General features: G+C 47.1%; 1 protein-coding gene across 1 annotated transcript; it reads right to left on the reverse strand.

Moving 5' to 3' along the window:
* Window positions 1-52,712: 52,712 nt before the first annotated feature.
* Window positions 52,713-120,127, reverse strand: LOC146180878 (PHD finger protein 24-like). Its single transcript, XM_084577835.1, has 7 exons — window positions 119,994-120,127; window positions 115,942-116,053; window positions 106,334-106,534; window positions 104,691-104,972; window positions 81,146-81,285; window positions 64,811-64,900; window positions 52,713-52,988 (listed from the first exon to the last, which is right to left on the reverse strand). The coding sequence occupies exons 1-7, from the start codon at window positions 120,125-120,127 to the stop codon at window positions 52,772-52,774; spliced, it is 1,176 nt and encodes a 391-aa protein (XP_084433961.1). The 3' UTR covers window positions 52,713-52,771.
* Between the last annotated feature and the right edge of the window lie 13,796 nt (window positions 120,128-133,923).

A 133,923-nucleotide genomic window follows, 5' to 3' on the forward strand; every position in this document is an offset into this window, starting at 1 on the left:
TGGCGTCAGCATCGTATTATAGTGGCCTCATTTGGACATAGGCAAACGTCAGCAATACCACGATGCCAGACGACAAAACAGACCTGGAGTGGTTTTCATGACCATAGCGCGAGGAGTCGGCGGCGTCATAAGACCGCGCTTTATGATGTCCCCAGCCACCAACGCTTCTTGGTGCGGCTTCGCTTGGTGCACGAGCCGGACGCATCTTTTGTGCTTCGTCGTCGTCTTTTTCGGAAATAGCCGTGGCAGCCGATGCGGTTTAGGGAGGAGGGAAGAAGCCCTTGCCCCGTTCAGCTACAACACCCTCGTCCGCTCTCGCACATTTCCTCCCGCGCACTTTCTCGCTCTGTTGGGTCCGCTACATAAATAGAACGGCAGGAGATGCCTAATAGATAAGTAAATATTGAGGACGTAGCAGCAGCTGACACGCCGGCTGCTTGATAGCACTTTGATGATTTTTGCCGTCTTATGCCTTGTGGGCAATGCGCTGTTCTCTTTGTCTGCGGTTCACCACGCGAGGAGAGAGCGCAGGGAAGGGGGAGGAAAAAGGAGGCGTCCGATCGGTCTGCTGCGGACGTAAGTGGCGCTGAAAAGGACGACGACGCTTTTGGCGCGATCCCGTCGCCGCCGCCGAGCAAATCGCCCCTGCCATCGCTCATTCAGTCGGCCCACAAAGAGGCCATCCTCCGCGTGCTCCAAAGAAGCGGACGGCACTAAAGTGCTCGCGCGGCTTCGAGGTATTAAGAGCGGCCGGGGTCCTGCAATCGCCGGAGGGGCAGCACGACGATATCTTTGAAAAGGGAAGGCAAACGGGCGCAGGAAAGAATTACCCTTATGATGCGATGTGAGCATTATTTGATGGAAGTATTACATAGAAAATCGTTCGCACTCACATGCGGTGCATACAATCAATGAGGGAAGTTGCACCCGTACTATGTAGGAACGCTAATCGCGTAAAGGTGATGTTTAAGGACCAGAACACTAATGAACTCCTTCACTATTCTTCGTGATTTCTCGTCTTTATTGCAACCGAGACTGAAATTTTTGCGAAGTATCCTCCTCTTCAGCAACAAAGAAGCCGATGGATATAAATATTCGGCTTTAGGTTATCTTCAACCACGGGGGATCACAGGTAAACATGAAGAATGAGCTCAAATAAGTCGTTAAAACTAATCGATGGTCAGAAAGAGTTCTTGATTTGTGTATATTCCAATTTCGATGACGGGTTCCTGGCTGACTGATGTTCGCAAAATTTCGGTCATACACATTCAGCGACATTAGTGCCAGCTCCAAAAAGAGTGCTTCGCAAAACAGTTAGTGGTGCGCAATGGTTACCTGCTTTGACCGCCTCCATATACTTCCTTTGTGATGCAGAGCATTTTCCAAGAAAAAAAGAGCTCTAGTGTAGACTCTGTGCATAGGCATGACCACAATGCATTCTCTATGCCTCAGCGCCATTTCGCTTCAGATTGGATGTCGTAGGTTATAGTCAGAAGATATTTTTTTTTAATATTTCGGATAAGTTTTCGTGATTCGAGTTACACAGTGTTCTGCAATCTGAAGAGGACACTGCAACGCATCATTTGTTCTCTTTATCCTGAAACACATCTCACTTATGGGCGCCCAGTAACGCCACTGGTTTTGACAACAGTACGATTGGTGTTTCACCATTCGCCCAGTGGGGCAATTCTTGGAGACACGTTTTACTTATTTTGACTATTGCACATAAGTTCATGAACTCGCAAGGAACACTTATTGCCAGCGTTGTTAAACATGAATAGAGGATGAAAAGTTAGAGAACAAACCCGAGGCTCAAGCAGACGTGACAAATTGAGAAAATAGGAGTTATAAAAAATAAGGGTAATCTCAAATATACAGGCATAAAACCGTGCTTCCTTCAAAGCGAGTCGCCGGCACGAACCTTCCCAGCCTCAAACATTTACTGCCGCGAGTCGACACGGGCCTTGCAGGGTACGTCTGGAGAAAATATATGTAGTAAAGGTGAAAGTTTTGTATACTCTGTTTGGTAATAGCTCACTCGTCTCGTATGGTGCACAGGGTTGAGAGCTGCCTTGTTTGTCGCTTATGATGTGAAATGCTGTACTTGGAGTCTCAGCTATTGCTGCTGGCCATGAACAGGCATGTTCTTAGAAAAATAAAAAAATAAATATTTCGTGAAGGCAGAGAGCAAACGACATAAACATGTTACAGCACATCGAAGTACATAAAATTGTGAACTATGAGTTTGCGTGAACTACCGTTGTATATATATATATATATATATATATATATATATATATATATATATACAACGGTACAATATACAATATATATATATATATATATATATATATATATATATATATATATAATTTTTTTTTTTCAATAGGGTCGATGCTTGCGTTTGTCGGTTCACGATTTCAAGTTTTTTGTTCAAAATTTGGCACGCATGGGCTCAGCGACTACTTTCCTCTGAAAAGAAAAGCGTCCCGCGCACACCCCACACTGACCGCAAAAACGACCGGTCGTCAATGATTCCAGAACGAATAAAGTAAAACGCGCAGCTTCCTCAACGCGGTGGTTCACCAGCGTAATATGGCGGTCATTCATAAATATAGCTCCGGGTCTTTGTGGCTGTCGAAGCATTGCTCCCTCATCTCCCCCGTACAGCCATGAAAGAGCGTCCCCTTCAAAGTGAGTCGCCGCCCCGCACCGTCCCATCATCAAAAAAGTTTACGGTCGTGAGTCCACACGCATCTATCTGGGCCTACGCGGTGGAGAACGACTTTAAAACGGAGAGGCATTCAAAACCTAAATGTCCCGAGCGACCGCCGCTGCAGCCACCCACAAATCTCTTGCCGATTCCAGCAGATGTAGAATGTTGAAATGTCGGTGGAGCCAGCTTCATTAATTTTTTTTTTTTAGGTTTAAACACTTTGCTGCGTTTGAGTACTCGGTCAAACCTCACAAATGGTAAAGAAATAAATATATAAAGCAAGCGCTGATATTCAACGAACAAAGTTGTTCACTTATTTTATGATGAAATATCAAGAGCCATATCGATGTACAAAAGTAAATTGGAGATAATGTAACTTATTAATGCTTCTTTCTGTTCATCTGTTTCATTAAATCAGCTTCAGAAAAACCGTTTACACGTAGACCCGATGATAAGATCACAGGAATTACCCCAAAAGGTTGATCTATACAAACAGAAGACGAGTGTTTGTGTTGGTTTGTTTTTCATAACAGCACTACATACACTATTTGTAGCCGTTTCTCAACCAGACATCTGTGCCAGTTAATGACAATCATAACGTACGTAAGAAGCACTGTTAACGTTTTAAATCACCACGTGTGTTTAACAGCTCAAAAATTATACAGGCATAAGGAAAAACCTTTAAGAGCAACTCTAATGACAGTCATGAACAGGTCCGAGAAATTATCCCGTTATCATTTGAACTTCACTTTTTTTAATCAAAATAGCTCTTTGGGCCAGTTGGTTCATAATAGCTCATAAAGAGACCAGCGTAAAAACACGGGGACAAAGGAACAGAAAACGACAGAACAGCACCCATCGTGTCGTTTTCTGTTCCTTTGTCCCCATGTTTTTGCGCTGGTTTTTTTATGACTTCACTTTTTTTGCATGAAGAAAACTATTCAGGCGCATTGACAAGTGGCCTTTGTTCAAATATCTTGAATGCTCGAACGCTTTTTACAGTTTCTATTGCCTACCACGAAGGTCAATTGTCGCGTAAGGTTTAGTTTTCTGTAGTACAATGAAATAAAAAAATACTGAAATTTATAGTATTAGAAAATTAAATTAGGAAGGTACGTTTTCTCACGCAACTGTTAGCAATAAGCGTGAGAAACGCAATTAATTAGCAATATAGAGTTGAAAATTACCATTTTTTTTCTATATTACAAACGAGAGGTATTTTATTGTTCTTTTTGGCTTTCAAGGAAGCAACATTAAATGAAATTATGACTAACATCTCTCTACTACATGGGGGACTTAGCTCATCACGAAAAAAGCCGACTGTCCAGAAACACATGTCATAAATATTGGCTGTATTTACCTTGGTATCACGTTTTTCATCTCGCAGAAGCTTGTAATATGCGCTGAATGCAAAGGTTAAGGCTGCATCGCAATCGCAGGAGTCTTTAGGACTGGGGCGCTTCAGGATGGGGTGTAGGCTTCCTCTGTGACAGATGAAAATCTCCTTTTTCTTTTTCGTCTATTCACTAATCTGGAATCTATTTTACATAGAAGCATATACGGTTCCTCCCACCGAAAAACCGCCAGCGTCGTCGTAGAGGGCGGCCCCAATATTCCTGTTGAAAAAAAAAAAAAAATCCTGACTGGTCGATAGGGTCTTGATGTCTCAACACCATTACCTCATGCAATTATTTCAAACACGCCACAATAAAAAATATAATAAAAATTCATGGAAGTAAAAGGGGGTAATAAAGGCGCTATTGTATATATTCTAAAGGCGAAACATATATAAGCCCCTACCTTAATTTTTTCTTAATCTCTATTTTATGTGCTGCAAGTAGCACCAGGCTACACCTAATCAATCTGCTTAATTAGTGCGCTTCCAAAAGACAACAATCGATGACATCATAGTAGCATCGTCAACCTTTAGCTAGTTGTGACAAATGCAAGTGGAGACGTCAAACTAACATAAAATTGAGGACACTGCCTTATAGTACGGGTAAGATTATCAGACCTTCATTCAAGCAGGAGCTAAAGACGTGATATGCATGCTACACTATCATGCCCTGATTGCTATAAAACATCGAATAAATACCAGTTATGGCATCGGCAGTGCTCAAGAAGCGGACACCATCCAAAATGTGTCCACCTTCGCTGCTCGTTGTAAGTTCAACGACTCATGTCCCAACGCAAAGCTCAAACACAAGCACGGGAAAAAGTAACTAACGTGCTAATCTCATAAAGAGAGAGAAAGAGCAAGAGAAGAAATTTCATTTGCTATTTACCAGGAGTCTTAAACAGGTCGCATGCAGGCCATACAATTTTCTCACACAAACCGATGTGCGTCAGGTTTTCATATTTTGATCCGGAAGGCCTTGCCAAGAGCATCATTGTTTCCACTTCATGCGCTCCTTTTTACTTACATCACTGTTCGTGGTTTACCGGTGCCTAGTTTGAAATTGTATCTTTTTTGTAATTCAGTGAAAAAATTTACAGTAAGGATCTTTGCGGCGTGCCTTGCCCACTTCCCAATGCAACCCCTACGGCGAGATAAATTTGGGACAGCTATTCTCAATGTTACCATATTCTGGAGAGCGGCAATATGCACTCGTAAAAATAGGTAAATCAGAGCTCATGCACTGCTTTCCGGAGGGTAAGTTAATTAGGCGACATTAGATTACGCTACCTGACAGAAATTTCAAACACATGACAAACATTATGCTTAAACCAGAGCACCCTCCAGGATCGTGCTGAATGCATGGCTTTTCCTTCCCACCTCGTAATCGTGCTGTAAGTCATTATGCTGCCAACGATTCACTAAAAAGTATTGACGCACCGATGGATATAAAACCCGATCAGGGTGGCCCCAAAAATAACGTGAGCCACCAACATTCTACGCATCTCGTATACACCCATGAGAGCAATGCGGAATGCCTGTAAAGCGTGCTTTGTCGCAACAAGAGGCTTTATGCAGCAAAACTAAAACATTGCAGATGTTAAGAGATACAAAAAAAAAAAAATAGTGAGTGCCCAGTGACAGTTCATCCTCTTCCCTCACCTCTTATAGGATGCATTTAGGAGGTGTGCACCACGTGCACGCGAGTGCAGGGAGGGAAAAAAAGGCATTAATTACGATACGGGCGAGACAAGTGGCTGAGGGTTGGCTTCCCCACACAACCAACGCGCGTTGCTTGCTGCAGCCCTGGCCGCTAGCAGAGGGGAGAACGGACTGCCACGTCGAGTCGCTAGAAAGGGCGGGCAGCCATAAAAGCAAGAACATATTGGCCAGCGCCGACCACCCCAGTACTGCGCAGTTCCCAGTCGTTGCAAGTCCGGTAGGGGCGGCTAAATGTGCCGGTCGCATAGCGGCCGCATGACTCAAACCCGGCGAAGGTCATGGCGGGGAGGCGGAGAAGGTATCGGACGCTTGTTAACCGCTGTTACCGAGACCACCAACAATATAATCGTCACGTCGCCATCCATCAAAGGAGGTCGGACCCCTCGCATCATAATAAGCCGAGAGACAAAAAAAAAAAAAAAGCAAGGAGAGAGAGATTCCCACAGCAAACCTATTATAAAAGAACAAACAACAAAATAAACGTTCATGTGAGAAAATAGCGGCTGATAGTGGGAGAGGGCGCCCCAAAGCGGCCAGTTCGCAGTGCGATGTCGTGTTTGTTTCGTCGAACCGTTCTTATTTGGGCACAACGTCCCCGTGGAGGTGCCTGAGGATTATGGAGTGCTTCTCTGAACCGGTGCGGTTAGCTGGTTTCGGCCAAAGCGGTGTCCCCAAGGGGAGGATATCTGTGGCGTATAATAATGAGGCAGCAGGGCAACTAGCTGCGCTGTCGCATCTGCGACGCACGCAGTCACCTATCGTTCGGTATGCCGGTGTGTGCTTTTTTTTTTTTTTTTTCTTGAAACGACCTCGATGCCACCGTTGACGCTCGGGACCGAGAGAAAGAGGCGGGGACTACAGCGACGTCAGGTCGCGGTTACGACCTCCCCGAAGAAACGACGGCCGAGGACGTGCCAGGAGTTCGAAACGAGCTCCCATGAGCGACGAACAGGCTAGAAAGACCGAAAGCCGGGTTTCACTCTTTGTTTTTCCGCAACGCCCAGTTCTCCCTCTAACTCTCCTCTCACTGTAAGAACAGAGGAAGCCTTGGCTGAGTCAGCCCCGTTGACAGGCTGATGGATTTCCGCGATTAGCCTCTTTCCGCGGTAGGAGACTGACCGCAAAGCTGAAAAACCTCGGACCCTGGGTCTCGGGGCCAGCAGGTTGCTCGACAGTGGCAGGCAGAGAAGAACGTGTCCGGGGTGCAGCTTGTTCCAGCGTGACACCGTGCCCGCGCAATCTGTCACTTGGTGCGGTGGGTTGTAACCTCTGGAGAGAAAAAAAATGGCCTACTCGTACGCCCCTCCCGCTAGCTTTCGTTTCTGCCGGCATCAAGTCGCGCTCGACGCCCCCAGTTTCCTTCATTCTCGGCACGGTTTCGCGAACTTGCGATGCCTATTTTCCGCTTCTGACTTTTCCATTCTGAATGCACAGACTGCGGAGAAAGCAATAATTGCACATAGAATCAGTGGGAGTGGAGGCTTTCGAAACACATAGCGTTGTTCTTTTGTTCTTGACTCCGGCCGCGAATGGTAGGAGTTATGGTAGAAGAGTGTCGTATAAAGGCCAACTACTGCACCACTGCCCCCACCCCCCTCCTTTGTAAGGCGAAGGCCCGGATCTACCCAGTAGGTTTCTAACCTCTGACGCGCGTTTGTCGAGAGGTTGCAGAGAGTTGGCTCGACCGGGCACAGATTCGGTGCTCTTCAAAGCGTCGTTTCGCGGCCGAGCCCTTTTTAATGGGGCAGCCGGCAGCGTTTCTCGCGGGCGGGCGCGCCCCAAAGAAACGGGAAGCGAGAGAGAGTGGACGTGCTTCCTTTGAGGGAAGATCCTTTTTTTTTTCCCGATTTCCCTCGCGCTTTACCATCAGTTCGCGTCACTATCGCCTTTTCCTCTGCTTGCAAGGTCTCTCCCTCTCCTCAGTCAAGTGGTGGGCCATGCAGGCGCTTGCAGTTAGCTGTACGGTCATGCCGCAGCGGCAAGGAGAGTTGCCGTTCGAAGATGATCGGATAGTATCGTCATCCTTCGCCGTCGGGGCCTGAGCAGGGGCTGTTGCCGCCGCCGCTAGCGCTACGCTACTCTCAGTGTCGCAGCGTTGCTCCGTCGTGTGCCGCAGGGCGATCTCCGATGCGCTTTTTATGAGGCACGTCACGTGCCCCGACGCCCTCAGCGGCCCCTCGCGGGCGTGCAGAGCGCGTGCCACGCAAAGCGACTTTCCATTGGCGCTGCAATTAGTGGCAGCGGCGGCCGTCGCTACTTGCACTCGGTGCTCTTCAGATCGGCCAGGAAGAAGAAGCGGGAGACTGGAAGCGAATGAACGCATAGCCGTGTGCGTCTGTATGTGAGTGAGGGACTCGTGTATAGCGAGTGGCGCTCGATGGTGCTGAAGCCCCTTAAAGCGCCGCGGGCGCAATTAGCGGCTGCTGGGAGGCGCGCCGGGCACTCCGCAAATGTGGCGGCTCCCCATACTCCATTTATGGCTCGCACTCTTTTCTCTTCACCAGCTTTACAAAGCCTTTTGCACTGTTTTTTATCCTTTCACAGCGGTGCCTTAGGTTTAAGGGCTTTTAAGTTGGTACGCTAAGAATATATCCACTCGTATATAAATATCATTGCTACCACACGCAATGGACTTTGCTAATAAATATTTGCCTGCCATATCCAATCACGCTGCCCAGGATATATGCAGAAAATTTTAAAAAAGTTCTGAAGATTTAAGCATGCAGTCTTAGTAATACGAGCGAAAGCACTGTTAAGCATAATTTTGCGTGTTTTACCAAGATTGTACACAGCTTTATTTAGGGGACGTTCAAGCTTCGCCGTAAGGGTAGACGGGATAGCACTTTTAACACCGACTTTACATTCAGGCATTTTTGATGTTGTCTTGTTTAAGTTGGTTTTACTGGAAAGGAGCATTCAGTAGCTCTTGAAGAAGGACATGGAGTTGGATGAATTGAGTATAATTCATTTTGGAAATACTGAGCGCACACGGACGAGGACTAAGACGAGTTTACGCAAAAGCTCTGTATCGCAAGTAATCTTTTTTCTTTCGCACACGCGTCAATCCTTTGTACATATATGTGATTTCCTTCACCATAAAGATCAGTTGCGAGATAGCGCTCATAGTCCACTCGTCTTAGTCCTCGTCCGTGTGCTCCATTTACAAAACATTTAGGCATCTCACTTTTCCGTGGACGCCTAGCTTAACTTGTAAATTGGTTTATAGGAAAGGGAAGACGTAGTATCTGTCACAGCTGTCCGTGGACACCTAAATCCTGCCGTAAACGAAGTGAACGGATTTGGGGACAAAGGTCACTGCCACAAAGCGAGGTGATATCAAAGTCGCAACGGGGTAGCAGTAGCCCTTACTTTCTAAAATTAAGTGCTGCTCGGTGTTGCAGTCGTTTGTTTTCAGGAACTAACATCCAAATTATATTTGATACCAATTAGTAAAAGGCAGTGTATGTGAAAGTAGCGGCTAGATAAAAAAAAAGGGATAATAGTGCGCCACCGACATCGTCCTTTGGGTCACAAAGAACAAAGTGACTTCGCTGTTTGGTGTGTTTACTATAGGAACAAGAACTCAATGTGTTTCTTCAGTCCTTACTTCTGTCACAACGTACTATCAGCGTGAAGTGAAACGCGAAAAGCGGAACGCGTGGCGACAGGCCCAACTGAGGCCACCTGCCTGTCGTTATCAGAGAGAGGAGCGAATTTCCGGTTCGCAATACTTTGCTTCTATTTTCTTGATTTTCTACTGGAGCGCCACATTTACACTGACCAGCGATCGCAACTGCCGCAGCGCGTTTCATCTGGAGAAAGTGGCTTATCAGAAAAAGAGCAATTAAAAACGTCACTTAGGCACCGACCGCTCCCGATCGGCCGCCTGCGCTGTTCGAATCGCAACCAATCAATGCGCTGTTCAAGGTGTAATCGGTGCTAAGTATGAATGTGGCAATCAAGTGGCGAAGTAGAAAACGAATTCCAAAGAAAATACAAGTAAACTATCGCGAACCGGAAATTCACGCCTCTCTCTGATAACGACAGGCAAGCGGCCTTAGTTGGGCCTATTGCCACGCGTTCCGCTGTTCGCGTTTCATTTAACACCAATAGTACTTGCATGAGGTGGTACAAGGCTCCATGTTCGAGTAGCAACTGACTGACATGTTCTGTATTCCCTGGCCTGACCGTTATCAGCATGGACATGTCAATCTGTGCTTTCTAGTGAACAAAGACAATTTTGTGAACAATAAATTTTACTGCTCGACCGATCTTCATATAACACCTCCACACCTTCCCATGCACACAAACGAAAAAAAGTAGGGGATATTTGCTTCTGACAGTATGACAAGATTATGACAGTGTGACAAAGCTACCGTCTGCAGCTCCCCTTGCGGTTCCTGCAGCTCCCCTTGCGGTTTCTCGTTCGTGTCTACCCACTTTGCTATTCATTTAATGTGCAATCTTTTAATTGCGCTTATATTATCTCCCACATACACACTGGCATAGAGGATCCTCAGCCACGATATTACACACATGTTGGGCGTATGGAGTGGCGATACGTACTTCGCGACGACGCGGGCGCGCGCGCAGATCCGAATCTCGGTCCGTCCGGCGGCAGCACGCATGTCGCACGCTGTTCCGGCGTACGCCCGTTGCTGCGCGCGTTGGGGGATGCGTTGACAATATGGCGGCGCGCTGGTCGAACCTCTTCGGAACGAATTCATCTCGCATCTGATTTCTCCATGCGACAGCTCACTTTAAATGTTGGGGTTCACTTTTATTATACTCACTGCCACCCAGACACCAAGGTATAATCAATAAATGTTCCTGGTTATCAAGATAATTTGGCGATTTTCAATCTGCTAGGCCTAGCTTAAGCAGTGACAGTGATTGCCACAGCAATGACGTTCATTCTTCAAGTGTTTGTCGGCGCTTGAATTTTCTTCGGTTCGTGTTGTTTTTCTTCTTGTAATAAAAAAGAGGCTTGTGTGTAACTTTTCACCTCATTAGTAATGATGGGTAAATGCTCTTTTATTTATTCAGCGCTCACGTACTTTCAAGCTTGGTCACTAGATGGCTCCACTATGCACATGTCGTAACTGGAAGAGTTACGAAAAAAAAAAAAAGAATGATTGTGCTAGATAAAAGAAAAAATCTCGTCTGGGAAATTATATGGAAGAAAGCTTTCTTTGATAACTCAACAGGAAGTGCCCTACTTTTTGAAGCTAGATCAGGGTGCCTTAGAACACGCAGCTACAAAAAGAAATTTAACAATGAAGATGAAGCATGTGCTGAATGTGGTAACTCCAGTGAAACAATTGACCATATTATACTCGAATGTAATGGTATCCATCCGTAAGTGAACGCAGGCGCAGTCACGGTTCCTGAAGCTCTGGGGTTTAGAGATGCCAGTGGCCGGGTGAATAAACCGGCGGTGGAAGCTAGCAAAAAACGACTGAAAGATTGGTGGCTTAAAAGCAGAGAAATGACATAATGTTAGTAATGAAGAAATAAAAATTTAATAAATAGAATGATGGTATAGTTAACCATTCTAAAACAATAATTAGGATATAGGGAGAAAAATGAGCATGATAGCTACTGCTACCACCCCGTTTCAAAGGGGACGCTCCTATATTCCATCCATCAATACATCCACGTAGCGGACACTGTGGCACGGCCAACTAAATGTGTTGTGTTCGCACTCATTAATGCGTAAGCATTAAGAGCGTATGTTTGAGGTTTGGTGTCCCCAAAAGTTGTGTACATGATTTCATCGTAACTGGAAGAGTTACAAAAAAAAAAATGATTGTGCTAGATACAAGAAAAAATCTCGTCTGGGAAATTATATAGGTAAAATTGAGTAATTAGGTAAAAAATCATAGCCAAAAAAGTCTGTCAGACGTCCGAATATTCAGGCAGAGCAATGGCGATGTCAGGATGTGACGTCGCACTTCCGGTCACGTGACGTGTGCAAGAATTATATGACCGAAAGTATGACGTGTCTGCATATGTGTCACGTGACTGGAATCAATGCTTACGCATTTCTCCAATGCAGGTACCGCAGAGATCTCTTACGACTTGCAGCGCCCGCAACGCAGGGAGAGATACGTGCTCGCACTTACTACCAAGTACGTCCAACTAAATGTCTGTTATCTGTAATCTTCTGTCTCATCCTTCGTAAAGAGTTCCTTCAAACTCGGCAATGTCACGTGCTTTCCTTATGTCACACAAAACACTGGCTGCTCAGCACCTGAGGTGTCACCTGCCTACAATCACCTGCCAATGACGTGGCGCGTAATTTCCCAGCATCGACACCGGATCTGCTCCGAATGGAGTCCTTAACTCTATCGCGTGAAGACACAGAGAAGGCACTAGGTAAAGGCCCGCCTTGATTGCCAAGGGAAACTTCGAATAGCCGGGAACAAAAGTGAGAATTCAATCGAAGGCAGCAGAATGCGTTGATAATGCTGAAGAAAAAGGATGAGCGCCGATGCGCTACAAGCAACGAGAAGACTGAGCGCGCTGAACAAGCTGCTTAACGCAAAAAAAAAATAAATAAATAAGGATGTCAGACGGAAGGCTGTGGACCGGAAATGAGAAAAGTGGCGAGGAACTCCTGTCGCGAGGAGGGCAGCTGGAAGGGAAACAGTATATGGCGGCTTTAACCACGAAAACGGACAAAGGTAGCACTCGAGGTTCGGAATGGAAGCGTGTCAATGCGAGGCTACATTCAGCAGCCAAAATCATCCAATATCCGAAAGGGACTCTCACCGTCGATCAGTAGCCATAGAATGCGGTAAGCCTTTCCTGCAATTATTTAATTGCTGTCGACAACAAGACCACCGCAAATATAGTAAATGTAAATTCATTTTCTTTACCTATTATATTTAAGCCATACTTAATTTATTTCTTGTTTTACGGAACAAGGAACTGCAATCTCAATGCAGGTTATCCGTAATATTTTATAGAAGAGCTATTGCTCTTAGTGAAATCAGTTGCTTCTTCCCTTTGCTTCCATCTTCCACCTGCCATTTCATTTTATTATTTATTTTTGCAACATAAACTCCGTACAAAAGCAACTTAGATTTCCATGGATTAAGAAGCACTATGGCATCTTCGAAGCAAAATTCTAGCAACATTTTTACTCAAAAAAAGCTAGTGCTCTTTCTCTAATATGTAAAGAACATCTAACTCCTGTAATGAACTTTAGCGCCTAGAAATGAAAGGATGTGAATACAATTCGCTGACATCTTTCCTTAGTTTCCTCCAGGAGTGTGTCATCGTCACCATTTACGGCGCTTCCCGGGAGGGTCTCTCGGGAAACCGACGATTCGAAGACGGGGAGCAGCTAATGGGTCTCTTCGATTTTGACATCTCCCAGGACATCGGACGCGTGCGTTGCGAATAAGCTTGAAAAGCAAGAGCACGGAGCTAAACGTACAGAGGAGAGTCCTTCTCCCTTCCTTTGGCGTCCTTTTCCGAGAGCGCTCTCTCTGGGTGCGCGAGTCACCTCCACGCAAATGCGTTCACGCTTCCACACCGACGCCCGGAGGGTTAGGACGCGTTGATGCGTGAGAATATAATCCTCGAGCCATTTAACACCCGACACGAATCCTTTCTTTCTCACATCGGCATCGCACATACATCTGTAACCATAGAGGAAAGTGCAGAAACGGGGTTTGTGGGTGGTCGGGGCTGGAGGAGTTTTTCCTTTCAGCGAGGGTGCGGTGCACGACGAAAAGAAGGGCGGAGGGGGGGGGGGGGGAGAAGGGGATTCGAACAAGGAAAAATGAGTCTCGGATCTGAGTGCAAAAGTAAAAGCGGGTTGAAAATTTTAAAAAAAAAAGGAAACGAAAAATACGCTACAAAACATGAAACAAAATGGGACGGCGCCCGTTCATCGCCATCTTTTACTTCGCACATCGCGCCAGTGTCGAAGACTCAACTGAAAGGAGATTGGCGAATCTCTCACTGTTTATTTTCGACAGTGAGCGATAAACAGCTTGTTTAGAGATGGAAGCAAGAGCTGGGAAGGAGGACGGAATTTATGGCGCGTTATTATTGACGACTCGTGAGGTGGAACACGTATGTACTTTATGTGATAAACTAACATTAAGTTCGTGAACACTAAACGTAATAATAAACTAAATATCAAACCACAATTTCATAATTTCGCCGATGTTTTTCCTTTCCTTCTTTCGAGCATGCGTCTGTCAGGTGGCGCTTGGCAGGTGCTCTTATTCGGAGCACCTGGCAACTTGGAAAGCATTTCTGAGATGGGAATCAAATCGACATGAACACCTGAGTGCGGAATCAGATAGCCTACTTCGCGTTCACTTCATGCTGAAATAAATTTTTTTTTCTGAACGGAAACTAAGCAATAGTTTAAGAATTGCTGGTACATATATAAACACGAATGCCACAAGCAGCTTTTCGAAGCCGATTTGAAAAAAAAAAAAAAGAAAAAAGAGGGGTAAAATAAGGAAGACGGGAACGAATTAAACAAGATGAAAGGAATTAACTAAGGAAAAGATTAAAAAACAAGGTTTCCCCTCTTCAGAATTGAACGTTCGCGGGCGCGGTTACCGGCTGTCTCTGCGCATCAGCTCGGTCAAGAAGTGATCGTCTGTGCCATGCCACCAGCAAATGGAGGGGCGCTGTGCGCCCTGACGCCGCGAGGTGCGGGACCCGTGCTTGTATGTACTCAGCTCTCTGCGAGTGATAAATGGACGCTCGTTGAGGCTGACATCAATCCTAAGCCTGAGCGGCGCATGGTATGGTTTATCCCACCCTCTTCTGCAACCCTCCGGGCATCTTTCGGTTTGTAACGTATCGATGCATCGGCATTATACGTCGATGCCACGGTTTTCTCTAGGCACGCACATGCATAGGCGTGTATTCGGGGGACGTTACTCTTCCGGAGGCGTCCTTGTCATCATTTTCCCTTATGTGCTGATGTGTTTTTAAAGCACGAGCAAGAAAAAGGCATATTTGCGAAGCTTACTTGGTTGGCTTTTATATTACTCGGCCGCGGCGGCGATTGAAGCAACAAAACTGCACAGAACAACGGGAAACAGACGCGATACGAAGGAAGGATTTCGCCTGAAACGCGATTCCGCTTCCGCGCTTCGGTCGTTGGATCCAAAGGCGTTCGCTCGGAAAAGCTCGAACCCGATTCGAGACAGCCACGCGAGGGAAGGTTTGGGGAGAAGGCTGCCCCCGAGTCGGGTATGCCTAAGTACACGGAAAGGACAACCCTTTTGAATAAAGGGAACCTGCACCGCTTTCTCTCCGGCGCATACGTCACACTCGAAGGCACCCACTCTTTCGAAAAACACATTCGTTTAGCGCCACGTAAAGTGCAGAAACGGAGCCCCCCCCCCCCCCCTTCCCCCCCCTCCCCCCCCCCCCCCTTCGTAGCTCAAAAGGCTGTGTCGCTTAAGAAGCTTCCATATTCCGTTCACGCTCACTTACAAAGACTTACAGTGCAGCAGGTGCATGGGAGGCCGGTCGTTCGCCGCAGTAAAGGCATTTTCACACTGCTGGGGTTTGAAGTGCCTGGTCCATTGTAAACTTATTAGTGGCATCAAAGTTGTGTGAAAGGAGGTGAATCGGACGAGGCATGGACCGTTCCTGACACAGCCTGGCCCAGTCCGCAACAACCGATAAAAACAGCTTACCGATGAATTAGAGAATTTCGTCTTAATGCCACTAGGTCAAAAGCAACTATTAAAATTAGTTACTACAAGCTCACTTCATTGCCTTATCTGAAGTTAGAACACTAAAATTTTGAAACAGCTTTGCATTTAATGCATTTCAGGCAGAAAACACGAAATAGATTTCGCACTAAAGGTGGCAATTTTCTCTATTGCGGGCTTGGGTTCAATCTGAATGCCGTATATTGCACCTGCCTAGTCACGAAGACAATACATGTCTATGTATGTCATCGTATTTTAAAAAAAAAAAACGCTGTCAGATTGTGTTCACGCTCAAAGCAGTCGCAGCAGTTTACAATACTGTAAAACTTAAAAAAAATGGATTTAATTTCGTCCAGCGTCGGCGAGAGAGGACCATTTTTAAATTTAATCGGAATTTCGATCGAAATAAAAAGTTTCTATCAGTAAATAAATGCTCACTTGAGTATGGTATAGAAATGTAAAAATTAATGTTCTTTTAACAATCTAATGCAGGAGACGTCAGCAGGAAGCTGCTTTTTTGCGGTTTTAGTGGATTTAGTAGAAACATAAAAAAAAATGTACAAGATCTACATCTAAGCAATTTTTTTTTTTTTTTTTTTTTGCGACGATTAACAAGTATACTGCAATTTCTTGGGGCATGATTACTTCCTATCTGGAGAAGTCACTCATCGGTTTTTGGCATGTTCTAAACGAGCTTGCTGTACAAAAACTGTACAAAAGAGTCGTTCGTAATCATGATCGAGCCTCACTTATGCTGCGTTACTGGCATTTAAACGCAAAATTACGAGGAGCTGCTGGTCTTCTTTGCTCCGAAAAACTTACTCCAATATAGGGCTAAACTTACGGTTTCATCAGTTCTTGTGTATTTGGTTCAGGCACTTTTTGTTAGAAATATACATATATTTACGAATGTAGCAACAAAGAGGAGATGATACAGCGCTTAGCTATTATAAACGCCAACAACCGCCAAGATGACTGGTTCGTGCACAGGCGCAAAGAAGAAGCGTTCCGTTAATTTAAGGCGTTAAAACATGGATTAAACTTTTAGCTACAAAAAGCTAAAGCATAGCATCAGTAGCGTTTTGCGGCTCCTTTTCAAGGTACGCTAATTTGCCTTGAGTCCTTGTTGGCCACGAGAACAACTTTTCTTTTTTTTAAATGTTCAGTGCTGTTATTGCGGAAAGTTATCTATTGAAAAATGGACTAGGGTGGATTAGCAGTAGCGGAAATATCACATGACAATCACTAACTGCTACAACCCGTATATGTCTCTACTACCAAATGCATCGCGAATGTATTAGGTCCAGAGCAAACTACGTCCCCACACTGTAACACTGAGGTGGATTCCTGGTCACGCTGGAATCCCAGGCAATGAGGTAGTGCATCACCTCGCCCGCGAGCTTCAACACCGGGCGCCTGGGATTCCCTGGCCTTATGCACCAACGTGGGACACTACTCTTCAGTACAAAAAAGAAATCAACGTTCACTACGACAACATTAGAGAAACTCTCCGTACACTTCCTCTTCCTGATAAATCTCTCACTACCACGCAAATCCGCATTCTTAGACGCATACAACTAAATACACTGCTTACTCCTGCCCGATCTTTTCTATACAGAATCATACATTCCCCTGCATGCCCAAATTTCCCAGAACACTATGCAAACTTGGAGAATTGCATCTTTTCATGCCCTGTCGCCCTCCAATCTCCTCACTTTCCACACCCTCCTCCCCCAACGTGGCGGGCTTGGTTAGCCTCTGACCAGCTGCGAGATCAGTTGGCCTTGGTGACCCTGGCCCAGGACATTCTTAACGCTTAATGTAATACGTTAAATAAAGTTGTTTCCTCCTCCTCCTCCTATTAGGTCCACGTTTATCCAGCTTGAGCCGAGGAGCCTTCATGGAACGGAAAGCTGGAGCGTTGCATTATCAGTAGTTTTTCGTGGTTCCATTTCAAGCTATCCTAATATTTTCTTGATTGTAGCGTGCGCGCGTCTCGCAATTCAGAGACCTGGGTTTGATTTCTGCTGTCGTCATAAAGGAATTTTCTAATGAACTAAACTGTATATACTCATTTGGTTACAGGAAACTCCCTGTTAAATTTGGCGCCAACCGTAAACGTTTGACCTGTTTTTGATACGATGCTGTTTTTTGTGACATGCATATTCGCGCACTACGTTTTTCGCCTAAAAAATGTAATAATACGCGACCATAAATAGTAGCAGCAGGAACTCACAGTGACAGCTGTGGTGAAGCTGCCCTACACGCACACACACGCACACGCGCACACACACACACACACACACACACACACACACACACACACACACACACACACACACACACACACACACACACACACACACACACACACACACACACACACACACACACACACACACACACACACACACACACACACACACACACACACACACGCACACACACACGCACACACATACACACATACATACATACATACATACATACATACATACATACATACATACATACATACATACATACATACATACATACATACATACATACATACATACATACATACATACATACATACATACATACATACATACATACATACATACATACATACATACATACATACATACATACATACACACACACACACATATATATATATATAAATAAATATATATATATATATATATATATATATATATATATATATGAAGGAAAGAAGCCAACAGTCGGCGAGGCCAAGGAAAGCGTTGGGGATGGTACTTTGTCTTTTTTTTTATGTTTACTTGGATAATCACAGAAATTAGTAGTTATAATCTGTTAAGGGGAAAGATAATTAGACACAAAGTAGAAGAAAAAACAACGTGCCGATGGTGGGATTGTTTTTTCTTCTACTTTGTGTCTAATTATCTTTCCCCTTAACAGATTATAACTACTAATTTCTGTGATTATCCAAGTAAACATAAAAAAAAAGACAAAGTACCATCCCCAACGCTTTCCTTGGCCTCGCCGACTGTTGGCTTCTTTCCTTCATGTATTATAACGAGCACCCTCATTTCCCCTTGATTGATCTGCATATATATATATATATATATATATACAATGCAAGGAAGATACAATGCAAATTCAAGTACAATGAAGGTCCACAAAGCTATATCTGTATCTGTTCAAATCATGATGTCAAATCTCTGGACATTAAAGCATGGGAATAAGGGCGAATGGTTTATGCCGCGAAGCCTCATCAAATATGATGTCGTTCTTTGCAGAATATTGAGGTAATTTGTACGTGGTAAGCTATATGTCAGTGACTGCTTACCGTATGCAGGAGGAGGAGCAGGAGGAGGAGAAAAGGAAGGCGGAAGGTACGCACCATGACAATATGTTCCGTGTATTGTAGGATGGAATCGAACTAGTCAGGTTGAGACTTGATAAAATGAACTCATGCTTAGCTGAAACAGCATTTTTATACACATAGGGTGACTTGAATGGGAAAAACTCTGCGATTTTCATTGTACTAAACCTTGCAAAGTAAGCACCCGTATGAGTACACTACGGTACATTCGATATTAATGTAATTGCTCGTTTTCAAGCTATTATAATTTTAATTCGGTTTTGCTGCGTTGTTAGACAATAAGTTATGTGTAGCAATTTAAATGCATTGTAAATTAATGTTTTTACTCTAGGCGGAAGGGTGTGCCTCTGGCGACACAGGGTGCGAATAATCCTGTTTCTTTTAGCGCAGTTATTCTCAATATTTTCACCCCAATTAAGAGACGTCGACAAAACAACACCAAGACACTTCACGGTTTGCACCACCTCATTTTTTATTTGTTAACCAAAGGCGAAATTTTGAACGCACCATTCTGTTGTTAGATTGGAATAATATTGATTTCGTCTTGGTGATCTTTAGTCGTCGGTAATTCTTAAAAGACCATTGACGCAAAAATTATAAGAGCTCGTTGCGTGTCCTAGTAGATCAATTTCTGTGTTACCTGAAGCAAACATACACTATTATACACTATTACATTATTATACACACTATTATACACTATACACTATACACTATTGCATACACTATTATGTGTACAGGTAAAGAAGCAGAAAATATAATATGAATGCAAATAATAAATTATAGGGATCTCAGAATTCTGCCATGGGGCACATCAGAGAAAAGAGCTTGTGAGTTTGATATAGCATTATTAAGGGAGATGATTTGTTTACAATATATCAAATATGATTGAAATGAAGATAAGCTGGTTCTTCTTAGTGTATAGTAAGTGAGTTTATGAACACGTTAAATATAATTGGCAGGTCAAATTCTTTTGAAAAATCAACAAATATTCTGAGTACTAGGAGCTTTATTTCCTTTAAAGCATACATTATTATCTATATTTGCTTAAATTATTGCCATTTCCGTGGACTTCTGCTTTCTGAAATGGAATTGACTGCCTGATGAAACTGAATGTTTAACTAAGAAATTAATAATTCTCAGGTAAATAATCTTTACTGGACGCATTAATAATATAGGAAGAATTAAAATAGACTTGTAATTAGCCATGTCCGAGGCAGCACCACTAGTCACGATTTCGCTTTCATGAGTATAATAATATTTGTTATCAGCAAGGATTCCAGAATACTTAGCGTGTTATTCGTGTAACGTACAGGTGTATCGCAGGGGCAGCATAATGTTTTGGTTTCGTTAACGAAGAAACTATTAAATTCATTACACAGTTCCTCCCCACTCATTGGTATACTAACTTTCATTACTGTCGTAATAGGTGTTTTAGCTGCGATATAGTAATTTGTTCAATTGGTCCTACTGGATGTAAACATTTCTATTTGACCCCTCAGAAAACGAATGACTAAAATACCTTAACTTAGCAGTTATTTATTTATTTATTTATTTTATTTATTTAATTAGAGATTACCCGGCAGAGATCAAAGCTTTTAACGAAAATTCGTCACCCTCCCATCTTTAATGGCGACGACAACCCAGACGTTGACGATTGGCTAGATGAGTATGAGCGCTGCAAACGGAACAACGACTGGGACGCCACCGTCATGCTCGCTAACATCATCTTTTATTTGGCGGGAACAGCTCGAACATGGTTCCAAAACCACGAGCAAGAGCTCGTTACGTGGGATATCTGCAAGCAAAAGCTTAAGGACTTGTTCGGGAAAACAATTGGACGCGCTCTGGCTGCAAAAGCGGAACTTTCTTCTCGTGTTCAATCCCCCACGGAGTCCTACCTCGCCTACATTCAGGACGTGCTTGGGCTATGTCGCAAGATCAACACCTCCATGCCGGAAAGTTACAAGGTAGGGCATATCCTCAAGGGTATCGCAGAGGATGCGTTCCACATCTTATTCTGCATGGATTGCTCTGCCGTCGACTCGGTGCTTCAAGTCTGCAGAAAATTTGAGCAGGCTAAACAAAGACGTCTCGTACATCGCTTTGAGCGTCTTCCGAACACGCCGGCTACCTCATCCTGCGATGACCTGGCCCTCCTATCCGACGACCGTGACTCGGATCGTCCGGAGAGAACTCAAGACCCTAACTCCTGCACCACTCCCGTCTCCGCCGCCTGACACCGTGGCCATGATACAGGCCGTTGTCCGCCAGAAACTTGCAAATGTCGACCTCTCCTCTAGCTCCGTGCCGCCCAAACCGCCATCGTACCCTGTTCCTTTAGTGGCTGCTACAACCACCAGCACAGCCTCCCCACGTCGCTACCTTGGTCAGAATCCTGCAGAGTGGCGCACCTCAGACTACAAGCCAATTTGCTGTCGAGCCGGCCACACTTCGCGGTATTGCCGTAGCCGTACCTTTTCCACCCTTCGCTCCTATTACAACGCTGACCGTCGGTATTACTATGGACCTCGACGCTTTGCTGCCCCACCAGAGGAGCCCCACCCCGTCTGTGATAGGCCTGGACACTTTCCTCCTGAACCAGATGAGCCTTGCACCAAAACCGTCCCAACTGCTCGTCGCTAAAGGCGATCTCCATCTCCCCGGGCTCGTTGATCCCGTTCACGGGTACCTCGTCGCGGCTACTCCCCATCATACGCCGGCACCTACTCGGGAAACTAGCGAATGCAGCGCCCGGGAGTGACGTTGCATTACCGACCCGGACTGCCAACTCGGCTCTGAACCCCGCACATAGACGTAATATAATTGATATCCTTGTGGATAGAGTCCCAATTTCTGCACTTATTGACACTGGCGCCCACATTTCTGCCCTCAGCTCCTCGCTCCGCCGACGCCTCGAGAAAGTCCTCACACCCACCACCTCATCTACCGTTCGTGTTGCGGATGGCAACACAGCTGCTGTGATTAGTATGTGTACTGCACGCATTAGCATTGCCGACGGCAACATCCCTGTGTTACTTACAGTCCTCACCAGTTGCCCTCAAGACGTTAATTAGGCCTCGACTTTTTAAATGCACACTCCACTCTCATTGACTGTTCTTCTGGACTGCTTCATCTAGACTTGCCGTTCTGTCCCGATGAACAAGCTCACGCAACTTCAACGCTCCGTCTTCGCTCCACTGAATTTACTCGCCTGCCACTTGAAGTCACTGTGCATGTGCTGATGATGCCTTTTCCCTCCATTCCTGATGGCGACTACGTTGTTTTTCTCTTAGCCGATGCAACTCTGCAGCCTAGCATAGCCCTCCCTCACAATATCGTGCATTTAACACTGATCTTACAGTCCTGAACTTCAGCTTTTTTGTACAAGTTCTTCCTTAGGGCATTTCTCTCGCCGAACTGACCCCATTGTCTGACTTTAATGTGCGTGCACTTTTACCCGACCCTGCTGCTGGAGTTTCTGGAAAAGAGAGCCATGGCTAGCCTTGACCGCCTAGTAAAGAGCAAAGACATTAGACTGCCAACCAAGATCCGTATAACTCGTGCTATGGTCTTTCCAGTTGTGATGTATGGATGCGAGAGTTGGACTGTGAAGAAGGCTGACCACCGAAGAATTGATGCGTTTGAATTGTGGTGCTGGCGGAGACTCTTGAGAGTTCCTTGGACTTCCAGAAGATCAAATCAGTCGATATTGTCGACCATAAACCCTGCCTGCTCATTGAAGGGTCAAATTCTAAAGTTAAAACTCAGCTACTTTGGTCCTCTGATGAGAACAGAGGAGTCACTGGAGAAAGATTTGATGTTGGGAAAGGTTGAGGGTCACCGAAGAAGGGGTAGGCAGCGAATGCGATGGTTAGATGACATCCTCGAGGCGCTGCAGATGAAGTTATGTGATGTTAGGAAGATAGTGACAGACCGGAAAGCATGGAGTCCATAGAGTCATGAAGAGTCGGACACGACTGAACGACTGAACTGAACTGAACTGCTGGAGTATCGACACGACATGCGCCATCCTCGCCTACAAAGGCCTGCATATCAGGAATGGTAGCTCCTGACTCGTGTCCTGATCGTGCTCAAGCACTTACCAGCCTTCTGATCTCGTACAGTGATATTTTCAATTTTGGTAACCAACCCTTGGGACAAATGTCTCTCGTTACTCACCGTATCGATACCGGAGACTCCAGCCCAATTCACAGAAGACCTTACCGAGTCGCCATTTCTGAACGTCGCGTCAAAAAAGATGCAGTGGACAAGATGTCGGCAAAAAACATTATAGAGCCCTCGAGCAGGCCCTGTGCGTCACCAGTCGTGCTTATTAAAAAGAAGGACAATACTTGGAGGTTCTGCGTTGATTACCGAGACCTCAACAAAGTTACGAAGAAGGACGTTTACCAACTTCCTAGGATAGATGATGCCCTCGACTGCTTGCACGGTTACAGTTATTTCTCTTCGATTGATCTTCGTTCCGGTTATTGGCAGATCGCGGTTGACGAGCGGGACCGAGAGAAGACGGTCTTCATCCCTCCCGATGGCCTGTACCAATTCAAGGTGATGCCTTTTGGCCTGTGTAATGCGCCCGCTACATTCGAGCGTATGATGGACTCTCTTCTACGTGGTTTTAAATGGACGACGTGCTTATGTTATCTCAATGATGTCGTTGTCTTTTCTTCGACCTTCGAGAGCCATCTTCACCGCCTTGATGCCATTCTTGGAGTCTTCCGAAGAGCTGGCCTTCAGCTGAATTCTAAGAAGTGTAACTTCGGCCGACGTCAACTCAAGGTACTTGGACACTTGGTCGATGCCCGCGGCGTTCAACCCGACCCCGACAAAATTCGTGCTTTAAGTGCATTTCCTACATCCCGCTGTACCAGTGACGTTTGCAGTTTTCTTGGCCTTTGCTCGTATTTTCGGCAGTTTGTCCCCAACTTTGCGGAATCGGCTCGTCCACACACCCTTCTTCTGAAGAACGACGTTCTATTTTGCTGGGGCCCAGAACAATCACAAGCCTTTTCTGCGCTAATTGCAGCCCTCACCAACCCGCCCGTCCTGGCGCACTTCAACCCCTCAGCACCAACGGAGGTACGCAGCGACGCCAGTGGTCACGGTATTGGTGCCATTCTCGCGCAGCAGCAGATGGGCCGCACTCGCGCCATTGCTTATGCCAGTCGCCGCCTTTCAGCGGCTGAGCAAAATTACTCGATCACAGAAAGTGAGTGCTTAGCCCTGGTGTGGGCCATTACAAAGTTTTGCCCTTACTTGTTTGGCCGCCCGTTCTCCGTCATCACCGACCACCACGCCTTTTGTTGGCTTTCTTCGCTGAAGGACCCTACTGGTCGCCTCGGGCGTTCGGCGCTGCGTCTTCAAGAATACACTTTTTCTGTCGTCCACAGGTCCGGCCGGCTACACACTGATGCCGATTGCCTGTCCCGCAACCCGGCAGATCCGCCGTCTGAAAGCGAGTAACGATGACCCCTTTGTGTTGTTGATCTCTGACCTTTCAAACATTCGTCATGAGCAGTGCTTAGATCCCAAGCTTTGAGGCATTATCAACCGCCTCAGCACTGACCACCCTGACGCTACCCTTGCTTTGTATAGGCTCCACAACAGCACTTTATATAGGCGCACGATGCGACCAGATGGCGCTGAGCTCCTGCTCGTAGTCCCCGACCACCTGCGTGCCTCCGTTCTTCAGCAGCTGCACGAAGCGCCCACTGCGGGTCATCTTGGCGTATCTCGTACGTACGACAGCGTCCGCCGGTGCTTCTTTTGGTCAGGGCTCTACCGCTAAAACAGAAGATTGGGCACGTTGGTAAACCATTGTGTAGAACAGCGCGAGAACAACGATAGGGACGAAGGAAGACAACAAGACATTTCCTCTCTAAATCTGGCAATCGAACTGCTCTTTTTGGTTTTTTACGCTCGCGGAAAAAGATTCCGCAAGCACAAAATCTACATTGCTTTATTTTGACTCCCCATGAAGCAATAGACACAATTGAAACAATTGCCAAAGGACTGGAGAAGCGTTTCTCGTCTGCACTTCCTTCGGGCTCGATGTCTGTAATGCCAATTGAACCAGTTAATTATGATCCTCAAATTTCCGTTTCTGAGCTTTCTCCTATAGCTATGAGATTACCAGCCGCTGCTCCCGGTCCTGATAAAGTAACTTCAAAAATGTTAAAAATTATTTTTGACGACTCACCTGAGACGTTATTAGAGCTAGTAAATTATTCCATCAAAACATGCTTGGATACACCCAGAATGGAAACTTATCAAAATAATTCCTTTACTTAAGAATAAAGGCGGTGCCTTGTCCATTGATAATATTAGACCAATTGCATTAACAACAAACATTGTAAAATTAATTGAAAGAGTCATACTTATACGTGTTTCGGAATTCATGAATAAAGAAAATATCCTCAGCCCTTGCCAAATTGGTTTCCGTCAGAAGTGTTCCATCTGGAATGCGCATGCTGATCTTGAGAGTCGAGTTCTTTTAGCGCGGCACCAAAAATGCACGCTTCCTTGATAACGCTAGATATAGCCAAGGCCTATGATAGCGTTAAGCATAGCATTCAATTGCAAAAATTAAAATCTCTTCAGTTCCCACATTATTTAGTAGCCTGGATATCTGAATTCCTCCAAAACCGAGAGTTTTACTGTGCATTAAATGGCGTTCATTCTGGCAGATATAAGCAAGCCAGGGGAGTGCCGCAAGGAGCAGTCCTTTCACCAGTCCTTTTCAACATACTACTCAGCTCAATACCAGTTAATCATGACGTTCGCACTTACGTATATGCGGATGATATTGCGTTTTTGCAACTCCATCGAATATTCAATCCCTTTATCTCCACTTGCAAACGTACCTAAACTCTATTGAGAATTGGTTGTGTGGCTTGCGTCTCACATTAAATGTCAACAAAAGCGCAGTCCTCGTATTCAATATAAAAGATTCTGTAAGTCTGTATGTAATGTATCAGCACCAAATAATACCACAGGTTAAATCATTAAAGTATTTAGGGGTCACTTATGATGATAATCTTTCATGGCAGCCCCACATTAACCATATTGCTACGAAAGGGGCTCGGGCCGTGGGCATGTTGCGCCGAATTAGTCGTCCCAGGTCTGGAATGCGGAGAGATGTCCTTTTAATGATTTATGTTATCTATGTGCGTCCAATTTTAGAGTTCGGTTCAGTCTTGTTTTCTGGATCAGCAGCTTATAAAATTCGACCGCTTGTTCTCTTGGAGCGAGAAGCGCTTCGGTTGTGTCTTGGACTTCCAAAATTTGTTGCCAACAATGTGCTCTACCTTGAAGCCCGGATTCCAGCCTTGATATATAGATTACAAATTCTAACCGTTCAGACGTACGTGAGGATATATGAATCAGAGTTTCACCGATCTATCATGACTGCATTGAACACCTGTACTTCATAAAAAACCCCACCCCTTATGTAACACCCCGCAAGGGGTCTTTAAGGAAAATAAAGTGATGTGAAGTGATGTGATCTATGTCTATTTTTTGCTTTCAACCGACCTCCTTTTTCGGTGTCCATTGGCCTAAATTTCACACCCCGCAGGTTGTTATGGCCAAAAATTTGCTGGACCCTTTAAATGTTTCCCTTCCAAGTATTCTACCTATACAAACCATCGGTTCATCTATTGAAATTGTCTTTGACGACATATTCCCGAATAATGCTAAAAACTTATCATCCGTTATTCTAAACAGATTATTAGAAGATCATTTAAGAAGCCTTTCTGCTAGTTTAGTTGTAGCTACTGACGCATCTCAAAGTAATGAAAAGGCGGGTGTGGGTATATATTGTCCACATTTAGACTGGTCTTTTTCTGTCCGGCTTCCGAACTTCGCCCCAATTTTTGAAGCGGAGTTTCTGGCGGTGGTACTCGCTTTACGGAAATTAGACTCCTCTTTTTCTAAAGTGGCTGTAATTTCCGACTCTCTATCCTTGTGTTCATCTCTCTCTTCATCGGTGGATTCTGCAATAGTAAAAACATTTGCCTCCCTGATCCCTAGACATTTGAAAATTGTACATATGGTATGGGTAGCAGGCCACAGCAATGTGACTTTAAATGAATATGCTGACAATTTGGCAAAAGAGTCCCTTAATGGCCCCATATTATCTATCCTTCCGGCGACCGCGCACATCACCGCAGCGAGGTTTCGAAGAAACGTTCTATTAAATATGAAAAATGGACATCTTTTAAGATCTGATGACTACCTGGATCTAAATTATTCTTGAAATAGAAAATTATGTCATTCACGGCAACTTGAGATTTCGCTAACGAGGCTGCGATGCCGTATCCCACCTTTAAATTTCTATCTTTACAGGTCTGGTTTGGCACTGCCTCCCGTTTGCGCATTTTGCGGTGAACAAGAAACATTAGATCACTTTTTATTGTTTTGCCGCCGTTTTACTACGTTGAGAAAACAGTTGATGGAAAGGCCATTGCAACAGCTTGGCCTTAGTTTAAACAGCCCGACATTGTTATCATTTGGCGCCACCATCCTTGGGCACAGTCACAGCTCTGTTTTTACCTCCATGCAAAATTTTTTACTGGACTCAAATCGTTTGCCTTGCTAAATATTTAAACATCACTTGTTCTACAATTATAGCGTCAATCTCCCGTGAGTGTTACCACTTTTCATTTTATATTTCACTTATTTCCCGTTTTGTTTCCTTTCCTCTACCCCTCAAATCATTTTCTTTATGCAAGTATATTTAAAAAAAAAATTCTTTGCTACCCAATTCTTGGCCGATCCCCCTCTATGGGTATGTGCCATAAGTTATTTGGACAAGAACAACAACTTTCAACTGACAAGTTTACTGCATGCTTGCATCCTTATATATGAACACGTTCACCCAATAAAAGAAGCAAGATGAAAAAAGCAAAAAAAAGAAAAAAACAAGAGGAAGCAGAAATAATCAATAGGCATAATGATCAGACAGTTCGGGAAATTTTCGAAGCAAAACAAATCAACAGGATAAAGGAAACTTGTATCAGCAGCCCGTCTATAGCTTTATCGGAACGTGAAGTAAGATTTATGAGCACGAGAAGCTTGAGTTGTCTCTGTAAAAATGATGCAACAGACGTCTGTCAGGTCTCCGTCTCTGAAACTGTTACACGAAATGGACTTGGTAAGAACACGAGAAAATGATGCGTTGTGAAATTCTGGATGACACATGTTTCTCTTGTATATCTTGCGTTTTCTGGTGTATTGTTTATTTCTTCTTGTTCCTTTTATTGTGTGAACGTGTTCATATATATGGATGCAGGCATGCAGTAAACTTGTCAGTGGAAAATCAGCGCTCGTCTTATCTTTCTTCGTCCCTGTCGTTTTTTTCGCGCTGTTCTACACTCTACCGCTCTGTTCGTCGTTACGTGGCTTCTTGGAACAGGTGTCAGCGACGGAAGAAGCCCTCGGTTGTGCCTGCTGGATCCCTACAGCCTATCGACATTCCAATAGACCCATTTTCCCAGTTGGCCTTGATCTCCTCGGGCCTTTTCCTCTGTCTGCTTCGGGGAATAAATGGATTGCGGTGGCTACGGACTATACTACGTGCTACGCCGTTACACGAGCGATACCCACCAGTGACGTGGCAGCGTTTCTCCTCCACGACGTTATCCTGTTCCCCGGTGCACCTCGTAGCTGCTCACTGACCGTGGTCGCTGCTTTCTTGCTCGAGTAGTCTAAGAAATTCTCCGAAATTGCTCCATTAAGCACTACTTCACCACCGCTTACCATCCACAAACGAGCAGCCTCACCGAACATCTCAATCTCACACTCACGGACATGCTGTCAATGTATGCATCGGCTGATCACAGTGACTCGGATATTACCTTACCGCTTGTGACCTTTGCGTATAATTCATCCAGTAACGATACAATGGGCTACCCGCCCTTCTATCTTCTGTTCGGCCGTGACCCTTCTCATCTATTTGACAGCGTACTGCCTCCCACCGCTAATGCAAGTTCCTATGTTTGTGACGCCATATCCCGAGCTGACGCCGCCCGTGTTATTGCTCGCCTCCGACTGGCTTCCTCCCAAAACTTTCAAAAATGCCGCCATGATTTTCGTCATAGGGATGTCCACTACTCTCCGGACTCTCTTGTCTTGCTCTGGACTGCCGCTCGTAGAATTGGGCTCTGTGAAAAGCTCTTGCCGTGCTACACAGGCCCCTACCGTGTTTTACGGCCAGTCACTTCCGTGACATATGAGGTTACCCCTGTGCACCCACACGAACAATTCAATATGCCCCGTACAGAAATCGTTCATGTCGCTCGCATGAAGCCGCACCACTCCAGCTGTAGTTCCTCGACGTAGTATACACACCGGGACTGTGTTTTTTGTGCCGGGGTAATGTTACGTACATGCCACTAAAGAGGACGACGATGGACTACACATTGCTAGACGACGAAGCTGAAGAAACGGTTGGTGCTTGCCTGAACACCTACGTCTCTCATCACCTGTTGTGGTTTCCCCTGTTGTGGTACTAGCCTTCTGCCACGTATCAATATTCTCGAATTTTAAAAGTGTGGTCTGTGCGCCTGGTGACATAATGCAGATCTTTAAAATAGACGTCTTTGTTAATACCGTTTTTCTTTGTGGTAAGTCATAAGCAACAGTTAAAGCCTTACTTTTCTTGGGCGGGAGACAAATTTCGAGAGGAGACAAGGCGGGAAACAGTTCCCAGCTGAGTTTATCCTTAATGGCACTTACCCTATCCTTTCTTCCGAATCGTCCCAAGACGAATCTGGTAGCGCGGTTTTGATTTTTTTTTTTCAATGTGCTCAATGAGCGTCTTGTTCGAAGGGTCCCAAACCACACATCTACATTCTAGAATAGGTCTTACGCAACTCATACAGGTCGTAATTTTTAGATTCGTACTAGAGCATCTCAAATTCCTTTGAATAAAATTTAGTGCCCTGTTAGCCTTACGTATCAGGTCTTCAACATGTGCATACCATGAGCAACCCGATGACTAGCGTTACTCCGAAATACTTATATGGAGCTTCCTCTCGTATTAGATCGTTATTAATCATATACCGGAAGTCAATAGGCTTTTTAGTTTTGGTAAAGCAAGCATGAACGCACTTTTTGTAATTTAAATTCAACTTCTAAATGGAACAATAGGTTTGTATTCGTGATAAATCTGTTTGCAAACATGAATCATTAAGAGCAGTGACAATTGTTCGATACACAACACAGTCGTCAGCAAATAACCGAACAAGAGATGCAAGGCTTTCCTAGATATTGTTTGTTTACACCAAAAATAAGAATGGTCCCTAAATCCGAATCTTGCGAAACGCCTATTTTAAAACTGACGTACCCTGAGCTCTTACCATTTCAGACAACGCATTGTTGCCGCAGATTAGTGAATGTTTATTACTCGGAGCTTGTTAACAAGGAGTGAGTTTTAGACTGTATCCAAAGGTTTTTGTAAACAAAAATGCGGTCAATTTGTCCTCCTTCATCGGTATCCGATTCCAAGTCGTGATAAAATTGGACCAGTTTGAGCAGTGCATGAAAGCCCCTTACGGAATCAGCGCTGTTCTCTAATTAACAATTTGTTCTCGGTTGTGGAACTCATTATCACTGTATACAAAATATGTTCAATGATTTCATGCGCTATCGATGTTAACAATATAAGTCTATAAATACTAGAATCATTTTTGGGACCACCCTTATGAACAAGTACGACATGTGCAATTTTCCAGTCATCCGGTAAACTGCCATCTGCTTAAGATTTGCTATAGATCAAGTACAGATAACGAGAAATTTCTACCGATCATCTTTCAAAATACGTCGGGAAATGTCATCGGGCCCGATAGCTTTATTTTCGTTGACGTTTTCCAGCAGTTGCTGAACACCGCCCATAATAATTTCTACTGGCTGCATCGCAGGGACATTACTCGCAGCTGGTACAGAGGTCAATTCGTGTTTAGGTAAATAGACAGATTAAAGGTAGACATTTAGACGCGTTGCTGTACGCCCATTATTACTGAGGACCTGAACATTTTCAACTAAGTCATTGATTCCTAACGATTCAGATCCTCACCCTCTAATATACATCCAAAATAAAAGTATTCGCCGTTTGCCGTTTCTATGCATCCACCGGTAATCTGAGAAAGTCTTGAAAGATGAAGAACTGATTTTGGTTTCTCAAATGCTTGGAGCGCGCGCCTCTTTTTTGATAAGGTTTAGGATTCGTGTGGTCAAACATGGTTTTCTTCAAACACGCAGGACCTCTGATAGGCAATAAGTGGTCGTTTTGTCACCTCATTGCAAAAGCCGACTCGACGCGCTTTTTCTATAAACTTTGGTTCAATCTGTATATTTATTTTGCAAATAGTTTTTACCAGGACCTCGGATTCCTTCCATCTTTCAGAGGGATTTTTGTCGTCTACACCGTAAAAGTCAAGATCCTCCCATCTTTCAGAGGGATTTTTGTCGTCTACACCGTAGAAGTCAAGATCCTGCCTGCGGCTCCGATTTTCCATGTAGTTAGTCTTGCTTTGCAAAGTCTTCACCTGTCGCGTGAGGGGTTTAATTATATCAGCTTGGTAAGGTACCAGTTTGTTCATATCCTCAACCCGGTCTTGAGTTAAGCTTAGTTTATCACTGACTTCTTTAATTGCAGCCTCATGTGTAGAAAACCTTGTCTCAATACTGTCCAGTTTACTTATCAATGTTGCTGTATTTTCCTGTAGCTCTTTCAACAAATCGATTTCAATATTATTAAGAGGACTGGTGTTAACCTCTACGTCACCCGCAAGCAAAAGCAATAAAACGAAATAAAGCACCCTATTCGCAAACCAATGCGAACATCTTTGGCGCGGCCTTGAACATTTTATGCTGCAACTTGAAGCACATGCCATCAGGGGAGGAGCCGACAATGCACTTAACGATTTAAAAACATGCGAAGAGAACTGTGCACAAACCTGCAGTAACAAGAGTCATGTCGGCAAGTGTGCTGGCTTCAAATCCGACGAAAGCATTGTGCCGCTCGCTAGGTTTCCGTGGCGTCACATGAGCTTTCTTCGCTGAAGCTGATTGGTTGGTGGTCGAGTCTTTCATGCTCGGCGAGCTGGATCAAAGTAATGTTCGGTGATCCTTGATAACGGACGATAGTGGTCACTTTCCACAGGGTTGCCGTTGTTGACGAAGGCTCAGGCGAATATAAAACCGCTGCCTTTGAGCTGCTGGGTGGAAGAAAGGCTCGATTTCAATGCAGAAATGAACCTCCAGTAACAAGAGTGTTGTACGCCTCATGCCGGCAACTGTGCCAGCTCCAATCCCCAAATAGTTCCATATTCCTCGATTTAATTGGTTTCAGCATTTTATGCATTTAAATTCTCCCTGCGCGGCACCAGGTAGAGAAATCTTCAAAACGCTGCATTTTTGAGGTTGACTGGGAATAATTGTAACATACTTTTATGGATATATTGATAAATATGGTCTCTGCTCCCAATAAATAGCTAAAGTTTGCTTATCAAGTGTTTGTCCTGCGCTCTTAACGGGTACCTAGGACTACTGTAGAAAACAAGTGCGATGTGATTTTGCAAACAAATATAAAAAAGATAATCTGTGTGTATATGTATTGTCAGTGTGTGAAAAAACTGCGTTCAGAAATTTTTTTAGAACTTAATTCTGAATTGCTCGGTATCTGTGCCCGAGCTCATGGATAATTTCCCAGTAAAAATATCTCCACTTCGATAAGAAACTAATAACAAATAAGAAATTGATAACCGAGAAATGGATAAGTGACAGTGGAAGAGTTTGCAATAGCGTTCCGATAACGGACAGAAAAGCCAACATCAGTGTGTACGGCTTCAAGTCGGCGGGGAAGAATTACACTAAAGCCAGGATCTCTTCTGCACTACAAATTGTGCGAGCACGCCGAAACGAAAGGTCGATACAATTAAATCTCCTGTACATCCCACACACGTACGCCTGTCTGACTGGGAACGAGGAGGCTCGCGACTTGGCATGAAGATTTATCTTTTTAACCGGTGTTCCACCCGGCGCACTCACTGGATGCGACCACTTAGCCACAGGGAAATAATGCAGAACTGCACAATGGGAAAGGCTAAATACCCGCCGCAGACCGCTCGTTAGACAAAGGTCAGGCAGAAACATGGCTTCGCCTGCAAACAAGGCTTTCATCCGATCTCGGTTGCTTGCAGCAATTACTATCCGGGTAGGGCTGATATCAACCATATGCTATAGGGATGGAAATTGGTGCCACCTGAAGGTCGTTATATTCGGACCCTAAGTCGATGGGATACCCTACCGCGCAGATCTGACGCAGAGACACCAAAGGATCTTCCGCCGGTGTCCTGGCCGCCGTCTAGGCGTTAGTGTAAAATCCCTCCGTATATCTGTTGGAAAAGTTAATCCTTCCTTCCTTCCTTCCTTCCTTCCTTCCTTCCTTCCTTCCTTCCTTCCTTCCTTCCTTCCTTCCTTCCTTCCTTCCTTCCTTCCTTCCTTCCTTCCTTCCTTCCTTCCTTCCTTCCTTCCTTCCTTCCTTCCTTCCTTCCTTCCTTCCTCCCTTCCTTCCTCCCTTTCTTCCTTCCTTCCTTCCTTCCTTCCTTCCTTCCTTCCTTCCTTCCTTCCTTCCTTCCTTCCTTCCTTCCTTCCTTCCTTCCTTCCTTCCTTCCTTCCTTCCTTCCTTCCTTCCTTCCTTCCTTCCTTCCTTCCTTCCTTCCTTCCTTCCAACACACACACACATGCACACGCATTCATTGCCACGTTTTGCACTGAATCAATACCAAATTTTTCGCTTTCTATCAAGAAACCGGAATGTTACTGATGTCAGTAGCCTAACGGAAGAGGAGGAGCAACGAAAAATGGCCCACGATTACGTTACTTCCTAATGCGAAATTTGAGCGCAGCTTGTCAGCTGTCTCACCTTTTCGATAGATTGAGGCAAATATTTCGAGCAAGACACGTATGTACAATTACAGACATTTTTTTTAATTTTGCACACGTATTCCATCAAGAAACACTCCACTAACAGGTCTTGGCGGTCATGAAAGAAGCTTTGTGGTCGGAGAAAAGAAGAGAGCAATTGAGTTATCGGAAGGTTGCGAGAAGCAGTGCGTGAGCCCATAGGAACGTTGCGCAACGAACAGATAGCAGCTACTAACTAATGCCGCTGACGCTGCTAGCGAGTGAAGCGAGTGAGAACGGGATGCACGCACCGTGATCCGCTGACAGCGAGCCGGCGTTTCGGCAATCGGAGAGCACCCTCGCGGACCACGCAGGAAGAGGGGGGACCCCCTCCTCCTCTTTCTGCATGGCGACGACAGTGTTCTACGCAGTTACGTTACAGTGCCCTTCTAGAACACTGCAGTCACGTTGTCTTGACTCGCTAGCGCCGGCAGCGGCATCAGTCAGTCGCTGCTAGCGCTGCCGATGACCCCCGCCCCCCTCCTTTCCTGATGTTCTCCGGTTGCTGCCCGCGCTCCTGCCCACACCGTTCGCAGTGAGTGTACCCCCCTCCCCTCTTCCTGCGAGGCTCCGGTTGCAGAAGCGCCGGCTCGAACTGGGGGAATGAAAGGGAGCGGAGCTGGTTACGAGGCCGACGCGGTCGACGCCGACGACGACGCGAAACTCAGGAACGGGCGCCAAAGAGCTGCGCTCTAAAAATTAAGACGCAGGGCTAAGCGTCGAGAATATCCTGAGCCACGGCAAGGCGGCCGGAGTGGTCTTTCAAACGTTTCCAGCCAGCAGAGCGCGTGGTGATTGCTTACCACATTGAACGGTCGGCCGTATAAGTATATATACGGGAGGAACTTTGAAGTGGCCCAGATGATCGCGAGCACTCCTTCTCGATCGTCGAGTAATTGACTTCGGCTTTTGTGAGGGACCTGCTAGCATAGGCGATTACTTTCTCCTGTCCGGCACTCTTCTGGACGAGAACGGCGTCTACTAGGTCCACACTGCTCGCGTCGGTGTGTATCTCGGTCTCGGCGTTCTCATTAAGTGGCCTAGCACAGGAGGAAACTGTAGACGGCGCTTAAGTTCCTCGAAGGCTTCCGCTTGCGGTGCTTCCCATTGAAATAGCACATTTGCATTTGTAAGCTACGTCAAAGGCTCGGTGAGGCGCGAAAAGTTCTTGACGAATCGTCGGTAATATGCGCACAGTCCGAGGAATCGGCGCACAGCTTTTTGTCACCGGGCTGTGCAAACTGTGCTATCGCAGCTGTTTTCTGTGGGCCGGAGCGAACTCCCTCCTTACTGACGATATGACCAAGAAACATCTCTTCGCGAAGTGACACTTCTCTGCTTTCAAAGTTAAACCTGAGGACTTGATTGCGTTAAGTACTGTTTTTTTAGGCGATATTTATTGCCTCAGGGCATCTGTAGGGTAGGAGATGAAGGATGAATAAATGATTAAATGAATGGAAAAAGGTTGGCTGATTTTATGAAGTCCAGAAGTGAGCGATGATGAGGTCCCTGCGCCCAAGTGACGTATGCGGCAGGATTGGTTGCTGAAAGGCCAGCTATGCTCAGGTGCCGGATTCGTGTTGGCTTGAGTGCTGGGCAGTCCCACAGCAAGTGGTGGATGTCGGCCTCGACATCTTCGTTTTTAGAGATCGGGCATCCTGGGCGAGGATATAAGTGTTGGAAGTATGACCACGTCCTGGTTACAGCTGGTGTAAGGGCAACACCGACCCGGATCCTCCTAAGCGCAACCTCCTCTGCACGGGTGAGACCGCGGGGAAGGGATATCGCACACGGAGGGATAAGTGCACGTGTGCGGCGCCGGAGGTGCTCCTTTTTTGACAAAAGGAGGGTAGCGTCGTCGACTTCGAGAAGCCGTGGGATTGATGCGTCTTGGTTTACGAGGCGGGTTGCAAAATCAGCTTGACTTTGGGAGGGCAGCAGATCCCGTGGGACCCACTCAATGCGTATTGATTGTGGGATTCGCGCCGCAAGCTGGTGGATGTCCTGGCAAGTTTTAGAGCAGCGGCTGGCACGTCGGAGCAGACGTACTGCCTGAAGTGCGTCAGTGCGGATGACAACGTGGGCTGTAGGGAGTATGGTTATAGAAGTCACGGAGCAGAGTGCCTCCCGAACTGCCACAAGCTCAGCGCAGAAAGATGTAAGTGGTTCCGAAAGCTGAAACGTAGTTGTTTGATTCAGGCTAGGTCTCCGTGGACACTAGATTGCCGTTTTGGCTTCACAGCCTTGCAGGCTTCCATCTACGTACACTACTATGGAATCTTGAGGCAGGTGAGTATCTTGCTCTTCAAATTTCTGGCGTAGCAACGATGCCTAGTTGGCAGACGTCGGTCTGCGGATATCAGTTGGCTTGTTGTCTCCTAACTGTATAAATTTCCAGGGAGGGAGAACTGGCGCAGGTGGCTGAAGAATAATGTGTGACGTTGCATACGCCCTCAGTGCTTGCGTGGAATGTGACAAAGTGGCCTTGAGTCTGCGAGCATCATGGCGCTGCTGCACCAGCTCATCGATGGTGTTGAGCTGCGCATTTGCCTGTAACGCTACGACCGGTGTGATTCGTGGAAGGCATGTTATGGTCCTCATGGCTTCTCGATTTACGGCTTCAAGGCGATCCCATTGTGCCCTTGTAAGATGCTGGAACTGGGCCTGATAATCAATACGTGGCTGCAGAACCGCTCTCACTAACTGGCGTGCAACAGACGAGCCAGCGCCACCCGTTTTAGGAGCAATCCTTCTTATTAAACTCATAGTTTGAAGTGCTTGCTTTTTTGCCTGAGAAAGCCAAGCAGTCGTTGATCCTGATTGGTGAATTGTTAAGCCCAGAATTTTCAGGCTCGAACTTTCTTGTATTGGGGTGCCTGATAGAGAGAGGCGAATTGGATTTGAGGTAAGTTTACGGCGTCCCCAGCGGTTGGCGACTGACGTGTATGAAGTTTTACACACAGAAAGTTGAAGGCCAACGGAGGATGCGTAATCAGAGGTTACGTCTAATGCTGACTGAAGGGCGGCCTCTTGAGTGAGAAGATCATGGTGAGTGCTCTATACCGTGATATCATCTGCGTATTGCAAAAACTTGATTTCAGGGATATCATGTAAGCGCCACGCCAATGGGATGAAAGTAATATTAAACAACATCGGAGACAATACTAATCCCTGGGCACGCCACGTACTGAAACGAATGAACTAACAGTGCCACCGCTGAGGCGTATTGCAAATTTTCTTCCGTCCAAAAATGATACGACAAAAGTGCGTACTCTCGGAGGGAGATGAAGCATGTCAATGGCATTCAGGATTGCAGCATGACTGATGTTGTCATATGCCTTTTCAACGTCCATTGCTAATATGGTACGTACATTGCGGCTGCGGGTAGATAATAGAACTGCTGATGCCAAGACAGCCAACCCGTCCTCTGTACCTATGTATGGACGAAATCCAATTTGAGCAGGGTTATAAAAACCGTGCTGTTCAAGCCACCAAGAAAGTCGTGTGGCTAGCATTTTCTCTGCAAGCTTGCAAAGCGTTGATGTTAAGGAGATTGGTCGTAAGTTAGCGAGGTCCGTTGGAGGCTTCTCAGGTTTGGGAATAGGGATCACGGCAGTGGTTTTCCAGCTGTCGGATACGACACCATCAAGCCACACTTTGTTTATGGTGTCTAGTAGTTGAGGAAGTGCAGCAGTACTGAGGTTCTTGTAAACTTCATACTGAATTTTGTCCAGGCCGGCCGCTGTTTTTCGTTTCGCATCAATTGCAGCCAGCAGCTCGCACATCGAAAAGGGGCTCGCAATTCCATCTGCGTCGGCAGCAGGTGGTAGTTTCCATGCGTCTGATGGGATACCTGCGAAATTAAGATTTATAGCTGAAGGAGGCAGAATATCGTATTTTGGGAAAACTTTTCGAGAAGCTTCTTTGGCGAAATCGCCCGGCGACAGATTAGCCGCAAAGCATGCTGTTGCGTCTAATCGACGACCGTGTTCCATTGCACGAAACGTTCGCCAGAGTGAGGCATTCGATAATTTATCAGAAAATGTTTCACACCATGCATGCCACTGGCGTCGCGAGAGGTCGCGTTCATATCTCCGAGCCTTCGCAGTAAGATAATTCAGTCGTGTACGTGCCTGTCCCGAAGTAGGGTCTCGCGTAGCAGCCAGCTCAGCTTGACGGCGGGCTGCCCACAAGTTAAGCAGGCCGAGATCCGGTGCCGGTCGACCTACATCAATCCAGGTAGTAGTCGTAGCGCTGTTTAGTGCTCTCTGTATACGGTCAACAAGGAGTGACGGCGAATCTGAAGACATACTGTCGAGACATGAGCGAAAGCAGTCCCGGTTTATCACAGAACGTTTGCGGCGTAAAGGGCGGAGACGGAAGGGATGGAGACCGATGAGGATAGGGTGGTGATCACTTCCCCAGCAGTCCGGCTCCATGCGCCACGAGGGAGTTCCTGCGCCCAACCACCACGTCAAGTCTGGAGCATAGGCAGCACTACGTATGTGACGCACAGGCCGTGTTGCTGTCCCAGGGTGATTAAGCAGAACAAACAGGGCATCAGTGAAGGCGTCCCGCACACGCCTACCATGAGGGATTGCAGTCGAATACCCCCAATCTGGGTGAGGGGCGTTAAAGTCGCCTCCGACTACAATTGGACACCCAGGGTATTGCCGACCAACGCTTAATAACCAGCCAAGATTAACACGGGAAGAGGCGCCTCCAGCTGGTCGAACGTAATATGAAACAGGAACAACGGTTCCTTTCAGAAATTTCGCAGCAACTGCTACTACCGTTAAGTACTGTTCGAAGCCTTCTCAGAGGGCCTTCAAAGTTTGGCGAGAACATAATGACGTCGTCCAAGTACACCAAACAAATCTCCCACTTTAAGCCCGCCAGGACAGAGTCCATTACCCGTTGAAATGTGGCTGGTGCGGAGCACAAGCCAAATGGCATTACCTTGAATTCGAAAAGGCCGTCCGGTGTTATGAATGCGGTCTTCTCGCGATCTCTTTCGTCGACCTCAATTTGCCAATAGCCGCTCTTCAGGTCCATCGATGAGAAGTACCTTGCACTGCAGAGCCGGTCGAGTGTGTCGTCGACGCGAAGAACAGGATAAACATCTTTCTCCGTTATGCTGTTCAGGCGGCGGTAATCGACGCAGAAGCGAAGTGTCCCGTTTCTTCTTCGTTAGATCGACTGGTGCCGCCCAGGGGCTGTTCGATGGCTGGATCACGTCATCAAGCAGCGTTTCCTCAACTTGATCGCGTATGGCCTGGCGTTCTCGTGGGGATACACGGTAGGGGCTTTGACGTAGCGGTCGAGCGTTTTCGTCCGTTATGATGCGATGCTTTGCCAACGGAGTTTGCCGCACCTTCGACGCTGAAGAAAAGCACTAGCTGTAAGTTTCAAGAAGAGTGCGAATTTGGTCTTGTCTGTCTCAGGGCAGCGCTGGGTTGGTGTCGAAATTGGGCTGCTTGGCTGGGTTGGGTGCGTCGTCTTCAAGTTGGCTGGGGAGGACGAAGACTTCCCGGGTGTCCGCTAGCTCGTTAAGGAAAGCAATCACCATGCCCTTGTTTAGGTACCGGTATTCTTCGGTGAAGTTCGTGATGGACAACTTGAGTTTTTTCATGACGTAAACGAACGATGCCTCTTGCAATGCCAAGTCGTCTATCCAGTAACAACTGAGTGTTCCCTTCGACAACTCCTTCCGTGATTCGACTTCTTTTGTAACCACATGGACGATGACGCTTGATCGAGGCGGTATGGTCAATTCTCCGTCGAGTGCGATGAGAGCGACGTGATGCGTCGAAGTTCTCGTAGCAGGTATGGCTTTGTCGGTCGAGAGCTTGATGAGTTTGGATTGGAGGTCGATGATCGCTCGATGTTCGCTCAGAAAATCCATGCCCAGAATCACGTCGCGGGAGCACTGCTGCAAGACCACAAAGCTGGTTGGGTAAGTACGCCCATTTATGGTTAGGTATTCTTGCAGTGCATCATCCCGATGGAGTAATCAAGTTGCCACCTGTGGTGCGAGTCAGTGGGCCATCTCAAGCGGTCGTAACATTCCTGAGCTGGGAGGCTAACGGTCCACTTATGACTGTATAGTCAGCTCCGGTGTCTACTAGGGCAGTGTCTCTGCGACCGTCGATAGCAACGTCAACAGCGCTTGTTCGCGTCCTCACATTGCACGGGGGCTGGGGGTCCGATCTCGGCTCCGTCGTTTTTTTTAGGTCACGGCCTGGGCATACCGTTGTTACTGCGCTGGGTGGTGGTGTCGGCTTGCACTCTGGTCATGATGTCGTCGTGTGGATTGGCGGTGGAATGACTACGTCGTCGTTAGTCGTCATCAGCGGCGGAGGATCTTCGTCTTTTCGCCGTTTAGGAACATCACCTCCAAAGGTTGCTCTATTTAGTTTCTCCTACGGGGGATTGGGGGCCTTCCTCGCATACTGTCAACGTAATTACAGCATGGCGGCGCAAAGTGGGCCCTGTACGGCAATGGGGACCTCAACCGAGGGTTTGGTGGTGCAAATTCACCGTTACGCAGATAATTCTCGATTTCTTGCGGTCGATCACCGGGGCGGGGTCGTGGGGCATCGACTGCAAATCCGTGGAGGCCGATTCGTTGGTACGGGCAGTGACTTAGAATGTGGCAGGCCTCACCGCAGTGGAAGCATAATGACCAGTTGTTCGCTGTCCTCCAGGCGTCGCACTTCCTGGGACTTGGAGGTCGTTGGTCGGCTTGGCGGGCAGGGGCCAAGGGGCGACTTTCAGGAACAGGGCGGTAGCAGCGAAGGCTTGGAAAGTCATCACGTCGGGGCGCAGGGTAACGTAATGCAGCAGCGTAGTTCATCGCTGTTGCCTCTTGTGCTGGAACTGTCGCAACTGTCACTTGAAGAATGCCCAGCGCATGCTGGACTTTTTCACGGACGGCGTCCACGAGCGTCGCCACTTGGGATTGTTGGGATGATGGCAGCAATCGGTGAAGCTCCTCTCGCACGATCTCCCATATGAGGTCCCGAAGGCTCTGTCCGCTCGCAGAAGCGCTGCTGTAGGGGCTGGCGTAGACTGGTTTGAGTGGTCATTCGTAGTGGTGCATCCCGGTATCCAACCTCTTCTCTATGGTAATCACTTCGATTTCAATATCCACCGCCGTTTTTGGTGGATTCCTGACAAGCACTGCAGCAAAAAAAGACTTTTTAATCCCTCGAGTTAAACATTTCACTCTCTCACCTTCGGTCATATTGGGGTTGCGCGGCGAAAGAGGCGCTTCATCTCCTCAATGTTCACCAGGACAGGCTCGTTAGGAAGTTGAAGTCTTGACTGAAAGAGGGCTTGGGCTCTTTCCTTTTGAAAATGCAGTCAAAATCTCTTTCTTGAAAATCTCCCAATCTTTCGAAGCTGCCTCACGATTTTCGAACCAAATTCGGGCAGATCCATCAAGAGAAAAGTAGACTTGCCTGAGCGTCGTCTCGTCGTTCCAAAAGTTTAAAGTTGCCACGCGCTCTAACAGGTCGAGCAAGTCTTCCGCATCCTCGTCCGGTCGTCCATGGAAGCAGGGCGGCTCACGAGGTTGGACGGAAACAACCGGTGCTGAAGGCTGGGTTATTGTCAGCGTTGATGCCTTCCGAGAACGAACGGGATCCGGCAGCAGACCGTGTTCGGGTTGGAGCCCTTGAAGACGGCGGCTAGTTCGCTAGCCTGTTAACTGATCCCCCAGGATGACAGGAACAGGGCTGGTGTCTTCGCTTAGCCGGGTAAACCTGGACTAGAAGGGCAGCCTCCACCAGATGTCACGTAGTGGTGACAAGGCCGTACACACCAAAAGAAGACACAAGCGTGATGGTACTGAAATCAACTCTTTATTGGGCTGTTGTTGTTGCAATAGCAACAAACATGCTCGTTGATCGTCGAACAAAGAATGCCTGTCGCACACATCAACGCTCAATTTAAACGCTGCTCAGAACCATCCAGATAACGTTGCAAACTATTACTAGCATAACCTGGAACATTGTAGAAACGTACGCGAGTGATCGGAATCTTTGAGACAGATCTTGGCGCATCTTGCACGACAAAGAAAGTGATAAAGGAATTAGTGATTGAGCCAGTATAGCAGAGCGGACGTAGGCGAACGGGGATGCGAGCCATTAACGTTGATAATTCATACTTCAAGATGCGGAACTTGAGTGTCGCTCTCCTTTCTGTAACTGGACTACATGAATTAATGTGTTATATTTCACTAGCTTTGGCCTATTCACCTCCGCGGTGAAATAAAGATAAGAGAAATAAATTTGCGGTATACATTTTTAGATTGCGCTCATTTTTTTTTCTTACTGGGGCTTGAACAATCAAAGCACTTCAAAGGAAACTAAAAATAGCAGATGTTTACCCTTGACGCTTCTGTATACTGAAAGGCAAACAGCATAAAAGACAGTGACAGAGCGCTCACTTACAACTGTATGTCTGACGAAAGCAACACAATGTTTGGACAAAGTGACCAACCTATCAACAGTGGACAAATGAACGACTTCTTTATACTTTCATCGGAATAGAATACAGTAGAACGTAGAAAAAGAGCCTTCAGAAGCAGTAACATAGCTGTTAGAAAGTAAGGTGCATAGATTGGAATTAGGAAATGTTTTGTCTTAGGCTCATCACGACATAGTGGTTCACCGCGCTAACATCTAGAACGACAAAAAACACAGTACAGATGTTGTTGTTGCTGTATTTTTTGTCGTTCTAGCTGTTAGCGCGATGAAGTGCTATGCATCTTCAACTATAGCCCAATTCGTTTTAGTCATCGCGACAGCTACACACAAGAGAAAGTTGGAGGTGAGCGTCCTATGGTGCATGTAGGTAGTTTAGTTGTCAAAATATAGTTATGTCGCGGTCGGCGCCTGTGCCTTGCTCTCCTCATCAAACAGAATAATGGGTTCACCTTTTTTTTTTCATGCTGAATTTCATAGGTGTAGGTATCGCTCATTGACACATTATCTGGCGAGATGCAGACACACACACGCGTCCTCTCGATTTGCCGGCCGAATAACACCGGCGCTGGCCGCATCGAATATGCTCGAGCGGGAGACAAATGTTCCGGAAAGAACCTCCACTCAAAAGGCAATTTGTCTGCGCCAGAAAAGAGGTCGGTCCAATAAAGAAACAGAGACATTGGCGCGAAGAAAGCAAATTGGTAAGAACGATAAAGGGAGGAGTCGGGAGAAAGGGGGATAGTCAAGGGGAATGAAAAACGACCCCTCGAGGCCAGGAAATCTGTTTCGCTTAAGGCGGCAGAAATGACGCCGAATGGCTCGAAAAATGCGACGCCGTGCGCGTCGCATACGTCAGCGGAGCAACGAACCGAGTCGGCGCTGCTTACATACATATGTGTGTGTGGACGCCCTGAGGCCACTTTCGACGTGACGCGAAGAAAAGACATTCGCGGGGTCTCCTGTAGCTTTCAAATTTTCCCTACTCCCCGATTCCGCTATATATGTCCCTCGCCCTCTGACTTTTCCCCCGCATTCGCATTCGAGAGAAACCGCTTCCAGAGCCCAACCTGAACCTCAAATCATCTCGACTTCCTCTCGGAACCGCTTTTCGCTTACGCCGGCGCCTAGCGGAAAATGCCAAAATGCCTATTTTCCCATGCTACTCGCAGAAAACAGCGAGAAAAAAGCAAACGCTTACAGGGTTGCGATAAAACCTAAGCCATCGTGCTCGCGTTGGCACCACATAGCTGCTTCACCGTGCAAACCGCGACCGACGACAACTAGGAAACGGGGGGCGAAGAGAGGGAGGCACGAAAGCGTGGCGACACATCGTTCCGCAAACTCACCGCGAACCTCTCCCAGAGTTTAATTATGAGGCCGTGTTTCGAACGCGCCCGCGATTCTGTGGCGTACGTGCCAGCTAGCGCCGCGCCAGCAGGCGCGGTTAGAGAGGAAAAGCCGACGAGGAAGGAGGCAGGGCCAATATTAAAAAGTAGAAGAAGAGAAGCCAGAGAAATGGCGTGCAGATATCCTTCCGCGTTATTAAATCTCGCAGGAGGCGCCACCGTTGACGGGCGTGGTTCACACTTGCCGGCCGCTTTTTCCCCTGGCGGAGAACGGCTACATCTGACGGCGCTGCAGTTGCATGTTGCCTTCGCGCTGCTGGCGACATGAGAACCGTGAGACGGCCGGCCAGCAACCGGCGGCTTCGCATTATGAAGGACTCTTCTTCTTTGCACGACCTTCTCTTTCCCCCACATTCTTTCTGTACCCGGTTCTGCGCAGCCTCCGCAACCCGTGCCCTTTTTGAGGGCTTGTGTGTCGATGGCATGGCTTAGGCCTCATGAATTTCAACGTTTCTCGCGCAATCTGTTTAGGAGCGCCGGCCGTCGCCCCGGCGTGTCAGCTATGAGGAGGACGGGCGGTCGGTGAATAAATTTCTTGGAGAGCCAGAGTACGCTGTGGTCGCATATTTCGCTTCTGTATGTTTGTGATTATATTTGTTTTTGGAACAGAGGTACCGCCTGGAGAATTTAGTTTGGCTGCCAATCAACTGGCTGCTTGCAGCAATGTGAAAATCGGCTTGCCCCTATCGTCTTTTTTTTTTTCCTTTCATCCCTACAGTAATAGCGTACGTTCGTCAGAATAAACAGGTATGGTCTGTTGCAACTAAAATTAATCTGTCATGGCGCATGTCTTTTGCAAGATGCGTTGTTATGCAATGGATGTAAGCGAGAAAATCAATGCGTAGGTTTCTGGGAAACCCCAGAGCATGGCCGTGATACACTGTTCATTGTAGGTGTGCGCGAACTTTTGCGCTGTCTATCTGGCATCTATTTTAGTAAGCGAAAAGGCTTTGTTCCATCGCGCCTTCGGCAACCTGTAGCTATCGATAACAGTACATGCCTGCCTTTATCTGGTACTGCAAAATCGAAAAGAAAAAGCGCTCGCCAATCTATTATTTTCTCACATCGAAATACAGTGAAATCTAAAGACAGATCAAAATGTAATCTCTCTAACAACTTGATTTAATCAGGTTAGATTCTCCTTATGCTACCTCGAAAATCAGATGTTTCACGGCCACTTGAACTAGCTTGCGATAAAAAAAAATAATCAGAAGGCCGCTTATCAAAATGTAATCTCTCTAACAATTTGATTTAATCAGGTTAGATTCTCCTTATGCTACCTCGAAAATCAGATGTTTCACGGCCACTTGAACTAGCTTGCGATAAAAAAAAATAATCAGAAGGCCGCTTAAAATATTCGCCTTAAGAGTAGACGCGATATCGTCTTTAGCATCGCCTTTCCATTCTGCGAATCATGTTCGTCGTTGAGAGCTTGGCACAGAGTTTGATAAAGTTTTAAACAACACAGATGGATTTCTTTTGGGGGCAAAAAAGGTTCAGTGTCTCTCTCACTTCTAGGTGGAAACCTGCACTCGCAGTCATTCTTTTACGTGTTACAGAAAAGAAGTAACCCATTACGATACAATTATTACAACGGTCAATTGGAGCCTCAGAAAAGTAACTGATGATTACAGAGCAGTGATTGATTAATATGGAGTTACTTTTCTTCGAACTTTATTGCCATAACACAAACTCCCTCAAGTTGCGTCTTGCCCAAACGTTCTTTTTACACTGAGTTAATTTTCAACAGAGTTGGTTTTGAAAGTTGTCTTCACTTATTTTGGAACTCGTGAAGACATCAGTCGCCTCACTAAACACTCGAAGATTTAACGCAAGGGGTCAGGGCAGTGTCGTGCCATACGAATTACGAACACCGTACGAACACCGCGTATGCACCCGCTCGTGTCTGGGCAATGTTTCGATACCAGTTTGTACATTCTCTGTGAGCAGTCGCGGGGGCTCAGTGGTTAAGGCGTTCGGTTGCTGAATCCAAGGACGCGAGATCGAACCCCGGCCACGCTACCACTTTTCTATAGAGGCGAAAAGCAAGGCGCCCGCGTATTGTACGATATCAGCGCGCTTTAAAAAAAAACCCAAGTGGTCGAAATCACCGCTGGCCTCAACTATGGCGTGTCTCGTAGACTGTATTGCTTTAAGGCGTTAAATTCTACAAACCAAACATCTATGAAGAACCGCGCTTCGCAATTGGCACTGTGAAAGGAACTGCAGGTAACGCCGCCAAAGACCCGAAATAATTGTGCCGGTATTTTCCTTAGAACATCAGGGACAACTTCTTGTTGAATTTTTTGGCCGAAGGCTGGTGATGTCCCTGACGTCGTCCTTCTCCAGATACCAATTCGGCTTTAAACCGAGGCATTGCAACATATGCCACCTGAAGCTGCACCAAGAACGAAGACCGCTGAGAGCGCAACATGCCAGGCACGGGCACCGCCACGCGGGCGAACAATTTGACGGAATCCCATCGTCGCACAAGCTTCGCCTCTAACCCATTCTGCACAACAGAAATTGGTAACTGGTTAAAATTAAAAAAAAAAATATTTGAATTACCTGAAATATTAGTGTTTGAAAATTACTCACTTTGTTACGAAATCGCCAAATAACGTAATTACCAGTAATCAGTTACGTACAGCACTGTTTTCAGTATACCATCGGGAGTATATTTTTGGAATTACCATATGGGAGGTACCATATTATTGGAGATACTATATTGTAGGCATGCCATTGGAGGTATACCATTGAAGGTACAGTCTTGGCCAAAAGTACTAAAGCCAAAGAATTTTCGACTAAGCCTAAAAATGAAACCATCACGCCATCAATAAATAATGAAGGGCAATTGAAATGCTACGACATGATTTCTTATCGTAGCAAGAAACCGCCTCAAAGAATTTCACGGTCCTTTAGTCATTATTGTCACCGTAACGGCTTCATGTTGCGGCTCAGACGAAAATACTTTCGCTTCAGGATTTTTGACCAACGCTGTACATATGTCGACGTTTGGATTCCCTGTTGCGAACTAGCCTCCAAAATGACTAGCAGACGGAGGCTAAATTACAAGCAAACTGATCTGACACAACAGAGAACGCTGCACAAGGACCGGCTGCGTGACACTTTGATAGGAAACCGCGTGCGTGCTATCTTCGACGCCGTTTTCCTCCTTTCTGGGTTGCAGTGACGGTATCGCCCTCTGGACTCTATTAGCTGTCACGGAATGCAGTGAGCAGGCATGCGATTCCTGCCGCCTGTAAGCGCGGATTCTCAGTGAAGGAAAATTTAGCCGAGGAGGGAGGAGTTAGATTAGATAACAAAAATTTGCTTACATAACGGGCTACAGCCTGCTGTCAACTGAGGTCATGAATACTCGGAGATCGAATATGCATGGGGCCCTTTTTAACGCGATAGCGTGAAGAGCCCCGTGTCGCAGAAAAGTCGGTGTCGTCGTCGGTGGCCGCCGTCCCGCATCGTCCGGCGTTGGCCGTGAGCAAAAAATCCCAGACGCATTAATAAATAAAACGAGTAGGAAAAATCGCCGACCTGCGGGATCGAACGTGGGCCTCCGGGGTGCGAGACGAGCACGCTATAACCACTCCGCCACACCAGCGAGATGGTTTGAAATGGACAAAGGCGTGTCTATTGATTGCGGTGTTGTCTCAGAAATGTCCCTTAGAGAAGTGTATTGTGGCGTATAATAATAATTATGAGCATGTAAATTACGGAATTACAGAACACGCAGTTAAGCGAGTGGCAAATTACTTTTCCGCTGTACTTCCTCCTCGCTTGGCGTGCACGTAGCGCCATCATGCGTGTGGCGCACGGAATAAGATAGACAGGGCATGGCCTCCGAGATCTTCATCGCACCGGCTCGGATCGGCAGCGATGTTGCCGACGAACTACGACTGCAACTTGAGGCCCGTGCGTTTCGGCAAGGTGGATGGCAGCGCTTCTACGTCCCAAATGTCAGAATCACGTTTCAGAACAAGTGATTACCAAGCAGTCATGCTTTGGACAAGTTAACGAGTGTTGTATCACGTGAACTACGTCTTTGTGTCACTCAAAATCGCGACAAGCATAGACGGTGTGAACGGGGCGCGATAACGCTATCGCGTTCCATTCTTAAAGGCGAAGCTTAATCGTCCTCCAAATTTTTCTGCACCGGATGTAACCAGGAACAATATTCTTTGGGGATTCATTATTGATTTGCCATCTCAAATTAATTCGGTGCTCTGACATAGCCGTTGTTCGTGGTAGAATACTCGTTAAGAAGAAAGCGCAAAAAAGGACCACCACAGAAGAGGACACGACACAAAAAGAGATCTTTTGGGTCGTGTCCTCTTCTGTGGTTCTCCTACCGTCTTCTTACCGAGTATGATTGACCAACTATGCCAGCATCACGCTTTACTGAAGTAGTAAGCAGAAGCCTCAGGAGGAAGCGACCGGACCATTGGCTGATCGGAAATTGAGCTTCTTCATTAGCTGCCTATCACAGCCCATGGTGAGAGAGTGCTTTGAGGAATTCGCGAACGCTATCGTGACAGCTTGGAGGCCCATACAATGATCCTGCATGATGATTTCAATAATTGGCGGCCTGCATGCTTGCATCTGACGCTACCACCCCACTGACGGCACGACAAATGAAATTAAATATGGTCAATGGATGGTTATAGAACTTTGCAACAAGGACTTAACTGGGCTTCACCATATTGCTCGCTTGGCTTTTGTGTGTCCATGACATCAGCACAGTGGAAGCGGCAGTGGAACATGTTGCAACAGTCCAGAGAGGATGCGCTTCGCCCGATGCTGAGATTGCTTCCAGAGAGAACACGGTTCCAGAGTTGGAGAAGGTGATAATGATGATGACGAACACACTGAATTTTAGGCGGTGTTATGGTCGCAGACTATCGGTATTGTTCAGAACAGTGTTGGAGTATCTATAAAAGAGGACCTTCTTTGAGAGTTGACTTTTCATCGATTTTTGAGCACATCAGTAATTTAAATGGGTTTCCCTTTCGAGTATTAAGGTATTTACGGGAATAGTGTTTTTAATTAGTGCTTTTTTTAACGATTACAGCTCTTTGAAATAGTGATTTTGATCGTTGCGTATTTTTTGCAGCCTTGTCGCATGTCCTATCAGCATGCATCACTTACAATGTGTTGGATAATGGTTAGTGAAATGCAGATATTATTGTCAACCTGTTGGTTTTCGGTACAAAAAAAAAAAAAATTTTTAAAGTTTTCATTTTTTATGAGGACCTTGGTGTTAAGAAAATTGACTTCCAGCGAGGAAAACTAAAATATAAATGTAATCTTGCCGTGTTAACTATTAGGATGAGAGACAAAATAGTGCAGAGTTTTTGAATGCTGAACAATACCATGATGTCGTCAATGTAGCGCAGGTATATGGTCGGTTTTTCGTGGAATTTAGCAACTTCAAATCTAAAAGACCCAAGAGCATGTTTGCGTACGTTGGCTCAAATGAAGTGCCAAAGCTAGTTTCGAATATTTGCGGATAATAAGTCCAGTTTATTGTGCGTATAAGCTTTAAATTGATTAGAGTGGAGATTTTCAATTAGTAATTAAGAGAGGGAACCAATACCTTTATTTATAGGAATATTTATGTGCAGTGCCATGACATCAAGTGTGATAAGTATTTAATCACCTGAAATGCTGACGTGTTATTAATTAGCTCTAATAATTGAAGCAAGTGTGATGTGTCCTGCACGAACCAAGGAAGCTGTGTTCGGAGGTCTACTAAAGATTATTCAGGATTATTAACAGGTTTTCTACGAGTACATTAATATTAGAAACGATCGGTCTTCCTGGAACGTCTCTATTAGACAATGCTTCCGCTGACGTACACCCTTTGAATTTTGGTAGAATCGATCTGCTTGTTCGTTTTCTGGTTTGAAAAAGTTATCACACTTGATAAGTTCTCGGCCTAATCTAACTTGTTTTTTTCCCCAAGGTGACTTATCTGTTGCCTGTTGGTGGGGTCAGCATCTAACTTTTCTATTGGTAGGCATTGTTAAGTTGTCTGTTGGACATTTTTTTTTGTACTTTTAAACTCGTAGAGTAACTATGCTGCCACCTTTGTCTGCGAGCTTGATCAATATGTCAGGTTTTTTCCTTTCCTTTTTTTTTTTTTTGGGGGGGGGGGGGGTTGGGGTGTAATTTATTTTGAGAAGCACTTAACACGGCGACCGTAAGCTCAGAACTACAGGCAGGATAGAAGTTAATTATTGTCACTATCATCAACCGGACTATACCCACTGCAGGGTGAAGGCGTCTCCTATATTCCTCCAATTAACCCGGTTCTGTGCTGCCTGCATCCACTTGCACCCTGCGAACTTCTTAACCTCATCCCCTCACCTAACTTTCGGCCGCCCCCTGCTACGCTTTCCTTCCCTTGGAATCCAGTTTGTTACCCTAAGCGACCATCGGTTATCCTCTCTTCGCACTACATGCCCTGCCCATGTCCATTTCTTCTTAATGTCCACTAGAATGTCGGTAACTTGAGTTATTTCTCTGATCCACTCTGCACGCTTCCTATCTCTTAATGTTACACCTACCATTTTTAGTTCCATATCCCACTGCGCTGTCCTCAACTTAAGTAGAACCCTCTTGAATAGCCTCCACGTTTCAGCCCCATAGGTGAGTACAGGTAAGATGCAACTGTTGTATACTTTCCTCTCGAGCGATACCGGTAAGCTGCTAGTCCTAACCTGCGAGTGCTTGCCAAATGCCCTCCATCCCAATTCTATTCTCCTTGTTATTTCCTTTTCATGGTGCGGATCTGCGGTTACTGCCTGTCCTAAGTAGACATATTCGCTAACTACTTCCAGTGCTTCGCTACCTAACGTAAACTGCTGTTCCTTCCTTATCACAGTTTTTGCATGTTGATTTTCAAGCCTACCTTTCTGCTTCTCCTGTCTAGATCATCAATCATTATTTGCAGTTCATCTCCTGAGTGACTTAGCAAGGCAATGTCATCGGGGAATCGCGATTAGTGAGGTTTCTCCATCGACCTTTATCGCTAACTGCTCCCATTCGAAGTTTCTGAATACTTCCTCGAAGCAAGCTGTGAATAGTACTGGAGAGATTGTGTCTCCTTGCCTAACCCCTTTCTTTACAGGAATTTTGTTACTTTCTCGATGAATGCATGGAATCGTGATGGGAATGCCGTATTCGTTTCTAAGCTCATATTTCTGCACTTACACCATCGAACAGTAGTAGTAGTAAACTTCATCGATAGCATTGTTTAAGTTGTCGTGTATGGTTGTGACCTCCTCTGCCAACCTGCGAGAAGGGATTGAGTTTTCTTGTTAGGCTTAACAAAGCAGCGCGCCTTAACGAGAAGCATGCAGCGAACAACCTTTTCACTTGCTCTGCTCATTACGTGACCTAAATTACCAATCTGTTCTTCTCTGTCTCAAAATTAATGCTTTTCTTAGGAATCGGATGCAAGTCTTACACAGGCGACTTGAGGCAAAACGCAGCAATGTTTTTGATTACCTTCTGTTGCGATAACGCCCCTGTTTGCTACCCAAGAAGAACGGTTCGAAGTGTTTTACTATAGCCTTCCAGGGGTAAATGTTTTAACGTACGTTACGATCTTCATGCGTTAAGTTAATTCTCACATAGCCTTCAGCAGCTTTATTTGGTCGATCATCCATCATTCAACGTTTTAACAGTCGTTAATTAAAACTGAGGAAGGCCTTTCGAAACCGGCCGGCCGAACGTCGAGCTATTGTTTTGACCACAACGCCCAGCAAAATGCCCCAAAGAACCTGAGATGCTTTGTTGTGGCATTTTTCGCTAGCACTAAAAATATTTCACAACGAAAGTTCGCTAATTGCTACATAATCTGCCCCGTTGCTCATTTTAGACTGTACCCGTGGGGCTTAACGAATGCAAAGGGGCTGTAACCCTCTCCCTGAAGATAGATACCCGAACATCACCAAGTGAGAGGACATGTAAAAATTTATTTAAATTGGACGAGAGAAAGTAATGATCAGAAGTTGTGAAGGTTAAACGTACCAAAATGAAACTTAGGTTACGGTGGAAGGCGTAATGGATGTCCCCTGTAGTCGCCTGCTGTTCACCAACGTACGGATAAATCGCCCAGCAGCTGGTCGCTCTTTTATTTCGTTATCCACATGCGGATGTTATTTTTAGTATTGAAGCAGCAGTATTCCTGGTGTCGAATGCCAAAATCAGCGAACCAATGCAGTGGGGATGACAGAGTTACCGCAGGGTATCCCGGTTACTACAACTAAGGAACGTGTGATTTGTGAAGCTCTTTTGAATGAAAACATTCAATGTAACACCAATCAAAGCATATTGGTGCTTCTCAGGTATATTTTTGATTCTGAGAAAGAAACAAGACCACAGGTATTAGATATTTTTAAAACGTTCTTTAAGATTCGAGCATTCAGCGGTCACATACATAATACGTTTATATCAGCGAAATAGTTTTATCCGTAGTTCATTTGTATATTATCATCAATTGAAAATAGAAGATAGCTCTTCATATCAGAATACACCAAGCCATATTTGATCACTTTGCGTTTTGATGGTGCACGTATTCATCCTCTAAAAGACATTTTCCTTACATCCTGTGACATTTTCAATACACAGACACGGGATAAATGAGAAATTTAGGAGCTAGATCAAAACAGTATCTTCAGTCGAAAAATTCGTGCTATAAAATTAAATGGGCCACATTGATTCGCGAATAGATGGTATGAAATTTTGTGGTCGATGGACAGACATATTTCCGGGCTACAAATGGGTTTTAACTCGGGTAATTGAGTAAGGCTATTTTCATTGTTTCCCTTAAGAAAGCCTTGCTTTGGGCACATTTAGAGAAGAGAATTTACGGGTTAGCATAACTTCCCATGTTTCAGTTTTTGTAAGCTTATGTTCCATTATTATGTTTTTCGCTATCGTCTCAAACTTAGCGCTAGAAAGTTCAAGAAAACTGTTAATCTGATTGAGGCTGGCTAGTGTCAGTGTCATCATCCGAGTCGCGGCTCGTGGCCGGCGGGCGCTTGGACGCGAGAGGGAAGCGCATCGAGCCCAACAGTCCGACGTGGGCGTCCTCGAGGAAGGCCACGTAGTCGGGACCTCCCCACGTGTTGAGCCGCGCAGCGATCACGGGCAGCGCCATGATGCACAGGAACCGACTCCAAGTCACGAACCTGCAACAGTATCCAATCAGGAGGCTCTTAAAATAGAAAAACAGTCGAATAAGTCTGACAGATAAGTCTGCGGGCACCGCATTTGGCACATAACCTTCAAAAGACTGACTGAAAACAGTGCCATAACGCTTCTGAGCATAATGGGGCTAAAAGAAGTTGCAGAGGTTTGAGCGCAGATAATCTCCATCTGCTCAACTACTTACGGCATATGCCTCACATGCTAAATGGAAGCTTATCTCTTAATTACCCGAATGCAATGAGCATGGAGGGCAGAAATTAGCCCCCGAAAGTCACCGTGCAGTAAACCGGGTTACTTAACACACGCATAGTAGACTATATTGGTTGGTACGCTGAGAAGATAACGCATAAATCACGTGCTCATGCGTCGGGGTAGCTTATCGGAACATTTTCTTTATTTTTACAACTGCTGGAGCCATGCAGAAGCGCGTAATATGGTCGCTAAGGCAATGATTACCATCCAGTATGCTCGATCGGAAGAGATTAATGAAGAAACAATGGCAAACGGTGCAGCAGCGACACCGGCAACATCTCATGTAATGCAAAGAAACTGACAAAAGAAATAACAAATGGGACATAAAATGATTCTAAAAAAGGTTACATTGTGTAAAAATCTACAAACGAAGGAGCGAAAATAGTTATCAAAACAATATACTGAAGAGGGGTTTATTAGGGGTTGTTCGGAGAATTGGAGACGGCGACCGGGGACGCAAGATGATCGTGGAGCGAAGCACAATCTCGTCCGAACAAGACAGTCCGAGCTTTCAGTGCGCGCGCCAGCTGATCGGCCAGGAACCTAGCAGTCGTCATCATTGTTTGTGTCGGCGCTGCATCATCTTCCTTACAATTGCCCCGGAGGAAAGAGGGATCCATCCTGGCGACTTAAGGCGAGGGGACGACAAGGGGTTCGTAGTATGGCTTAACTCGACTGACGTGAACAACTTCTCGCCCGCGGCGACGGTGGTCTGAAGAAGGCGTTGCCGGCTCCACGACGTAGTTAACTGGTGATGTACGCTCTAATACACAATAAGGGCCATTATACTTTGCAGAGGATTTCTAATCAGGAGGAACACAGAGAAAAAACGAGGGTGTTGGTAGGAAAGTCAGCAACGGGCTCGCCGTGATCGCTCTCGTGTCGGCGAAGATCTTGAATGTCCGACGTGAATGAACGAGCCAGCTGACGGCACTGCTCAGCATTACGGGCTACAGCAGAAAGAGAAGTGTACTCTGAACTGTCGGGGTGGTAAGGAAGTATGGTGTCCAGTAGACAGGAAAGCTCTCTACTGTAGAGGAGAAAGAATGGGGAAAATCCAGTAACTGCCTGAGACACTGTTATAGGCATAGGTGGCGTACGGAAGCACCCGATTTCAATTAGATGCGTCAGAAGAAACGTACATGGCGAGCATGTCGCCAAGAGTTCCGTTAAACCTTTCTGTGAGGCCGTTGGTTTAGGGATGGTAAGCTGTGGTGGTTCGATGTATTATTTGGCAAGCTTTCAACAGCTCGTGGACCACTTGTGATAGGAAGACGCGGCCGCGGTCACTGAGAAGTTCACGAGGAGCCCCGTGACGTAGAACGAAGTGACGCAGGATGAAGGAGGCGACGTCACAAGCACTAGCCGTAGGCAGGGCTGCATTCTCCGCGTAGCCAGTGAGGTGATCCACCGCGACTATTATCCAGCGGTTGCCTGATGTCGAAGATGGAAGGGGGCCATAGAGGTCGATTCCGACACAATCGAAGGGTCGCGCTGGACGGCAATGGCTGTAATGGGTCGGCGGAAGGGCGCGGAGAGGACTTCCGCTGCTGGCAAGCAGTACAGGTGCGAATATAGCGGCGGACAAAGTCGTACATCCCCCGCCAGTAGTACCGCTGGCGTAGACGCTCGTATGTCTTCAAGCCAGCGTGTGCGCTTTGCGGGTCGGCATCGTGATGGGCACAAATGCCTGTGCATAGATGGCGAGGAATGACCAAGAGCCAATTGCGACCATCCGGGCGATAGCTTTTGCGATACAGCAGACCACCCCGGATCATAAAATGAGCTCGCGGGAATGAAGACGTTGAGGACGCGGTGAGGACGTCTAGGAGCGAAGATATCCAGGGATCCCGGCGTTGTTCAAACGGCAGGTCGTCGGAAATAAGGGCTGCAACGGAGAGTTCAGATATCGAGTCCGGGGTGCAGGAGAATGCAGCTTCGAACCCGACAAGACGTCAGCGTCGGAGTGTTTGCGTTCCGATCGATATATCACGTCAAAGTCAAACTCTTTAAGGCGAAGAGCCCAGCGGCCGAGGCGTTCGAAAGGGTCTTCCAGGGAAGCCAACCAGCAGAGGGCATGGTGGTCGGTGATGACATTGAAGCGGTGGCCATATAAGTATACGGGCGAAACTTTGTTAAGGCCCATACGATTGCAAGACACTCCTTTTCCGTGACGGTGCAGTTGGATTCAGCTTTCGTTAGCGCTTGGCTAGCGTAAGCAACTACATATTCGGAAAAGCCGGGTTTGCGTTGAGCGAGGACAGCACCGAGGCCGATGCCGCTGGCGTCAGTGTGCACCTCTGTAGGAGCGGATGGGTCGTAATGGCGAAGAATGGGTGGTGAAATGAGTAGACGTCAGAGCGTAGTGAAAGCATTGTCACAGATTGGGGGTCCAGGTAGACAAGTCGGCGGTACCATTCAGCAATTTTGTAAGCGGTGCAATGATGGTAGCAAACGTAAGGACAAAACGGCGAAAATATGAGCATAGGCCGACGAAGCTGCGCAGCTCTGCGCAGAAGTCGGTTTCGGGAAATTCAGCGACCGCACGTAGTTTGTCCGGATCAGGCAGAACGCCATCTTTGGACACGACATGACCCAGTATTGTCTGCTTACGGGCGCCAAAACGGCATTTCATCAGGTTAAGTTGGAGACCGGCGCCAGTGAGACAGCTCAAGATTTAGTGCAAGCGCACGAGATGCGTCGGAAAATCGGGAGAGAAAACGACAATGTCATCGAAATAACAAAGACAAATGGTCCACTTGAGACCGCGTAAGATGTCCATTATTCGCTGAAATGTAGCAGGAGCGTTGCAAAGACCAAACGGCATCACAGTGAACTCATATAGTCCACCAGGAGTAACAAAGGCTGTCTTCGGTCGGTCAGACTCAGCCATAGGTACTTGCCAATAGCCAGAGTGCAGGTCTAGGGACAAAAAGAACCCGGCTCCATGTAAACAATCGATGGCGTCGTCAATGCAGGGTAGTGGGTATACGGGGTAATTTTGTTAAGATGGTGATAATCAACGCAAAATCTTATGGAGCCATCCTTCTTTTTGGCAAGTACCACGGGAGACGACCACGGACTAGACGAAGGCTGAATTACACCACGTTGTAGCATGTCGTCGATCTGCTCAGCAATAACACGACGCTCTGTAGGCGAAACACGGTAAGGGCGCTGGCGAAGAGGGGCATGACTGCCGGTGTCGATGTGGTGAACAACCTCGGTTGCACAGCCCAAGAATGTCGTCTGAACGTCAAACGAAGAATGGAACTGGTCGAGGAGAGCAAAGAGTTGCTTGTGGTGAGTCTGGTCGAGGTCACTGGCCACAGATGATTGAAAAAGGTCCAAACTCGGTATATCGGAGGAAGCAGTAATCGGCGTGAGGGAGGTTACGTGGGCACTCTGTGGTAAATATCCATCAAGATCAAACGGCGAGATGAGGTCAGCAACTTCATCATGGCCAATGCATTCGGCACGAAGTAGCGGGACCACAGCGGTTGAGGCATTCACAACAATGTCAGCGGCGCCGCGGTTAATATCATCATCATCATCAGCCTGATTATACCCACTGCAGGGCGAAGGCCTCTCCCATATCTCTCCACTTAACCCGGTTCTGTGCTAGCTGCATCCACTTGACCCCTGCGAACTTCTTAATCTCATCCGCCCACCTAACTTTCTGCCGCCCCCTGCTACGCTTTCCTTCCCTTGGAATCCAGTTTGTTACCCTCAGCGACCATCGGTTATCCTCTCTTCGCACTACATGTCCTGCCCATGTCCATTTCTTCTTCTTAATTTCCACTAGAATGTCGTTAACTTGAGTTATTTCTCTGACCCACTCTGCACGCTTTCTATCTCTTAATGTTACCCCTACCATTTTTCGTTCCATAGCCCTCTAACCAAGCTTCTTCCATAGCTCTTCCATAGCTAACCTGGTTAGCTATGGAATCTCATCCGCCCACCTAACTTTCTGCCGCCCCCTGCTACGCTTTCCTTCCCTTGGAATCCAGTTTGTTACCCTCAGCGACCATCGGTTATCCTCTCTTCGCACTACATGTCCTGCCCATGTCCATTTCTTCTTCTTAATTTCCACTAGAATGTCGTTAACTTGAGTTATTTCTCTGACCCACTCTGCACGCTTTCTATCTCTTAATGTTACCCCTACCATTTTTCGTTCCATAGCCCTCTAACCAAGCTTCTTCCATAGCTCTTCCATAGCTAACCAAGAGAGTAGAACTCTCTTGGTTAGCCTCCACGTTTCAGCCCCATAGGTGAGTACAGGCAAGATGCAACTTTTGTATACTTTCCTCTTGAGCGATACCGGTAAGCTGCTAGTCATAATCTGCGAGTGCTTGCCAAATGCGCTCCATCCCAATCTTATTCTTCTTGTTATTTCCTTTTCATGGTCCGGATCTGCGGTTACTACCTGTCCTAAGTAGATATATTCGCCTACTACTTCCAGTATTTCGCTACCTAATGTAAACTCCTGTTCCTTCCCGAGGCTGTTGAACATTACCTTAGTCTTCTGCATTGTCGTGACGCTGGGGCTACGTCGACCCGGCCTTCACTTGGTAGCGTGCAGAGACTCGGGGTTGAAGCAGGATTGAATCTTCGAAGTTGGTGAAATATGTACAAGCAGGTTTAATGGCACTTTGAGAAACTTATTTACAAGATTATTTACACGAAAAAGAAGGGTACACCAGCAAAATGGCAAACGTTAAGAGTTCATAGCGAGAAGCGACTGGATGAGCCGTTTACCCAGGGCCCAGAGCGACATTTCGTGCTCTGCAGCGTCCTTAAAACCCCCTATGTCCAGCCCCTCTCTGAAGATGCTGACCAACCAAATCCAGGGCACGCCCCTCAGGTATCGGCATCCAATCGAACACATCACTGCACTGATGGTCTGAAGCACTGACTGGTCCGGCATTCATTCGTTGGGCGTGATCACTTGTTGGCGGGAAAAGCTTGGGAACGGCGAGGAGAGGAGGTACATTTCTATTCTTCAGCAAAGAAACCACAGGCTGGTTCTGACAAGGGGTTTTACTTCTCAGAAACCCGAGTGCACGTGGCGCCGCATCCGCTCCCAGCATTGTCCGTTTTCGACAATTGCAAATCTTTCCTGCATTCCTGGGAAATCACTTAATGGCTGTATGCGTCATGCTCCTTTCTTGTCCTGCACGTCAGCGGACATGTCACTCTGTCGTCTCCTTTGAAAAGTAGACATTCCTCACTGGACGATAGCCCTTCTCGACTGGAAGGGTGAACAAAAGAAAGCACTTCCTGCTATTTCCCGCAGGGGGACGTTTCTTTGTGTTTTTCCAGACGTTCTCTTGACAGGGTCAATTTGGCATTTGCAGGCCTCCACAAAGCAAAACAGGCTTACAAAACAGGATTCCTGGAAACAGGCTCACTTAGAGCCATTGGACCATCACCACATATTCACAATACTTTTCCATGCCCACAGGCGAACAATAGAGCGCGCAAATGCGGATGCACGGTCGTAACATGCATATTGATTTTCAAGCCTACCTTTCTACTTTTCCTGTCTAGGTCATCAATCATTATTTGCAGTTCATCTCCCGAGTTGCTTAGCAAGGCAATGTCATCAGCAAATCGCAGATTACTGAGGTATTCTCCATCTAGCCTTATCCCTAACTTCTCCCATTCCAAGTCTCTGAATACTTCCTCTAAACAAGCTGTGAATAGTACTGGGGAGATTGTGTCTCCTTGCCTAACACCTTTCTTTATGGGAATTTTGTTACTTTCTTTATGCAGAACTATGGTTGCTGTGCAGCCACTATATATATCTTCCAGCACTTTCACGTACGGCTCGTCTACCCCCTGATTTCGCAATGCCTGCATCACCGCCGAGGTTTCAACTGAGTCAAATGCTTTTTCGTAATCAATGAATGCTATGTATAAGGGCTGGTTATATTCCGCGCACTTTTCTATCACCTGATTGATGGTATGGATATGATCGATAGTAGAGTACCGTTTCCGAAACCCTGCTTGATCCTTTGCTTGATTGCAGTCTAAGGTTGTCCTGATTCTATTAGCGATTACCTTAGTAAATACCTTATACGTAACAGACAGTAAGCTGATTGGTCTGTAATTTTTAAGGTCCTTAGAGTCCCCTTTCTTGTGAATGAGGATAATGTTTGCATTCTTCCATGCTTCCGGTACCGTCGATGACACCAGGCACTGCGTATACAGGGCGGCCAGTTTTTCTAGCACGATATCCCCCCCGTCCTTCAGCAAATCTGTAGTTATCTGATCCTCTCCAGCTGATTTCCCCCTTTTCATAGTTTCTAGTGCTTTCTTGACCTCGTCCTTCGTCACTGGTGGAACGTCTGACTGTCTTTCCCTACCGCCAATCTCATTACGGTCCTGACTACTTTGGCTGCTGTAGAGATCTGTATAGAACTCCTCGGCTACTTTGACTATCTTGTCCATATTAGTGATGACGTTGCCCGCCTTGTCCCTTATCGCATACATCTGGTTTTTGCCTATGCCCAATTTCTTCTTTACCGCTTTAAGGCTTCCCCCGTTCTTTACAGCATGCTCAATTTTCTCCATGTTATACTTCCTTATATCGGCCACCTTGCGCTTATTGATTAGCCTTGATATCTCGGCCAATTCGATCTGGTCTGTTGGATTGGAAGCTTTCATACTCTGCCGTTTCTTAATCAAATCTTTCGTCTCCTTAGACAGCTTACCGGTATCCTCTCTAACTATCCTACCGCCTACTTCTACCGTGCACTCAGTAATGATATCTCTGAAATTATTGTTCCTTGCCTCTAGGGTAATGTCGCCATCCTCAGTTAGAGCTGAATACCTATTCTGTAGCGAGATCCTGAACTCTTCTGCCCTCCCCCTCACCGCTAATTCGTTGATGGGTTTCTTTCTTACTAATCTATTGCGTTCCTTCTTCAGATTTAGGCTAATTCGGGACCTCACCATCCTGTGGTCACTACATCGAACTTTCCCGATTACCTCTACATCCTGCACAATGGCGGGGGTTGAACACATTATGAAGTCGATTTCATTTTTAGTCTCTCCGTTAGGACTTTTCCATGTCCATTTTCGGTTCTTCCGTTTGCTAAAGAAGGTATTCATGATTCGTAAGTTATTGCGCTCTGCAAACTCAACTAGTAACTCCCCCCTGCTATTCCTAGAACCAATGCCATAGTCACCTACTGCCTTGCCTCCTGCCTGTTTTTTCCCTACCTTGGCATTGAAGTCGCCCATTAGTACAGTATACTGCGTCTTTACTTTTCGCATTGCCGATTCTACATCTTCATAGAAGCTTTCAACTGCCTGGTCATCATAACTACATGTAGGTGCATAGGCCTGTAATATAGGTGCATAGGCGGTTAATATCAATGATGGCAAAGGGAAGAAGGAGTTTACGGCGAGAAGCGAACATGGGAGAAGGCGCAAAAAGATCAATCGCGTCTAAGGAAAAGAGTACACACACGGGAACAATCACAGCACAGTTGGGCGGAATGTCGGTGTCGTCGACGACAACAAGTTTGACGCAAGAAAAAGACAGCGTATCGTCAAGAACCGCATCACAGAGCGCAGAGAAGGCGACGTGGGCGCGGGCGCAGTCAATAACAGGATTGTGGCGGGAAAGGAAATCCCAGGCAAGAATTAAATCATGCGAGCATGACGCAAGGACTAAAAACTAAACGATGTATAAGACGTCCGCGATAATGACATGCGCTGTGCAAGCAGCAGACGGACGAGAGGAATTGGCCCTGCCGTTGGGAAGAGTCCAGAAGCGAGCGGCAAAAACTTTCCCTAATGACGGAGAGAGTGGCCCCTGTATCGACGAGTGCAAGTGCACGAACACCGTCAACAAAAAGTTCGAGGACGTTCTGCGGAGACAGACGAGGACTTGTGGTAAGCGAAATGTGCGCAGTTTGTGCCCCAGGAACTGCGGTTGCTAGTTTTCAGAGTCTTTTGTCATGCTGCGACGCCGCATTGGCGACAAGGACCGACGGCGAGGGGAATGTGCTGGCGGCCCGACGAGTTGTGCGGCTGCCCTGGAGATGTTGGCGAAGGTGAGCGCAAGGTGTCGTACTTATAATTGTGGTCAGCCATAGTGCGTGCAAGGGCAGAACGCAAAGTACGACGGCACAGGCGGGCGACGTGGCCTGGAACACCGCAGGCATAGCAGGTAGTCCGGTTGTCATTCGTGCGCCAAGGATTGTAGGGAGACGTAGTTGATCGGAACCGTGGAGCGACAGACGGTGGCGCCATAGTCGGTACATACGCAAAGGACTGTGGCGACGGAGGGCGGGCGGTAACTTCTGCATAAGTGAGGGGCATCTGTACTGGCACAGGTAGAGGCGGCACGACAACAGGGGGGCTGTTACTCAGTGGTGCAGCAAGAGGTGTGGGCTGCAGTGAAACAGGGTCGACATGAGGTGTCACAGGCGCTGGCTGGCCAAAACTGGGAAGTGGATCGGCAACCTCCTGCGTGATGGTGTGTCGGATCGTAGGGGTAAGCAGCTGGGCTGTAGACGACGGGCGTGGGCCAGATAAACATCCAAGCTGGCGGGAGACCTCATCTCGAACGAAATATTTGATGTGAGCCAAAAGGTCGCTGCTCACAGCCAGGCCAGAGATGGACGCAGCAGGTGCGGGAGGGCGACGAGTGTAGAGGCGTTGCTTGAGCAACTCGTCGAAACGTTGACGAAGGTTGTATACTGAGGCCACCGTGGTGGGGCTCTTTGCCCCCAGCATGTGAAATGCATCGGCATCAATGCCCTTCGTTATGTGCTTTATCTTTTTAGCCTCATACATGGACGGGCCGACACGTAATGTAGCTTGAAGCATGAAGCATGACGAGGTCAGCATGAAGGTTTAACCTTCATGCTGACCTCGTACGCGCAGGGCTTCTTCAGCGCGTAGTTTCCGCACTGTGGGACGACCGAAACCTTCCGTGAACTTTGCCTTGAAGTTAGCCCAAGTTGGCATATCGGCATCATGATTTCGATACCATAGGTTAGCAACGTCACTCAGGTAGAAGATGATGTTGTTCATCTTCATGCAGTCATCCCAGTTATGGCGACTCACCCGCTCGTACGAGGCCAACCAATCTTCAACGTCCTGGTCGCCCTGCCCGCTGAAACCTGCGGGGTCTCGCTGCCGAATGGCACCGCAGAATGAGATGGACTGCGAAGGGGCTGCCACTGGCTGTTAGACTACCTCGTTTGTCGCCATAAGTATCGTACTACTACGGAGTTCCAAGGTGATCGTGTAAGTCTTACCCCGGCATGTTCAACCAAATGAAGAGGGGTTTATAGGTTTTTTTTCGGAGAACTGGAGACGGCGACCGGTGACGCACGACAATCGTGGAGCGAAGCACAATCTCGTCCAAACAAGACAGTCCGAGCTTCGAGTGCGCGCGCCGGCTGATCGGCCAGGAACCTAGCAGTCTTCATCGTCGCTTCTGTCGGCGCTGTATCATATTCTTCTTTACAATACATACAGTTGTTAGGTTGCAGTTGTTAGACATCCTGGAGGTTACTCTCCTCAAGATGATCAAGAGGGCGCTCGATCCCCTGATCTCTATCTCTAATGCGATGCTGCTTGCATTGGGGGTGGTGAACACCTATCGGGAACTACGCCAGGCGCGCAACTCACTAATCAATAGACGCGTCTTGCCCAGACCACACGTGTCCGGCCGTCGCCTTTTGGACCGGCTACATATACAACACAACCGTCACATTGAGGAAAGGGTACGAGTGCCAGGGATATGGAGAGGCGCCCTCCGTGTTCGACCCCTTCCTACCAAAATGGACAGAGAAGCCCTCAATGGACGGCGTCAGGCGCGAGCGAATGCCCTGCATCCCAATTATGGCTCTAATCACAATGTTTTATATGTGGATGTTGTGGGCCCACACCATTGCAGGGAAGGATGGTACATGGCTGCAGTCGTTCACGAGGAAAGACAGGTGGACGGCCTCACTTTAAGGCCCCTAGCGCAACCCACGCGGAGGAGGTAGAAATCGCCCTGGCTGCCTCCCACCCTCAAACTAAATTCATCCTACCCGACTCGCGAGGGGACTGTTGGAATTATGAGCTGGGCTGGATAACGCCTACAGCACAAAGAATACTTCGGATAGCAGCTCGATCGGGATCAGGATCCCCAGACTCGATTTCTCATTTGGACTCCAGGGCGTCAGGGCCTACCAGGGAGCGAGGCTACCAACTCGGCCGCCGGCACACTCACTAACCGGGCCCCCGGCGTAGACCCTACCGATCAGCACCCAGGACACACACCCTCTCTTAACTTTTCAAGAAACCTGTGCCTATTACCGAGACTCGCACCATCAGTACCCGGCTCTTCTCAAGAGGCTAGGGAAAACGGGTGAAAGAATACTTCTTAGACTTTTTACTAATACTATAGTGTGCCCGGCAGCACTCAAACTTTTCGACCCTTCCTTTTCTGGCCTCTGCCATTCATGTGGAGGTGACTGACACCTTTCGCATGGTCTGGGCATGCTAGCTAAATCCTTTTTTACCCATAACCCCTTCCTCTACTCGAGAGGACTGGGAAGCGGCCCTGTTCGGCTGCCTGGATCTAGCGGTACAACAAGCGCTGGTCCAGAAAGCTCGTCTGGCGGCCCAGACCAATGAAGTCCCGGAATAAGGGATTCCACCAAGAATTGTAAGGAGAGCGGCCCATTAGGGGTGGCTCCCCAAGCAACCTCTCCTTTTGTAATAAATGCTTTCCGCCACCACCACAACCACAACAGCAACCGACAACAAACAAGAACAACCAGCAACAACAAACAACAAAGAACGAACAACAAAGAACAGCAACGACAACCAACAACCAAAACCAATAACCAACAGCAACAAACAACAACCAACAACAACAACCGATACCAACAACCACAACAACAATCGATACCAAGAACAACGAACCACAATAAACAAAACAACAACAACGATCAACAACAGCAACCAATGATAACAAACAACAAACAAACAAACTCAAACACATAAGGGATAAGAAAAATTGAAGAGGGTAGGACACTTAAGCATCGCCTTTACGTTTATGACACGACAACGATATAACGGCTTCCTTGCGCCCACATTCGCGTGCGAACAATTAAAAATTCCCTTATTAACAAATTTTGATTACTTCACCCACTCTTTGGGCATAGAGTCGTAAGCGACCACAATATGTGAAAAACCACCCGACGTAGCCTTACTTATTCCCGTCTTAACCAATCTTAACGTTGCTATGTGGCCTACGGGAATGCGGAATGCGAGACTAGTAACGTTGGCCAAGAGAGCTCGATCCTCCCCGCAAGACACGTGACCAGTGGGTGCCTAGCCGTAACGGCAGCCAACTACCGCCTGCCACAGCCATACCAGCGATTCTTCGCTCCCAACGCTAATGTTGGTAACGCTATCGATATTTTCACGAAAACGGGGCCGCTATAGCTGCCACGTTAATAGCGATAAACAAGCAACAATGGAAGCCAGAAATCTATTTCAGGCTTGAAATGCTAAATGGCTGGCGGGTTCTCACCTGTCGACGTCCCCTAAATGTCTGTCAGACTCCGGATGGTCGCTGGCGGCTCGAATTCGATTCACGAGGAATTCCACGCTGGTCGTCAGACTGCACAGTTTGTCACCCCACCCCCCGAGACGACTTGGTTAACAGCTGCCTACAATTCGGCATTAGCAAAGATCGTACTGAGTGTAAATTTGGTGCGAAGTCCTTCGTGCTGTGTGACCAAAGGGCACACTTGCTGAGCGGTATTGAAGCATAAAGGACGTTGTTAACATGCAAACCATTGTCATATGTGCGCATGTCCTGCTAGGGCTGCTTAGTTCCTGTACCTCCCGTGCGTGTTAAACGTATATAGCGCACTTTGCCTGGTGCACATATCTATGTCATTTCACAGTTTCTTGCTGAGGTTGCACGCACTATAAAAAAAGAACTATCCGAAGCAAAGCATGCATGAACAGGTCGACAAAAGCACTTGATCAGCGAAAATCAAAGTGAAAATATAAGAAGCTGTCATCAGAGAATTTGATGTAGAATTTCAGGATGCCAGCAAATGGCGAAATAGTCAAACTAAAGATCGCTTGAAGTTTTACACAGAGGGATAACTTCGAGAGAAAGCTATTTAGCGATTGGCAGTTACCAATACGTCAGGAATATGTTTCACACTGCTAGCAAAAGAAAAAGGGAAGCTGAAGGCACCTTAACATGACGCATATGCTGTTGAATATCTAGAACGCAGTGACGTCATGAGTTGTGAGAAGGAGTAATCATCAGTCTTATTACAGAAAGCTTCAGTGACAGATTAGCATAAGGTGGATACATGCAGAGTTAGTGCATGTACTAATATGCGGACGGCCAGCCCGTTTTAGCAGTTGACTATGGGAGATAAAACGGCGACGAGAGTCCACCGTGGTGAACTAATTTTAACTTAGCTAATAAACGTTTTGTATCAGAAAACCTGATAGTATATAGGCTGTGCGTCTGAATGCAAAATGGGCTAATAGGGCAGCGAAGTAGAGGGCTCCGGTAATTTCTACCATTCGAGGTTATTTAACGGGCAGTAACATCAAGCAGTACGCGGCGCCTCAAGTTCAGAAAGATGGCTGCCGCGGCCAGGATAGAAGGCGCATCATCTGGCTCAAACGTCGAGAGCCCTAACAAATGAACTATAGTGGCGGGCCGCTACAGTTCCTACAGCTACAGCTGGATGGTAGAGAAGCAGAAGTCATTTTTAATTTTTTATTTTTGTTCTTGGCGTGTAGCGTAGGAATAGAAATGTTATTGACTCCGACACTCATGTGATAGTTGGCGGACAGTTACTTAACATGGACCAAGGTCATATTTATGAGCAGGAAACAAGAAAAAAAGGAACCAGGACTACATAAAATGTGTCGAGAAACTACGCAGGATTTCAGGTTACTGGCGAGCAACCTTATAAAAAGAAAAACTTCTATTCAACACAACTCTCGAGACGCTGACGTGGAAAACGCTGTAAAATTCACACCTTTGCAATGCTCTAGCATAACGCATCAATACAATAATTGAATACACAAGGAACATATTGACAGCCAGGGCAGTCGTCGTATTCGCCGTACTTTCTTTCGTCTGAGACTAGTGGCTTGTTACACCACAAGTAGGCTGTGGAAGATTTGCCCCTCCACTCACGTGCCCGTCTTTCGGCGCTCTAAAACAAAATTCCTCGTAGTGCGTAAAAACATTACAACGAATTAAGGGAGTGTCTTCAGAAAAAAAAAAGGCCTATTTGAATAGTTAATCAAATACGAAGTAGGTGCGTAGCACCGCTTATCCCCGTTATACCTTTCACGGATTACCACACACATCTGAGATTTACTCTCTCCAATATCTTCCTTCAGCTCACGCAAGAGATAGCCAGCAGTCACAAAGACAAACAGCGCTGACGGCTGCGCTTCCAAAACACACAACAGACAAACCTAATGGCCAAACATTCCGATCGCTGACCTAGTCGGTTACGCGCGGGTGGCGGTTTCAAAGGGACGTGTCCAGGCTTCTTCCAGAGAAGATACCGGCAGTAGCTCCCTCTGCCGCGCATTCTGCCCAGCCCGTGTTTCGCCGCGATTTATGGCCTCCGCACCCTTTCCCCTCAAACTGAGAGCCAGAGCCGTTAGTGCCGAACCCACAACCACTACGCTTACGCTGTGCTTTTTAACTGCTCTGGTTTGCCTTCTTCGTGGCACCAGTCGAAGCGCGACTTTTCCGAGAATCGGAACGGACCGAACCGACGGCGTCGCCGGTTTCCATGTGTTCCTATACCACTTCCGAAGAGCGCCCGTCTGCGTTCATAAATAAACTCGTGTCAAGCTGCCACTTGACCTTGGCCGCCCCTTCGGAATCCCCCGTGACAGTGGACCCGCGGTGAACACTTCGTTTCTGGGAGAAACCCGCAAACTTAAATGTCGATTTATGGGCCTCCGGTTTTCCGGTTCTGCCTTCGTAACCGTTGTACTTCAGCACGTCGAGCACGGCGAATCTGCGCCGCAGTGCCAGATGGCCCGGCTTTATCCATTGCGACGCGAAGAAAACGCTCACACGCTTGTGCAACGCTGCCCAGCGTCGGCCGCCACGTCCACAACTGACACGCCCCCCTCTCACTGTCGTACTCCATGCGGTCGCTCGCCCCCTCAGTGTTAAGTGGCGTGATGCGGGCGTCGCCACTTTCCCTTCCTCCTCTTCAAGTTCATGGAGAGATGGATGGACAGAGAGAGAAAACGGCTTCTACTACAGCTCTGCGGCCGCTCTACCTCCTCAATGCTGAGCCCCGAGACGTGCGCCTAGCCACCTTTTCTTTCTCCACTTCAAGTTCACGAAGAGTAAGAGTGAGCGGCTTCGGACAGACATCGGCGAAATCTGTGATTGCGGCTAGTAGTGCTACGCACTAAAAAAAATGCCGTGGCGTAGCTCAGCTAGGCCAGGATATACGTAGCGAAAGCATATATGTCTGGCATGGGCTGCCTACTACTCTCCAATCCAATCTAATCCCATACAATCCAGTGTAACTCAATGCAGTCAAATTTAATCCAACCAATCCTGTCCAATTCAATCCAAACTTGTCCAATCCAAACAAGTCCAATCGTGTCGAATCCAATTCAGTCCAATCTAATGTAGTCCAATCCAATCCTGTCTAATCTGAGTACATGCTCTCTCGAAACGCGCCGCTGGTTAGCCTATCATCATCTCTACTATCCTCCTCACGGGAGAAGATGCATGGCGCAGTAAGAAAGGGTCAGCCATCTCGTTACGCACCGTATGCCAAATCAGGCGGAGGCGGCTGCTCCCGGAGTAGGTTGTTTCAACTAAAGATTTTTCCGCAGGGATTAAGGACTTTTATAGAGATGTAATCTGCGATTTGCTGATGACATTGCCTTGCTAAGCAACTCGGGAGATGAACTGCAAATAATGATTGATGACCTAGACAGGAAAAGTAGAAAGGTAGGCTTGAAAATCAATATGCAGAAGACTAAGGTAATGTTCAACAGCCTCGGGAAGGAACAGGAGTTTACATTAGGTAGCGAAATACTGGAAGTAGTAGGCGAATATATCTACTTAGGACAGGTAGTAACCGCAGATCCGGACCATGAAAAGGAAATAACAAGAAGAATAAGATTGGGATGGAGCGCATTTGGCAAGCACTCGCAGATTATGACTAGCAGCTTACCGGTATCGCTCAAGAGGAAAGTATACAACAGTTGCATCTTGCCTGCACTCACCTATGGGGCTGAAACGTGGAGGCTAACCAAGAGAGTTCAACTTAAGTTGAGGACAACCCAGAGGGCTATGGAACGAAAAATGGTAGGGGTAACATTAAGAGATAGAAAGCGTGCAGAGTGGGTCAGAGAAATAACTCAAGTTAACGACATTCTAGTGGAAATTAAGAAGAAGAAATGGACATGGGCAGGACATGTAGTGCGAAGAGAGGATAACCGATGGTCGCTGAGGGTAACAAACTGGATTCCAAGGGAAGGAAAGCGTAGCAGGGGGCGACAGAAAGTTAGGTGGGCGGATGAGATTAAGAAGTTCGCAGGGGTCAAGTGGATGCAGCTAGCACAGAACCGGGTGAAGTGGAGAGATATGGGAGAGGCCTTCGCCCTGCAGTGGGTATAATCAGGCTGATGATGATGATGATGATGATGATAGAGATGTCGTAGCAAGTGTGCGGTTTCTTTCGGCGCGGTTCTGAAGCGATTATTTGTCAATAGTAAAACGAAAAAAATTGTATTGTGCTTTGTGTGACATTATATTCCAAGTGCATTTGTACAGGGCCTTGTACAGTGCAGGCCCAGGTGCAGATGTTTTACGTAAAAACTGTAAAAAGAATGCAGGTGACGCCAGGAGCAAAAACCTTTTTTAAATTACACACCGGAACCTTGCCGGTAAAATCATTTTTGGAGGAAAAGGAATGATTTATGCCCTGGGGATCCCACTATTTAATATGCAGGAAGCCAGAAACAATAGACCATGTTTTCTACACTGTTGGGTAGGGGTATACTTTTGGGATGTATTGCAAAGAAAGCTAATGAAAATTTTCCACTAGACCCGTACGTATCCGGTAATTATGAGCAGAAAGTGAGGATGGGGTACCATTTGATTTAATTGTGCTCATGGGCATCCACTGTATATGGCGCTCAATAATGGCTGGTTACCATTGTGATAAACGCATTGCCCGCCCGAATTTATTTTCGGGAAAGCGAGGACAGGTTTTTGGAAATTCAGAAAGCTGCTGCAGAAATTCTCGAGTGACTCTCAAGACTAGAGCTTTTGTTGTATATGCGTGAATTTTAATGTGTCAAATGTAAATAGCGTTTTGTGTGATTTTTTTTATTTGTTCTAGTGAAATGCAATGCGTTAAGACCTGGCAATAAAAAACGATGCGTGGCGCAGTTGGTAAACCACTGTAGTAGGGATTAGAGGGATGAAGGTTCGATTCCCCGGTGGAGACTTCTTTTTTATTGTGAAAGCAATACCACTTTCACTTTTCAGCCCTTCGCGTAGCGAAGCGGTAGCTACCACTGACCTTTAGCGTGACCTTTGGCGCGCCGCCAAGCACAGCTGCGCAAAAACAGGGGCCCCAACTTGCGCCGTCAACTCGCGAGGCAGTAGCTACCAACCGCGGCCTAACTCACGCTCTTTCCACGAGAGGCGCTACAGCCGGAGGGACGTCATCCCATCTGCCGCAGAAACAGGGGCCCCAACTCGCGTCATCGGCTCGCGAGGCGGTAGCTACCAGCCGCGGCCTAACTCCCGCTCCCTCCGTGAGGGAGCACAGCCGGAGTGACGTCATCCCTGAGACTTTTGTGAGACCGTTTAGAACGGGGTTTGGGGCGCCGGTTCAGGTAGTCCCTTACACACCGAGAGTTAAGCCCAACGTTGATCTACGGCCGGGCGGAGCTGCAGCTCTGCCACATGCTCCTAAAGCTAAGAAGAATTATGGGGCTGCAGCCACAGCTACCGCCGGGGGTGCAACGTTGGATACTATAGGAGGTGGCCTAGCGGTAGGTGGAACCAACGCAGTCTCCAGGGATGATTTCATTTCTGCTGGCGTAAAGAATGCCGTTGCAGCCGGTGCCGGAGCGGCAGTTGTACATTCTGCCTTAACCTCACCCACAACCAAGTATATCGTTGCAGCCATGGCACTCCCTGCCTCGCTACTAGTTATACATAAAATAACCAGGTAGCATCCCGCAATAAACAATAGTTGAACCATATTCCGTGGCCAGAGTGAATCACTGCATAACCATAAGCATAACCACAAACCCCACAACCAGCTACACCACCAGCTGAACCTAGGCGTAGCCAAAGCTATTGCTTTCGCAATTACCAGGCTTAAGCAAGCTAAGCCACTGCCATTTTTTTTTTTTTCATCAGGAGACCGGCCCAGCGGTGTGACGTCATGCCAGATGGCGCGGTGCGCGCGCGGCGTCCGCCAGTTACAGCGGCTGCTAGGCAACGGCTGAGGCCGTGTACATGCTAGATGGCGACAAGGTGGTTGTAGGGCAGCGGCGCTAAGAGCAGTGTAACCACGATGGAAATTGGTGCCACGGCGAAATCTCTGCATCGCCGCCAATGTAGCTTTCGCTACAAACGTGGGGTGTGTACACTCTCCTAGAGGTAAGAAATCACTTCAATCCACCCTTTGGCACCCGATATGCTTGATTACTGCAAATGCCGGAAGGCGGCTTTTTTTATTCACATAAAATCTTCGCAGTACTACTGTGAGCTATCCGCATCTGATTACATACGACACTGCTCTGTCCCTTTGCACATTGGGCGCTCAGCGAATAAATATTTCTGGAAAGGAAGGTCAGGATCAAGAAATAACACGGCTATTCATAAAACTGTTTGTTGTTCAGAATGAAATATTAAGGAAATATTAAGGGAGAAACTTTTTTCGGTTTATCTTCCAGCTGTAAGTATAGAGTTGTGCTATATGTGCCATGTTTTTGGGCAGGTTCATGAAAGGCTAATAGAATTATACAAGAATTAAAATAATGTTTCTAGCACACTTCATAACCACTTTTCATGCTCTTTAGGCCGAAAACTGGCAGAAAGAATGGGAATCTTTTTAGTATGAGACAAACTCGCTCCGGACAAGCGGTGTATTCCACAATCATACCTATTGCACTGAGGATGCAACACGGATTTTGTTCAATACAATATTCGTGCAATGAATTAGTGTCCAAAATTTTGCAAGACGTTTAACGAAGCTTTAACTAGGCCAGTAAATACGGTATTTATCAACATATATTTGTGTGCTTTAAAAATTCGTAGTGGAAGCAAGTCGTTTGCTGCCGTTGGCGATAGCATGGCCACTGAATTTTATACCTTTATTTTTATATGTCACTCTCATCAGTTTGCTGTTTTATTAGGTCAGTCATATTTGACATTTTCAGCATTTAGTGCTTTCGTGATATGCGCAATACTCTGTAAACATGTTCACTGCGTTGTTTAAATTTGTAGCAAATAAACAGCGATGGAGCTCAAATGTAGTTTGTGAAACTTCTTTAGCGACTTCCACGTGGTTACCTGCCGCCAATGTAGAGGCGTAACGTAGGGGGCAGGAGGCTGTCACTGGAGGGCAATTTTTAATATTTATACAGTAATGCGACATCAAAAGCATTTGAGGTAGAGGTCATGGTGCAAGTTTTTTTTTTTTTTTTTGTTATTGAATGATTCTAGGAAAACGAAGTTTGAGCATAGTGGGACAATGTTACTAATGAGCCCTGTTTGGTTACAGTCACTGAGACTGGAGAGTAGGCGAATTCGTTAGTACGAAAGGGCTGCCCGGAGTTTCGAAATTAATCGAATGCTTCTAGACATCATTTGCTCACGCATTTTGGAATATTCAAGTAAACTGGACCGCAGATTATGTGCTCATCTGGAAAGGAAAAGGTTTCTAGTTTTCTGTTTCGAAGAAACAGAAGGTTAGTGGAAATCAACACAGTGGCGCGAAGTCTTGTAATGCTTGTTGGTTTATGTTCAGACAAGCCAGCAACCGGCTTTGTCACGTTGCGTTATGAGACTAACCTAGACTTTGCTTCGACGTTGGTAAAGATGACTGTAGGTGCTTGTCATCAACACAACTAGAATTTTCTCCAAAATTTAAAAGAAGTCGAGCTCCCGAGATCAACGAGGTCTTTGTGATTCAACGAATATCAATTACGCTTGTTAACAACATCATCGATTTTTTTTTCTAACTTTTGTGGCTGTAAGTGAACCCAAAATACAGTTTCAATTACATGCCAGCCTTTTGTATGTGGCCTTGTTGCTTTCGCAATCCCATGTCTACCTGAGGAAATTGTTGCCATTCTTTCATGTCCCGGATATACCCTAAATGGATCGCCACCCGTACAAATAGCTAGCTTCCGGATTGAAAGGACTCACCAGAGCAGAGACCCTCTGAGACCGAGCTCAAAGGGACGCCTTAATTGAATTCATATCAACCATGGATACAGCGCCAGCTTCAATGTTTCTACATCACCTCCGACTGTCGCACATTTTCCATTATTTATCCCACAAGGTTGAATTCTAAGTGACTAAGCTATGGGCGATGATCGGAAGAAAACGTAAATGTTTCCTGCTCTCTGGAATGCGCAGCTACGGTTTGTTGAGAAAACAGAAATTTCTCTGCAGAGGTACCATTTTCATTTTCAGGCAGAACTCTTTAGATACTTCTATCATCAATATCCGGCAAATGAAAAATCTCTAAGAATAATAAACCAGCCAAAGGACGCGGACGAAGAAAGCATCAACGAAATGCTTTCTGCACCTCGTTGATGCAGAAAGAAATAACTTTCCTATCTGACCGGCTCTAGTGCCTTGGCTATCTCGAAACGTCGCTGTTTTTGTGCTTTTGTGCTGTGTGTTGGTCGTCGAGCTGCGCATGCCTTGTAAGTTTTCTTCGTAAATATGCTATTTTCAATAAAGCAGAGTTGTTAGTCCAGCTGCCGTGTGTGCCTCGTCTTTCTTCGTCCTCGTTGTGGTAACGGTAGTCTGGAAGCACCGAAACTATTTCAAAATAAGCTTTTGTTGCGCTGACTTATGTCCGCAAAAGGACTGTACAACTCGCTGGCGCTGATAGCGGAAATCCTGCTCCTTGGTCGTGCAGTTAAGAATACCCGGAGCTTCCGGCGCCACTCAAGTCAATTGCGCCAAAGAAACATCAAGATGTACCAGAGGAGAGCACAAAGAATACTCTGGAACATCGTGGAAGCAGTCGCACCTGCAGCTATTATTCCAGAGAAACCTCGACTCATATCGCGCTATAACGAAGGTGATATAACCCCGATTTGCAGCATTAATCGTGAGCAGGCACAAATCTTTCTGGCACAAATCATTCCTTTCTTCAGGAAGCATTGACCCGGTGCTGTATGAAATGGAAAGGTAAAGAAACTAAAACCTACATGCGAAAAATAAACATAAAATTTAAAATAATGTAAATCAACGCATGTAAAATAGTGCTTTACGCGCACAACATGCACAATTTCCAGTCTCTCGCGGCGCCGCTGATAAGCAACGTAAGCAAATGACAGATAAAAAGTAGAGACCGATATGCAGTTGGAATCTGATACACTGAACTCGAAGGTGATTACGAAAGTTCGTTCTGTAAAATAAAAGTGAGAATACTTTTCAATCACTTTAGTAAGCCAGGATAGATTTTTTCTTTTTTTTTTTTTTGCGGCGAGGTGTCACCCGCCCTCGTCATCGCAGAGTGTGTTGGACAGGCGTTGCTGGGTGTAACCTGATTCGTATCGAGACCCTTATCTTTCATAAGATAAATAACGATAAGTAGAATTATCGGGCTTAACGTCCCAAAGCGGCTGAGGCTGTCAGAGACAGGATAGCTAAGCGGGAGAGTTGGTGATACATTTTCAAAAAAACAGCGCGAACAAAGGAGGCGAAAGAAAGAATACACCGAAACAAGCGCGAAAGAGACGACGCATTGGAGGGATCCTGAAATTTCGACCACCTGGGGTTATTTAGCTTCCACTGACGTCCTTGCTTTTTCATCTCCAACGAAAAGCGGCCGCCGCGGCCCGGGGTTCGATCCTGCATCCTTGGGCACAGCAGTCGAGCGCCCTAACCACTGCACTACCGCGGCGGAGCCATTGTGACTGAGGTGTGGTTGGTTTCTTCAAATCCTTTGCTGTGAATTAAGCTTAGCACACGAGGATCGCCGATACGTTTTAGTTAGGCTAACTGCAGTGCACGCATGATTATGATGTAGCGCATAAAATAAGAAGAAAAGGCCGAAGACCTCCATATAGCACACCTAAAATGACGTTGAGCTACTTTAACATGAGAATACCTTGCGCATAACATCGAAGTTACGCAAAGCGCCAAGCTTCGCTCATCTCCCTCTTCTGAAAGGACGCGCAACATGTTCACCAATCGTCCCCTTCAGTTTGGTCGTAGTTGCGAAACGCAAGTTATGAAGCGGAAAGCACATCATTAGTGTATTCAGTTCCCACCATCAGCACGTTGTTTTTTCTTCTCACTTTGTGTTTGTTTATCTTTCCCCTAAACAGATTACATTACTAATTTATGTAATTGCTGAAGTAAAAATTAAACAAAAAGACAAAGGACAATCGCGCGAATGCTTTCCTTGGCCTCGCCGACTGTTGGCATCTTTCTTTCATTATATATATATATATATATATATATATATATATATATATATATATATATATATATATATATATATATATATATATATATATATATATATATATATATATATATATATATATATATATATATATATACATGCATATATATATTGTACGAGGGATGCCTGACCAGCGAAAAAGCAGAAAGAAGCGGAAAATGGAGGCGTCGCGCGCCAAAGACAAGAAGTTGTGAAGACGACAAAGAGGACGAGCTCGAGCCTTTGCTGTGAACGTTGGTCTTCGTAGTTTCTACGTAAGATAACTATATTGCTGTGCGAACCATCTAAACCACTTCATTACACTTGGTGGAGGTGTCTCCTGTTCCCGACCTGGAGCTGCGCAGCCGCACCTTGGCCGGCTCTACCATTATGACAGCCGCCACGATCCAGTCTGGCCCGCTTGTTCCCAACGCAATCATCTGTTCGGGACCAGTGCGGCAGAACGACCCACCTATTTTCACCGGCACAGACGACACCGACGTAGAGGAGTGGCTGACTACATACGAGCGTGTGAGGGCTAACAATAAGTGGGATGACCTCGTTAAGCTCACCAACGTCATCTTCTATTTAAGTGATGTCGCCTGCAGCTTGTGGTTCCGACACTACGAAGCTGATATTTCAACCTGGACAGCACTCAAAACAAGCCTTACGGAGGTTTTCGGCCGCCCCGCTGTTCGGAAACTTCGCGCCGAACAACGGCTGGGTTCTCGCATCCAGCAGCCAGGTGAAAATTTCACAAGCTATATTGAGGATATTGTCGACCTGTGTAAACGTCTTGATCCATCTATGACTGAAGCACAGAAGATCAAGCATGTCCTCAAAGGAATTGAACTGGACGCATTCCACATGCTCGTCGCCATAACTCCCCAAACCGTTTCTGACGTCATTTCTTTGTGCCAGAGTTATGACGAGCTCGGCAAACAGCGTCTCATGACGCGCCGTGCCATTTCCTCGGATGAAGCACTATCGACACTGGATCTTCCCGGTGCTCCTCAGGGTCACCTGCGCTCCTTCAGCAAATAAAACACTTTGTGCGGGAAGAGGTGGCTCGAAATCACCTGCCGGCCCGATTCTTCATCTCTGTCGCTCCTCTACAGAGCTTCATCCAGTACAGGTTGTCGAGAGCCTGCCAAATACCAACCCATCGCCTATAGTGGCCGCTCTGCTGACCTACGCCACCCACCGCTTTCACCCGAACCGCCAACGTACTCGCCCCTAAACCCCGTCTTCAATCGCCGGCCGCCCGTGTCTCCAGTGCCACCCACGCAGCCTGCTCGGCCTCGAACCGTTCCCCACAATCCGAATCCGCGGCGCCCACAAGATAACCGTCCGATATGCTACGTTTGCGGCGTAGCTGGTATTGTGGCACGGTGGTGCCGTACACACGGATCCCGTGCCGTACACACGGACTACGGGCGCGCTCCAGTGTACGACGTACCTTTTTTCGAACCTGAGCTCGATCGTCTGACTTCGCATCACTCTCCGACACGTTCCGAGTCATATGCCCACCGGTCGCCATCTCCCCGCCGTCGGTCCCGCTCTCCTATGACCCGCCGATCACCACCCCTTCAGCCGGAAAACTAGACGCCGCAGTTCCGGAAGCAAGAACTGCGTCCTCAGTAACTGTGTAAAGCCCTGTAAACATTATTGAGGCTTTCGTCGAAGGCGTTGCTGTTGATACGCTTGTTGACACTGGTGCTGCGGTGTCCGTGATTAGTTGCAACCTTTGCTGCAAACTTTCACTGCGAACCGCGAGCGCCGAAAATATTCGACCACTGGCTGCGTGCACCGCTCGACTCATCATACAAGGCATCCCCTACGTTATTGAGTTCATCGTTCTCGCTCACTCTTGTCATGAAATAATTCTCGGATGGGACTTTTTGTCCAAGCATCATGCCATCATCGACTGCGCACGTGCTCACATTGATTTGTTGCCGTTTTGTGACACTCTCGTAGACACAACCCCTGCCCCAGCTGCGCCCATCTTCGCTGCCGACGACAATACTGTTCCTGCTTCCTCTTCCGTTCTTGTGCCTGTGAAATGTGACGCCATCAATGACGCTACAGTAATGTACACACCGTCCGTCCGTCGTGCTCATCGCAAATATGTGCTGCTCCCGCATGCCGTGCTAACAATTTCTGCTGGTATTAGCGCTCTGTACGTCGCCAACCCGATGCCTTTTCCAACCACTTTACTTCGAGGAGAATCACTTGGCACTGTCGATATAATTTATCCTGCCGAAGCCTCCAGTGTTATTGCAGACCATATAGTGCATCACATAGCCGCCCTCACTCTTCCCACTGGATTCATCGACTCGACCACATCTGACATTTTCGAACGCTCTGTCGACGCCTCTTTGCAGCCTACCCAGCGCGAGGAGCTCGTCACCTTGCTTCAACTATTCAGCGCCTCCTTCGACTCTTACCAAACTTCGTTGGGACGTACAACCGCGGTTCGCCATCATATCGACACCGGGCTCGACGCACCACTGCGCCAGCGCCCCTACCGAGTCTCAGCCGCAGAACGCCGCGTCATCGATGACAAAGTGAGTGACATGCTCGAGCGCGGAGTGATCCAGCCTTCTCACAGCCCGTGGGCCTCACCCGTCGTGCTAGTAAAGAAAAAGGACGGCTCCATTCGGTTCTGCGTCGACTACCGTTGGCTCAACAAGATTACTCGGAAGGACGTTTATGCCCTTCCACGCATCAACGACGCCCTTGACTGTTTGCAGGGAGCTAAGTATTTTCTTCGCTGGACCTCCCCTCTAGCTGTTGGCAGGGGCCAATGACTGAAGGCGACCGCTAGAAAACCGCATTCATAACGCTAGATGGTCTATATGAATTTAATGTCATGCCTCTCGGTTTGTTCAACGCTACAGCCAGCCACATTTGAGCGCATGGACAACATCCTCCGCGGGCTGAAATGGCAGATATGTCTCTGCTACCTAGATGATGTTATCTTCTGGAAGGACTTTCCATCTCATCTTCTTCGCCCCAAGAGTGTTCTTCGATGTCTGAGCGACACAGGCTTGCAGCTAACCTTGATGAAATGTTGGTTTGGTGCTCGCCAGTTGGTGGTACTCGGCCACGTCGTGTCCAAGGACGAAGTCTTGCCGGACCCTGCCAAACTTCATGCAGTGGCGGAATTTCCAAGCCCACCCCACTAGAACTGCGCAGCTTTATAGGTCTTTGCTCGTATTTCCGCCGCTTCGTCAAAAATGTTGCCAAAATTATTGCCCCCTGGACCCAGTTTCTTACAGGAAGCCCCGACTTGTCGGCCTGGTCACCTAAATGTGATAAAGCTTTTGCTACGCTCCGCCGACTTCTGACATCCCCACGATACTACGTCACTTCGAGCCGTGCGCTCCTACCGAGCTCCACACGGACGCCAGCGGCATCGGTATCGGTGCTGTTCTCGCTCGGCGCAAACCTGGTTTTCCTGAGTACGGCATAGCTTACGCCAGTCGTACCCTGACCAGAGCAGAGACCAACTATACTGTAATAGAAAAAGAGTGTCTAGCGATTGTTTGGGCCATCACTAAATTTCGTCCTTATATGGTTGGGCATTCGATATCATCACCGATCACCATGCTCTGTGCTGGCTGTCGTCCCTCAAAGATCCTTCAAGCCGCCTCACCCGCTGGACTCTCCGTTTACAAGACTATGACATTCGTGTCCTTTATCGCACTGGTCGCAAGCACTCCGACGCAGACGCCCTTTTACGCTCCCCTGTGACCTCTGACCCTGAACCACACGCTGTCACCGGCGTCACGCATTTCTGCCTTGAAACCATGGATATGGCATCTGAGCAGCGCAAAGATCCCCGGATTGTTTCACTCATGATTGTCCTGTCCAACCAATCACAGTGCCACCCTTCTCGAGCTCTCCGACGTTAAGCTCATCACTTCACTATCCCTGACAACCTCCCTTACCTCAGAAACTACCTTCCTGATGGCCCAATCAGTCCTTGCGCGAGCTTCACGATGACCCACAGTGCGCCCATGCTGGATTTCTGAAAACATATACCCGCCTACGTCATCGCTACTACTGGCAGGGCATGTATCGTTTTGTTCGCCAGTACGTCCGCTCTTGTATACACTGTCAGCGTTGCAAGAACTCACAATGGTCTCCAGCTCCCCTGCAGCCTCTACTGTGTCCACTTCGGCCATTTGCACGTGGTTGAATCGACCTTTACAGGCCTCTTCCCTGCTCTTCCGCCGGCAGCAGGTGGATCATTGTTGCCATCCATCACCTGACCAGATATGCTGAAAATGCTGCTTTACCAGCTGCAACTGCTCGTGACGTAGCTGGTTTCATCATTGAGAAGCTTATCCTGCGTCACGGTGAGCCAGCCACAGGAATTACTTAGTGACCGTGATTGCGTGTTTTTGTCTGATGTCGTAGAAGCCCTTCTTCAGGCGTGCAGTGTTGTTCATCGTATGACGTCTGCCTACCATCCCCAGATAAATGAATGGTCAAGTGGTTTAATCGGAGCCTCGGAGACATGATGGCTATGCATGTTTCATCTAGCCAATCAAATTGGGACCGCATGTTACCATTCATAATTAACCAACGCCTACAATTCTGCTACGCAAGCGACTACCTGTTTCTCGCCTTGTTTCCTTCTGTACGACCTGGAAAATTCTTGCACAATGGACATGATCCTACCCTACCGTTCCGATGTCTCTGAAGTGACACCCATTTCTCAAGCCGCTGCCTATGCCAAAACGTGCCGTCAGATCGCACGTCAAATCACAGCTCGGAACCAGTTCCACAAGAAAAACAACCACACCGGTTCCTCATGTCTGCCGCCTGCTTATCGTCCAGACTCGTTGATGTGGCTATGGGTGCCTTCTACGCCCAAGTTTCAGAGGCGATACAAGGGACCCTATCGTGTGCAAGCAAACTTCCCCGGTTAATTACATTATCGAGCCCCTCACGCCACCAAAAGACCACCATCGACGAGGACGTGAAATTGTCCACCTTGACCACCTCAAACCATACTACGATCCTGGCATCGTAGCCTCCGCCTAATACGCTAGGATTGCGCCTTTTCGCAGGGGGAGTATTGTAAGAGGGATGCCTGAAAGCGAAAAAGCAGAAAGAAGAGGAAAACGGAGACGTCGCGCGCCGAAGACAATGAAGTTGTAAAGACGACAAAGAGGACGAAGCTAGAGCTATCGCTGTGAATGCTGGCCTTCGTAGCTGCTACGTAAGATAAATATATTGCTGTACAAACCATCTAAACCGCTTCATTACAATAATATATATATATATATATATATATATATATATATATATATATATATATATATATATATATATATATATGTCGTGGGTACGGTTCAAACCATCGGCACGTTGTTTTTTCTTCTACTTTGTGTTTAATTATCTTTCCCCTAAACAGATTACATTACTAATTTCTGTGATTATTCATGTAAACATTAAAAAAATAAATACATAAAGTACCATCCCCAACGCTTACCTTGGCCTCGCCGACTGCTGGCTTGTTTCCTTCACATATATATATATATATATATATATATATATATATATATATATATATATATATATATATATATATATATATATATATATATATATATATATATATATATATATATATGAATGCTGCGAAAATGATAAGGAGCTTGGAATAGCTCGCCAACTCGTTTGAATTATTCAGCAATTTTTCGGGAATTAGCGAGATAACCGTTCCGATACACTTGTGGTCAAAGGTCATACATATGCGTGTATCAAGGTGCAACAAACTTTTATACACTCTTTCTTGTCTACACCGAAAGAAAAGCTACAGCAGCGGAAGATGAAGATCCTTTTTGTTTCGTTCGTGTTCCTGTGAGACGCTCGTACAATGCTGCAGAGTGCTATCTCTAATAAAAAAGGAACAATAATCTTGATTGTTGCGTCAATATATAAAGGTGCGTCCACTATTACGGCGAGAAAGCAAGGTGGTGGCCAGCCACTTCCAAGCGCTAGATACAGAAGAACCCAGATGTAGAGCTTCACATAGATCGTCATTTTGCATCGAAGCACAGTTCGGTCGTGCTTCGCTAGTGTTTTCATCCTAAAAGTGGACGACACTGTTCATATGTTTGTACACGAATACTATTTAGATGCAGATTTGCACTCACACCATACGATCTCGCCACTCCTGCACCACGCGTCTGGCATCGGCGACACTGATGGCACCCCCGTTGTGCGTGTCACGCAAGGCAAACTCCTCCTTGAGCAAGCGAACCTCAGCGGGCTTCAGGAGGGACACCAGCTCCACCTGAGCACCCACAGAAAAGCGCAACGAAACATCGCCTTTACCCGGATGTTAGTGCAGCGAGATAAGAGCAGTTCTTCGCGCATATGTCACAACGAAGCTCAAGTGAAAAAGTGTTGGCAATTGAGCCTCTGTGTTGGTGGTCCCATGTTTTCGACGAAGGCGTACCAAAATATAACGTGGATGTGCGCCGCGTATGAACTATATTCTTTTTTTGCTTTCAGTCAACAGTTTCACCTTCTGAATACCTATGTTTGAAATGCGTGTTTTACTGCAGAATGCTTGTATGGAGTTTGGCTGGTGGCAGGGTAATCCCCTCATTTGTGCAATTAGAAAATAGCCATCATAAATTTCGCCAGTGAGGGTCCTGGTGAAATTACTCTGCAGCTCTCTAGACTGTGTATTAGAGCAACTAATCACAATACTGCGCCCAGTGCGAGCACCATACACGAAGAGTGACCGATGACAAGAAGATTGATGCCTTTTCGTCTTTCCATATCAATTAACGTGGACATTCGAAACTGTTTTTTAATTCATTTAAACTATCATTCTTGAAGTAGCACCTTCTGCTATCAGTGCGTCCATCGATCCAATAGCAAGTGGAACTATCTGTATAAATCTCTTGGCACTAGTTCAACTCACTGACGTACGTGATACTTCTCTCGGTATAAGATGCATGCGGCTAACGTCGTGATGGCTAGGTGGTTCATACACTATGCAAGCCGAACTCTCGTTCCGCGCTATGTTTGATCGCGATTATCTTGACATGGTAGAATTTTGTCTGTATGAGCGCAACCGTCGCTGAAATCACTGTGCTTAATTGAGGTAAACTTTATCATGGAGCTAGGATGTCACTCCCCTTCATGGATCACTGCCTTGTCGTAGCGGAGGGGCTTGCGAAACTCGATGAAGTCGTGAGCTCTGCTGTGTAGGGCCACCCAGGATAGACAGGTCACGGCAGAGAGTTCTGACAAAATGTGATTCACTGGAGAAGGTAATGGCAATCCACTCCAGTATTTCCTGCCAAGAAAACCCTATGGCCAGTCACAATACCATTAATGTTATGGCGCCGGAAGATGAGCCCCCCAGGTTGGAAGGCGTCCCACATGTTACTGGGGATGAACAAGGGGCGATTCCTAGTAGCTCCAGGACGAATGAAGCGGCTGGGCTAAAGCCAAAAGGACGGTCAGTTGTGGATGTGTCGGGAAGCGACCGGAAAGTCCGATGTCGCAAGGAGATATATCACATAGCAACATGGAATGTAAGATCTATGACGCAAGGTAAACCGGATGCCGTCAAGCGAGAAATGGACAGATTGAACATTGATATCTTGGGTATCAGCGAGCTCAAGTGGACCGGAATGGGAGAATTCTACTCCGGCGACCATTATGTCTTTTATTGTGGGCACGAATCCAAGAGAAGGAATGGGGTCGCTCTCAAAGTAGGCAGAAGAATGGGCAAAGCAGTGCTAGGATACAACCCCAAAAACGACCGAACGATTTCACTTCGGATCCAAGGTCACCCTTTCAACATAACAGTTATTCAAGTCGATGCACCGACCACTACTGCTGAAGAAGCTGACGTTGAGAGATTTTATGCGGACCTACAATGCCTTTTAGATCACACCCCATCATCAGACGTCGTTTTTGTCATAGGAGACTGGAATGCTAAGGTCGGGAGTGAAGAAATATCCAGAATTATAGGCAAGCTCGGTCTTGGCGAGCCAAATGAAGCTGGGCAGAGGCTAGTAGAGGTTTGTCAAGAAAACAACCTGACCATAGCGAATACCCATTTTCAACAAACAGGAGGCGCCTGTACACATGGACTTCACCGGACGGTCTATTATATTATTTGCCGGCAGAGATGGAGAAGCGCTATACAAGCAGTAAAAACAAGGCCTGGGGCCCATTCTGGCACCGATCATCAGCTTCTTGTCGCCAAAATTAAGCTTCGATTGAGGAAAACGCAGAAAACTAGAAGGCCTTTCAGGTATGATCTGGATCAAATTCCATTAGAATATGCTGTGGAAGTGAGGAATCGATTTCAAGAATTAGATCTAGAAGACAGATCTGGAAGAGATGTGGACGGATATCCGTGATATAATACAATAAGTTGCTACTAAGGTATTTCCAAAGCAAAAGAAATGCAAGAAAGCAAACTGGTTATCTGAAGAGGCTTTGCAAATAGCTGAGGAAAGGAGGATGGCAAAAGTTATGGGGGAAAGAGAAAGATACAAGGTTCTCAATGCGGGTTTTCAGAAAATAGCAAGGAGAGATAAGAATGCCTTCCTGAACATAGTGCCAAGCAGTTGAGGAGGACAGCGAAATAAGGAACACAAGAGCTCTGTATAAGACAATCAAAGATATCAAAGGAAGCTTCTGTGCTAAGCTGGGCGTGATAAAGAACAAACGAGGCAAGGACCTCACTGAAGCCTCAGAGATAAAGAAGAGGTGGCAGGAATACACAGAAGAACTGTACAAGGACCCGAATGCGCAAACCCAACATAAGACGGTTGTGATTACTGATCTCGAGCCGGACATCCTGAAGAGTGAAGTTGAATGGGCCTTAGCCAGCCTTGCTAAGAACAAAGCTAGCGGAATTGATGGCATTCCAGCTGAGTTGCTTCAAAACCTCAACCACGACGCTGTTAACATTCTGCATACATTATGTCAGAAGATTTGGACAACCCTGCAGTGGCCACAGGATTGGAGGAGGTCAGTTTACATCCCCATTCCAAAGAAAGGCAGTGCCAAAGATTGTTCCAACTACCGCACGATCGCGCTTATTTCGCATGCTAGCAAGGTGATGTTGAAAATTCTCCAAGGTAGGCTGCAGCAGTATGTGGATCGGGAGCCTCCGGACGTGCAAGCTGGGTTTCGCAAGGGCAGAAGAACTAGAGACCAAATTGCCAACCTTCGCTGGATCACGGAAAAAGCAAGAGAGTTCCAGAAACCCATCTACTTCTGCTTTATTGATTATGCGAAAGCGTTTGACTGCGTAGATCACAGCAGATTGTGGCAAGCTCTCGAAGAGATGGGAGTTCCAATTCACCTCATCTGTCTCCTCAGGAACCTGTATGAAGGGCAAGAGGCCACAGTCAGAACTCGGCATGGTCTTACTGATTGGTTTCCGATTGAGAAGGAGTGAGGCAAGGTGGTGGTGAAAACGTTTATTTCATATTGGGAGGTTTGACGAGGAGCCTTAAGGGCTTCGGCCTTATAATACTGGGTGGAGACCCTAGTCAGGGGCCCCATTGGCGGTTGCCGCCGACCGCGCACGCCGCGTTAAGGCCGTTTGGGCCTGTAGGTCGCAGCAGCCGAGCAGGGTCGCGTCCCAGTCGTCCCGGGAAGGGTTAGGGATGGGGGGAAGGGATGGGTTTTGTTGGCAGGCACATACCTTGTGGTAGGTGTCAGCCACCTCCCCACAGTACTGGCACTGTCCAGTGAATTGTGAGTCAAAATGTTTAACTACTGCCGGGCACAGCATCGTGTTAGTGAAGAGGCGCAGGAGCAGCCTCTCGTTCGCTTTTCCTAACCCCTTGCAGGGGTTAGGGTATTTGCCATGCGAGTTTTGATAAAACCTTTTCCCGCCACTACCAACACTGCCATAGCAGAGCAAGGGTACACCAACTGGTTAGGGTTAGGGTATTTGCGATGCGAGTTTTGATAAAAAGATTTCCCGCCACTACCAACACTGCCATAGCAGAGCAAGGATACACCAACTGGCCCCGGTCACTGATGTCACACCTTCGCACACATGAAACGCAGATCCAGCTCACAGAGGCAATAACGGACGTGGATAATCACCTCATTCACCTCTGGGAAGCTCGCCGCAGCCTTACACGCCGCTGGCGTCGCCAAAAACACAACCGCAAACTTAAAGAACGGATTGCCGATATCACCCACCGAACCGCCGAGTTCGCGGCCCAGCTCGCTGACTCGAACTGGGTGGATCGTTGCAATACAGCGGCCCGACAAATGTCTAGCCGTAATACATGGAGGCTCTTCCGAGCTCTCATCAATCCTACGCAGACCCGCACCGAAACCCCAAAACATTTACACCGAGCAATCCACTCCTTTAAAGGCAACACTATGCAGCTAGCACAATCGCTCCGGGACCGCTAGTTGTCCCAGCTCAAGACCCCTGAGGATCGGTCTACTCCTACGCAGGCATCGGAGCTGGACAAACCTTTCCAGCTTCACGATCTTCGGGCCAGTCTAGTCAAAATGAAGAGAGGCACCACGCCTGGTCGGGACAAGGTCACCGTCAAGCTTTTGACGAACCTGCCTGACTCGACGTACCAGTGCCTACTCGAATAAATTAACGCAATCTGGACAGGGGAAACCCCCTTACCCATCGATTGGAAAACGGCACTTGTGACTTTCATCCCGAAAGCTGGCAAGCCAACAGACACGGATAACCTCCGCCCCATCTCTCTCACCTCCTGTGTGGGCAAACTAATGGAGACTATGGTGCGCGATCGGCTATCCGAAAATCTTGAACACAGGCACACTTTCGCGGACACCATGTCCGGATTTCGCCCACACAGATCCGCACAGGATGTCCTTCTCCAACTTAACAGAGAAATTCTCAACCCATTCGAACGCCCCCACAATGACCGGGTTGTACTCGCCCTAGACTTGAAAGGCGCCTTCGATAACGTCACGCACGAAGTCATACTGACCCATCTAAGTGAAACACACTGTGGCAGTAATACGCTCAATTATATAAGACAATTCCTTACATACCGACAATCATACATCAAAATACGAGACAAGGAGCACGGACCATTTATGCTCGGCACGCGGGGCACACCTCAGAGCGCAGTTCTCCCCCGCTGTTTTTTAACATTGCCATGATGCGTCTGCCGGCCCAGCTGGCTAAGGCCGAAGGCGTGCAGCACGCGCTCTACGCCGACGACATCACCCTATGGGTATGGGCAACGCAGGGCAGTGTGGGCGACATTGAAACCTGCCTGCAAACGGCGGCGAGCACAGTGGACCGCTATGCCCGGCGCTGTGGTCTTCAATGTTCCCCCCAGAAATCACAGATTGTGCATCTCCGCCCCTCTCTGAGATGCAGCACACAAATCTCACTGTCGCTTGCGAGCGGTCCAATTCATGAATCAAAAGAGATCAAAGTACTCGGTATCTTCATCCATCACCAAAGACGCCCTGACACAACACTAGCCAAGCTCCGCCAGGTGGGGGACCAGGTGGGCCGTATGGTCCACCGGGTGTCTAACAAACGCGGGGGTTGCGAAGTAAGCATGCCTTGCGGCTGGCAAACGCCTTCGTAACCAGTCAGATCCTGTATTCGACTCCTTACCTCCACTTGCGGAAGCACGAGGAGGATACCCTTGAGGTGATCCTCCGAAAAATCATGAAACGTGCCCTCGACCTCCCAATCTCCACCTCCAACAGTCGGCTCATGGCCATAGGGGTGGTGAACACTTTCAGGGAGCTTCGGGAAGTACATTTGATGAACCAATATACCCCCTCACACAGACAGTGTCGGGTCGCCGCCTTCTTGCCCGGCTGAACATTCAACATAAATAGTTCACAGAGGAGAGGCTTCGCATCCCAGAACTCTGGAGACGCGCCCTCATAGTGCGGCCTCTCCCTGCCAACATCTCACGAGAAGACCATAATGGGCGGCGCCCGGCGCGGGCGGAAGCCTTGGCCAGCCATTATGGCAACAAACACGGCCGCAGTCGTTCACAACGGGAACACAGTCGATGGCCTTACATTCAAGGCCAGATCTATAACACACGCTGAAGAGGTAGCCATTGCACTCGCCGCCTCAGACCACACTTCTAAATATATCATCACCGACTCACGAGGGGTTTGCCGGAACGTCGCCAAGGGTGGACCACCCCATTAGCCTATAGAATATTTCAAAATTGCTGTCGGTACACGGACCCCGCGTGCCGATATCTCATCTGGGCTCCTAGTCACCAGAGTCTTGCAGGGAACGAGGCAGCTGACGCAGCTGCCCGCGCGCTTTCTCTCCGGGCAGTTTCCTCGGGACTCGAATCGGCTGAGGACATCGATTCCAATTCGAGTGAGGCAAGGCTGCATACTGTCACCCTACCTATTTAACCTATATGCAGAGTGCATCATGAGGAAGGCCGGTCTGGACGAGTCTTCATCTGGAGTGACGATTGCTGGAAAACGTATCAACAACCTTAAATATGCGGATGATACCACTTTAATGGCAGAAAGTGAAGTGGAACTCAAGAAACTTCTGAGGCTCGTACAGAAGAGAGTGAGAAGTTTGGGCTTAAACTGAACATTAAAAAGACAAAGATCATGGCGTCTTGCCCTATCAAGTCCTGGAGCATCAATGGACAAGAAGTGGAAGTTGTGACAGATTTTCTCTTCTTGGGCTCCAAGATTACCTCGGAAGGAGACTGCAGCCATGAAATTAGGAGACGCCTGCTTCTGGGAAAGAGAGAAATGGTTAGCCTTGACCGCCTAGTAAAGAGCAGAGACATTAGTCTGCCAGCCAAGATCCGTATAACTCGTGCTATGGTCTTTCCAGTTGTGATGTATGAATGCGAGAGTTGGACTGTGAAAAAGGCTGACCGTCGAAGAATTGATGCGTTTGAATCGTGGCGCTGGCGAAAACTCTTGAGAGTTCCTTGGACTGCCAGAAGATCAAATCAGTCGATATTGTCGACCATAAACCCTGAGTGCTCATTGGAGGGTCAAATTCTAAAGTTAAAGCTCAGCTACTTCGGTCATCTGTTGAGAAGAGAGGAGTCGCTGGAGAAAGATTGATGTTGGGAAAAGTTGAGGGTAGCCGGAGAAGGGGTAGGCAGCGAACGCAATGGTTAGATGGCATCCTCGAGGCACTGCAGATGAAGTTATGTGATGTTAGGAAGATAGAGACCGGAAAGCGTAGCGTGACATGGTCCATAGGGTCACGAAGAGTAGGACACGACTGAGCGACTGAACTGAACTAAGGATGTCACTGTATCGGTGATCTTTTTTTTTACGTAAGGGTGTGAACCAGTAGCTGAAAATGCCATAATATTTGCTTTTCTTCAGTCAGGAGTCATTTCGAGCCACTATCTTTTTCTCGCTTCTTTCCCCGCACTAAATGCACAGCCCATTTATTTTCTTCACATTTAGGACGAATGGGCCTCTTAATATCGTAAAAAGATGCGGCCTTCAACCCTTACTCTCTTTTTGTGCAATTTAAACATTTATGGTACTGCTATGAATGTTTGAAGGCCCAGTTTGTTATCCGTGACTTTCTGCACATAAACAATCGGGACGATGCGAAACACAAAGCATTATATTAAGCTTAGCCTTGTAATTAAAGTGTGATCCTAAAATAAATGAATACCATATTGAAGGGGATAACTCGTAATTTCACCAAACACTAAGAAAAAATGGGACTTTGAAGCTACGCCGTAGGACTGCGCTGCCGTAAAAGAGATATGGCACAGGGAACTATAGGGTTAATCGCTAACGTTCTGCTGGCTTACGCTCTGACCGCAGCTCTATTTGACTCGTCAGCAGCAACCGCCGGCAACGAAGTGTAATGGTTCTGTTTTTATTTTTTGGTCCGTATGCAGACGGCTCGTGCTCAAACCAACATCGATTCGACATCGTTTCCGCTGCTACAGCGAACTTTATTTTTAATGCGAAGCATTACTTCGCCTTGTTCACAGATTTCTGTCCGCAGACCGCGTCCGCAAAATCGTGTCCGCAGCAGTTGCGAGTAATTGAGAAGTGGTAGAGGGTAATGAGTGGTGCCAATTGATAGAGGGTGACGTAAAGTTGCCGAAGAAAGAATAATTAGGCCAATAAGGTAATTAGGTGTATTAATTACAGGCGAAAAACGTGAACGTTGTCCGCAGCAGTTGTGCGTAATTGAGATGTTATAGAGGTTAATGGGTGGTGTCAATCGATAGAGGGTGACGTAATATTGTGTCCGAAATAATAATTAGGTCAATAAGGTAATTAGGTAAATAATTAAAGGCAGAAATGCTAAATTGTGTCCGCAGCAGTTATGAGTAATAGAAATGTCATAGAGATTAATGAGTAGTGTCAATCGATAGATGGTGATGTAATGTTGTGTGCGAAACATAATTAGGCCCGTAAGTTAATTAGGTAATTAACAAGAGGCAAAAATGATACAGTAGGCTAAAATGGCCTCATTAGTCAATGGATTGGCACCACATTTGATATATCAAATACTAAAATAGGTAATTAAATCCGTCGATTAAGGTGGCATCACGCAACCTGTAGTCGAGCCAAAAATGGCATACGAAAGGATTGGCACGCAATTTCAAAGTACCAAAAACTGAAGTAGTTAATTAAAGCAGTCAATTAGGGTGACGTCAAGGATGTGACATCACGCAACTAGAAGTAGAGCCGTAAAAGGCATAGGAAGGGATTGGCGCGCAATTTGAAAGTACCAAACGCTAAAATGAATAAATAAGAAGTGAATTAATGTGACGAAGACAATGTGACGTCACGGAGCCGGAAAATGAGCGGGAAAAGGGCATAGGAAGGGATTTGCGCGCAATTTGCAAGATCGTGTCCGCAGCAGTTGTGAGTAATTGAGAAGTCGTAGAGGTTAATGAGTGGCATCAATCGATAGAAGGTGACATAATGTTGTATGCAAAAAATAAATTAGGCCGATGAGTTTATTAGGTAAATAATTAGATAGCAACAAATAAAAAAGTAAAAGCGAAAATGGTCTCATTAGCGAATGGCTTCGCACACCATTTGAATATGTCAAATACTAAAATAGTGAATTAAATAAGTCAATTAGGGCGATGCCAAGGATGTGACGTCCCGCAACCTGAAGTCGAGCCAAAAAAGAGCATAGGAAAGGATTGGCGCGCAATTTGAAAGTACCAAAGACTAAAGTAGTTAATTAGGGCAGTCAATTAAGGTAACGTCAAGGATGTGACGTCACGCAACCAGAAGTAGAGCCGAAAAAGGGCATAGGAAGGGATTGGCGCGCAATTTGAATGTACCAGACTAAAATGAATAAACAAGAAGTGAAATAATGCGACGTAGAGAATGTGACGTCACGCAACCGAAAGTAGAGCCGAAAAAGGGCATAGGAAGGGATTGGCGCGCAAATTGAAAGTACCAAAGACTAAAATGGCTGAATAAGAAGTGAACTAGGCAACTAGAAGCAACAAGAAGCAACCAACAGCAGCATCCGTGCTTTCGCATTACTGCAATGCAAATTCTGCAGCGCATTTTAATTTTTTCCACACTGTTATCATTGCACCACGTTCTTGTACGCATCATTCAAATGGCGTCTGCGTTTATTGTATGGGACTCTTGCGCCCTAAGAGGGGCGCAAGAGTCTCTTTTCCCTCTGTCTTGGTGCGCGAGGAGGCAGCGCAATTGCGCATGGGAAAATTTTATTGCGGTCGCGTGGTATAGTATGTCCATTTCATAAATGATAAGCCGGCTTCGCCCCAATGGCTAGATCGAATTTTTTTCAAAGCTTTACGTTGGAACTTCGTGCTATGGCCATAATGAGCATAAGTTATGCAGCAAAAGGTATTCACACAATGCCGCAAGCATTCATTCATTCATTCATTCATTCATTCATTCATTCATTCATTCATTCATTCATTCATTCATTCATTCATTCATTCATTCATTCATTTACGGAGCAGTAAGATGCAGTATTAGCACTTTATCTTGGTGGCTAGTGACGCCATGTTTGGGGCAGCGCGAAATGTGATAAAGCCAAGTTAACGCATTATGAAAAGGGTACTCTGTAAATATACGAATCTGGGGCAAAGCAAGGTGTTCGCGGTGTCGAATCGCCATGGCATAAAATGATTTATCACATGTTCATAGTTGATTAGCCACTTTGTATGCTACACAGTAGACAAAAAAGAAAAGTGCCTGCGAACAGCATGCTTGCTTTGTTCTTGCAAATGACAAAACCTCTAGATTGATAACTCAGTCGCCAGTCTGGCGATTCTCTGCAGGCACTGCTCTTCTAATACTAGGTGTTTCTCGCACGTATGTATTTGATAAAACAAGAAATGAATCATCTGCTGGATGATAAAGGTCAGTATAAGGTTTACATCAATCATACTCATAATTTTCGTATACTTCGATGATGAAATATACGAACGGTATACTTCGCTATCGGTAGTGGCCTATTAATATTTGGAATTCATGATATCAACATCTTCATTTGCGTTTGCCTCGTCGAAATGAATGCATTTTGCGCAAGAACGTCATGAAACATTCCTGCCCCTTGTGTTAACAAAACGTGCAGTGCACATATAGCATTAGCAGGTAATAGTACCCGCTTTTAATAGGCAAGACATAGCAAAGTGTACAATTTACAATATTACAATAGAAAGTCGAGCTAGTTGGTCAGACATGATGAACCACGCATCAGAATGAGTGACAACACGTAGGAGAGGCACAAAGACACATAAACAATTGCATCGACGATGCTGCACTGACAATTAATTATTTCTACACCACCACCTTTTTCCTTTTCAACTTCTAAGCACAAACCACTTCATCTTTCACTGTCCTCCCCGTGGTCTAAAAAGTATCTCTCTTATTCGATAAGAGCACGAAGGTGTGCTGCACAATCCTCACCAGCCAAAGATATCGCCCAGGCTTCGAAAATCTCTCTCGTCAATTTGTCCTTATTCCTCCTCGAAATTCGCACTTCGTTTTTCGATGCTAGTAATTTGTTTGAGTAGCCCTATACATGCTGAAGTATCAACTGCAGCCAAAGAATGCTACCAAGGAACAATGGTCGGCTAAGATGCGCTGAAAGCGCGAAACAAAATTGGTTTCTAAGCCATGCCTAACCTGCCACTCAGCCAGTGGAGGAAGGGGCCCCTCATCCGCTGCACCGCCGACTTCATCCTTGACGCGTTAACGCTCTTTAAATATTCTATGCACAGAAAAAGAGTAAGCAAAAAATAGTTGCAGCTGAGGCTGTGAACTACATTGTCCACTTCAATTCTGACACCGAGATTTGAGAGATTACTCCGATTAACCCCGACTAACGGAACTGTAGCTCGGCCTGAAGAAGCTACACCTGTTGCTGACAAAGTACGCAGTGCAACTCAAGCGATGATGCGGTAGCAATTTTTTGCCGTCAGCTCCCCAAGTGGCAGATGCACTTTCACGACACCGAAGCGTTGGGTTCCCAAGGGCCCCCAGTAGTAAAAGTAGAAAAAGGCAATCTCGATGCGCCAGGGAGAACAGAGGAGGATATGGCGCGGTGCGTTATATGCAAATGCCGCGGGCTGTTCGGCGGCTTTTCGCGAGTGCAGCCTTAAGTGCGCGTCAGCTGCTCCCGTCAGAACGGCGAGCGGAGCACCGGTCGGCTTCCATGTTTTTTTTTTTGTTTTTTTTTTTCACTTTCTTTTCGCAAGCCACGCTGTCTCTCAGCTCGTTGCCATCAGAGCTTTGTCAGCTCTTAGTCCCAAGGCGTCCGCAACGATAGTATGCACCTTTTGTATATCCTATCTTCAAAAGATTCGACAGGAGTGACGAGAGAGCTTAGGTGCGAAACATTTCTTGATTTTTTTCTGTTCCTTCGATGAGGTGAAAAGACGACAGCTGCGATGTCCGTCTCCTTACCTGCTGTAAACATTATGTGTATGGAAGCTTAGGAAGGTTGCTGTGCACTGATATCATCATTCGCTCTTCTTAAACAGGTTGCAGAAATGAAGTTAAAGTAACAGCTCCAGTTCTGCGAAAAATCTGTCATCGGTTCTGAGCGAAAAAAAAAACACATTTCAGGCCTACGCTGTGCTTAACTGCGCAAATGGCGCGAAAGCCACTTTGCAGGGCTGTCATTTCATCGCTACTACTTATAATCATCATCACTATTGCTACTATTATCATCATTTTCAACTACGTTCACCATCATTGTTATCGCTACAATTATCATTATCACTAACTGCGGCGTCATTCTCTTTGCTACTATAATCATTATCGTCATCACTAAATGCAGCGTCATTATTATTGCTACTATCATCATTATCATTATTATTAACAGCATCGTCATTGTCATCGCTACCATTATCAGTATCTAGAGACCGGATTTTAGGCAAATGCGTATTTTTTTTTTTCATCGCATTGTAGGCACCCTAGTTTAACACATGAGCTCGGACTAGATGTTTACGATATGTTCAATACAAGTTTTATGGTGCGTGAATACCCATTTCGTGCGTTAGTGCGTATAAAAACCTATATCTGAAGTTCGTGGCTGAAAATTCCCCATTTTGGATAAAATAGCCATGAAACACAACGCAAGCCACTTGAGCAGTTGAGCAGAAAATGCCGAAACAAATATTTTCCTATTTCTGACGTTTCATTTTTCAAGCTTGTCTATTTTAGTTGCTAAAGTGGTAATTGACCAGAACGCGCCGCATTTCAGAATTGAGTTATACGTTCGTCTGAGTAATTTCCACTTGGTTTCAGCTGCAGCCAACTAGGAGTAACCGGGTAAACTAGCTAGACCAATCTGAACTGGTTAAGGCTTCGACTATCCGCCTTAACTTTTCTTGTGCTTCGCGGGTGCATGTTATCCCCACCAAATGACGTTTGCTGGCAGTCTCGTAGAACCACCCCGCACTGGAAAGCCGCCTGTTATGATTGCATACAAATACACATCCGCGCTCTCACAAACAACGCTTGACAAGACTCTCGTTTAATGCTTGTATGAAGACCACTCTTCCGCGTCCCTACAGCGCCATATTCCCTCGATGCTTCGTGCGGACTGGTTCCGTTGCCCTTCGCCAAAATACGTAACGTCACTGTAAAAGCCCCGCTAGCAAATAGCGAAACGATGCTGATGCGCCATATCTCGTTAATTTTTATATTTTGCCACGGATCTAGAGCGGCCTTACTAGCCACGCCATAGTGAAAGACCCCCAAGAGAGCATTGATTCAGTAAGCTACTGAACCCCATGCTACACTACAGATAGCGACACTGTCTTTTGCCAACCACGTAGAAAGCTGAGCATGTAATAGAGGCGTTTAATCATTGCAGTTACCCGAAAATTGTGAAGCTCTCGAAGCAGCCCTTCGGCATCATTATTTCACAATGTGCCGCTAATTCAAAGACACTGACAACGTTTAGGATCTCCCTATTATGACGTAACTTGTAAGGGTCACTCAATCGAAAGGTTAAAGAGGAAGGTTGCAAGAAAAAAATCGAATTTTATTTTGGTGCGTACATAGTGCATCATCAATCTGCCAGGGGAGCCTTTAGTGAGCATTGTTTGGTAAGGATTTAGGTCTATCGGATTAGGCATGGAGTTGGGGTATGGGACATTGTACCTTTCAGCAAGCCCACCCGCTTGCTCGACGGCCGGTTGCGCAGCTGCGCTTCCCCGTCCGTGCCAGTATGCCCATGTGTCCATATAATTTCAATTTCTTTTCCAACTTCGCGCATTCGCTTCAGCCTCTTTGTGATGTCCTTGGCCACTGCGTCGTCTGTAGATGGTGCCGTCAGCTCTGCAATCGCTGCATATAGGTACCTTTAGGAACAGAGAACTGCCCTCATAAGGCCGCTGAATACAGCAGACAGATGCAATAATGCTGCAATGAGAAATGAAAGGGTGGGTGTCGCATGGGTGTGCAACGGACGGCACACGTACCACCTACCTGGAGGCACAATTTTTCACCCCGAGTTGCTTGCTACATGGGGAAACATAAACACCATCGCGACAGCTGTAGCCAGAAAAGATAATTCCACTTTATATCGAATTTTAACCTGCTCATATGCAGCGATTGCAGAGCTCCAAATGACTTTGGAAGTACCTGGCTACGACTCTCAGAAGCACTCATGTAATGCTTTAACCAACATACTTTGTACCAGAGATAAAAATTTTAAAAAGACGGCAGATTAATCTTTGAATAACATGTGATATTATACACACTAAGCAGCGACTTAAGAGGTTTCGAAGCAAGCATGGGAATTCGTCGCTAGGTTTCAAGAAAATGAAATGTGATCTCCCTTCTAAAGTGAGCTGCGCAAGAACTACGTTTTTTTTCTTCCTCTTCTTTTTTTTTTTTTTTTCGAAGACTTTAGCCGGATTTATTCGCACTGATCCACAAAGGTTTGGTGTCACTTAAGCAGCCTAAAGAAGAACTCAAGAAAACCAACACTGGCGATCAATTAATATCGCATTCTGCTGAAATAGCTGAAAATTTTAATCGGTATCTTTGTGCGGTGTTTATAACATCAGATGAGTCAGAAATTCAACCAACGGCTGTTCCAAAAGCTGACATTGAAATAGTCTTGACAATGTTTGTAAATCTTGACACGAAGAAATCTGCTGGATTCACTGGCTTACCAAAGCTGTTTTTAAGATGATATTCTGAGCAAATATCGGAGGTTCTCTAAGATATTTTTAGGCTGTCATTGGTAAGTGGAATAATACCTTCTGATCGGAAAACAGAGCGTGTATTTCCCTTGTTTAAAAGAGATAATTCACTGACGGTTGAAAATTATCGTCTCGTATTTATAACCTGCACTTGTAAACTTTATGAGAATATTGCAGCCGGATACTTGCGCAGGTTTTTTGATGATCGTAATACATTTTCTAATAATCAGCATGACTTTAAACAAAGTGTAATCCAGCAACTCAGACTGTATTGTCCGTACAAGATTTTTCCATGGTGCTTGAAGCGAGCGGGCAAACATATGTCGTTTTTTTGTACCTCAGAAAAGCTTTCGATAAGGTGCCTCAGTGCTTCACCGCAGACTTCTCTTAATATTGGAGTACAATGCTGTTCGTTTTAATATCATCCGATGGATTCAAGTCTACCTAAAGAGAGAAAAAATACGTATATATTAATCGTCATTGTCATCATAATCAGCCGGACTCCCTCCCATATTCTTCCAACCTACAGGGTCCTGCATCCCATTGACCCCGGCGAATTTCTTGCTTTTATCAACCCCCTGACTGTCTGCCGCCCTCTGCTACGCTTTCCTTCCATTGTAATTCATTTTGTTACCCTAAGAGACCATCGGTTATCCTCTCTTCGAGCTACATGTCCTGCCCATATCCATTTCGTATTATTGATTTCTATTAGAATGTTATCAACTCGAGTTATTTCTCTGAACCCACTCTGCATGTTTCCATATATCTTCACGTTACCCCTACCATTTTTCGTTCCATAGCCATCTGGGTTGTCCTCAACTTAAGTAGAACTCTCTTTGTTAGCCTCCACGTTTGAGCCCCATAGACGAGTACATGTAAGCTGCAATTGTTGTATACTTTCCTCTTGAGCAATACCGGTAAGCTGCTAGTCCTGATCTGCGAATACCTGCCAAATGGGCGCATCTCCTAATTGTTTCGCTTTCATGGTCTGGATCTGCGTTTACTACTTGTCCTAAGTAGACACATTCGCCTCCTACTTCCAGAGCTACTTCAACCACTTCCAGTGTTTCTTCCGGAGTTCTGCAGCAAATGTGCTTGGACCGCTATTATTTTAGAGCGCAGCTCTTTGGCGCCCGTTCCTGGGTTTCGCGTCGTCGTCGGCGTCGGCCGGCCTCGTAACCAGCCCCGCCCACCTTTCATCCTCCCAGTTCGAGCCGGCGCTTCGGCAACCGAGGGGGGGGGCCCCCGTTAGCGAGTCGAGACAACGTGACTGCGTAGATTGATTTGTAGGAAGGGAAAGGCGCGTTAACTGTCTCACTTGTTTTCTATGAACACCTCAACCGCGCCGTAAGGGAAGGGAGGAAGGTCGGAGAGAAAGGGGAAGAGAGAAAGAGGAGCCGTAGTGGAGAGCTACGGAGTAATTTCGACCACCTGGGGATCTTTAACGTGCGCTGACATCGCACAGCACACGACGCCTCTTCGTTTCGCCTCCATCGAAACGCAGCCGCCGAGGTCGGGTTCGAACCCGGGTACTCCGGCGGCACAGTCCGGCACATGAAAGATTGATATCTTGAAAAAATAAAATAGATATCTGACTTTCCATTACAATTTTTGCATATAAATAATATTAAACCACTGGAAACCTGTAGGGAAAGTAAATCGGCTGACATCTACAACAACTTGCCAGTAAAAACTAACTTAAACTTCGACAATGCATCAAAACAACCTTAGTAGCAAGAATTCGTACCGTCCACAAACACTAGCTTGTACCAATCTCCACTCGAACACTTTTAATCATAGCTTCTTTACTAGAACGGTTGACGGCTGAAATTTTTATCAGAAATATGCGTTTGAATGTAAAGACTTCATTAGTGAGGTAGTATGCGCTGTTGCGAATTGAAGTTGTAATTTTTTATGCTAGTAAGTATGTTTTTATTCTTATATTGTGTGCAAACGTGTTTTTCACTCCTACTTGGCGCAAAAAATGGCCTGCAGTGTACTGAAATAAATGCCGAGGGACGCTAAATGCGCTGGCCAATGTGCTAAGTTGGTAATGAACCTATTTTCTGGTCACGTCTACTGCCTATTACGGGAGAGGCAATAATTGTTTGGGTGATACTTAATACTATGTACCTGTGTGTCTTTCCGCGGTAGGTATTTCTGACGAGCTGACAGGGGCATAAAAACTTATCACCGACGGAGTTGAAATTGAAATCTAAATCAAAAGTGCTTGATTACAAACTTTGTAAAGCGACATTTCTTCGCAAGCGAACAGTCATACGCTTGAAAACCGAGCTGGCACGCTTTGCCCATCACGAATAACATGACGGTCGCAAAAGCGGTTAGATTATGTTCCCAGCTAACAGAATGTCATTTCTTTATTATAACACATAAACTTAATTCTCGTTGCAACTGAAGGTATTGTACTTTTTGTTTTCTTGACTTTGAAGAACGGCCGCACCTTGCAATCGTGTAAATATAATAGTATAATTATCATCCAAATAACAGACTCTCTCCGACACATTATGTACACTGTTATCTACAATTCGCCTACACAAGGAGCACCAGTGTGCCTCTGACAGCTTTAAAAAAGAAATCTGTAAGGGGCAAAAAAGATCTTAGCCAAGTGTAGGCCAATAATGATTTCTCAAAAGCATTGATAATCTTTGTGAACATGTGGATGTTTTATATTCGAACATCGGCGCAGCTGGCTTTCATCAACCTTCAATCCCAGACGATGTGCTAGCAAAGAGATTCAATAAAACAATGTAACCAAGCCGCTGCCGCTATCGTAGAATCGTTTAGAAACTCTCTCTCTCCTGTCGCCGTATACTAGCGCGGTTCCACTTCCTCGATCGCCACCGCATTTCCGGTGGGCAAGGTGATAATACGTTCGACGACATCCAGTGCACTGCGCCACGACAACGACCGGCCGCTTGCCACATTGGAGCTCTCGCTGGCAGTGTGAAACCCCATAGATTGAGCTACCAAGTGAAACTTCATGTATCCTTTGTGCCTGCCATGCAACCCAATTCATGCACAGTTCGGCAAGCATTGTATGCACGTCACAGCTTTCTCAGTCGCCGATCGCTACGAATCGACTAATACCTCTGTCACACGGTCACTTTCGATCCTTATTGAACTCGATCTGCATTGAGGTTTTCAAGAAGGATTGAAGCATCCTGTGCTATACAGGCGTTTTCAATGAGAAATTGAGTTTTCCTCATGTGCGCTACGACGGTGTCGGCGACCGCTTTCCAGTGTGCTTGAAATGTCAAGTTAGATTGAAGAAGCAGCTTGAAGTCAAGAAGGCTCGAGCTCGACTGCACTTGAAAGTTGCCGTGTGACAACCTGGATTTGACACCGGTCCACCGCAGTACCTGCCGCCGCCTCCGAGGTCAGTCGCCAGAGTTTGGGCCTTTGTCCTAGACGCCTGTGACCACCATGCATCGAACACGAACATTGTGGCTAACGAAGAGAGCTCACCCCAGTTCGTCGTCCTCCAGTCTCGAACGCCACCGTCCTTCCATGGCGAGCTTTATGAGGACGCTGAGAACTGGCTGGACCAATTCGAACGGGTCGCCAACTACAACGGCTGGGATGAGCAAAGGAAGCTGCATAATGTGTACTTTGCTCTCGAAGATTCGGTGCAGACGTGGTTCGTGAACCACGAAATGACGGTACCATCATGGGAACTCTTTCGTCGCCAGCTGTTGGCGACCTACACCGCCAACGACCAAGGGAGCGTGCTGAGTCGGCACTACGATCTGGCTGCTAAGCCCCGAACGAAAGTGTTAGAATGTACTACGAGGACATGACCCGCCTTTTTAGGCGCGCTGATCCAAATATGTCTGAGAAGAAAGTGCGCCACCTAATGCACGGGGTGAAACAACAACTATTTTGCTGGGCTCGTGCGCAATCCACCTGGTACGACATCAGATTTTCTAGCGGAGGCCACCACGATGAAACAAACACTTCAAGACAGGGCCCAATACTATAACCGTGACGTGTCCGCCATGTCACCGGCCGTCTATGGTTCAGGCTTCAACGGTTCTGGTGACGCATTAAGGGAGCTTGTTCTATCCGGGGTCAGAGAAGAGCTGAGACAAATTCAGCTACAGGGTCTAACATCATCATCGAGGCTTCCGTCACTCGCGGAGGACATTCATGAGGAAGTTAGGCAAGTCGTCCCGGAGCCGTCAGTGCCTGCTGTGCAGCCACCGCCACCGAGTGTACCTACGTACGCATCCGTGCTTCGGCAGAATACCCTGTGCGATTCTCCAAGAGCCAATACCACTGTGCCTCATCCAAAGCAGCACCATAGAGGGTACGGCTCTCCTAGAGCCAGAATGTACACTCCTAAATTTGAACCAAGCCCGCGTCATCCTCCTGTTCTAGCCGAGGCACGTGCGGTTTCGAAAGACTGACGTCTTGCGTGCCCCTGACCAGCGGCCCCTTTATCACCACTGTGGTGAGGCCGGTCACATGTTGAGGTTCTGTTCGTACCGCCGAGCCGGACTTCGTAGCTTTCATCCACGTGCACGATGTCCTCGCAGTGGTGAACGACCACCCGAAATCGAAGAGCACCTGTCGGCGCATACGGATCCCCCAGACGCCCCACAATACGGGTCCCGCCTCATTACCTCTTCCCGTTATAGTTCCCCAAGTACATGTCCCTCTACATACCGCACTGGCCGCTCGCCGAGCCCCCGCTCCCTGAGCCGTCGGTAAAACTAGGAACAGCGACCTACGGAGGTGAGGCCGCTTACTCTCGAACTGCCGAACATCCTCCATCACGTTTATTACAAGATAACGGCTATCAGACGGCATCATGTAACGATGAACCTGAGTATGCAGCTTCGGACGTACTGGTTTCTATCGACGATTTTTTCATTATGGCGTTGATAGGGGTGTGGACTATTCAGTTATGAGCAGTGGGTTAACAAGGAAATTGAAGAAAGTTATAACCGAGTTGACTGGGCCTCAGATACGCACGGCAGGGGGACACCTTATTACCCCAGCTGGAATATGCGTTGCGAGAGTTTCAATTGAAGGATTTCTTTATGTTGTCGACTTCGTTGTTCTTACCCAGTGTTCGCGAGATGTCATACTCGGCTTGGACTTCTTACAGGTTAACGGTGCGATAATTAATTTGCAAGAATCACATGTGGCGTTTTCGCCGAGCCAAGCCATTGCGAGATCTAGCATCGACAGTTCATCAACACCCGCTTTACGAATTACGGCTGCTGACGTTACGGTCCCGCCACGGTGTAGCATTATGGTCTTGGTAGAAAACGACTCACCACGCGACCGCGACGTACTGGCAGAGAGGAACGTGGGCTGCTTCTTGATAAAGGGATCTGCGCTGCAAGAGAACTTGTTCGCTTGCGGGACGATTGTGCGAAGCTCTGGATTACGAATTTCGGGGCCGAGTTTCAGCACATTGCGGAAGGAACGGTCATCGCGGATGTCGCCAACTTTATTGAGCCAGTGAACATCTGTACTCTGGCGCCGCCATCGCCAGTCGGATACGATGCACCCGACATCCTATCAACTGTAGACATTATTCCCAATTTGTCGGTTGTTGAGCGGCGGTGACTCCTAGAGCTCCTTCAAGATTTTGCTGGATGCTTTGCAACGTCTTCGAAAGTTGGGTGCACCCCAGTAGCCAAACACAGCATTATGGTTGACGCAGTGACCAGGTCGATTTCCCTACACCCATACCAACTGTCATCAACGGAACGTGAGGCTATTCGAAACCAGGCGCAAGAAATGCTTACAGACGACGTGGTGCAGCCGTCTACCAGCCCGTTGGCTTCGCCTGTAGTGTTGATGAAGAAAAAAGAAAACACCTTGCGCTTCTGCGTCGATTATCGTAAGTTAAATGACGTAAAGGTCCAGTCAAGCTGCGAAAAGCGGCTTTTTATCTCGTCTCCACCATGTTCAATGGAAATAAAATATTTATCTTATCTTACCCGCTCACACGTATCGACGACGCATTGGAACGGTTACGCAATGTAAAAATATTTCTCTTCGCTTGACCTCAAGAATGGCTACTGGCAGACAGAAGTGGACGAAAGGGACAGAGAGAAAACAGCGTTCGTCACCCCCGACGGCCTTTATGAATTTAAAGTGCTTCCTTTCGGTCTCTGTTCTGCACCACCAACCTTGCAACGAATATGGACACCGTTCTCTCTGAATGAAGTGGCAAGCGTGTCTAGTGTATCTAGATTATGTCGTCATTTTCGCGGCTAGTTTTAAGGAGCACCTCGACCGGCTGCGAGTGGTACAACAGGCGCTGCGTGCAACCCAAAAACCCAAATGACGATAAAACCATAGAAACGCCATTTCGGATTCCCGGAGCTCCGCTTTCTTGGCCATGTTATTAGTGCTGAAGGCGTGAAACCAGATCCCGACAAGACTGCTGCTGTGGAAAGCTTCCCGCGCCCAACCGGCAAAAAGTCCGTTAGAAGGTTTTTGGGGCTTTGTGCCTATTAAAGGTTTTTCGTCGAGAATTTTTCAGCGATTTCTGAGCTTCTTACGCTTGTTAACCGAGACAATGGTCCTTTTGCGTGGCAAGATGATCAAGAGGATGCCTTCAACGAGTTACGCCGGCGACTGCAGGCCGCCCCGATACTTGCCCATTTTGATGAAAACGCTGCTACGGATATTCATAATGATTCCAGTAATTTTGAACTCGGTGCCGTTCTGATTCAGTGGCAAAATGCACCGAGAAAGTTATCGCTTACGCGAGCCGCTCTCTTTAAAAAGCAGAGGCAAACTATTCAGCCACTTTAAAGGAATGTCTCGAGGTAGTGTGGGCGATAGCTAAGCTCCGACCCTATCTTTACGGCCGCCCTTTTAGGACTGTGAGCGACCACCATTCGTTATGCTGGCTAGACAACCTCAAAGACCCCTCTGGACGGCTTGCAAAGTGGAGCCTCCGTCTCCAAGAGTACGACCCCAGTTGGAAAAACTACAGAAAATTTTTCTGATGTTACAACAGAATTTCTGTGCGGTTTTTGACGGGAAGCCTATTGTGACAACAGAAAATTTTGTAGTAACAACAGAAATTTCTGTAGTTACAACTGAAAAGTGCAACAGAACTACAGACAACAGAAATATATTACAGAAAAACTACAGAACTACAGAAAAATCTGATGGTTACGACAGAACTACAGGATATTTTGTCGTATTTTTGACACAGGTCTGTAGTTTTTTTCGACTGGGACGTTGCGGTTGTATACAAGTGCGGCCGTAAGCACAACGACGCCGATTGCTTGTCGCGTGCACTAGTTGATGCTGCCCATCCTGACAGCGAAGACGACGACTTCCTGTTTCTTGCTGTAGTCACGACCACAGACATGGCCGAGCGTCAACGGGCTGACCCCGGTTTACGCCCACTTATAGAGCATCTTGAAGGCCTTAATGTAGCTGTCCCACGTGCTTTCGCACGGGGTTTACCCTCCTACAGCATTCGCAATCGCGTCCTATATAAGAGAAGCTTTCAGCACAACAAGGAAACCTTTCTTCTCGTTGTGCCGTCCGACCTACGGCCAGACATCTTGCACGCATGCCACGATGAGCCTTCGGCTGCTCATTTAGGAGTCACATGAACATTAGCACTCATTCGACAAAAGTACTATTGGCCTAAGTTGCTGCCTTCAGTCAAGTACTAGGTGAGAATATGCCGAGATTGCCAGCGGCGAAAGACACCTCCGCTGAAGCTTGCAGGGCTTCTTCAGCCGATACCTCCACCGACAGCTCCTTTCCAGCAAGTGGGCATGGATCTTCTGAGCCCTTTCCCAACGTCCGAATCAGGGAGCAGATGGATAGTAGTGGTGATGGACTACTTAACGCGATATGCCGAGACACAACCACTTTCCCGTACAACTGCTGCTAAAGTAGCCCAGTGTTTTCTCAAAACCATCGTACTGCGCCACGGTGCCCCATCGGTTATTATTACTGACCGCGGTACAGCCTTTACGACCTAAGTAATGCAGGCTCTCTTCAGTCTTACCCGCACCAGGCATCGTAGACTACTGCTTACCATCCGCAAACAAACGGACTGACTGAACGCCTGAATAGAACACTTGCAAACATGATTTCCATGTACGTCGACATTGAACATCACACGTGGGATGAAGTCCTTTCGTATGCAACTTTTGCATAAAATACGGCTGAACAGGAGACGACGCGTCTTGCGCTATTCCAGCTAGTCTACGGTCGTCCTGTCACCAAAGTGTTGGACGCTATGCTACCCATATATCACCGCAACGATGCCACCAACGCCTATGCGGCCGTCGACATATTTCTTCAGCAGGCCGAAGAAAAGCGCCATCTCGCACGGTGCCGTATTCAACATCAACAACACCGCGATGCCAGTCGGTACAACCTCCGACACCGAGACATTCACTACCAGCCTGGCGATCTTGTATGGGTGTGGACACCAGTGCGCCGTCGAGCACTCTCCGAGAAGCTACTTCGCCGTTACTTTGGGCCATACCAGGCCATTCGGCGTCTCAGTAACGTGACCTACGAAGTTGTTCCTCGGGGTCAACGACCCTCAATACGGCAGCGCTCAAGTGCTGAAACTATTCAAGTAGTGCGGATGAAACCGTATTATGAGAGGAAGCGATCTTTTGCGCGTGTGCAGCTTTGTGTTCCCTGCTTCTAATGCCGCGTGCCTCTCTTAACCGAGGAAAAGGAAGACGAAGCTGAGTGCACTGTGTCAAACTAATCCGTTCAGTGGTTGCCGCCTTCTACTCGTTATAATATTTAGCCCTTGAAACCCTACAGGCCTCAATCTTCAAGCAGCAAGCATTTTCGCTGATCAAATTAAGTCTTCGTAGACCAAAGACTTGTGTCACTCCAGACAGGAGGAAGCTCCGCTTAAAGTAGAATTTACTCCGCTTTTCCCGTTTTAAACTCCTCTTTTGGTTATTTTTCTTTTATTTTGTAAGCCACACTTCTGCATGTTGGCGGATGTAGCAACAACTGCGGACAAGAAACAAAAAACAAGCGCAATAGGGGTGTCGCTCACGTCCGCGTGTTGTTGCCGCAGAAGCTGCAGCACGAAACGGGTGAGCACCTGCACCTGCGAGATGCAGCCGTCGTGGTCGCGGTCGAAGCGCGCGAAGTCCTCACGCAGCAGCGCGACCACATCGTGTGGCAGCGCGCCTTGCTCGTCCCTGTCGCCAGCGTAGAGACGCTCGTGCAGCGCCAGGAAGCCGGGCCAAGTGAGGTCGCCATCAGCGACGTCGTCCCCCATGGCGTCCAGCGCCCCATGGAGCTCGCGGTCGCTGAGAAGAAGCTCCAGGGTTTCCTACACAGTCAACAAGTTCTTAGTTAGCCACGGCAATTTATTTCGAAGACCATCTGTAGATAACGTTGGGAGCAGCATACAATGGTTACTCACACAAGACTTTTCATCATCCACATGCATCACCTTCGCAGCAGACTGTCCTGAGTAGATATATTCGCCTACCAATTCCACTGCTTCGCTACCTATTGTAAACTGCTTCTTCTTCCCGAGGCTGTTAAACAATATTTTAGTCTTCTGCATCTTGATTTTCAAGTCTACCTTTCTGCTTTTACTGTCTAGGCCATAAATCTTTGCAGTTCATCCCCCGAGTTGCTTAGCAAGGCAATGTCATCAGCAAATCGCAGATTACTGAGGTATTCTCCATCTACCCTTATCCATAACTGCTCCCATTCCAAGTCACTGAATACTTCCTCCAAGCAAGCTGGAATAGTAATACGGAGATGATGTCTCCTTGCCGAACACCTTTCTTTGTGAGAATTTTGTTACTTTCTTTACGTATAACTATGGTGCAGCCACTGTAAACATCTTGCAGTACTTTCACATACGGCTCGTCTACACTTATTTCGCTATGCCTGCATCACCGCCGATGTTTCTACTCAGTCAAATGCTTTTGCGTAATTAATAAATGCTATGTATAAAGGGTGGTTATATTCCGGGCATTTTCATTTCGAAAGCAATACTACTCCAGGTTTCGGCGCGTCGCGTAGTCCATGGCCGCAGTCACGAATGACTTTGAACAGCCGCGAAAAAGAAGAAGAAGAACGCTTGGTCACCGGCAGCTAATGCATCCGCTCCATATTCGGTTCAGCAGTGTTGAACTCTTCTCATTTTTTCTACCACCTGGTTGATGGTATGAATATAATTGGTAGTGAAGTATTCTTTCCAAAACCCGACTTGATATTTTGCTCGATTCAAGTCTAAGGCTGTCCTGATTCTGTTAGCGATTTAATTATCATGCCCGATTATACATAGCTGCTGAACACCGTAAAAGATACCAGTATGAAAGCGGAAGGAGGCAATGCGAGTGCGATCTGCGTAAGAGGGCTCTTCTGCACTTTCGCGATATTCTGGTCTGACGATGAGTATACGTAGTTTCGCGCATCAGCAATTAGTCTACAAGAGGATCAGCTTTTTAATGCGTAATGTAGGAAGCCATTTTTTCGCAAGATCTCGCACCAAAATCCTACATTAGTCGGCAGCCGGTAAGATACTATACTGCTGAGATGTAGATGACGGGATCTATTGCTGGCATCTTTTACGTGGAAGACGCTAGCCATGTAGCCTACTGCCGCATCGTTCCACGTGAAGGAAAAATCGAGGCTGGTAAACTGAATTTGAAGTCCTCGATCGCTCTGACGTACGCATTTCATGCAGGACCAGGCGTGGCGGTCGAGCCGCGTGCCGTGTGGCAGCTTGGGCAGTCCGGCGGCGTGCAGGCACCGCAGGTGGAAGCTGTTCTCGCAGATGCGACACCTGAGCATATCGTCCAGCAGCTTTTTCGGATGGGGCGGGTGGTGGCCGTGCGAGTGACACACCTCACAAACTGGCTTCTCCGTCCGCACCTGTGCGTAGCGCCAGTTTCATCGTGAATGTGAAGCGAGCACATTTGTTTCACTTGGCTATCGATGACAGCCATCGCCAGAAATGTCAAGGAGTGAAGAACAAGTGCCGAGAGTAGAATATCCTCTCCAGTAAAAGGCAGTGAGCGTGAAAAAGTCACGATTTCATTCACATAATACGGCGCGTCCATCAGCTATATTAATTATAAGGATTGGTTCATAGGAAAGGAAAGGCGCAGCATCTGCCACGTAGTAGTAGTAAAAACATTTATTTTAAAAGAGGAGTTCGGGGTACGCAGGCCCCTGGGCCCCCACACGGCCCCACCACACTCAAAAGTTCATGTTCCTACGGTTCATGACGTCGGCAGCTTGGTCTGTGGCGGTCTTTTGCCGAACCGGGTCCGTAGCAGGGTCTCCCATTTCTCCCAGGTGGTGAAGTGCTCCAGACCCCGCGGAGGAGGATAGAAACTGACCTTGGCAACGTTGAACGCTAGAATCCTAGCTAATGAAGCTAGTTTAGCAGTGCTGTTAGAGGACCTATAGGGTATGAAATCGGATGTCACGGGGATAAGTGAGGTTAGGAGGCCGAATGAGGCATATGCTGTACTGAAAGACGGGCATGTTCTGTGTTATCGAGGTTTACTGGAGAGGTGAGAACTAGGAGTATAGGTTTCCTTGATAATAATTATATAGCTGGGAATATAGATGAATTTTATAGCACTTATGAGAGGGTGGCAGGCATCGTAAGTAAGCCTAATAAGCGGTATAAACTGAAGGTTCTACAACATGTCATGACGACCAGGCATTCGAAAGTTTCTAAAGATGTAGAATCGGTAATGCGGAAAGGAAAGACGCAGTATACTGTATTTATGGGCGACTTCAATGCCAAGGTAAGGAAAAAGCAGGCAGGAGACCAGGCATGGTGACTATGGTATTTGCTCTAGGAATAGCAGGGGGGAGTTGCTAGTTGAGTTTGCAGAGCGCAATAACTCAAGAATCATGAATATCTTCTTCAGCAAACGGAAGAACCGGAAATGGACATGGAAAAGTCCTAACGGGAAGACTAAAATCAAATTGACGTCACAATGTGTTCTGAACACGCCATTATGCAAGATGTAGAGGTAATCGGTAAAGTGCAATGCAATGACCACATAATGGTGAGGTCCCGAATTATTCTAAATCTGAAGAGGCAACGAAACGGATTAGTAAGAAAGACGTCCATCAACGAATTAGCGCTGACGGGGAGGGCAGAAGAGTTAAGGATTTCGCTACAAATTAGATATTCAGCTCTAACAGAGGATTAAGACATTAGCCTAGAAGCAATGAGCAATAATTTCAGATATATCATTTATGAGTGCGCTGTAGAAGTAGGTGGTAGGATAGTTAGGGAGGATACCAGGAAGCTGTCTAAGGAGACGAATTATTTGATGAAGAAACGCCAGAATATGAAAGTTTCCAATCCAACAGACAAGACAGAAATGGTAGAGATGTCAAAGCTAATCAATAAGCGCAAGGTGGCAGATATAAGGAAGTATAACATGGAGAAAATTGAGCATGCTGTACAACGGAGGACGCCTTAAAGCAGCGAAAAAGAAATTGGGCATAGGCGAAAATCAGATGTATGCGCTAAGGGACGAGGCAGGCAACGTCATCATGAATATGGACAAGATAGTGAAAGTAGCCGAGGAGTTCTATACTGATCTCTCATCATCATCATCATCATCATCATCATCATCATCAGCCTGTCTGTACCCACTGCAGACGGAGGCCTCTCCCATATTTCTCCACTTAACCCGGTTCTGTGCTAGCTGCATCCACTTGACCCCTGCGAACTTCTTAATCTCATCCGCCCGCCTAACTTTCTGCCGCCCCCTGCTACGCTTTCCTTCCATTGGAATCCAGTTTGTTGCCCTAAGCGACCATCGGTTATCTCTACAGTAGCCAAAGTAAACAGGACAATGTTGACATTGGCAGTAGGTTAAAGCAGCCAGACGTTCCGCCAGTGACGAAGGACGAGAATAAGAAAGCGTTAAAGACTAACTGTGAAAAGGGGGAAAGCAGCTTTAGAGGATCAGGTAATTACAGATTTGTGAAAAACGGGGGGGGGGGGGGGGGGGGGGGTTAGATATCGTGCTAGGAAAACTGGCTACTTTGTATACGCACTGCCTGGTGTCATCGAGGGTACCGGAGACGTGGAAGAACGCAAACATTGTCTTAATTCATAGGAAAGGGGACGCTAAGGACCTGAAACATTACCGACCAATCAGCTTACTGTCTGTTACATATAAGGTATTTACTAAGGTAATCGCTATTCGAATCAGGACAATCAAGCAGGTTTTCAGTCATATCCATACTATCAACTAGGTGATAGAAATATGCTCGGAATATATCCAGCCCTTATATATAGCATTCATTCATTACGAAAAAGCATTTGACTTAGTAGAAACCTCGGTGGTCATGAAAGCATTGCGAAATCAGGAGGTAGACGAGCCGTACGTGAAAGCACTTGAAGATATATATATATATATAAATATATATATATATATATATATATATATATATATATATATATATATATATATATATATATATATATATATATATATATATATATATATATATATATATATATATATATATATATATATATATATATAGTGGCTGCACAGCAATCATAGTTCTGCATAAAGAAAGGAAAAAAAATCCTATAAAGAGAGGTGTTAGGCAAGGAAACACTATCTCCCCAGTACTATTCACAGCTTGCTTAGAGAAAGTACTTAGAGACTTCGAATGGGAGAAGTTAGGGATAAGGGTAGATAGAGAATACCTCAATGATCTACCATACGCTAATGGACCCCTTGCAAAAATCGTTAAGTAGGCTTTCCCACGCTGCTTCTTTCCCCAAACATGGCGTCACTGGCCGCCAGAAAAACGGCGATATAGACCTGAAATCGCATGTTGCTTCTACACAGATGCATGTAGTGGTAATAGAGCAATTATGCGAATGTGTTCTGATGCATAAATGATATGAATTATGGCCATAATATAATGTTTCAATACATTGCTGTTCCTCCATTAGAGGGGAATGCAGCATAGAGGAGAAGCTGACTTAACATTTATGAAAGGGGTCTATTGCATTGCCTTGCTAAGTAACTCAGGGGATGAACTGCAATTAATGATTGATGAACTGAAGGTTGTGCAGGCCTATGCACGTACATGTAGTTATGATGACCAGGCAGTTGAAAGCTTCTACGAAGATGTAACATCAGCAATGCGAAATGTAACGACGCAGAATAATGGGCGACTTCAATGCTAAGGTAGGGAAAAATCAGGCAGGAGACCAGGCAGTAGGTGACTATGGCATTGGTTCTAGGAATAACAGGGGGGAGTTACTAGTTGAGTTTGCAGAGCGCAATAACTTAAGGATCATGAATACCTTCTTCAGCAAACGGAAGAACCGGAAATGGACATGGAAAAGTCCTAACGGGGAGAACAAAAATGAAATTGTCGTCATAATGTGTTCAACCCCCGCCATTATGCAAGATGTAGAGGTAACCTGGAAAGTGCGATGCAGTGACCACAGGATGGTGAGGTCCCGAATTAGTCTAAATCTGAAGAAGGAATGCAACAGATTAGTAAGAAAGAAACCCGTCAACGAATTAGCGGTGAGCGGAGGGCAGAAGAGTTCAGGATCTCGCTACAGAATAGATATTCAGCTCTAACCGAGGATGGCGACATTACCCTAGAAGCAATCAACAATAATTTCAGAGATATCATTACTGAGTGCGCGGTAGAGCGGTAGGATAGTTAGAGAGGATACCGGTAAGCTGTCTAAGGAGACGAAAGATTTGAGTAAGAAACGCCAGAGTATGAAAGCTTCCAATCCAACAGACCAGATCGAATTGGCCGAGATATCAAAGCTAATCAATAAGCGCAAGGTGGCCGATATAAGGAAGTATAACATGGAGAACATTGAGCATGCTGTAAAGAACGGGGGAAGCCTTAAAGCGGTAAAAAAGAAATTGGGCATAGGCAAAATCCACATGTATGCGATAAAGGACAAGGCGGGCAACGTCATCACGAATATGGACAAGATATAGTCAAAGTAACCGAGGAGTTCTATACAGATCTCTACAGTAACCAAAGTAGTCAGGACCGTAATGAGATTGGCGGTAGGGAAAAACAGTCAGACGTTCCACCAATGACGAAGGACGAGGTCAAGAAAGCATTAGAAACTATGAAAAGGGGGAAATCAGCTGGAGAGGATCCGATAACTACCGATTTGCTGAAGGACGGGGGATATCGTGCTAGAAAAACTGGCCACCCTGTATACGCAGTGCCTGGTGTCATCGACGGTACCGGAACCATGAAAGAATGCAAACATTATCCTCATTCATAAGAAAGGGGACTCTAAGGACCTTAAAAATTACAGACCAATCAGCTTACTGTCTGTTACGTATAAGGTATTTAAAAAGGTAATCGCTAATAGAATCAGGACAACCTTAGACTGCAATCAAGCAAAGGATCAAGCAGGTTTTCGGAAACGGTACTCTACTATCGATCATATCCATACCATCAATCAGGTGATAGAAAAATGCTCGGAATATAACCAGCCCTTATACATAGCATTCATTGACTACGAAAAAGCATTTGACTCAGTTGAAACCTCGGTGGTGATGCAGGCATTGCGAAATCAGGGGGTAGATGAGCGGTACGTGAAAGTGCTGGAAGATATATACAGTGGCTGCACAGCAACCATAGTTCTTAATAAAGAAAGTAACAAAATTCCCATAAAGAAAGGTGTTAGGCAAGGATACACAATCTCCCCAGTACTATTCACAGCTTGCTTAGAGGAAGTATTCAGAGACTTGGAATGGAAGCAGTTAAGGATAAGGGAAGATGGAGAATACCTCAGTAATCTGCGATTTGCTGATGACATTGTCTTGCTAAGCAACTCTGGGGATGAACTGCAAATAATGATTGATGACCTAGACAGGAAAAGTAGATAGGTAGGCTTGAAAATCAATATGCAGAAGACTGAGGTAATGTTCAACAGCCTTGCGAAGGAACAGCAGTTTACATAGGTAGCGAAGTACTGGAAGTAGTAGGCGATTATGTCTACTTAGGACAGGTAGTAACCGCAGATCCGTACCATGAAAAGGAAATAACAAGAATAAGATTGGGATGGAGCGCATTTGGCAAGCACTCGCAGATTATGACTAGCAGCTTACCGGTATCGCTCAAGAGGAAAGTATATAACAGTTGCATCTTACCTGTACTCACCAATGGGGCTGAAATGTGGAGGCTAACGAAGAGGGTTCTACTTAAGTTGAGTACAATGCATAGGGCTATGGAACGAAAAATAGTAAGGGTAATGTTAACAGACAGGAAGTGTGCAGACTGGGTCAGAGAAATAACTCACGTTACCGACATTCTAGTGGAAATCAAGAAGAAGAAATAGGCATGGGCAGGACATGTAGTACGAGGAGAGGATAACCGACGGTCGCTTAGGGTTAACAAACTGGATTCCAAGGGAAATAAAGCGTAGCAGGCGGCGGCAAGAAGTAAGGTAGGCGGATGAGGTTAAGAAGTTCGCAGGGGTCAAGTGGATTCAGCTAGCACAGGACCGGCTTAATAGTAGGAATATGGGAGAGGCCTTAGTCCTGCGGTGGGTAGAGTCAGGCTGACGATGATTATGATGATGATAGTTTGATAGCTGGTTTTAAGGCATAAAAGCAGGCTGTATTCAGCGCCATGCAGACACACGAGAAAAAGGCTGTCAGAGGCATTGTCAGCGGTTCGTTAAGTAAATTACCAGTGTCGTCTATGAAATACCACTGTCTTGTAGGAAATCTTACACTGAACAGACGGGACCTTGTGCGAATGACCAACTTGGGGAACATGCAAAAGACGTTGAAAACAATGAGGCTGAAAAACTTGTTTTGCACTCTACGGCTTGCACCTATTGTGCACCACGGTTCCGCGCGTGAGAACTCTGGGTGGAGGCTGCCAACAGATGGCTCGCGAAACAGTAGAAGTGTTTCAAATAAAAAAAAGCCCGTTCAAACTCAGCGACAGATCGGTTTTTCTTTATAAGGTTGAGCAAATATTTCTCTCCCGCCTTCTTTGATAATAAAATGGCGTTGTTTCCCTGATACATTGGTACGCGCGCGCATTAGCCAAGGAGGCTAATGGCTGCTTGGCTAATGCGCGTTGGCTGTTTTCTTCTATGGTGTCCTCTCGTGTGTGTCTGTGGTGCCCTGTTATTATTTCGGATGGACCCACAGAATTTCCTACGGTGACCTGAACATAGTGAGCTGTGGTGTTATGCCTATGCTTGATATTGCAAAAAGGTTCCTTGCCTGGTTATTATTTTTGTATCGCCACGGCCAAAAATACGCTGGGCGCGTGAAAGGTCTAGCCATTTATGAAGCAAACAGAAGAAAGTCAATACAAGTGGTACGACGCAAAGAGGATTAGCTAAGATAATATAACGAACTAAATATGAGGTTATAAGGTCCAATCAGGTAAATTCTTGTAATGTAAAAGAAATGAGATATGTTAATAAGATTACAAGTTGATTGAGAGGTAGCCGTAAAAAATGTTGAGCACTTATTTACCACCTCGCCAGCTTCCTATTCTCTCATATTTCTTGAACGAGAGAACCTACGAAGTTGCTGCTTTCTCTGTAAAAGAACCCGCTGAAGGAACAACGGCCCTTTCTTGTCACATGAGGAGCACAGTTTCACAAGTTTTGTGCTGAAGTGAAAAAATAATTGTATGAGGGCCGATGGCAGAGTTCCAAGCATATCTGCGTTGGACATTAGCGTTGTTTTGGATATGTCGGATGTTCTACATGTGTTTCTACTTTTTTGCCCGACATCGTTCTCCGGCGGACTGTAACGTTCGTCCTATAGGAGTAACCGCCATGAAGATACAAAGAGAGAAAGAGAGAGAAATGGCGGACGCTTGCGGCACTCGGTAATGCAATAGCTCTTTAAGTATTTGAATTTATCAATACGCTGATGCAAAAAAAAAATATTGAGAGACATGATTTTATACATGCGTGGCTTCAGCCTAATCAATATTCTCCCCCATAACCATTAATAAACTGGCACTAAGTCATTTCTTAATTCTTGATTGTTAGATTGAAGGCGCCTTCATGACACCTGCCGCGACGCTGACGTGTTTGGACAGTATTTTCGTTTCGTTGAAAAGAAGAGAGGTGGACAAGAGGAATCGAACAGTATGTTCATACGATAGCGTCTGCTCTCTAACTGAGCTGCGCGCCCTCTTTTTTCCGGTGAGTGTTTGTATAGTGACATAGCCAAAATATGCGATTATATTGAAGCGATAGCATTTAATGGCTCACGCTCGTGGATCGTGTCCGGCCATCCGTCCGTAACGCTTTCGTTATGTAGGAGGCTGTAGCTGGCAGCTGACATGGCCGAGCACTAACTGAACGTAAGACTTCTTGACATCACGTTTGGCAGGAGCTTCCAACTCGGGCCTCTCCTTTCATATGGGAGTGTGATATCAGGATCATCCTTCCAGGGCCCTTGCATTCACATTATCCCTAGGCCACGCAGGAACGCTCATACGGTTATGTTAAAGCGGGGCTTTATATTGTTGCGAAGAAGATCGGCAGTGCCGCGAGAGGAGCCCTCGCACTAGGCCAGACATAAAATCATCGTTCATCCGGTCGCCATTTTGTGCTGTCTCTTTGCTTGCCACCACGTAACATTTTGGTGGAGGTGCTGGGTGTGTCATCCACATCCTCGCCTTGGAGCTTCGATGCCATCTTCAAGCCGGGACTATCGACCGGGGGTCCTGGGACATCGCCGAGCAGCTTCGACCCAGCCCTTCAAGCCCAGACCTGAACAACTACCACTGCCCAGCCCCCAACCAGGATCTGAAGACAAGAACAAACAGACCAACCAGACCCGAGACGAAGGACCCGAAAGACCCGAAAAACCCAAAGGAACCGGACATACACGCAACCCCCGCTCAGCCGCTCGTCACGAACTCGAGTCAGCGGTCCCATGGACTCTGGTGGCGGATGGTTGAACAGCTCCAGGGGAGGCGAATCACCCAAGCATCATCGTGTTCATCGTCATCGTGTTGGCAAGCGCATCATTCTCTTCTATCTTTTCTTGAACATCTGTACCCTGCCCTCACTATCGACTTCAACGATACGATCGGGACGATCGCTTGGTGGCCCCGGGAAGTGTTGCGAAGAAAAAGATCGGCAGTGGCGCAAGAGGAGCCCTTGCGCTAGGCCAGACATAAAATTATCGTTCATCATGTCACCATGTTGTGCCGTCTCTTTGCTTGTCACCACGTAACAATATGTTGGCTGGTAGCTTACGCTATCGCGTCATCGCGAAGGTGGGAGAGAAAACAGAGATAGGTGCCGTAGTGGAGGGCTCCGGAAAACCGGCGATCGAGGCTTTCGCCTCATCGCAGTTTAGTGATCCAAAGTGCCCCCTAGTATTTGTTCTTTTATGAATACAGCGAACCCGGTTTCTTGGCCGGACTGTGGCTAGATGGATTGGTCTACTTACGCTTGATAATTTTGTGGAGATGTAGCATTTTAAGACAGTTATTGTTGGTGCTGTCCTGTCTCTTGCTATTCACGTGTACAAAGCGTGCAGCCACTCACTGATTCAATTTGTTTTGTTAGATCCGCAGTATTCGAACGAAACTCTCGAGGCGCGCGAGCTGCGGAATCTTAGCGCGCAATTTATGGTTCCCACGATAAGAAAACTTCAAAGTTTGGCGAGTGAGGCTCCATCCGCGATAAAAACGTGTAGAAACGCCAACGCAATAAATGCGTTGTCTACGCGGAGATTGGACGCAGTCGAAAAAGCAGTAAACGCGATATGCATACCAGCTATCGTCAGCAGCTGTAAAAGTAAAAAGAAATTATCTGACACTTAATGACTCTCGCTTCGTGGCGCTGGCAGCCGTCCACGTCATTCGTGTAAAGTCTGCGGGTGGTTGTACGCATGGTGCGTCTTGGCGGGAGTACTTGGTCATGCGGAAACACTCCGATTTCATGTTCCAAACAGACCCGCCATTCAAGGCTGTTCGACGGGATATCACGATGCTACAATGGTCTCTATGCAACTGCCTTCACACATAGACGGTTGGTTTCCCTGTAGAAGACGGGCGCATCGTACACTTGATCTGGTAGTCCCCTGATGGGGCTGGGACAGGTGGGTCACCGCCGCTTGCGGCGGGGGCTAGCCTGCCACAGAATTTTTATCTGTTGTAGGCCGTCGTTGCACCCGCCACTGTTTCGGTGGTGGACGACGGCTGTTGTTGCGGGGCCTTAATATTGTTATAGTGGATAGTATTTCATATTTTTGTAGAAACCCTTCACCGTTCCCTTGGTCTGAAGCACTTACAGCAGGCACATCCTTCTCGTAGTCGAGGTAGTCAAGGTTGCAAACTGGCTCCGTCGTACCGGGCGAGTGGTCGCCCGCCGGGTCGCGGTGCTTGCGCCGAAGCTTGCGGCCTCTGCAACGGCGAAAAAAAAAAGCAAGCACTGGAAAATCCGCATGATCAGATATTCATTTATACGACTCGACCCAAGAAAGCGGCATTAGCAATGTTCCACTTTCAGCGGGGAAGTTTAGGATTCTAGTTCGATGATGAGCAAACATGCTAAACTTTTTCCGCAAATGACCCCGCCGGGGTGGCGCAGTGGCTACGGCACTCGACTACTGTTTATTTATCGTTATTAGTACCTCCAATGGCCCCGGTGAGTGGTATTAGAAGGATGTGGGATCAAATCCCGGCCTCGGCGGCAGCTTTTCGGTGGAGGCAAAAGCAAGGCACCCGTGTGCGGTGCGATGTCAGCGCACGAAGAACCCCAGGAGGTAGAAATTTACAGAGGCTTCCACTATGGCGTCTCTCATAGCCCGAGTTGCTTTGGGACGTTGAACACCACAAACCAAAACCAAACTTTCCCCGCAAATGACAAAATCAACTAATATACGCGCCAGTGAGCAAGCGCCCATCCCCACCCCTTTCTCCTCACAGTGGCTTCACCGACGGTAGATCCTCTTTTTTATTCTTGTTTCATCGACTAAAATCTTATAGGCACGTGGCCTCATTCTGTTATATGACTATTTGTTTAAATTCCATGTGCCAGTCAGTAGTACTAGCTTGGTGCTTTCATTTTCCTTCATTTTGCCTGCCCACTCTAACATCTTCCTCGCTCTAGTGATTGCAAGACGCGTGATCCGTAAGGACTCCGGCCGCAGAAACAAATTAGTTTTAGTTAAACACGGTAGGTTGCGTAAGCAATACTGCATGGCTGCGCTCAGGTTCAGCATGTATAGTGTAGACAAGTCTGGTGCGATATGTTTAGGCTGCGGCACGGCGTGGCTACCGACCGGGTTTACCCGACGGCTTGAAGAGGGGGCCCATCTGCGGTCGCTCTTGTTGCTATAGCAACGGCGCGCTATCTGCGGCGTGGCGTGGCTACCGACCGGGTTTACACGACAGCTTGAACAGGAGCCCCATCTGCGCTCGCTCTGAAGGTCAAACATGGATACCGGCCGGGTTTACGCGACGGGCTGAAACCTGGCGTAGTATTGCTTACGCAAAAAAAAATTACAAAAGAAGGTCACTTCAGCCTCATCGTCAAGCAATTACTGTATAATGGAGTCTTTATGCTGTCTGCACTCGGCTGTATGCATGGACTATAAAGCAATTTAGACAGTTATTTGCTTAGATGTTATGCGGGAATGAAAGTAACTAGCAGGGAAGACGCTTATCAATATTGTCACCAGTATAAGACAAATTAGAGAAATTCACAGTATGGGTACTGAACATATATCTGCCTTTAGTCGGGGCGACGATCTAAGTGTTCACCCCATGACAGGTAACCTCGCTGATGTCATTACTGAATTCGCAATGGAAGCAGGTCGTGAGATAGTTACATGATCCAGGAAAAGCTTCTCAGAAGAAAGCTCATGTTAGGATGGCAAGAGTACGAAAGACGCAAACCTTATAGAGACAATAGAACCAGCAGAGCTGTCAGAGATAAACTTAATTTAACCGGCATAAAGAAGTGTAATATATGACGAGAAAAGAATAGTTTAAAGAAGGAAGGTAGCCTAGATGCGGTCTCAAGAGAACTTGGCATAGGCAACAATTAGACGTTCGAACTAAAAGACAAGGAGGACAATGTATGGAGGACAAGACTAGTACGAATTAGTTAAAAGTAGCACAGTAACTCTACACACTTATACAGTATTTTAATTTATTTATTCAATACTGCCGGCCGCCTTTTGGTAGCTAAGGAAGGAGTGGGTACATCACGTATGGTAACAAATTACGGTCCACCAAAGCGAACGACAACAAAGCAAAGAAAACAAAAAAAACGCATACATTGGCACATAGTAAAGTTACTGTGAAACGAATCAGGAAGAAACAAACAAGACACAAGCGCGTTACATCTAAATACAAAACAGAAGAATAAAAAACGAAGCTCAAAAAATTAAACCGACCACACTATTTATTGGCAAGACCTTATTGCAGAAAAAAACACATCGGATGACAATAAGGATACCACATCGCAAAGTAACTTATTCCATTCGGCTATCGTTCTCGGAAAGAACGGCAACTTGTATGCAATGGTTCGGCACTGAGGAATTGCAATTGTTTTGTCATGTTTGTACCGAGTTTGTAGTGTTCTGTTGTACTGCATATAAATATGAAATTCTAGTTTATTATGATTGTTAATGGTAATATATAACATTTTCAAGCGGTGCATTTTTCGACGGGTTTCCAATGTTGTCAAACCGGAACAGTCGAGAAGATCAGATAGATACATGTATTCCGTAGGCGTGATAAATGTGAAGCAATCCGAAGCATCCGAAGTATCCGAAGCAATCGGTATGACAATAAGTCAGGCAAGTGTAGAGCGATTAGACATAGCGCCGGTAAAAAAAAAAAGAGGGGGGGGGGGGGGGAGAAAGCCTTAGTAGCAGTGCAAGCGATGATAGCAGCTGGTGATGATCAGGTAGAGTAAAACTGTTCTACGACAGAGGTGACATCGCGTAAGAACACCTGCTCACCCTGTATACAAAATACCTAATGACCTCAACCATACCGGGAACTTAGAACAACCTTATGATTATCTTAATCTACAAAAGGCCATCAGCGACTTGAAAAATTAGACTGGTCAGCTGCACTGCGCAAACGGGACAAGACAGGGACAAGCATATGCGCTGTGTTCGTCCCTGTCTTGTCCTGTCTTCTATGGTGCTGTTTTATTGTCTTTTTCATCATGTATCAATCAGCCCGTACTCACCATGTTCTATTTGCATATTACTGCCACTCACTTATGGGGCTGTGACGTGAAGGCTGACGAAAATAGCTCTACTTAGATCGAGGGCAACGTAGAGAGCCATGGAACGGAAAATGGTAGGTGTAACTGTAACAGGTAGAAAGCATGCCTCTCCCAGAGTGGGTAAAAGAAATAACTTAAGGTGAGGACATTATAGGCGAAATCAAAAAGAAGAAATCGGCGTGGGTAGGACATGTGGTGAGAAGAGAGGATAACCGATGGTCTCTAATAATACACAACTGGATTCCAAGGGAAGGTAACCGCGTAGCAGCAGGGGGAAGCAGAAAATTAGGTGGGCGGATGAGGTTAAAAAATTTGCAGTGGTCGAGTGGATACAGCTAGCACAGGACCGGGTTAATTAGAGGATAATGGGAGAGGCCTTCGCCCTGCAGTGGATATAGTCCGGTGGTGATGGCGATTACTTGGAGGGTGCCCATTAACTCCCTTGTTATGTACGCTACGTTCACTGCAGGATAGGACAAAAGGTGTCCCACTCATCGCCAACCAGCCATCTACTGCGAGTCAGCAGCAACTAAGCAGAGCAAATTACGTAAACTCCCCTCCTGAGCTGAGTGTTTGCAACCACCGCCTGTGTTTCGCGCGCCTTGGTGTTCACTCTGCTGCCATAACACACTTTTGGTTGCCTCTGCTGAGAATCTGGTGTCTATTACACTGTTACTACACTAAAAGTGGTTCACCAACACACATAAACCACTGTTTTTAAAAAGATACATGATGCGTATTCTATAGTTTAACAGCAGCAGTGTTCACTGCAGGCCGGTAGCCTAGATGTCATTACAGTACCTAGCCAACGAAGGTTTTAGCAAAGTGGCTTGTTAGGCTAGTTGGTTGAACATTATTTTAAAACAGCGCTGGAACACGGACAGATACAAAGAGAGAAGCACACAAGGCCTTAGCATCACGCTATCCTCCTTGTTTGTCTTTCATGCCCAAAGTGTCGACCTTGAAGTACATAAAAATATTGTTGTGTAATTTTAGAAGCTTAGGCCTTCAGATGGGCACTAAGAATAAACCCTTCCTCTGAGCTTCGACACCTAGTTTCGAGATGTTGCCTTACGCCGGGAGCTATGGACTTACATTGGGTGCCCGAGCTTGCTGAGGAGGGAGTGGCGGTGTGACGACGGCGGAGACCAGAAGACGTTGTTGAGCGATGCCCTGTCGGCGTTTGCGTAGAGCACGTCTCCGGTCGAAGCGCCGGCTGGAGGGCTCATTGTAGAACGCGCAGTCCTACACTGACCGCCTCTCCCCCGAGGCACGCTTTTTCTTGTCCTTCTTCTTCTTCTCTCCTTGGTGCATGCAACGACACCAGCGGCGAACCCAATCTTCGTCATCTTCAGTGCGCGCCATATTTTTACGTGCGCGCAAGAGGCGTATTCAGCATTTACCGGAAACTGCCCGAAATAAAAAAAGGATGCATGCGAGAACAATGCCACCACCACTACTTCGCCACCACTTCGGTGGTGGATGACGCCTGTTGCGGCAGCTTTTTCTTTCTTTTCTATTTTCTCTTCTTTCTGCAGGAGGCAGCGGAGGTGGCTCAGCTACAGAGCCAGCAGCAGGCCCATGCATTTTATTTTCTTTCTTCCTACAGTCGCAACAACAACAACGTCTTATTCAAAGCAAATAGCCAACGCAATTAACCTATTACGCACTGGTTCGCCACTAAGATAGGGCGAGACTCCCATATCCTCGTGAAAGTACCGAATTTCAGAAAGATAGAGAAAAGTTACAGTTTCATGCTTGTAAAGCTAACATGCGCTTTCTGGGCTCCTACAAATCCGGTGCTGCAGCAGATTTCGAAGTTAACAATATTGTTACGTATATGCCACCGAAGAGGACGACGACAGAAAATAGAGTGAGAGACGACGAAGCAGAAGAAACTGTTGGGCTTGCCTAAACCATGGAGGAAGAAAAAAACTAGGAGGGAGTGCCGCGGCGGGAAAGTGAAGCCTAGTCATAAAAAATATAATGGAAAGAATCATGGGAAATTAGCCGTCACGTGATACGGCAAGCGGTAGCCGGTAGCTGGTTTCGGTTGCGGTTTCGCACGCTTTGCTCTGAAGGAATGCCTTCGCGTGGCCTTCGCTACGCGACGCCTGCACTAGAAATCTGAGGCGCGCGCTGCGAACAGGCGGTAGATGGAACTTTGGACTTTTAGACGGGCTGATCCCGTGGGGGCTGCCGCCGCCGCGCAGTGCACCCGTGTATTTCGCGAAGTATGGCTGGGTTCTCTCAGCTGCGCCATATGAAATGCTTTCGGGGCTCGGCGATCAGGCGAAGCACTCGAGAACAAGAAGGACGAGGGGACGAAGCGCGTCCTGTCGTCCGCTGTGTTCTTGTGCTCTGTCTTTGTGCGCTGTGTCCCGCAAGCACGGAATCAAACCAACTAGCCCAACAAAAAGTACTGCCATATATGAAATGCTGCGTGCCGGGATGCAAGAACTACACGGATATACCTCTCGGGGCTGTCGCTCCAACGGTGAGTATCCTGTTATGCGCACTCCTCGAGAAACGAAACGTTTGTTTGTCAGGGCATGTGCATGTATGGTTCGAGACGAAAATCGTTTGATTCATTTAGGAAATGCAGACCTCAAATGCACATTGTTACGCTGAAGCCAGTTCCCCAGGCATGCAACGTTATGTCGAATTCGTAGTCTCCCTAACGAAACTAAACATGGAAAGACCACCTGCAGTTCTCACTAGTGTGTCTATAAACACGGAGTACAATACAACAATTGTAAACAAAGTAACTTATGTGTTACGACGCGACGCGCAACTTTCGGCAGACCACTTCGGTAGGCTTTCCGCGGGGACACCCAAAGTCACTAAAAAATACCATGTACACTGCTGCTTTTGAGTCTAGCAACTATGTTGGCTAAATTCCCAAGAATCATTGCGCGCAAGAGAGAGAAGGGAGCGGCGTCAGAGGAGGTTGGCTTGCGGAGGCTGCGCGCGCTCCCTCCTAGTTTTTTTCTTCCTCCATGGCCTAAACACCTGCTGTGTTCTGCTCTGCTGTGCTGTGAACACTTGCTCATCACCTGCTGTGGTTTCCTGTGCTAGCCTTCTGCCCCGTATCATCTTGGTGGAGGTGCGGGGTAGAAGGCTCGCCGCCGACTGGCCTCCTCCCTAAATTCTCCAAAAAGACGCCATGATTCTCGCCACCGGGATGTCCACTACTCTCCGGGCTCTCTCGTCTTGCTCTGGACTCCCGCTCGTAAAGTTGGGCTGTGTGAGAAGCTCTTGCCACGCTACGCAGGACCGTATACCGTGTTTTACGGCCAGTCACTCCTGTGACATACGAGGTCGCCCCTGTACATCCGCCGCGACAGTCCTCTATGCCACGCACCGAAATTGTTCATGTCGCCAGAATGAAGCTGTACTACCCCTGCAGTAGTTTGTCCTAGTGCGCACCGGGACTGTGCTTTTCGTGGCGGGGTAATGTTACGTATATGCCACCGAAGAGGACGACGACAGAAAATAGAGTGAGAGACGACGAAGCAGAAGAAACTGTTGGGCTTGCCTAAACACCTGCTGTGTTCTGCTCTGCTGTGCTGTGAACACTTGCTCATCACCTGCTGTGGTTTCCTGTGCTAGCCTTCTGCCCCGTATCAATATATCCAAAGGTGTAAAGAACAGGCCTCGTGCAGGATGAAGGCTCTCTTCGCTCTGATGTCTGAGCTTTTGCCTGCATAGTTTCGTCACATGGGTGTAAAAAGGCCGCTGTGGACCACTAGAGGGCCTAGGTGCTTGTTCACGTCTACAGAAGATGCCTCCTATCACCTTTAACGGGACCTCCTTACGGCAATCTAACAACGACTGGAAGAAAAGTTTCCCGACCTACCTAAAGTTCTGCTGATCCAGTGCAGTGATGGCAGCGCAGAATAGTGTTGTTGCCCTTGTTCGGTCCCGCCCCCGAGTAAAGTCAGCCCACAGCACCGGTGTATTTTCAATGCCGCACGTATAAGCTCTATCTTTCCTTCTTTCTATCTTTGCTTGTTCCTCCTCTTCAAAGATCGAAGCAGGAGCTACAGACACCCTACTACTGGTTCACTATAACCATACAGCAGCAGCAAATGCGGCGCCGGCAGGTGTCTAACGTTGCTGACTTGGTTCAAGGATAACTCTACAATTTTTTAGGCGGGTTTTCAACAAGCGTTATAGCTGAAGTGATCTGAAACTACAACGCGTCGGCATCACCTGCGGTCCTATCAACTTTTCTGGTTATCTTTCCTAATTATCATCCTACTGGAAATTTTCAATGTAAGACGAAGGTATGATCAATTTACCGCCTCCAGTCGATCTAGTACCATCTGCCTCGCTGGAACACTGGGAAGCTGTTCTCGCCAGCCGGGACCCAGACGTCCAGTCCCGGGCCTCTTCAATAGCGCAAGAGGTCGCTGACAGATGTAAACTACCCGCCACCTGGAGCAGCTGAATGCAACCCAAGACAAAAACCATCGCTGACAAATAAAGTTTTTCCTCTCTCTCTCTCTACCTTTCCCTGTGCCAGCTGAGATGCTCTAGAGCGAGGTAACTGCTCCTGGCCCTGATGGGGCTGGGACAGGTAGGTCACCACCGCTTGCATCGGAGGCTAGCCTACCACAGAATTTTTATCTGTTGTAGGTCGTCATGCACCCGCCATCGCTTCGGTGGTGCACGACGGCTGTTGCGGCGCTCGTCTTTCTCTCCCTCTTCTTTTTATTGCTCCTCTATTTTCTCTTCTCTCCACACGAGGCAGTGGAAGTGGCTCAGCTATAGAGCCAGAAGCAGGCCCGTGTATTTTCTTTTCCTTCTTCCTACAGCCACAACGACAACTGCATGATCACATCAAGTATGTGTTCTTTCAACTTAGCAGCCTACCTCCAGCGGTCTCCTTCCTTTCAATAAATTAAATTACTCTTAAAAACCCCGGTCAGCTTTTCGCGGGATTGCATCTCTTGCCTGAACCTATTTATTTATATCTTAGCTTTACTGGTTTGGTTTGGTATGTAGGGTTTAACATGTGACTTAGGCTGTGAGAGACGTCGTAGTGGAGGGCTCCGGAAATATCAATCACCTGGGGTTCTTTAACACGCACTAACATCGTACAGCACACGGTCACCTTGCATTTCGCCTTCTTGGAAAAGCAGCCGCCGAGGCCGGGACTCGATTCCGCATCCTTAGACACAGATGCCGAGCGCAATAACCAGTGTACCAACACGGCGGGGCTATCTAATAGCTTGAGCTAAGACGTCAAGAACGCCGAGTCTGTTCATTACCTACAGTACTTTGATGTTGTTTCAGCACTACCGTTATGATTCTTGTTCAAATGGCTATACCCTAGCCTACGGAGATCGAATTCGTCGATTTAGCCTGCGGGGCTCCGCAGCCCCTTTAGGCGTTTGCAACCGCGCGCGCGTCTTTCTATTTGTATTGTGTTTTCATGGGCAGCGCGAGTGAGCATGAGCAAGCAGATAATCTTGGTTGGCGTGATGTTAGCGGCGACTGACGGGTAGATAAGCGCGTCGGAAGCGAGGCGCGGGGCTTTTTTGCCCCGGCGGAGAGGAGAGACCGGCGCGGGGCAACCGGCGAGCGTCATGGGCCAGCAGGGTGGGCACGGACGACTGAAAGAAGATCGCCGACACGAAGATGGAAGCAGTGCCTGCAGGAACAGCCTAGGCGTATTCCTGTGAGTTGTGGTCCCGCGAGGAGCAATCTTTCTTGTGTCGCCGTTAGCGCTTTGGACCCATTGCTCGTTTTATTCGCTCCGCAGTGTGTTCTGTTTCGCCGCGGTAAGGTCATGACATTCTTCCCGCTTTCCGTTGGTGTTCTATTGTCGCGCGCATGAACAGCCTGTTCTCAGCGCAGTAACACCTTATGTTTCTTTGTTTTGCTTTTTTTGTTTATCCGGAATAAACCGGTGTTTTTAACAGACTGGATATGTCACTCGTCGGGCGGGACCATGGCTCGCGGACCCGTTTTTTGAAGGCTAGGCCTTCATCTGGCGCCCAACGTGATTTTTGCTCGAGCTTTGGTTTGCCCCGCGAGTGTCGCAACTTTAGTGAGAACATTCCATGCTTTCATGCGTAGCTATGGCGGATAATCTCAACTTACCTGGCGCAAGCGCCAAGTTGAAAGCTGAATTTCCACCCCCCATCCATGCGGGTTCTATGCATGAGCAATTAGGAGACCGGTAAAGTGAGCAGTCTGATTTTTAAAGCGGAATTATTGGCCTACTGTCCCAGCTACTTGCATCAAAGGCACAATTTTGAGAAGTGATGGGAAGCGAGCCAGTTTCGTTAACGCCCACTCCCTTGTATCGCGATAACCATCTGCAACTAAATTTGCCGGTGCCGAGGTTTGAAGGATATGCCGACAAGACATCTGTTTGCGATTTTCTTCATGAACCCGCAATTTCGGACAGTGCACTGGTCACACGTGTGATTCTTGTAGCTTTAGTAGGTTCCGCAGCAACCTGGAGGCGTAAACAGCGGCCATTCACAACAAAACAGGACTTTGTACAGCGTTTTCGGGAAGAGTTTTTGCCGTCTGACTAGGTCATCCGCATCAAGGATGAGCTTTGTGCCAGGATTCAAGGCGAACACAAGAGTTTGCTCGAGTTTTTGTGTAGTTTTCAAGAGCTGCACGAGTGGGCAGATCCTGGAGCTCCGGAACCAGAGAAGGTGGCTCATGCCATACATCGGTGCCATCCAAGGTACCAGCCATACCTCCGGCGCCGCCAGTTCATGAACTTTGAGCACATGGCCAGGGAGGCCTCCCGCATCGAGGCATCTTTTCTGGCGGAGCTCGACTACAAGCCACCTCCCACAGCGGAGACCTGCCTCGAGCCGTCCTGTGCATGGCTCGGATCATTGGCAGTCCACAGCGTGATGACATCCAGCTGCTGTAGGGGGGCAGGCGACTTCCACGAGGTCGCAATCCCTGGTGCGCCTCCTCCTGAACCGAGCCGACTGCAGTGGATGACAGGCCAGAGCGGGCCTCCTGCGGTGACTGGCTGACTGCAGGGGGTGGCAGGCCGGACTGGGCCTCCTCCGGTGACTGGCCTACTGCAGGGGGTACCAGGCCGGACTGGGCCTCCTCCGCTGACTGACCGACTGCAGGGGGTGGCAGGCCGGACCGGTCCTCCTCCGCTGACTTGGCGACTGCAGGGAGTGGCAGGCCGGACCGGGCCTCCTCCGGTGACTGGCCGAGCGCAAGGGGTGGCAGGCCGGACCGGGCCTCCTCCGATGACTGACCGGCTGCAGGGGGTGGCAGGCCGGACCGGGCCTGCTCCGCTGACTTGGCAACTGCAGGGAGTGGCAGGCCGGACCGCGCCTCCTCCGGTGAGTGGCCGAGCGCAAGGGGTGGCAGGCCGGACCGGGTCTCCTCCGGTGATTGGCCGAGCGCAAGGGGTGGCAGGCCGGACCGGGCCTCCTCCGGTGACTGGCCGAGTGCAATGGGTGGCTGGTGGGACCGGGCCTCCTGCAGTGAGTGGCCGAGCGCAAGGGGTGGCAGGCCGGACCGGGCCTCCTCCGGTGAGTGGCCGAGCGCAAGGGGTGGCAGGCCGGACCGGGCCTCCTCCGGTGAGTGGCCGAGCGCAAGGGGTGGCAGGCCGGACCGGGTCTCCTCCGGTGATTGGCCGAGTGCGAGGGGTGGCAGGCCGGACCGGGTCTCCTCCGGTGACTGGCCTAGTGCAAGGGGTGGCAGGCCGGACCGGGCTTCCTCCGGTGACTGGCCGAGTGCAAGGGGTGGCAGGCCTAAACGGGCCTCCTCCGGTGACTGGCCGAGTGCATGGGGTGGCAGGCCTGAACGGGCCTCTTCCGGCTGCTGCCTGCTGCAATGCGGGCGAAGGAGCGTGGCCAGCACAGAGCCTGGTGTTTTGGTCATCTCACCACCCGGCGGCTTGGGTATGGGGCTGCTGCAGACGTCAGCCTAAGCGACGTAAGAGACGAGGAAAGAAGTCTCCTCTGGCCCAGACAGCCCCGGCACCAGAGGTGATCGGCGGCCCCTTGGAGCGTGAATCACGGCCCCAGGACATCAAGGACCAAACGGTAAGCGATTTGCCGTCCACTTTCCGCCTCCAGGATGCCCACCCTGATAATGCACCGTTGGTTGCTGTCAAAATAGCGGGGATGGAAGTGCCCGCTCTACTCGACACGGGTTCCACTGTTTCTGTTTTTGGCGATGAGGTCAAGCGAGCATGCGATACAAGACATTTGCAGTTACGAGACGTGACCATAAAGCTTCGGATGGCATCGCCACAGATAGCCTCGACAACCTCTGCGGCACGTCTGACAGTTACCCTGAATGGTCGCAAAATAAGGCAGAGCTTTCTGCATCTTCGCGGACTCTTGTCCGGTAATTTTGGGCCGTAACTTCATCTCGAAGGCAGGAATCATTGTCGACCTACATTCAGGCAGCTACCGGTACGGCGTTACTGCAAACCACTCAAGTTCATTACAAACATAACAGAATGTCACTCAAATATTCTGGTCGCAGACCCCCCCCCCTCAGCTGGAGTGCCAGAAAATGGTGTTCTCGCTGTCCTCCAGTCTTTCACAAGGTCACAAACGGAAAGATCCAGAATCCAGGCGACACTCGAGCCCTTCGCTACTATGTTCACGGAGGCTCCTGGAAAAGCTAACGTGCTGACGCACAGGATTGACACCGGCAGCTCCCGCCCGATCCGTTTTAACCTCAGGCCGTTGAGCATCCACAAGCGAGGACTCCTCGATGCCGCTCTGGATGAAATGGTAGCTACCGGTGCAGTAAGACCCTCAAAGAGCCCAAGCCCGTTGTTCTTGCGCCTAAGAAAGACTGCACAGCACGCTTATGAGTCAACTATCGGCGGGTGAACGCGATAACAGTCAGAGATTCATACCCTTTTCCGTCAGTTGACTGTGTTATGTATACGCTTGGATCAGCGAAATTTTTTTACTACTCTGGACTGTAGCAGGGATTTTCTGCAGATACCGATTGACCAGAGTGGCATCGAAAAAACTGCATTCACTTGCCATCGGGAATTATTCGAGTTTGTTCGACTGCCTTTCGGCTCATGCAATTCTCCTGCTACCTTTCAGCGCGCGATGGATATAGTGCTAGGAGACGCGAAATTCAACTATGCAATGGCATACATGGATGATGCCGTGGTGTTTTCAGAAAGCCTAGATGAACATCTGATCCATTTAACCACTGTTTTGCAACGGATGCAGGCCGCAGGCCTCACCATAAACCCCCGCAAAGTGCAGTTGGTTTCACGCAGAATCAAGCTGCTTGGTTTCATTGTTGAACAGGGCACAGTCCGGCCTGACGAGGAGAAACTGCAGGCCATATTGCAGCTGCCATCACCAACAAACGTCAAGAGCCTGCAGCGATTCTTGGGCATGGTCGGTTTCTACCACCACTTCATTCCAAACTGTGTGGACCTGGCAAGACCGCTTTATCAGCTTCTCCGGAAAGGTGCCCGTTGGTCCTGGACAGACACGGAGCAGGAATCGTTTCGGGCGCTGTCAACAGCTATCGCCGATACTGCTCGTCTGCGGCTCCCGGACCTAAACCGGCCCTTTACAGGGCAAACTGATGCGAGTGAGTATGGAATAGTTGCTGTTTTACTTCAGGATCACGAAGGGAAGCTTTGCCCCTTGGCATTTGCAAGTCGCACTCTCTCATCGCCGGAACGAAACTACATGGTAACAGAGAAAGAGTACTTGACAATTGTATTTGCGCTAAAAAAGTTTGACATGTATATGGATGGGGCTGAGTTTACAATTCAGACAGATCATCAGGCACTGTCTTGGTTATCAAAGCTGCAAAACCCAGCCGGCCGTCTAGCCAGCTGGGCACTCGCTCTTCAGAAATATAATGACAGGGTGGAGTACAAGAAAGGCACCTTCAACAAGGCAGCCGATGCCCTGTCCCGAGCTCCGTTACTTGCAGATGGCGAGCAAGCACCACACGTCCTGGTGATCGCAGAAGCCGCTGATGCCTGGGGAACGCTGGTTTCCCGTCAACAGCTGCTCGAATCTCAGCTGAGCGATCCTCAGTGCATCCAAATACGAAAGGGCCTGGACAGAGCCAACCCTGCAGGAAGCACAGCGCCTACCGGCACTGCTACCTGGTAGCAGAGGATGGACTTCTCCTGAGATACATACCCGCTGCCGACACAGATGGTGGTGAGTCCCCATTTCATGTTGTCGTACCAAAGAGCCTCCGCAAGCTCTTTTTAGATTATTTTCACAACACACGCCTTGCAGGCCACAGCGATGGTAAGAAGACATGAAAAGTTCGGTCGCATTGTGACTTGGCCCCGCATGAGAAAGGATGTCGTGGCATACGTCCGTACTTGTCTTACGTGCCAGACAGCGAAGGCAAGGGGAGGTAAACCACCGGGCTTCTTGCAACCTGTGGAGAGCCGTTACCCGTGGAAAATTGTTGCCTGCGACGTAATGCAAATTTCGTTAATGTCTATGGGCATCCAAAAATCACCGGAGTTGACCTTTAAACTTCCCAGCTTTAATGTCTATTACTCTGCTCAAAGATCGCGTCAGGAGCTCAGCGTCGTTCGCCAGCGCACGGCCAAAAGTATGAATGGAAATCCCTTTCTGCGTAATGAATTCAGTATGACTATATAGATAATAATAGCCGCAATCAGCAACTCTTCAGCTTCCTCCGAAATTAACGAATCAGCAGTACTAACGACGCAACATACAGCTGCTGCGAAAACATCAGGGTCGTTATCGCATTCCCGCAGTTACTGCCGGCGCTGAAATAGGTTGGGCCATGAGGTTTACGATAGTCTTTCCCTACAGCGCACAGGCGCTCTCTTCTTCAAGACAGAAACATCCAATGATAAGGCTCCTAGGAAAGCGGCTGCCTAGGCCACACAGTGCGCCAATGTAGAAAGCATTGTCTAATTCTCCGCCAATAAACCACAAGGTCATTAGCTCTATTTGCCTACATATTTCTTCGGCGAGACAGAAGACACCCGCACCAAAGCAGCGGTGTGTAAAAGTCAGTCGACATCCTTGCACAAGCTGCGCAACAAGAGTGCACTCTGCGACCTTATACGTTCCGAAGGCCAGAAATATGATTTGAATATAGGAGCGTCCTCTTTGAAACGGGGTGGTAGCGTAGTGTCGCCACCTGTTGGAGATAGTGGAACTGATCTCTGTAAACCGTCTATATTACGTGGCCCTTCTCGTAGTTTCACGTTAGAAGTGAGTGCTAATAATTATATGTGTGATAAGTGTAGTCACCATTACTAAAATAGTAATCAGACGCGAATAAAAGAGTTCATCTTGAGGTTTCATGTCCTATTAGCTTCGACGGAATGAATAGAATAGGTGAAATGGAATGGGCGAAATAAAGTGATGTATGCATGCATGGAGTGTAGATGTTGTCAAGTTTTGGAAATTTGTCCCCTGATTTAGAGAAAGTTGTTCCTAGATTCACGGAATAGTTTTAGACTTGGACATTTATCTAGGTTAGATGTCACATAAGTTATGACGTCATATATCCGGCCACATATTTCGTTCGCAGGATCACGTCACTGCACTCACGAGGCAACAAAAACTTTTTTTTTTTTAATGTGTCTACTAGAACTGTACTTCGTGTGCCGTAATATATAACTTTTTGTACCGAGGAAGCAATGAAACATATCTATACAGAAACAAAAGCCTGTCGCCGAGTTTTGACCCTGCCGTTTTACGATCGCGCAGGCATTCTATGAGACTTTGTATTTTGTTTGTTACTAAAAGCGGTGAGCACAAAGATCAGCAGTCAATGATATCGTTTTTCTCCCGACCAGTTGTGCGATATGCGCGCGCCCCCATACGGGCGCGTTCGTAGCATGTGAAAAGGTTGCTTCTGTGACAATGTTAACAATTAAATAGCCGCTATCACGCTGTTGATGAATGAGAAATTGTTTGGGGGCTTACAATGCTAGAGTGAGGGGGGGGAGGGAGGGTGACCATTTAGCTTCTAATCTCCTTAGCTTCAGCAAGCGCTTTCTGTCGGTAATAGTCAAGAATCAATTGCTACGATAGAAGGTGTTCCAATCTCTGCCGATGAGTACGAAAGAGAATCAATGCAAACTTGAAAAAAAAAAAACGAAGTTTATATGCATCATTGCCTCGACAGGAAGAAATCTGCTACAGGCATTATTGTAAATATAAGATTAAATTAGCTTCCCCTCCCTGCCTTCCACCCTCGCCCCGCGCGTCAGGAGGGGGGGGGGGGGGGGAATGGAAACGATGCCTTAAATAAATAAACATGGCGACGTCTTAATTACGAGAAAACGCGCTCCAAACAGTTATTCATTGTGAAGCAGCTAGCCTGCAGCATGATGTTTACAATAGGCATGTTCTGGATTGAGAAAATAAAAAAAAAGGGAAAGAAACTACTAACTGGAGATTCATTCGCACGTATGCTGAAACCGATATCGCATGAACGTTTTCGGCGATGCGACAAAACTCCAACAGCTAATTACCAAATAAACTAAAATCGTTTAGTGTTTGTGAAGCGATCTTTTATACAAAGCAAACAGTGAGTAAACTTTACAGTCGAGGAGTGTTTCTCAAGCGCGGCACACTTATTCTGCCTCTCCAAACATTTTAAGGGGTCACTTATTTGAGTTGCCATAGTTTAATGCAGGAAGAAATGTCATCGAATGACGGTTGTTGCACTACCTCAATTCTTAGCATTTCGGACAGAACACTGCGTGTTCGGAATGGTCGCTGCCTACCTTGGTTTGCCACCTAAGCAACCATAACGTCCCCATTACAATTCCTCGTGCGCTAGCCTTCACTCTCCTGTTATTCACTGCGAGGTATTCCAGTCCATCACCTAACAACACAGTGAAGCTCACGAGCCACTCTGAGGGGTCTGAAGCTCGACTAAGTACGAAACTCACTCGCGCATTTTAAACTGGCGCCATACACACCACCCATCAGATTGAGCAAGGTATAAAAGCCAATAAACATCATAACATTAAGTTTATATACGGCATGACAGTGAAGTCCATTATGGATTTGACAGAGCAGCATACAAACAAGCAAAATGACCTGCCGTACTCATCCAGCCGCATAAATGCTGCTCTGCCGCCTCTGTTTTGTGCAGCTACAACGGAATCGAATACAGAGTATCGTTTTATCGTAGCCTAAAACTTTTAGACATAGCGCAATGTCTTCGTTTTTTTACAATACTTTTACCGCTGTTCAGCGCCTTCAGCCGCGGTAGCCGCAGTCTTCTTAGTAAGCGAGTTACGCGATTGCTATTATATAGACGGCGCTAGTGATACACGCGAAACTCCAGCGCAGGTTCCTTACCGCTGTGGCCTGCATCGCAGCACACAGGCACACAGTACAGATGTTAAAGACACTGCGGGAGTTGCCACGACATGCGGGAGTTTCCACGAAAGACACTGCGGGTAGTTGATCCCCCCCCTTCTCCCTTCCACTCCCCGTACCCCCTCTTATATTTTCTCTTCGAAGTGTTCGTCTGAGGATGTGCCCCCTGCCCCCGTTTGTTACTAAATATTGCTACAAGCATTTTTCAAACAATTTAGGGCGATATGTATGGTATGTTGCGTACTGCGCAGAATAGTTTGTGCATGGTATGGGGAAGCGACTCAGGTTACCAGGGATGCCGTGGTGGAAAAGTGCGTATCATTTTGATCACTTGGAGTTTCTTAACCTGAACTGACATCATGTAGCAGGGCACAATGTGTTGTCATAATGGAAAGCTAGTTTCGTGTCTTAACTCCACACCGAAGTAAAGAAAAAATTAGTTTACTCTCCTTTTGCTTTAAGTGATGTGGCCTCCTTTTGAATGCCTTTTTTCTTTGTGAAAATTGTCTCACACATGTCGTGGTGCTACAACACTGCACACTAAATAAGCGAAGGTACAATCATCGCAATCTCTTTCGAGAGCATAGGCAAAGAAAAAAATGTCTACACGGTCGCTTCAGCATGAGCTCTCCATCGCGGCGCGCAACAACAAAGAACGGTTCTTGCAGTGTTAAGAACGCCAATGGTTCGGTACGGCCATCTTATTTTACGCTTCAGCGCGCCAAGGCCAGCGCGGCGTGGAAGAGACGGTCGTCAACGGACGCTGAAAGCGAGCGTGACAATTCAGAAATGCACGAGCAGCCAGTAAAAAAAGAAAAAAAAAGAGAGAAAGTTGCAAACAGCCGCATATCCTGAGAGTGCGAGGAATAGATCGCTACGTGTCTATGAATTGCGAACCGAGGAAAGACATCTCGCACCATCGGGTACCATATAAAAATGGCGCGCTGACGTTCCCGCGCGGAACTGCTTTCTTCCTCCTGTGGCTTTCCACATGCTCGTAAAATAGGGCGAGGTTGTAAAAAAGGCGCTTTTCTGCGGCCGGAGCAGCAACGCTCTCCTGGCTGCCTGTGGCTTTGTGGGAACGTCGCTTTCGGTGGAAGAAATTGTACGCCAGGCTCGTCGGCGGCCTATGCTTGGTGTTTCTTCGTGTTTATACGCGTGCCCGCTGCGTTAGTAGCTGTTGAATATTGCTACTCCGAACACCGTTTGCAGAAGGCTGTGTGGAAACGCAGCGTATATGAAAACGTCCACTTCCATATAACGCGTACGGTGATGACCCGCAGCAAAACCAAAAGGCGTCAGGAACTTCGATAACTTCAGTGACGCGAACCATAATAAGGAGGATGAGTCAGTGCTTAAAACTGAATAATATAGCTATAGTTCGTGTGTTTCGCGCAGAATGTTGTTTACGTGGTTCCCATGATAGCACTATACATGCACCTGCGAATGAGTGATAGGTCGTTTAACATGTGCACGTTGCTAATAAGAAACGACGAAATCAATAGGAAACTGGCAAGAAGGGAAAGCAAGCCCTAAAATTTATCTTTCATACGCACTGCGAGACTAAGATACAAGGGCACGGGAAAACACAAACACCACACAGAGCTCTGTGGTGTGTGACTTCCCCTTTTCGTTCCTTTGACGCTCTGTGTATATGTACCAACACGTCCAGCGACCGGTCT

This window comes from Amblyomma maculatum, chromosome 8 (assembly GCF_055883805.1).
Source record: "Amblyomma maculatum isolate TAMU_Amacu chromosome 8, ASM5588380v1, whole genome shotgun sequence".
In the NCBI taxonomy this organism is placed as follows: Eukaryota; Metazoa; Arthropoda; class Arachnida; order Ixodida; family Ixodidae; genus Amblyomma; species Amblyomma maculatum.

Coding starts and splice junctions, on each gene's coding strand:
- LOC146180878 (XM_084577835.1), bottom strand. CDS start 120,127: ATGAGCCCTCCAGCCGGCGCTTCGACCGGAGACGTGCTCTACGCAAAC. Junction 106,535..115,941: donor ACGAGAAGGATGTGCCTGCT/GTAAGTGCTTCA, acceptor CGCTACGCACAG/GTGCGGACGGAGAAGCCAGT. Junction 52,989..64,810: donor CATTTAGGGGACGTCGACAG/GTGAGAACCCGC, acceptor ATACTGTTGCAG/GTTCGTGACTTGGAGTCGGT.